The following is a 144179-nucleotide window of genomic DNA, read 5'->3' as shown; positions in this document are numbered from 1 at the left end:
TAGCGAATGGTTTTTATTTACCTTCTGTAGCACGCTTTGGGATTTAATAATCGCGTTTGATTTAATATCCACTAGCTCGGTTTTACTTTTACCGGGAATTATTTTATTTACTATTATATTTGTCTTCGTCGCTTCGTGCTGGACAGACGGCGAAGAAGGCGTACCAGAGGAAGATGACGGTGGAGTTGTTTTTACAACTTCATGTTTGTTCAATGATTGACTTTGAGTAGTACTTTGGCTCGGCAAACTCGTACTCTTTGTTAAAGTACTGTCATTATCCAATGACGATGAATTTGACGGGTGTGAAGAGTCTGACTTGTGTGTCGTCTCTGTATTTTGAGATTCTGTAATAAAAAATATTATTAAACTTGAATATATTAAATTAATTTAAAAATTTTTATTAAATAAAGTTTATTCATTACATTTAATCTTAATTTATTATTTTATTTTTTATTAATAAATACAATAAAATAATTTACCTGTTGAATGAAAGTCTTTTTCTTCAATTAAACTCAATCTTCGTCTCTTTTCCTGATTAATAAGATCCTTCCTGACACCATTGACCTCAGCAACACGCGACGTAACGCCACTCAGAGCATTCCCTTTGTCCGCGGTCTTCGTAGTTATATCACTGTCACTCGTACGTCTCACTTCTCCGACTCTTTTAATTGTTCCCGTATCATTAGGATGCATTTCAGGATTCGCAGCAGCCGCTTTTTTATTAACGGGCTGACCAGCATCGCCTTTGTAACCAAGTTTCCTCCATTTAGTTTGATTGTCCAGTATTCTACCACCAGATAGTAAATTTTGTTCACGATGCGGACCTTCACCGGATTCACTTTTCTTTTTCGAGTCTCTTCTCTTTGTTTTACCTACCACAAAAAAAAAAAAAAAAAAAAAATTAAATTAACACAAAACTTTTGTCGGAAATTTATATTATATTTTTTTGTTAATTATTAATTAATTTGCAAACATATTCTAAACTTGAAAAAAATTTTTATCAAAAGCCAAAAGATGATAGTGAAATTTATAGACATCTGTTGATTTTTTGGATTTTTATAGTTAAAAAATTCCACATTTCAAAATTTTAAAAAAATTATAAATGCAAATTAAAAAAAAATTCATCAAGAGCTTTCATTTGAGTACCCACATCAATTTTTAAAAAATTTATATGTATATATGAAAAATATATCAAAATGCACATAGTGCATAAATACCTTAATAAAATAACAAAATCTCACCTCCACCAATTTTATGTTCATTAGTATGATTCTGGACATCATCACCCTGACTCTTATTCAAGCCCTGTGTATTAGACTGTGTAATGATAGTCTTATGTTTCAAAGGCGAAGGTATTCTACTATTAAGTGGAATATCATCAACATCACTGCTCTTACTCGAGCTAGCTTTGCTACTAGTCCCTGAAACTTGAAGCCTCACCGAGGCATCCTGCGTAGTATCCTGTTGCTTCAAGGCATTGGGTTTAGATAGGACACCCTGGAGCGAGTTGTTAATTTTCCCACTCGCCGTATTAACCACCGCCGAGTTGCTCAACGGCAATTTACTCCCCGAGGTCCCACCCCCAGCGATAATCATATTCAGTGATTTTTTCTGCAACAATTTAGTCCCATCCGTAGTCTCTTTCATCTTCTTTAACTTCCCCCGTCTTTTAACATTCGCAGCTGAATCGTCGTCTTCACGCAGGGATTTCTTCTCTTTCTTCCTTATTTGCACAACAGAGGCATTCCGACCCCTCAAAGATATATGTAGCGGCGGTACTCGAGGCTCATCACCTCCACTGTTACCACCCGAGCCAGCACCTCCTCCACCAGCAGCACCCGTGCCAGCAGAATTAGCCGCAACACCTGAAAAAATTTTGCTAACCGACTTGTCAGCTTTTCTCATCGGCGGCGTGTTGACAAACGACACGTCAACCTTGTACGCAGGTGTAACAGGCTCGGACTTTTCCAGCTTCAACCTCAGTTTTATTTTTTCCCCCGGCATCGGACTGTCTCTTGCAGACTTTAACCTTCCGTGTTTGAGACTTCCTTCACTGCCCGTAGACTTGCCAGTGTTTTCCGAATCCGACTGGTCTGTGTTCGTCGTAGTGTCATTTCGCCGTGAAATATTGCTGTCGGCGTCATCGTCTGAGAATATTGAATTGGAACGGTCATTTGATGGGGATGGAAACGAAAAAAAATCATCCTGATTGTCAACAGCGCTCTCGGGCTCGGAATCGGAACTTTCACTGGGCATCGGCTCCAAATGCCCAGTAAGCGGATTAATTAAAAACTGACGGATTTTACCAGTTGAGGTGTACTCCGGCTCAGGATCTTCCTGTACTTGCATACTTTCAGTGGGTGTCGAATTATTATCACCAGCACTGACTTTATTCGTATCAGTAACAGGTAGCTCTTGCGGAATATTTAAATTTGTATTTGAACTTATTGGATTATTTGCTGTCGCGTGATTTACGCGGGCAATATTTTGTTGTGTAAAGGCACCTGGAGCTGTAACTGTCTGGCTTGTAACTGCTGCTAGACGTTGTTGATTAGTATTAGTATTAGTATTAGTATTTGCATTAGTATTAGTATTTATATTTGTATTTATTATACTACTATTACTACCAATAGTATTTGAATTTGTATTTGTATTTATTTGCACGCCCTGCGGTAAAGACCCGGTAGCAGTCTGTTGATTCCAAGAAGTGGTCCCATTGGCGCCTGGTGAGCTTGCGACGTTGTAATTTCTACTGAGGATATTTTGGCTTTGACCATAACGAAAATCATTCGTCGCACTGGTATTTATATTTACGTTTTTCAGCTGATTGTGATGTAACTGCTGCTGGACATTTAAATTTTGGACTTGCTGCTGTTGAGGCTGCGTCGCGGTAGAAGTAACCGTCGCAGGAGCTTGTCTCGGATAAGGCGGAGGAGTAGGCTGTCTTGGACTGTTGCTCAAGTAGCCTAATCTCTGCTGAGCGACATTCAGCCCAACTGACTGCTGAGGCTGCGAAATAAACTGGGCGTTCGCTGGGACGGATTGCAGGGGTACAGATTGCTGTTGAACTGGCTGCTGTAACACCGGGTTGGTTACATTTTGCGACTGTGCCGCTAGCAACTGCTGTTGCTGTTGAAGAAGTAGTTGTCGCTGCTGTAAAGGCGTTCGAATCTGCTGACCGTTAACCGGATGTCTTACAGTCATTTGATTATGCATAACCTGATTTTGCCGATAAGCCAGTTCTTGTCTCACAGGAAACTTTTGCTGAATTTGTACTTGTGTATGTAACGTCGACGGGACTTGATTCGCAGCATTTATCTGTTGCTGCTGCTGTTGTTGTTGTTGCTGCTGCTGTTGCTGCGGTAATGTCAGCGGCTGATTAACATTTACAGTCGCGAAAGCCGAAGGCCCAGTGGATGCAAGGTTACCTATAGCTCCCGCAGCACCGCCGATTAAATCTTCCGGTCTGAGAGAGTCTAAATTCGGAGGTGATTCACTGGCCATTGGCATGTCTTTCCTGCGACCTGTTGGTTTTTTAGTCGGCTTCATGCGACTCATACCTGCAGCGTCAACCAACGCTGGAGGCTGCATTTTTTGGGAAATATTAATATTATTAGGATGCGACCCACCGTCATTTTGGAGTAAATTGACAAGCAACGGACTGGAGAGCGCAACTTGGTTGCCGTTGGACGTGCTACCCGACGTCGAGGGTAAGTTTGTCTTGAATTGTCCGACAACTTGATTGGGAGGAACAGTCACCGCTGGAGACTGAGTAGTAGTTTGTCCAGTGGTGAGCCCGTGGGAGGTTGTCAGGACATCTGCGGCTGGATAAGGCGGAGGTGGTTGAGTGTGATGTGACTTAAACTGTTGCGTCGTTTTAATTGTACCAGTTTGCTGTTGCTGTTGTTGTTGTTGTTGTTGTTGTTGTTGTTGTTGTTGTTGTTGTTGTTGTTGTTGTTGTTGTTGTTGTTGTTGTTGTTGTTGTTGTTGTTGTTGTTGTTGTTGTTGTTGTTGTTGTTGTTGTTGTTGTTGTTGTTGTTGTTGTTGTTGTTGTTGTTGTTGTTGTTGTTGTTGCGACTCACGGTTATGGATCGCTTGGGCAGCATGTGTCATGCTGGCAAACGGGAATGGTCCATTGTAATTATTTCGCGGTGAAGCATTTGAATTAGTCGCTAACGATTGATTGCTGGTAATATTGTGGGTATTGATGACATTAGAGGATGATTGAACGGTTTTTGCGAGAAATGTTGGTATTGGATCACAGTCTGTCGGCGCAACAACGTTCGGCGAGCGAAATTGTGGCGGCTTGTCAGCAGTACCTTCAGCTCCTATCAGCTGAGCCACGTCCCGGATCATCGTGGAGATGTTACACGCACTACTGGGACCCGGCAGCGACATCAAGGCATCACTGCTGTCGCTCGACGACGACGCACCGTTGCTTGTATCACTTCTTGATTTACTTGTGTCTTGTGTGCCACTGGAGTGTAACACTATCTCTTGCGTTTCCTCCCCAAATCGACTCGCGATTCGCAAGGATATCACTTGGTCGCCTTCCACTTGCACTGATAATATTCCCAATTGAGTTAGCGTCGCTGATCCCTCGCTCGCAAGCTCTCGTAGTCGCAATGCTGCCTCTCGCGGTATTGAAAATGTTACCCGTACAGAATTCCATGGTTCTACTTTGTTTACTCTTAAATCTTCGCCTTTTTCTGGAAAAATAAAAATAAAATTTATTTATAATTATTACTGCATTTAAAAAAAAAAAAAAAATATCACATTTGTTATTTTTATGAATTGAGGGGCATAACTAGTGTGAAATGTTTTTTACTGAAGTTAGCAGTCAACTGTTAATTTAAAAATTTTTTTAAATAAATCAATTAGATTAAAAAAATGCTTCTAAAAATCTTCATTTGTAATTTTTATTAATTTTTACATGTGAAACTTTTTAATTTAATTTTTTTTTATAATAATTGAATTGCTGTAAATATCTAAAAAAATTTTTATCGCCTTTTTTTTAGGCTGTCACACAATTTGTGCCCTTTAATTAAATTAAAATAAACATACCCTTTGATAACAGGTACTTCAAACGATCAACAATAATTTTAAATTTATTTGGAAATTCAGGATCTCCTAAGTCACCTTCACAGGTTACCACTGTCTCAATCAGATCACCATCACTATCAGCCGCCATGACTGTAATTATAAATAAAATTTCAATAATTAATAACAATAATTAGTGTTATTATTACGTTAACTAATATAAATAAAAATTACCAATCATTAATCACATAACTACCCAAAAAGCCTGGATAGGTCTGGGTATTTTTTTTTTATTTGCCTGGCTTTCACAAGCTGATTTAAGATCCACGCCAGGCTTGGTTGTTTAATTTATAAACCTAAAATCAAACAATCACTATTAATCACTCATTAATTTACCACTTTATAAAATAATAAATAAAAATTAAATAAAGTAAACACTGAATTTAAACAATCGATCTAAAAATTGTCACGCCCTCAACAATAACAAAAATAAAAAATGAATTAAAAAATTATTTCCGTACTTTATAATCAGTTAATAGAGTAATAACAATTAATTATCAATTACTGATGTGTAATAAGACATAATATAAACAATAAATAAAACAAAATAAGTCAGAAATTTTTTTGGAGGCTAAATAAATATATCTCCGTTGGAAAGTAAAAATTAAATAAAATAAAATTAAATCAAATAAAAAAAAAAAAAAAAAAACAAATTTTAAATTTAAATTTTATTAGTGAAATTAAAAAGGCGGCTTTATAATTATCATTACAAATAAAATAGGTTATACAATAAATATGATTAAGAAATAATAAATAATAAAAAAAAAAAAAAAGTTGGAGTAATGATATACCTTGATAATAATGTATAGTATTATTGATAGATAATTATTTGGTTAATAAAGGTAAATAACAAATAAATAATTTAAAAAAAGGCGTCAAAAAAGCATTGGTAATATATAATAATCGGGGGGGCCACCATTTTGTCCGTCGGGGGAGGCGAACGTGAAGTGGGCTCAAGCATGCTCACGATAGCCCCGTCAACCGCACGATTTAATTTAATGTACTTTATTTTTTCATCGACAATCCCACCGAAATATTGTTTTTTTATCCACCAGAGTTATCAGACATTTGTTATTTAACATTAACTGAGAGGCATTATTGTGTCTATCGTAATCTTTAATAAATAATAATGATAAATCCAGGGTGATTTGTACCGTATGAATGAAAAAGATAATGTTGAACAACGTTACCCCATTTCTCCTGAAAACTAGCCAATTCTTAAGCACACTTCTGCTTCTGGAGTAACGAATATTACTGCTCCGAGTTGTTCCTGATAATTACAATAACAACTGGCTCTGCACTTATTATTACAATAGTATTGTATTTAAATAACACTGTACAATAATAAATTCATCCACTGGACACAGTGTGTCGTGTTAATCACTTAAAAACTCGTCATAATCGGCAGATATAAAGGGACAAGTCATAAAACGCCATGAACAATAACAAGGAGCCGCCATTTGCAATGCAGCCAACTGACATGCGCAAATCAATCGCGCGAAGCACTATGGGATATCAACATTACTGACATCTACCATTTTGGTATCTGACAACAACTTAACCTTTCTTTGGATTTTATTAGATTTTTTTTACTTGTCTTGGCTTTTATTTATTTATTTACTTTTTTAATGTTCATTCATTATAATAATCATTATTTGCATCATTACATTTTTATAATGTTTTTTACATCACATACTAATTTATTAAATTGTTTTTTATTCAGTTAATTTACATGATACCTAACAACTTTATATGAATTTTTTTAGTTCGAGAGTTTTACTGTGGACATGACTGAAGAAGACCATTTTCCTCCATTATTCTCTCGTGGATTTCAGCATCGTAGTATCTGAAAATTATTTACAATAATTAATTCACTTGTTAATTATTATTACTTCTTTTTTTATGTCGAAGAAATACCATATTAAAAAAATTCCTGTCAATTTTAGCAAAATAAAGTTGGCCGACATTTAAAAATTTTCAATGAGAACTAATTTAGCAGCTATTTATTAATTTTTAGAATTTTTTAACAAATAAATTACGGTAAAAATATATGAGAAATAAAAATTTATATCTAAAAATTTTTTAAAATTATAAATGCAATTTTTAATTAAAAAAATTCACTTGTAAAAAATTTGATAAACTGTGAGTGCAATTTAAAAAAAAAATTAAAAATGTCGGCTAACTTAATTTTTATGTCAATTTTAAAAGAATAAAGTTAGCCGATGTTTTTAATTTTTTTAATTAAATTGTAACATAAAAATATTTTTTAAAAATTGCATGTGTAATTTTTTTAATTCTCTACATTTGAAATTTTTTCTTTTATTTTTTTTTAAATAATTTTTCAATAAAAAAAAAAGTTCCAAAAATTTTTAGATGTCGGCTAACTTAATTTTTATATCATTTTATGAATTACGTCCACAAATTATATATAAAATAAACATCATCTAGGTACATGCAATTTATTCTACTGACACAGCATAATTGATGTTCTCTTTTTTATAAATAATTTCATTTAATTAATTTTTTTAAAACTGGATTAATAAAATGATAAATGACACTGAAGTTAGCAGACGTTCAAAAATTTTTGATATAAAATATTTAAAACAAATAAAATTTATCAAAAAAGTAAGTCTAAAAATAGCCTTAATTAAATACTAAAAAAACATCTTCTATTTTTAGTCCAAAAAAAAAAAAAATAGTAATTACTTCCAGTACGCGTCGTATTCGCGTTTACGACGGTCCATGTACAAGACCTTCCACAAGAGTCCAGCAGTAATACTCGTAAGGGTGGCTCCTAACAAATGGATTTTTATTTTCTTAGCGTACATTCCACGCATTACAGGCTTGGCGATTGACATCTGAAAAAATCACATAATTAGTAAATTGAAAAGGCTGTTACGTAACAATTGACACAAAAATTTGCTGATGTGGATTCTCTGATGTAAGTTTTTGGTTCACAAGCTTACCTTGATGCTTTTTGTTATTACTTATTGGCGAATGGCGATTGTAATAAACCTCTTGGGATTACGAGAGTTTTACGTGATGTGACGACGAGCTGTACAAAGTATAGAATATGATATCCGGAAGAAAAGTATAGAGTTAGTAATATAAATCTCTGGATTACCAGCTAAAAACACAGTACTGAAGTTAGCTGTTAGCTGTCAATTTAAAAAATTTTTGTAACAAATCAATTACAATAAAAAAATGCTTCTAAAAATTTTACCTTGTAATTTTTATTAATATTCACATGTGGAATTTTTATGACATTAAATATAGCTGTCACTTGACAATTTTTTAATTTTCTTCAACAAAAAAATTTCTTCTAAAAAATTATTTTTAAGAAATTGCATTTTTAATTTATTAAAATTTCTACAAGTCCATTTTTTTAATAAATTTTTTTGCAATCATTTATTTATTAAAGAAAATCAAAAAAATTGTAAAGTGACAGCTAAATTTAATGTCATAAAAATTTTCACTTGTAATTTTTCTTAATATTTACATGTGGAATTTTTAAATTAAATTTTTTTAATAATAATTTAATTTCTATAAAATTCTAAAAAAAATTTTCAATATCTGCTAACTTCAGTCTCATCTAAAAACAGTTTCGTTTCTAGAGCTCAACTACTCAATGGACAAAAAGATCACAAATATACCCGACACACATTCGGTTATTCAGTGATTGGCGGTTCGCAACCCAGTGATTGGTCGCGATGAAAATTATCAAAGTGATAAAGGTACAATTAATTACTTTTATATAATTATAACTAACAAAATACTCATTGATTGTCTGTTGCGTTCAGGTACTGTCAAAAATTAGTGTCCGTTAATCATTGCGGAGTATCAATCATCGTCATACTGTTTGTTATGCTATAATGATTATTGTTATTAATTATTGAAGCGTCATGTTGACCAGTTCGTCCTAGTGGTAGAGTACATATTGAGTGCAGGTGTACTGACGCTTATATTTATTTGTGACAAGTGTGGTTTCTTCAGCTTAAGAGTCTGAGTGCTGGTGACCTTATCATCGTAATCGTAATCTTCATACACACGTCGCTAAATATATATGTATAAATAATATACAGACATATAAATTATTTTACAAATACACATTTGTATTCTTGTACTAGAATTGGGACTGTCGTTAAACTTAATTGTGCAACGACGTCAAAACGGTACGTCATCATCATCATCATCTAAATAATTCAAATAATTAGTTCTATGATATCTTAGTATATATGTTTGATACAATGTAATCTAGTTTAACTTTTTTTTTTTACACAAATTTACTAGACTACGCATGCGAACGCATTTTATGTGTTCAGTCACGCTTCTTTATTCATAAGACCTAAGTACATAGTTATTATCGTAATTACTATCGCTGTCATTATCATTAAAAAATTTTAGCCATTTTAATTATCTAAATTTATATCATTTTAAGTTTTTATTTTTTTTTACTTATTAACATAAAAAATTGTCAGCTATTTTTTAAAAAGGCGATTGTTTGTTAGTTAAAGTAGAGTAAATTGTGAATGAAAATTAATTTAGGATGAATATAAATTTAGCAGATATTTTATAATGTTTTTTAATTAAATTAGGTATGGCAAAAAAAACATTAGAAAAAAAAATTGACTTATAGAAATTAAAAAAATTAAAAAATGCAATTTTTTGAAATTAATTTAATTGTTAAAAAAAATTAACATGTAAAAATTTTTAAAAATTGAAAATGCAATTTTTTTTTTAACAAATTTGTTTGTTAAAAATAATATTTAAAATGCTAAAGCGACTGTTAACTTAAACTTCATAAATTGTGAAAGTTGTATTTAATTACTCTAATTGCAATGTCATATATATATTATTTATAATAATAAATGTGAGATTTGTTTGTTTTTAAACAGTGAACTGCTGAGCAGTTCGTGGCGTCACTGAGATACGATGGATCAAATGATCGCATTGAGCACTCAAAATCCACTGTCATTGCTAATGAAATTCGGAATGATGGCTTGGAATAGTACTTGCAATGATAATTGTTCTGGCCATGGAGAGTGTCATAACGGGACTTGTTTATGTGAGGTAAATTATATTAATTATCATTGACCTTCTCTGGTATTTTATATAAATTATTTAACTCTTCTTCTTTATAACTGACAATTTTAACTTTAATTGACCTAAACACGTCGTACGTTGCTCTAACAATGATAATAATTACATGAATTTTTTTTTAGATACAATTTGATGGTAGCGATTGCCATGTCCCGAATTCGAGTTACTACATAGCATTTGCGACAATGTTTTTCATACTTGCGTTTGTTTGTCTAACGCAACTGGTGATGTGCATTGTTGCCGAGTGGCAAAAAATGAAAGCACCCTCATTTTTGCGTGCTTGCAGAGTAACTACCCAAAAAGTACTGTACTTCATTGTCTTTCTAGCAACTGCTGTACGAGGAGCTTACTTTACTTGCCCAGTAAGTTTTATCATTTTTAACGTTATCGACATCATGCGCGCTATCATGTAAATGCTCTAGCTTCTGACTCAAGTCCAAAAGATAAAATGTTTTTATTTAGAAAAAATAATATCTATTAGTAACTTAAATTTTTTTTATTGAGTAATTAAAAAAATTTTCGTAATGAAAGTTACAGCTGAAATTATTGACCCCTGCGATTATTTAAAAGTCTTTTTATTTATAAAAAAAAAAAAAAAAAAATTAATTGACAACAATGTTATTAATTATTCAACAGACTGCATTCGCAGAGGGCTGGTCGAGAACACTATCATCAACCTACTACCCACTGTTACTAAGCGGCTCATCTTTAATAGTTTGTTTCTGGGCAGAAGTATTTCATGTCCCGGATATCCGCACAGAGAAACCACTTTTCTTATCAAAATCTTTCTTAGCATTCGTCGTTTTCAATATCATAAATTACTCTTTACTGCTCGCTGAGTTGATCACGTCCCAGATGAAATCGGAAGTCGACCAGAGCTTCTATACAAATGTTTTCAATGGTTGTTATGCTGTACTGCTATTTATTGTCGTTGTTTTCTATTTGATCTACGGCGTTGAAGTATTTTTCAAGGTATAAATATTTTCAATAATAACATTAATTATTATTAGTTAATAATAATGGACTCTTAACAATGAATATAATACTAATACTACTACTAATAATAATAATAATAATAATAATAATCACTAACCGCCTTGTTGTGCGGAGTGGTCCAGCAGTAACGGATGGAGCTCAGGCTGGGCCCTCGGAGAATCGGATTCCCGGGATAACCCCCCTGAGCATTTAATAACAAAATAATAATAATAATAATAATAATTTGGGTTGGAATTTTATTATCATTATTGTTTTTTTTTTTTTAAATTATTTTTAATGTTATAACAAAGTGAATATTAATAATTAATTTATAATATTTATAAATTTAGATTCGTGGTGGTTTCATTGTTAAATATCAAGAAATATCGATCGCAACGAATGTCCGTACTCCGGGTGAAGATAAAAGTAATGAGGAACCAACAACTGCTAAGTTATTTGAGCCCACGCCATCGACTTCCGCAGAACCTATTAATGTTTCTCATCATGTCAACACATCGCAATTGAATCAGTCACGATTCGGAATCTTGTCACAGGCATTTATGTTATTTATCGTAATAGTCTTTTTATTTAGCGAAACATTGAGTGAATTCTGGAAAACCAAGTAAGTTATTTTAATTAATAAATAACTTTTTTTTTTTTCAAATAAATAATATTAATAATTAATTATTTATTCTTTAGGGTTCCATTAGTGAGTCGTAATTATCACAATGTGGTTTTTCATGTGATTGAAGTTGGTGTAGCTCTTTGGTTTCCTTGCGTGCTTTGGAACTGTATGAGGTAATTTATCTAAATCATTAATTGATATAATTGATATAATTGAAAGATCGTTGATAAAAATAGAATAATTTATTTCAGCCCGGAACGTTTATGGATACTAAACCCAAAAAGAATTTTAAAACACTTGGACTTGGACCAATCAAAGTATCCAACAGACGGAAACCTCCAGGAAAAGCGTTGCTCAGTTGACGCTAAATTGCTCATTGATAATGCATCTGTCAGCAGTAAAGATTGTTGGATTTGCTACGACAGCGAGACACAGGATGCTGGCCCGTTGATTCAGCCGTGTCAGTGTCGGGGTGACGTTAGTATTGTTCATCATGATTGCCTGCGTCGATGGCTAGTTGAGGTACGTTATTTTATTTAACTACTTCCTATTATCTATATTATTGTAAGAAAAAGCACAATTTTGAGCTTATAGCTTAAAAAATGACAATAATTAAGAAATGACATCGTATCTTGTGAACTATTGACATTTTTTAAGATATAAGCTCATCCCAATGTTGCACTCATCGAGACCTTTCATTTGAGTACCCACATCAATTTTTCATATATTTATATATATTATATATATGTATATATGAAAAATATATAAAAATGCATGTGGGTACTCAAATGAAAGCTCTTGATGAGTGTAACATCGGGATGAGCTTATATCTTTAAAAATGTCAATAGTTAAAAAAGCACAGAGCAATTAAACAAAAGTCATTATTTTATAAAGCAAAATTTTATTCATTTATAGTTCAAAAATCACGGCAGTCACATAGTGTGCTAGTGTATTTTATTTGTTAACATATACATCTTTTTTACTCCCAGAGCTCAATGAATGCAGATAGTTTGACGTGCAAAGTCTGCGGTAGCAAGTACAATGTTGAACATGCCACTAAATTGGATTGGCAAAATAGCATGACGCCGCGTCATTGGATTACAACAATTGCTACGGTAACAGCAATGTGTGGATCATTTGCGGCTGCTTGGATACTTATTCAATTTGTCGAAAGTCCAATCATACGGATGCTTGCTGCTGGTGCTGCTCTGCTGGTTATGTATGTCTGTATAAGGTAATTTATTTTTTATTCATATTTTTATTTTTAGAGTACTTAGAAACGATGAACCCGATGCCAGATAAAATTTTACTTTTTTATTGACTATTATCATGATACAACTTTCATTTGTAAGATAATTTACTTGAAAAATATTTATTTAAATTTTGATTTATTCAGCGTATTTAGAGAAATAGGTAACTCTGAACTGTACGAAAAAAAACCTGTTTATTTTAGACGAAGATTATGGAGATGAATAATGATTAGCATAATATACTACGCACAAAATCTTAAAATATTTACTAAATTTTTTAGTTAAGCGATTTTAACAGAAGTTTAAATTTGTTTGAGGGGCTTCTTTGGTTTTTTAAGAATTTTGTTTTTTAACGAACAATGAAAAAATAGAACTTGGAATTTTTTATTATTTTAAAATTATTTTGAACAAATTTCAAATAAAACAAAGATTTTTACTTCAAATTTTTTTTATATAATCTTTAAATAATAATAAATAAATAAAATGCTTAAAAATCAGATCGTCAAATTAAAGAACTCTTAATTAATTAAAATAAATAATTATTGATTTTTTTTTTCTAGATTTCTAAGTCTCAACACAGTGGTGGCTTATCAGCGCGCTAAAATATCAGCATTAAATATCGTAAGTTCTGATAATGGTAACATTAAAGGAGAACCGGTTAACACCGTCAGCAATACAGTAGCACTAAACCTGCCCAAAATAGATCCTACTACAGTGTGAATAATTATAAGGGTGAGAGTCCTTCCCCTGATCGGTACAAACATGTGGAAAACTCCCACGAAAATCTTAAATTAATACCCGACTCATAATTAAATTATTTATTTTCAAAATTATTTATTTTCAAATCAAAACAAATTTTTAAAAAATAAACTGCCGGTATTTTTTTTTAATAATAATTATTAATAAGTTTTCTTTACTTGATAATTATTGATTGATGTCATTAGTTGTTTTTACTTTCATTCCAAGGACTTGTCTTTGTAATTTTTCTTTACATACTTATTAAATGACACGCGATCGACCTAAATTTGTTTTTTATAATAATAATTACGGAAAGTGATGAGGATGTTTGTCTTTAACTTTAAGTTAAAGTTGTAATTAGTATAATATTAAGACTTTAATATTAAGTATAATCACAATTGAATATATTGCAATAGGATTAGATTTAGATTTAGATAAATAATCCCAATTATCTTCCAAATGTTTAATGTACTTTTTATTATTAATTATTTTACTTACTTTGTATACCTGACTGTTGAACTTTTAATTTAATTAATCAAGAGGAGTTTTGAATATTAAAAAAAAAAAAAAAAAAAACGAGGCAATTGATAAAAATTCAGAAAAAAAAATTCATTGAGTATGTGTAATTTACGCAATGATCATTCGTTTGCAGTATTAATAATAGGAAGCCAATTTTATTTTATTTTTTTTTTAAATAAAAGGCATTCATTTTATGGGAATAATTTTAGTCATAAATAGAAGATATAAAGTCATAATAATTTAATTTTAAGTTTTTTGTAAGTAAAAAAATATTCAAATGATTTAATAATTATTTTGATAATTTTATCAATTGGAAAAATTTTTTGATGATTTAAGGGAGATAGCCACTGTAAAATTTTGAAAAAAAAAAAAAAAAAAAAAAAAATTTTTTTTTTTTTTTAAATCAAAATTTATACATTCAAAAATATATATCTAGAATTTCATATGAAAATTCCGAATATTTTTTGAGTGGCTATTTCCTTTAAAATTTTATTTATTTTATTATTATTATTATTATTATTATTATTATTAATAGTGCAAAAAAAAATTAAAATTCGTTTTAAAGTCGTTGCAATATTTTTCTACTAATTTTGATATGCCATTAGATTTAGTTGATCAATAATTTTTTTTATTTGTCAATCATAATCATTAAAAATTAATTAGCAATATAAATGTTAAAAACCTGTCCTATAAAATAGTTTAAAATATTTTAAAGTCTGATATCCATATATAAAGTGATCATTTTATATTAATCTGTGTCAAGTTATTAATTAATATTGTTAAATTAGTAAATCGATTGATAAATTGTTAATGGCAATATATTATAAATGTCTGGTTCCTAAACAGCCAGTTTGTTTTTCTGTTTTTATCGTTAATGTCATTAATAATATAGTAGTAATTATTATCTAGAATGATTAAAGTGTAAACCATTAATAATTATTTTTATTTCTTCACTGTGTACATCACTTACACTTTATTGTACTAATGTAAGAAAAAAACAATAACAATAACAATAATAATAATATTAATAATAATAATGAGAGAGAATAGTAAGCTGTGATATGTTATGTGTAAACGGAGCGGAAAAATAAAATCAAATGTGCTTGTGTTTTGTAATAAGAAAAAAAAACCGATGAATAATTAATAATTATAAATTATAATTATTGGGGTGTTTTGTTGAGTTGTGGTCAACCAGACAGATCGACAACATTTCGAATTATTAAAACTTTTTAGTTTAAAGAAAAATTTTTTTTTGCTTTTCTACACGTTTCATACAAAAATACGTTAATTCCCGAAAAAAAAATTTTTTTATACGTCCTTATGGCTCCCGGGACTCACCTCGGATGCCATAAGGGCGTAAAAAATTTTTTTTTTTGGAAACTTACGTATTTTTATATAAAACGTGCAGAAATGGAAAAAAAAATTTTTTTTCTTCAAACTAAAAATTTTTTTGGACTTAAAAAAAATAATATAATTTTTATTATACGCCCTTAAGACATACGTTATTTATTAATTTATTAATTCGAAATGTTGTCAGTTTGACTAGTTGACTGCAACCCATTTTATTGTTTTGCTTTCAGGATTAATGTATATTCGAATTTTAGTCGGTAATAAAATATGTAGAAAATAAATGTTGATTTAATATTTTATTTGAGTAATAACCAAATGACATGATCCAGTTTTTTTTTTATTTTTATATCATTTATAGAGAATGATACAGTTCTCGGTCATTCACCTAATAGTTAATTTACTCTCTTTAAAACATTACTTAATTAATACCAATATATATAATAATAATGATAATAATAATTATATTAATATTAATAGTATTATGATCTTAATTTAAAAACTCAATAGTTCAATACTTAGTACAATTGCTAAAGATATACAAATACAGTTGAAATTTTATTTTATTCTCATATTCCAGTTTAATTAACTGATAATTCTAGATTATTTATTTTTTTTTTAGTATAATTCTACATTAGGTGCATCTTCACAATATTCAGCTACGTCTTGTGGAAAAGAGACCGATATTGATACGTTATTTATTGTTGCTTTTATTATTTTATTTCTTATGTGAAAAATTTATTTTCTTGTTCTTTATTTATTTCCTTAATGTAAATTTTTTATACGTAGTTTTCTGGCGTATGGATTAGAGATAAATGCGCTTAGGAGACGTGATTAACCTACGCTGCGAAAAAATGATAAAAATGAAATTGTAATTAATATTGTTAATTTTTTTTTTAAATTAATATTTTTATAAATATTGATCACATATTTTATTCTCAGACAAAAATAAAAAATTTGTGATATAAAATATTATTTAAAAAAATTTTGTTTATCCTAAGACTTTTTATCTGGAATTATTTCGTCTGGAGATACAACATGTGACCTAAATATTTAATTAATCAATAAATATAAAGAAGCGATAAAATTACCTGCGATTCCTGCAATAGCTTCAGAGGCGAAATATATAACGTCAGCATCTGAATCTGTATTAAGTTTATCAAGTACTGGTTTGACTTGCGTCTGTACTGCACTTGGTTCTAGATAAGGCCCGATACGTTGTAGTGTTTTTGCTACGTTAAATCTTACATTTGCTACATTGTCGTTAGCCATTGCAACAACTGTTGGAAGCATTACTTTTGTTGTTATGTCTGGACCACATACTTCAGCCAATACCTAAATAAAAAAATAAATAAATGCATTAATTAAAATAATTAATAAATAAAATTAGAAGTTAATAATAATAATATTCTTACATTGATACAGAATAAGCATGTCATACGGTGTAAATAGTTTTGGTCCCGTGACATGTTTAAAACTTTTGGAATAATAGTATTAGAAGCCCACTCGGGACCAAATTTCTCAACCAGCTTCTTTAAATTAAGCGTAGCTGCTTCTCTGATCGCGTAGACGTGATCAACAAGCCAGTTCATTGATAGCGAGTTTAATTTCTCATCGAAGAATTCGACGCCCAATTGTCCAGCCAACAGCGGCATGTACTCGATTATCGCAAGACGTACTCGCCATTTGCTGTCTTCAGCGAGTTCGACTATCGCCGGCAAAAGGGACTGAGACAGTTGTTGGATACCAATCACCTCATTTACACAGTCTAGATTACTGATAATATTAAGACGTACTTCTGGACATTCGTCTTTAAGTTGCATCAGAAAAAGCGGTAGCAAATGTTCAATAGTACTGAAATAATAAAACTGTTTATTAGTCACTGTCAACAAAATTCAAAATTAGTAATTTTACTTACTTATGTTTGCCTAAAATAGGACTAAGTCCCATAATAACACCAGCTAAAGCAGATTTAACATGTTGATTAAGGTCAGCCACAAGTTCTTTTATAAAAGGCAATATATTTGTCATAATTATATTTTCTTGGCTAAATTGATCGAGATTTTGACAGAATTCTTTGACTTTTTCAGCGGCTGCTGCTCTAACTTCAGCTTCTGTGTCTTTCAAAAGAACTTGGAATGCCGGAACTAGATCAGATTTTGTTATTTCTGGGCCTACTGCTTTCTGGAGCTGTAAAAAAATTTTACGATATTAAATATAAAATTATTGGTCAATAAAATTAAATCAAAAAAATAATGAAGAAATAATTACATCAGTAAATTTATCAGCAACCATGTAACGAACTCGCCACGACTGATCACCGGCACATTGACGTAGTGTTGGCATTACCAACTGCTCGACGTCTTCCTGTTGGAGGAGTGAAGCAATGCTAACACATGCGTCAACAGCTAGCAAGCGAACTGAATCCTGAAAAATAAGTAATAAATTTATTATAATAGAAAAAAAAAAAAAAAAAAAAAAAAATTAAAACAGTAAAAATAAAACCAAAGATTAAATGTGAAAAAAATTACCTGCTCATCTTGTGCCAAGACAACAAACATTGGAATCAAGTCCGCCTTTAGATACTCAATCTCGACGACCTTCGCGAACTCTCCGAGCTTGGAAGCCGCTGAACGACGTACCATCGGAGTGTCATCTTGACACAAGTTGCGGAAATGATTCCTCAGCTCTGCTTTCGTCGCTGGACTCACACGTGGGTAACAGACACTTATCAATCCACAAGCTGAAGTTCTAGACGTGAACCAGTCTCCAGAAGCGAGACGCTGGACCAATGGTACGAAATGTTCTTCCAAGTACGTCGGGCTGTGTTGGCTTGCAATGTTTCGGAGTGATTCGACTGCTTTGTCACGCACTACTGTCTCTTCTACCGCTGCTAGTGCTTCTAATGGTGGCTAAAAAATTATTATTTACAATTTATGATTAATAATAATTATTATTATTTATTACACTGAAATCAGCATGCATTAAATTTTTTTAAATTTATTTTATCAAATAAAATAGAACTAAAATATTTTTAAAAAATTGCACTCGTAGTTTTTAAAATTTTTTACATGTCTCGTTTTTAAATCAGTGTAGTAAATAAATTTTTGAAAAAAATTGACATGTAGAAATTTTAGAAAATTAGAATTGAAATTTTTTTTAATAAATTTTTAGAAAAAATTTTTTTGTTAAAAAAAATGAAAACTAATTGTAAATTAATAATCAATAATAAATTAATTATCATGTTTAATTATTTTATAATTTTTTAAATGATTGTAATTAATAAATTTTTGAAAAAAATTGACATGTAAAAATTTTAGAAAATTAGAATTGCATTTTTAAAAAAATAATTTCTCTGAAAAAATTTGTTTAATAAAATTAAAAAATTATCAAATGACAGTTAACTTTAATGTCATTTGTTAATTTTATTTTTATTCATTATTACGAGGATTAATTATTATAATTAATAATAAATAATTACCAAAAGACAATGAACATAATCAGGACCACCAACAAGTGGTGTAAATGATCCAAGTTGCTCAGCAAGTGCTAGTAATACTTCATCTTCATCGTAAATAGTTTCAGTAAGAAATGGCATTAACTCACTGCGAGTTCTTTCAGCTCCAAGTGCCAATGCTATTGTTGAAAGTTTTTTTATTGAATTTAAACGCAACTAAAAGTAAAAAAAATAAATTATTATTATTAATCTAGTGAATTAAAAATTTAGTAATAAATAATAAAAATTAATATTGACAGTGTAAAATTTTTTTTTTTCACACCGACTATCGTAACCTATCGTGTGATTGTTTTTATAAACTAAAAAAATAATTGTCAATTTACGTTAAGCAAGCTTTTTAATTAAATTAAAATTAATTATAGTAGTACAATACTAGTACCTGTACATCCTCATTCTTCAGTTCGTCAATTAAAACGGCTATTGGATAGAGACTGTCGTCGGTTGATGAGTCGGCCGCTGCCATTTTGCTGCTGATAGTCACTATTTAAATAAATTATATTATCCTTTTTATTCCGGCGTATTATCTTTATTTTTTTATACCTAAAGGCACTTTGTGCCAGACACTTTTTTAAGATTTATAATCTTCGCTAAAAAAATACCTTTTTATAAATTGTTGTATTGTTTGTTGTATTCTAATAAAACGCTGCGTATTTAATCACAGCTAGTTCGGTGATTAATATATAGCATAGGTGAAGTGTTTGATGGAAAAGTTCTGCAGTGAGGAAAGAAGTGCCAGGAGTATGAAATTTGTTTGATTGGCGTCAACAGCTGGATTTAATAATTGTTTTTTATTGTTGGCGCTGCGTGTCACTATTGGTTGTTTCCTGGGAAATTTAAAATTTTCTGGCTACTTGCGATAAAACAGAGCATGCTCTAAAAAATAAAAAAATGACAGCTGATGTATTTTTTTTATTTCAATATTTCAAAGTTTCGTTTATTATGAAATTGAAGTTAGCAGACGTCTAAAAATTTTTGATTTTTTTTTATTAATAAAAATTTATTTAGCAGGTATTTAATAATCTTAAGAATTTTTTTAACAAATAAATGATGGCAAAAAAAAAAATAGAAAAAAAAGTTGACATGTAGAAATTTAAAAAAATTAAAAATCCAATTTTTTATTAATAATTTTTTTAGAAAAATTTTTTTGTTAAATAAAATTAAAAAGTAGTCAAGTGACAGCTAAATTGAATGTCATCAATTTTTTTTAAGAATTAAAGTGATAATGATGCTGTAGTCAGCTGACAGCTGTCAATTTTATTAATTTTATTAAAAAATTATTTATTAAAAAATTTTTTTGCGATTATTTTTTCAATAAAAAAAAATTCTAAAAATTTTTAATTGTCGGCTAATTTAATTTTCATTGAAGTGACAGCTAAATTAAATATCAATCATAATTTATTTGTTACAAAAAATTTTAAAATTATCAAACTACTATATATAAACAAATTTTCATAAATATTGTTGGTGCTGAAACTCCGTGTTTCGATTGTCATTTTTTAAAGTAACGGGCGACGTCACAAGTTTAGTCATTCTTTTAGTGATTTCTAGGGATTTAACACCATGTCAGATCGTGTCAATAGCCACTCCGGATTTTGGAGTCTTTTCTCCAAGTCATAATATGTCATATTGTTTATGGTGATAAATATTATTAATATACCTGTGTACTTGTATTAAAAGTGTCATTTATCATAAAATTAACATTGCATCAAGCAATTAGCATACAATAGCCATCACACGTCAATGCCAATGTGAAGAATTCAGCGTTAAACTCACGTAGACAACTCGTGGGATGAATTGACGGACGTTAATTTTATTTAATTACATTTACGTTCCTATTAATTAAGATGATGATGGCAGGTGACAACATTGAAGACACCCGAGGTTTTGACAATCATGAAAAACCGGAAAAATTGGACTGCTGTTTGTACCCAAATGATGACGAGCTGCTGGACCCGGTGGAAATTAACTGTCCTGAGTTTCAGTTTTCTGTAAGTGTCAATTGTAATTTTTTTTTAATTTAAATTATGTTTATAGTACTTATTGGAGTTAATTATTTATTTAGACTTTGGCTTGTTACATCTGCAACGGGTACTATGGACCGAGCTTCGAAGAACCTGTTTGTGCTACTTGTCACGCATTCTTGTTTCCCGATGAAATTGGAATTCGACCAGTTCCAGTATTCAGTGAGGTATTTTTTTATTTTGCAATATTAATTATTAATTTTAAATATTAAAACTACAAGGCTTAACAAATTATGACTATGAAAATTAATTTAGCATCTAATCATTTTTAGAACTTTTACTAACAAATAAATTAAGGCAAAAAAATAAGAAAAAAAAATTGACGTTTAGAAATTTAAAAAAAAATTAAAAATGCAATTTTTTTTAAATAATTTTTTTAGAATTAATTTAATTGTTAAATATAATTAAAAATTTGTCAAGTGACAGCTAATTATGACATTAAATTTAGCTGTCACTTCATAATTTTTTTAATTTTCTTTAACAAATAAATTATAGCAAAAAAAAAAAAATTATTAAAAAAATAGACTTGTAGAAATTTTAATAAATTGAAAGACCATGCTGTTTCAAGCGACCTAAAATAAACAAATTAATAAATAAATTAATTAATTAATTAAAAATTAAAAAAAAATGTCTAGTGTCATAAATTACAAGATATTCTATTTTATTTGAATTTTATAAAAAAAAAAATTAATTACAAAAAATTGCACTTATATTTTGATACAATTTCTACATGTGAAATTTTTTTTTATAATTTTATTATTGCTAAAATTTATTTATTATAAAATTCTAAATAATTATCCAATGTCTAAATTTTCTAATCATAATAATTAAAAAATGTTAATTCTAATAAAATCAAAAAATAATTTCAGAAAACCGACGACGAAGATTCCGGCAACGATGAGCCAACAGATTTATATTACAACCCTGAGCGTCGTGTAAGTCAGCCCCAACGTGCGCGCTCTGAAGCTCACTCAAGTTCTGACAACCAAGAAAAACCTCTTCTGAAGGTTTCAATAGACCCAGAGATCTTCAACCACTTGCACGGTCCCGGACCTTCAAACCGTGTTTTCGAGGCGATAAAATTGTACCGCTCAGAAGACGCTTCGACCTCGAACGATCCGAACTCTCTGGACCTCTCAGCGTTGTCTCTGCACAACATAATCGACGCAATAAAACCTCGAACTCTTGCAGAGCGAGTAGAAGTGCTGAGCAACCACCGACACCATGAACACGAGCCGATAAACGAGCCAGGCCTAGTGGAGCGACTTCCTCCAGAAGTGCTTCTTGCAGTTTTCTCTCACCTGGATGACGTGAGTCTCTGGTCAGCTGCCAATGTCTGCCGTCGATGGAATGGACTGCTGTTGACCCACGTTCCTCCTCAGCAATGGCAACAACATGTAAAACACCGCTGGCCTCTTTACAAGGCCATTGGACATGTTGAAAACTGGTACAAAGTCTACGACCGGTTGGCCTCGTCAATGCCCTGCAGAACTTGTCTGGCTCAGATGTGTCTGCGTTCGAAGCCCGCTACTATGGAGGAAAACTCCTGGAGAAGAAACAGACTCCGCATGGAGTTGAAAAGTTTGAGAATCGACCCACCAGAAGGTATCGAGGCTACTCCTCTAGATGCCATGAGCTGTCATTGGCAGGCTACTATTACTGGGCCTATTGGCAGTCCTTATGAAGGCGGGTTGTTTTATTTGTATCTCCAGGTGCCTTACAGGTAATTTTATTAATTAATTAATTAATTAATTTATTTATTTATTATTTAATTTTTAAATTATTTTTAAAAATTCAAACCGATACATTTTTAGAAGCCTGAAAATTATGATTTAAAAAAATTAATAGACATTTGACAATTTTTATTTAATTATTGTTTATTTATTTTATTTAAATAAACAATACCAACAGCTCGGGCCATTAATACGGTAAATATATTACAATGGTTAGTTCATAAAAATTTTATTATGTATAACAAGATGACTTTTAGCTAGTACAGTCATTCAATAGTTAAATTGTTAAATGAAAAGACTATTAATGTGTTAGCAATTTTAACCCAAGAAAATAATAGCAATTAATGAAAATAAAAAGAAAAAAAAATAATAATTATTATAACAATTAAACAATTGCATATACTCAACGCCATTTAGTTGCTGATTTGCTAATTTGCCAAGTAATACTTTTACATAGCCATTAGGGGTTCAAAGGGTCAAATAAAATCACCAATTAGAAAAAAATTTATTAAAAAATCAACTTATTGAAAAAAAAAAAAAAAATAATGATATTGAAATTAAAAGACATTTGATAATTTATTAAATTTTTTTAACAAATAAATTATAGCAAGAAAAATTTTTTAAAAAATTCCATTTTTAGAAGATCAAAAAAATAATAAATTGAATTTTTTAATAATTTTTGAAACCAAATTGATTTTTCAATAAAAAAAATTGTCATGTGTCTACTAATTTAAGTATCATCAAAAGCTTTTATTTGAGTACCCACATGCATATTGATATATTTTCCATATATACATATATATATAAATATATAAAAAATTGATGTGGGTACTCAAATGAAAGCTCTTGATGAGTGCAACATCGGAATGAGCTTATATCTTGAGAAAATGTGTTTATTCTCTTAATAATACGGATAATTTTAAAACGAAATAAATAATTATGTGTATTTATTTTAGTTATCCAATGTGTCCACCGGTAGTGAGATTCCTCACAAAGATTCTCCACCCGAACGTATCAAGGCACGGGGACGTCGGTATCGACTCAATTCAACACAACTGGTCTTTAGCTCTTACGATATCTAAAGTGTTGATAAGCGTCCAGAGCTTGCTCACAGATCCTTACTGTCAGGTTTGCATGGAGCCGGAGCTCGGTGATATGTATACTAATGACCGTGAGAGATTTGAAGAGGTAGCGAGAGCCTGGACTTGGAAATACGCTATGCATGATGTGGTAACGCCTCATTAATAACTGATTATTTATTATTTGAACCATTTATTACTTACCTTTTAATTTTAATTGCATATTATTATCTTTAAATAGAATTATATATTTTTACGAGAATCATTGACTATTTAAATTACTGTAATCAGATATTATACATTACAAATTAAATACTTATTACACATAATATACGTAGATGAATTAAAAAACAAGTGATATGAAGCTGTATTGATTTTAGGTAATTACTCTAAATTACTATCGATTAAATAAATTTTGAATGAGAGTTTTTAGAGGAAGAGACGTGATGGATACTGCTGCTGTACAGGCTGGGAGGTCTATAGCTATGGCTATGGCTATGCGGTCATTAAGAGTAAACTTTAAAGAGAGTTTCCGGTTTCCCGGTGGCCGCAGATCCTTATTACATCTATTATACCTAAAGTGACAGAATCATTGGTTCTATTCTAGTTCAGCGTACCGGTAATTTTTTTGCCGCCTGTTGTGTACTGCTCTACAAGGTACATACTTGATATCAAAAATTAAAATTGTCAAATAACACCTGATGGAAGCTCAGATACAAACAGATCGTAGATCATCACCAGTTGAGGGCTGCACCTGGTATAAAACTTCCTGTATGACTTATCTGCGGTCTTTGTTGTTGCTCACTATCCAAAGAGCAAACATAATATAAACAACTGACAAAATTACCAGCGACAAAATTACAAATAAAGATAAAATACGGAGCAAGCAACAGGACTGAGTATTCATTGATCATCAAATAAAGATTAACGGAGTAAGAGAGTTTAAACCGTAGCCGGTTGGCTTTACCCGTCGGCAAACAGCCCCGTAATTACGCTTGCCTTACCCGTCATCCTGTGTACTTCGTCCACCAAACCGCTTATTTATGAACTATAAAACGTTTTAACGTGAGCTCTCTGTTGCCGCGTCATTATTACCAATTGTTCAGCTGCAGAAAATAATTTACTTTTTTTATTGCCGTGTATATATTACTGTACTTTTTTTTTAATATGTATCTTCGTGTATTGAACTAGGGTTACTGAAACTTTCTAGGGTATAATTGCCGATAAAATGATTTTTATTATTGTGACTATAAAGATAAAATTATATTGTAATTACAGTTAGTAAAAATTTGAATTTATGCGAATATTTTACTGACATGTTTATTTTAATGACTTAATTATCAAAGTCTTTAGTTTTGTTTTGTTAATAATTTTAATTAAGGAAAATAATTTTTTTTTTTTTTAAGTAAGATAGTTACTGTGGAATTAAAAAAAAAAATTTTTTTTTTTTATTAAATCTAAGTTTATATATTCAAAAATATGTATCTACACGGTAAGATTACACTGGGTATCATCCTAGATTGTACTGAGTGAAAAAAAATTTCAGATAGTAGTTAGTATAATCCAGATTATAATGAGTATAATTCAGATTATAATGAGTATAATCTAAATATCACGCAATATAATCTGGATTATAATGAGTATAATCTGGATTACAATAAGTATAATCCAGATATCACCTAGTATAATCTGGATTATACTAGCTACTATCTAAAAAAAAATTTTTTCACCACAGATATCACTGAGTATAATCTGGGATGATAACCAGTGTCATCTTGTTCTTTCCGTCTAGAGTTTAATATGAAAATTCTGAATATTTTTCGAGTTGGTCATATCATGAAAATTTATAAAAAAAAATTTTTTTTATTTTTATTTATTGAATTGACATTTTTCGAAATTTCTTTTTGTTTATTATTTTAATGAGTTTAAAAAAAATGTAAATATATAAAATTGTTAAAAAAAAAAATTTTTTTTTTATTGTAGACCTTAAAACTAAACAATTTCCATTATTTGTTTAGATTTTGTTTACTACTATAAAATTTTAATAACCATAGAAGCTATTCTCGTTTGTATTTGACCCAGTCTTCTTTACTTCCGTAATTCTCCGAGCCTACCATAACAAAAGGACATTTTAATTAGCTATGGGTATTAAATAAAAGCAGTATTATTATCGTCTTTTTACCTTGACAAATTTATTAATAATGCACAACGTAGTTTAATTATTTATGTAAATTCAACCATTGTAATCCATACATTTAATCGACTCAGTACTGTAGTTTTAACTACCTTAATCTACATAATACATAAATATACTGAAGAAAAAATTTTCATTAGAGCAAAATGACTTTACATTGAAAACAACTGGGTACCTAATTGTTACTTCAATTGTAAAATATTTTTTTTACTATTTAAAATAAATATTTGATTGTTTACTTAATGTTTTTTTTTTAATTTTTTAATAGATTTATTAATTTTTTAGAACCTGAAGACTGAATAATAATATAAAATATTACATTATAGTCTTCTTTGTCCAATTATTTTTTTTAAATCTACGATATTGTAAATATATATTCAAATTTTAGTTTAATAAATAGTAGTCAAATAAATAAAAAAAATTCTTTCAATAAAAATAATTAATTAAAATTTCTTCTTTAAGGGAATATTTTGGTCTAGAAGCTTAAATTTTAGACATTTTTCAAACTACGATAAAAAAAACATTTTTACCATAAATTTTTTTATATGATGTTTATTGACATTTCAAAAATATAAAAAAAAAATTTTCTCGAGCCAAGAATTTTTTTTTCTGTGTAATGATTTATTAAGTGACCCTGTCATTAGTTCACAGAAAAAAAAATTTACTTGAATTAATTAAATAATTTTGAAGAATTTCATGTTCTTGATTTGAGTAAAAAAATTCTGAAACTAATAAATTTTTCTTGGTTCAAGTAAATTTTACTTGATTAAAGAATTTTCCGTCTTGATCCAAGCAATGAAACTCTTCAAAATTATTTTCTTGGTTTAAGAATTTTTCTCTTGATTCAAATTAATTTTTTTTTAGTTTTTAAATCTTAAAAGTAGAAATAAATAAACCAGAATTTTAGGAGGAGTAATTATCGGAAAAATAACGTTAACTAAACCTCCAGAGAGACGATTAGACTGGAGAGAAGAGCCCAGTGTAGGTACAGAGACACTAAGAGGTACAGAGAGCAGAAGGTATATAGCAGGAGAGACGTCGAGTTTTGAATGGTGGACGGCAGAAGTTGGTGAGTAGAGAGAACTTGGCTAAAGGCTGAGCAGAGAGCCTCCGAGGCAAGGTGGGTGGTCCACGGCACGGAGCCTGCGGGTCCTTCCTTTCCTCGTCTCCTTGCCTCTTGCATCTCCGCCCTGCTCAGTCCCGGTGGAGACAGCATCCACCGACCACCATCCACCAGCCAGCATCCTCAGCTCTTTCTTCTCTCTTGGACCACTGGAGTCTCGTCTTCTTCTGCTACGTGTGTGGCCAACACCACTTGCTCTCTCTTCCTCGATCAGAGCACAGCCCTTCTCCCTTCTTCTTCCCGCAGCTCTCTCGCTCTGGCGCTGGTTGCTAGCCACACCTCGCTCCCTCTTCTTCAGAAGACTACCGGAGCAGAGCCAGATATTCTTCTACATCTACTTTTCTCTTGTGTATAACGTACAACGTATATAAGGCCGCCAGATATTGAGTTCTACTCCATATCCACGAGCTGGCATAAGCTTCAGCTTCATCTGCTCCAGCTCCAGCTAATATTATGGATCTCCAAGCTCTTGCTCAACTAAACTAAGCTAAAAACTCTACTAGATCTCTTTTATGCTCCTATCATGTGATGAGTTCTTCCGATGTCACCAGGATTGAGATTTAAATAAGTTGTAAATAGATGGAAAGAAGAAAAGTTGTACAACTGTTCATTTTCTAACTTTCTCTCGGTGGTTGGTCTAGATTGTAGACCGGATAATTTAAGAGCTAATTTAGATTAAAAATATTTTTTGAATTATCAGAAAATATTTTTAAGAATTATTTTATTTCTTCTTTACACTAAAATTAATTTTAATATTTCTTCTTTACACTAAAATTAAATGAATAAAATTTTGTAGCCAGTGTATTTATATGATAAAACGGGTTTTTATGGTTAAATTTGGTATCTTTGGAAAAGTCTTGACCTGTAGTTGTGTCTTTTCATAGTTTCATATCATTTTCACCAATAGCCAATTTACGATGATAAGTATTTACGCTGCATTCAAAAATTCTCTATCTCTTAATACATAATTAAAAAATGACTTTGTATCTCGTGAACTATTGACATTTTTAGAGATATAAGCTCATCCCGATGTTACACTCATCAAGAGCTTTTATTTGAGTACCCACATTAATTTTTCATATATTTATATATATTATATATTTGTACATATGAAAAATATATAAAAATTCATGTGGGTATTCAAATGAAAGCTCTTGGTGAGTGTAACATCGGGATGAGTTTAAATCTTAAAAAATGTCAATACTTAAAAAAATACAGTGCAATTTAACAAAATCCATTATTTAATGAAGCAAAATTGGTAGTTTTAATTAATCATTTTACGTTTTGATATTTAGGAAAAAAATATATTTTTATTTCTTCTTTGTTCACAAAAAAATAAATTTTAATTAATTATTTTACTTTTTGATAATTAAAAAAAAAAATATGTAATTAAATAATATTTTTCTTTCTTCTTTAATCTAAAATAATAAATTCAAAAAAATGAAAGGTTATCTTATAATTAATTTTAATTTATAATTTTGTTTGTTGATACTTGAATAAAAAATAATTAAATAATAATTTTTCATCTTTTCAAAAAAAAAAATAAATTTTAATTAATATAGTACAATCCTGTAATTAATTGTTATTTTTTCATTATTAGATAAGACAGTAATTTAAATTACAATGTAAATATACCTGTATTTATTTCTATATTCCAAATCTTGACCTCTGGATAGTGTTCTTATCCTACAATAACATCCAGATGAAGAATAGATCTTTAATACAATGCAAATATGCCAAAAGATAAAATAAAATAAAAACTACGTTTCCGTTTTTAATGGGATAGGATTTTTTACTGCTAACCGGAACAACCTTGACGGTCTATGGACAAGTTTTCGGCCATTTAATTCGTCATGCTTTGTGAAAACGAAATAATGAACAAGGTCGTCGGTTCCCAGTCTTCGTCCTCCACCCGAATACGAAATTAAACGTCTGATAATTTTGAGAAAGGTCGGTCAAACTTCTTATCCTAAAAAGAGAAAATTCGACACTTAACTCTGGGGGTTGGGAAGAAAAGAAGACAAGAAGAAGGAAAAACAAAATTTAGAAAAATTTTTTAAAGGAAAGAAAATTTGTATTGAAGAAAAACGGCGCTGAAATTTTTAAAAAATATTTAAGAAGATTTTGTTATCCTTAAGTTCAATGTAAAAATTCAATTTTTGAAGAATTGACTTCAAGATACAATAGTGAAGAAATTGATAAATTTGAGAGAGAAGAAATGGATGCTCATATCATATCATCAAAAATTATTGATGTATTAACACAATCTACAGAGATTATGTACACATACTTACTCAGTTATAGTTATATATATAATCGTGAATGTTATGTAGTAATATTACGGATAGCCTACAGACGAGAGTAAGAAAATAAGAGAGAAAGAGACGACGTTTGTGGGCCGACGTGTGTGGTCACAAGAAACCACGTTGTGTGTTGCATCCGTATAGTTGGTCCACAATAACAGCTGATGCTCAATAGAAAAAGTTGTATAGAGCGATGAGCACTCTTCACAACAAACAACGTCCTCATCATTGTCATCCACCTTCTTTACTATTTTTATTTGACGCATCTCCTGTTAAATTAAAGTTAACTCTAATCTAAGCAAATGTAAAATAGGTATAATTGAATCAAATAATAGAAATAGGAGTAGCGATAGCAATCAGAGTCTAAAGTGTAATTTACACAGGAAAAAAATTTGCGTAATTGCGTTAAAAAAAATTTAACACTTTTTTTGTGTAAATTTAACACAAAATTAACAGCAAGAATTGTGCTGCACTGAAAAAAAATATTAACTTGAATCAAGAGAAAATTTCTGAACGAAGAAAATTATTTTAAAGAGTTTCATTGTCTTGAATCAAGGCAAAAAATTCTTGACCTAAGTAAGATTTATTTAAACCAAGAAAAAATTCTTAGTTTAAGAATTTTTCTACTCAAATCAAGAAAATTAAATTCTTCAAAATTATTTACTTGATTCAAATAAATTTTTTTTTCTGTGTACTCGTGAAAGCGCTGCAAGATTAGATTGTCACGTCGTTATCACTAAATAATTAAATTTTTTATTCACTAATATTCTTTTTCATTATCCATTTATTTATTTAGGCGTCTTTTGATCCGAGAATCCTCCTAATTTCATTCTAACAATGAAATTAAAAATTTTAACAATAGATTTTACGACTCTTGAATTATTTTATTTAATTAATTAGACGAATGCTCATTATTATTATTGTTATATTTTTTTTTAATAAGACGGGGCTTATACGTTGTTTCATAATTGTCTTAATCATTGAATTCTTAATATATAGAAAATTCTAAAGCAAAAAAAAAATTTCAAAATTTTCTAAAAACATTCAATGTTCAAAAACAAAAACTCTCTATATCAAGTTAATGATAGTAATAACACCAACAATAATAATATTAATCAAGTTGTAGACTAAATTGGATGAAAATTGTAAATTTTCTAACGCGAAAGCACAAAGTATGTAACCGAGGCATGTAAACGTCAATAAACATAAAAATGATAAATAAAAAAATGAATAATGTCATGGATCTAAAGATCATTACGGTCAGTTAAAGTTACGCGAACCGTAGCTCTTGTCTTCATTATAATCCCAAGAAAATAAAATAATATCGGAAATTAAAATAAACCAAGAAGCAAGAAGCCTTATGTTGTATTATATTAACTTGTGTAGTTATTGAAAATGAGAGTACTCAAATTGCTCGACGTCTTGTTATATTATCATTATATTCCATTGCATTGCATTACATATATGCCGTTTTAGGAGATGAGCCACGGCTTGTCGTCAGTTTATCGAGGAAAGTGTAACAGTATCATGCCACTGTGTACACCATCCATAATCCAGTAATATAACTGCTGAATAAGAACCAAACTCTCTTTACCACACTTGTATTGCATTACTCTTTAATCTTCAGTACTTGCTATTCATAACAAATCTTTAATTACTAATCTGTCGAATTTGAAAAATCAGCTGCTGACAATTTTTATATTTTTTCCAATCATAAAAAAATTCATATAAAAATATCTACTCAGAGCAAATAGAAATTTTTATAGACAGTGAATTTGAATTTTAATTCTTTCAAATGTTTTTCTTATTTTGACTAGGACTTTTTTTTATTTCGTTCAACAGTATAGCAACAATAAGTAACTTTACCGGTGCAGAATCGGGGCATAGTTGAATTACTCCAGCATATGCTTATATTACCACGGACAGGATTGTGTCAGAGAACAGTAAGAGAGAAATGAAAGTGCTCCGGAATTGATCGTTGCTCACGATATCCGCGTGCAAGCGTGGAGATATTCATTGGACGCCGCCAACGCCACTATTACCCAGACTTTATCTTATTTTATAAATATTTATATATAATACTTAATGCATACTTTATCCCTAAAAGCATATACATATATGTTATGTATTATTGTTAATTTTAAATTAAATAAACCTACAAACAGCCAGGTGATTATGCATCGGGTCGGCAAACACACACTCAGATGCGAATTCTCGTCTAATTTTTACGGATTTGTATTTAAAATTTTAATCGTTCCAAAACCCATCGTGAGAAATAGATCAGCCGAGAGTATAAATATATTATTAAATATTAAATTATTAGCAAATTAAATATTAATTTAATATGGAAATATTTTTTAATTAACCATCATCTCACCTCAATTGATGTATACATATATATATGAAAAATTGATGTGGGTACTCAAATGAAAGGTCTTGATGAATGAAATGTCAGGATGAGCTCATATCTTTAAAAATGTCAATAATTCACAAGATACGAGGTCATTTCTTAATTATTGATATTTTTTAAAATATAAGCTCATCCCGATGTTACACTCATCAAGAGCATTCATTTGAGTACCCACATGCATTTTCATATATTTTTCATATATACATATATATAATATATATAAATATATGAAAAATTGATGTGGGTACTCAAATGAAAGCTTTTGATAAGTGTAACTTCGGGATTAGCTTATATATTTAAAAATATCAATATTTCACAAGATACGAGGTCATTTATTAATTATTGACATTTTTTAAGATACCAAATTTAACTATAAATACACTGGTCAGAAAATTTTCTTTAATCTCTTAATAATATAGATAATAATAATAATAAATTATTTACAACAATAATTTCAAAATTAATCATTTATTATTGATAATTTATTATTAATAATAATAAACCCGTTTATTTACACCCCCTTAAACGCGTTACACATTCATATTAATATATTATAAATAAAAACAAATATTAATTGATGGCTATACTATCATACACTTAATTTACAGAATGAACATGCTATTTAAAATCTTTATTTCTTCCCGCAATCTAAAATAGTGTCTTAAATCCAACAATTTTCTCTATAATAACTCTATTATCGGATTATATATGTTTCTTCTTTATAATCCAAGTCAGCTAATCGCAAAATAAAATAATAATTTCAATTTATTTAAAACCTTACTCCTACTTTTATAGATATAAATTTGATCGTCGTCCAAAATAGATTTAGCTTAAAAAAAATCAGTTTTTTTTTTTTTTATTTTCCTTCATTAAAATTTTTTTATATTATTTATTTTCCGGTCTGTTACAGCTTACGGCCCACAATATATCCACGGATTTTTAAAAATATTTAGGATCTTTGGTCATTCACGTACTGAATACTGTTTGTATTTTTTTTCTTCTTTGCTTTCTTATCATTGCAGTGAATCATCAGTCTGTAACAGAAGTAAACTTTGATTTTTTTATTTTAATTAGTATGTTTGTTTTTCTGATAATGATAATTTTATAAAAAATTTTTTTATTAATTAATTTTAGGGTAAAGATCATGCAGACAAAGCGAGTCGGGTTTATTTTTGTCCATAATGGTGTAAAGACATTTTGAGATCAGAAAAACGCTTAAAAAAATAAAGGGACGAAGAAAGAGAGAGAGAGAGAGAGAGAGAGAGGATCTAACGGAGAATTTATTTTTAAACTTATGAAAGCAGTGTCTTAGTTCTTAGCAATGTCTGACAAACTTTGTCTTCAGTGTCACGTGTTTATTTAATTTTTTTTTTTTAATAAATTAAATTTACTTGCAAAAGTAACTCGAAAATTTTTTAATTTTATTCAAAAGAATTTTTTATGTGTGTAAAAGTATAAAATACAAATTTTTATGATATTTACCTTTTAAGAGGATTAAAAGAGCAATTAGAATAATGTAAGTTGCTCTAAAGTAAATCGACTCGCCGGAATTAACGTCTCCTCCGACTTCGTTAGTATACGTGTCTGGATATTGCTCTAGCAGTATTTGTGAGTATTCTTCTTCTGTTTTGTTAAAACACAGTATGTGCATATTACGATGTACGCCACGGCAATCGTAATCCTCACGGCCGTCACACACACACGTTTTTAAACTCGCAGCTTTATCCTGTCTCAGGAGGATATTCAACGAATTTCTACACCTGGAATAATACATTTATTTTAGTTTTTACTACCAAACTTTTATTAGTTCTTCTTTAGTACTTTTTTTTTATAATTAATTTTTATGGAACTGAATTTTTTATTTTATAATTATTTAAACATGTAATTAAATGTTTAATTGATAAGAATTATTAAAATTGTTTTATTAGTGAAGAATATATGAATAATTTATTATCAATTTAAAAAATAGTATGTAAATAAAAAAATAATAAATCGATGAATATTAATAAATTAAAAAAAATTTTTTTTTAATTTAATTTATTTATTAAAAAAAATAAATCAATTAAAATTATCAAAATTTTAACATTTATAAACGATTTTGAATTATTTTTAAATAATTAAAGAAAATTAATGAATATTTAAAAAAAAGATTTTTAAATGTAAAAAAAAATCATTTACACGGAAAGAACAAGATGGCACTGGATATCATCCCAGATTATGCTGAGAGAAAAAAAATTTCAGATAGTAGCTAGTATAATCCAGATTACAATGAGTATAATCCAGATTACAATTAGTATAATCCAGATTATAATGAGTATAATATAGATTACAATAAGTATAATCCAGATATTACCCAATATAATTTAGATTATACTAGCTACTATCTAAAAAATTTTTTCACCACAGATATCACTGAGTATAATCTGGGACCATATCCAGTGTCATCTTGTTCTTTCCGTGTATACGGAAAAAATTACATTATAAATAGAAATGTGTCGCTTAAATTTAAGACTAAAAAAATTACAATTCAAAATGAAATTTTTAAAAATTTTGTTAATTTTCAAAACTTTAAATATAATAATTAAATTTTACAATGTAATTACTAAAAAATCTGTAAAAATTGCAATGTAAATAATTAATATTGTATAATGTAATTTTTTCCGTACATTCTTCGTGAAGATAATGTCGATCGATGTTCTTTAATTTAAAAAAATATAAACAAATATATAAGCCAAAAAATGAACTTACCGATGCGTACATCTTCTTCCATTAAACATATGCTTACAATGTTTGTGGTAATATTGCAGTGCAGTAAAACAAAGTGTATCGGCATTACAAATGCCAGTGGCTATTTTACAACTAAGTCTTGTATTATTCATTAATCTATTAATTGATTCCCTGCAGACCTCAACTCTTTGCTTGGAGTCTATACACATAAAATCATCTTTGGTACATCGACACTGAAAGTCAACAAATATTTGTTAGAAATTTGGTTATTTAAAATGAATTATGAAAAAATAAATAAAATACGTACATTCATGAGGTCTTTACCCTCGTCCGTGCTGGTGAGCGAAATAAGGTCTAGCTGACATTGCTCAGGACAATTCCTGTCTTCTTCGTCTTGATAAATACCAGCGCAGCTCGTTAAATACCGCTGCAAAGCACCGCCACATCCTTTTCTGTATCCACACTTCAATTTAGCTTCATCGCAAGATATTACTCTATGAGTATCGTTTGCTATCGATGCATCTGTTTTTGCAGTGAACCCCAGCACGGCTACTATACACACCCAATGCGTTGCGGAATTCATTCTTCTTTCTGGAAAAATATTTTAAGGATTATTATTTTATTGTGAACTGTAAATAAATAAAATTTTGCTTTATTGTACAATGAGTTTTATTAACTTGCATTGTAATGTTTTAACTATTGATATTTTTTAAAATATAAGCTCACCCCGATGTTACACTCATCAAGAGCTTTCATTTGAGTACCCACATGCATTTTCATATATTTTTCATATATACATATATATAATATATATAAATATATGAAAAATTGATGTGGGTACTCAAATGAAAGCTCTTGATGAGTGTAACATCGGGGTGAGCTTATATATTTAAAAATGTCAATAGTTCACAAGATAAGAGGTCATTTATTAACTAAATCAAAAATTAATTTTTTTATCAGTATATTAATAATTTAATCAAAGGCATATTTAAACATAAAATTGATATCAGTCAAAAAAAACTTAAACAAATAAAATTCTTTGATTATAAAATATCAATCACCACGACCTTGCAATAGGACAACGTTACAACATCATAACATTATTGTAAACATAGTATTTAAATTTCAATGAGTTCGGCGAATCGCGTTGTATATTATGTCAATGGGAGTGTCATTAATCATTAATCAGAATTACAAACAAATAAACAAGCTAAAGTAATACACACAACCCATATGTGTTATAACTTATAACTAATCAGTAACAAAAGCAAAGTGTATCTGTAAACTAATGTAACGAAACATACGGGTTCGCAAAAGTCTTATTAATGAAAGCGACCACGATATAATATATATATTATATATTATATATTAATATTACGATAGCTCCTATCCGTTGATGAATGGATTAAATGTCTTGAGGTATGTTCTTTGATACGTCAGAAGATCAAATATACAGCATATACCAGTCACCGAACAACCATGTGGTCAATCGTGTTGCCGTTCAATCGACCGTACTAAGTTGATCATAAATAAGCACGTGCTAGTAAATTGCGTACAACCGCAGCCACCATCATCATCTTCATCATCATCATCATTATCATTATCTTTATCATCAATTTTATTTCATATAATAATTTTATATAAATTGCTACTTGCCTTATTTTTGATATCTAATTTATTCAAAATTTTTGACTACTGATATTAAATATAAAAAAAATTAAATAACAATAATAATTTTTATTTTTTATTTTAATCAGTTATTTTTTTTAAAAGATCAAAGATATAAAATAATTTATAAGGATTTTTTTTATGGAAAATTTAATTTTCTACAAAAAAAAAAAATTAATTGTCTTGGACCAAGACGAAAAATTCTTGAATCAAGTAAAATTTATTTAAACCAATTAAAATTTCTTCGTTTAAAAAATTTTTTTACTCAAATCAAGAAGATGAAATTCTTCAAAATTATTTACTTGATTCATGTAAATTTTTTTTTCTGTGTGACAAGAAAAAAATAATAAAAAATACTCTGTAAGAAATTACTTAGTTTTTTTTTTTTTAATCAATTACGCAATTTATTTTTTCCTTAAAAAATGAGGCGTGCATTTTTTTATAACTTCAATATTTTGACCAAAATAAATTATGCTTAAAAAAATTTATGAATTTTTAAAATAATAATAATAAAATATTAAAAAAATTTCAAAGGATGGAACTAATCTTAAAATAATTGAGAAGTTAGTGATAAAAAAAAAAAAGCACAGCAACCATCTGTCTTAAAGATGCCATACCACGTAATATAAAGATGAGCTGAGATGAAGAAAATTTAAACTTTTTTGTGCGATCCACGCAATCTGGTCTCGACTACTGTGTAACATGCTCCACTACAAAGTGCTCGAGCCCAAGATTCACCCTATCCCACAAACCAGCAAAGTAAAATGTGAGTATAAAATTCAAAAGATGCTGAGGATGAGGATGAGTACGAGGTACGGACCCCTATCCTGTATATGAAGAAGATCATCAGATTTAAGAAAGAGGTACGGGCAAATAAAACACCAGCAGTCAAGCGGCTCTTAATAATTTTTACCCAGTAGCTCGGTTCTCCAATTACACAGTTATCTTACAGAGCGCTTCGGTTTTTATTTTTAAATAATACAGTGATGGCTAAAACCAGTAGATGATCACATCATCAGCCTCTCGCTTCGAACAATCTGTCATTATCATCTTCATGTTGTAAATTAAAGTTTACTTTAATGAAATTAACTTAATAAATTTATTTCTTCTTGATTTTATTTAAAAAGAAAATGAATTTGAATTAAATAAAAAAAAAAAAAAAAAAAAAAAAAAAAAAAAAACCAAAATAATAGTAACATACTATTTGAAGAAAAATGTATTAAACTCAATTGCAAAATTTTTATTTCTATTGACTCAATAATCATTTCTTCACTGATAAAATGTAATGAATAATGTTTAATTGTATAAATTAAAAAATCATATCAGATTAAATTATTTTTTCAAAGTTTAGATTTACAAACAATATATAATTATTATTTTTTACTTTCAGAAGCAAGAGATAATGATAATGGAGACAGCATCGGATCAGTGTCTAGTTAAATTGATTTTTTAATTTCTTCTTTAATTAAATACATATTCTCTTCATTTTTTTTTTTGGAAATTAAGAATTTCTCATTTTAGATATTCGCGTTTTCGTGCTTCAAATTAAGTGTCAATAAATTTATTTCTAATGATTGTTATATACCAATCAATTCGTTTTTGCATCCTCTATAAGATTATTAAGCCCAACAATTGATTAGTTAATTATTTGTTTATAAATTTAGAATTATTTATTTTGCATATAAGAGTCATTATTTTTACCAGTGTTATAACTTTTTTTTTTCTAAGGCTAATAAATAAATATGATTAGAAAAAAAAATTATGCGCCTTTTTGGCTTTAGAATTTTTTGTCTTAGAGCCAAAAAAAATTTTTTTTATTCACTTTTCTTACAGATTTAAGTGTTATCAACATTTTTAGGTAAGTTGGAGTGAAAATAATTTTTTTTTACACGCCCTTTTGACATTAGTAACGTGATATGTGTAAATATTGTTCTAGAAGTGCGATATAAAATAAGTAGAAACAATTTTAGTTCAAGAAATCGAAATAAGCCGAGCAAGGCTGCTTGGCTTATGAGGCGTGCAATAAAATAGCTATCAGTTTTTATGAATGTATGACAGACCAATATCTGAATCTAAATCAATATCGGGTTGTTTGGAAGATTCTCGAGTTGGTTGTTGGTTTCGGGCTTGGAGCCAGGCAAGCAGACAGGCGCGTGCTGGCACGCCATCAGCAAAGTGGGCATCACGAAACCGGAAAGCCAAACAAGAGGAATCAAATGAGATACTATACGTTAATATTAGTTAGTATAAGTATAAGTGTGTAAGTATAAAGAAGACTATAGTACAAGAGAGAAAGAGAAAAAGAGAAAAAAGGAAGGATAAATATTATCCACATATTGGAGTGTGGATGTAATATGGAGGAGCAAGACGGCATTAAACGATTTGTTTGCCATCCAATCAGCCCATCGGTACCCACTCGTGCCGCGACTACCACTGCTCATAATATAATACCGTATGGTAAATATACACAGCACACATGAGACCAACTCAGAAGAATATACATACATATTTATTCGAGTTTGAGCAGATAATTTCTCCCGGATTTACTTTGGCTTCTTTGCTACACGCAGGACCAATATTTACACAATGTAGCTGAACCCTCCGGCGACTCATCCCGAGATAAACCCGGTAGCAGAATTCTTCTGCTAGAGATAGAAGAAAGATTCTATTCCTTTTTAAATAACTAAACAAATACCGATCAAGATTAACAAGTGTGTCCTCAAGTGAGTGATGACGGTTAAACAAACAACTCATTCATTCATCCTCGTCGAGAAAGTACCTTCTGCTTGTACTATTACTGGAGTGTACTAGAATTTGCTATGATTTTTTTTTACACAAAAAAAAAAAAATTAAGTTGAATTGAGAAAATTTTTTTTAAGAACTTTTGATTTGACAAAACTTCTTAAATTAAGAATTTTTATTTTTAAACAATGGCTTGATAATTAATTCGTTGAAAATATATTTTTTTATAATTAAGTAGGAAATTTTTTTAGTAATTAATTTTTATCATAATGATATTAAAAGTGTGAACTTTATATGTTGTTAATTTTAGAATTTGAAATGTAATAATTTATCAATTTCATCTTTAAATTTTTATTTCGCAATCTATATTATTAAGAGAATAAGAAAAATTTTGTGTCCTGGATAGACATATGATATATAATTTTATTTGTATAAGTTTTCTTTGACTGATATCAATTTTATATTTAAACATGCCTTTGATTAAATTATTAATATACTGATTAAAAATTTAATTTTAATTTTTATCTTATTCCCAGTTTAATATAAATTTTTAAATTCAAAATATTTTAGTAATAAATTTTATAAATTTATTTTTGTAAAAAATTCAAGTCTCAAATTAATTATGATCTGATAATTTTATTTACAATGTATGATTAAAATAAATTAAATAACAAAATTAGTTTTAAAAAGTTACAAATACTAAAAAAAAATTAAAGTAAAAAAAAAGTATTTTTTACAGCGACTGTTTGAATTGTCGTCTGTTTAGATCGACCGCAGTCTCTCCTGCTGAGAATCTACTTAACTCTTCAACATTGGTTGATATGAAGTGGAGGGCATGTATACAGGCATTAAACATATGTGTATGCATATGTATAATGGATAATATATAATGGTACAGCGATAATCTGGATAATTAATCGGTAGCAGCGCTGGGCAATTGACCGTAAGTAAGACATTTACCAGATATAAGCGCAAAGATATTTATATATTTATATTTACATTTATGTTGGCCAGTATCTCGATACGGAGATTTTAAAAACAGAGATACTTTATTGTGTGTATATATGTATATATATTTATAAGTATGAAGAGATGAAGATGTGGAACAAGGAGGCTGCTGTTGCTGGGATAAGTGGCCCTTGCTTTTGAGTTTAAGAAAAATAAGAGCAAGAAGTTAAGAAGAGCAGGTGGCACGCTGTATAATAGTATAAGGTTTGCCTTTTTTTATCCAACAAATCTTTTATCCCTTCTAGTCTTATATTTATGTATATAGATATATATTTAACCCTTTTTTCAGTCGATTCACTTTTATTTTTAATTATTTCAAGGTAGAATTCGGGTTGACTTTACAATCGTCTGTGCATTCACATGGAAAAAGTTTGCTTTTATCTTTTTATTCGATCGTGTATTATATCTAGTGTTTGATTGTGTGGAAGCTGAAAATTTTTTTGACGTTTTGACGGATAATTCGGTAGACAGTTTTACTGTTCACTGTTTTAGATTTTTTACAGGTAAAAAGTGTTTTTTGTCCTTTTTACTAAACAGAAAAAAAAATTTACTTGGATTATTTAAATTTTAAGAAAGATTAAAAAATTTTTTTGGAGTAAAAGTATTTTTTTTTTTTTTAATTAATTTCTTTCACGTCAAAATTAAAGAAAAAATTTTCTTTAAAATTTATTAGAATATTTTTCTATTAAAATTAAAATAAACTCGAAAATTTTTAAACATTTTTAAATTTCCCGCCAATGTTTCAAAAATATTTAATCGAATTTTAAATTTCCCGCCAATGTTTCAAAAATATTTAATCAAATTTTTAAACAAAAATTTTTTCTTTAAAAAAAAAATACTTTAACAAAGTTTCCCTCCAAAATTTGATTTTATAATTCACGAAAACTCCAGTTCTTCCTAAAATTTCAAATAAACTTTTTCTTCTGAATCTTTTGCCTTACAAAAGACAAAATCGGTCAGGACTGAAAAATACCCATATATTATCTCAAAAGAGACTGATGCCTCCCGCAGTAACATTTGGTCTTTTTATGCACAGCAGCTGATATTAAGGCCTGCATATTTCAAAGAAATAATAAAACAAATTCCTCGCAAGGACAGAAATCTGTAGACCAAATGTTACCCTAAAAAATTTTGAAGAATTACAATTTTTTAAACTGATGTTTAGGTATGCAAATTAAAGTTCACTTAATAAGCATTCAGATGAAATTTTCAAAAATTTTATATAGATTTCTAAAAAAAAATGACCAACTTTCTTAAAAAAAAAAAACGACTGGTAAAAATCTGAACTCATAGATCAAAATCAATTACTTCCGGGTCTAAGCGTGCTAACTCAGCGAACGTGATCTGTTAATGCAAGACTGCACTCGCCGGTCACGATAAAAACTTTTACTGCTACATAAACTTAAATTTTTCCCGCGTTGATTATTCAAAGCAGTCTATATACTTATATGTGTGTGTGTGGATTGTACAATGTACATGCAGACACATATGAAGAAATACTATGACATGTATATTTTTATCCGTCGAACTGAAGAGTAAGGGGAAACCCGGAGACAGTAACCTAACCAACAGACAGCCTGATTATTCGAGGTACAACATATATCCCTGGTCACGAGGTCCACCGATGTCCTTTCGGTGCCACGAGTTCATTAGTGAAGAAACACATAAATCCACAGCGTGGTATCGTAGTCTACGCTAACAAGCCCAAGTCCCAGATATAAGTATAAGTATCAGAACGTACATATAGATATCGGTATTATATTATAGTCGCCTCTTTTCTCTCCATCCAAATCATCTTCTCATTCTTCTTACTTCATTTATTCACGTTAATATACATACATCATACATCGAAGATGATATATCGCTCTTATGCATTGCGCCATTTTCGATGAAATGTAAGGCTCATTTTTTAATCTACCACGATATTTATTATTTATTATTTATTGTTTCAGGATAAAAAATCGACTGCAGACAGCTTGATAAATTTTTTAAGTTAATTTATTATTGGTAAAAAAAATTATCTTCTTCTTTATTAATTTTTTTTTAATTTAAAAAATTATTGATAATTTTCTCAATAAAAAAAAAATTTAATAAATTTTTTTTAACAATAATAAAATTTATTTTAATTGAAAAAAATATTTAATATATTTACTAGAATATTTTTATTATTATTATATCATTATTTATTAAGTTGTGATGACTTGTAGACAGCTCGATTAGAAAAAAATTCATAAATCTTCTTTATAGAATTTTATATTTAATTTAAAAAATATATTAGAGATTTTTTTATGAAAAATATTGAAGAATACGTCAATAAGTTTTTACGATGAATTTTTAATAATTAAATTTAATTTAAAAAGTAAAAAAATTTATTTAAATCAAAGTGAATTTTTTGTTTCAATAATTAAAAAATTTTTTGGAGTATTTTTTTATTTTATTGTATTTAAATAATAAAATTACTGAACTAACTAGTAAAAAAATTTTGTTAAATTACAATCATATTAATTTAAAAATTTCGTAATAAAAAAAAAAAATCCTGCGAAGAATTTTTCTACCTTTCTATAAATTAAAAAAAAAATTTCTCCGAATAAAAATCATGGCTATAATTTTGATAAAAACCTTCCCCTTAGCTCCAAAGTAAATCTCATAAATCGGTTCCTGAATATTTCTCCAAAAAAATTGTACATATACTAAAGCTCATAAATGTGCATGTCAATAAATAACAGAGATGAAGGGTTGTTGATCGATGCCAGACAGCTAAATGCTCGGAGCTCGAATACAAGTCAGTAAAGCCTTTAATAAGTGACGTTGACTGATCGGTTACTTTAGAGATACTTAATAACAAACTTTAGCAATAAATAAATAAATAAACAAAAATCTAAGCGAAAAAAAAAATCTTACCGCTTTTTGATCCTCAAGTTTCAAATCACATGATTCACAATCAATTCCTTGTAACTTCACTTCTTCACACGTATTTTCGCGGGAAATTTAAAAATTTAATAAATATTCTTATTCTCGTTGTACAGGAACTTAAGGGAAGAAATAAACAACAAAAATAAGCGGCAAAGATCGGAAAGAAATGAGAAAATTAAGCACAGACACACGCTCGGTTTCGCAGCCTCCGAGGAACTAGATTGAGTTGTGACGGCTCCTTCGGGCGAAGGCCTCTCTGCCCCCACCACCGCGACCGCAGGGGTCCAGGGTAGCCCAACCTGCGGCCCGGCTGATTGAGATACCATCCACCATCCACCAGGCCCCAACAACACTATACTGCGTTTATACTTAACTCGGCCCTATGTACTATATACTATACTACCTGTAGTTTGTATATATATATATATATATATATATATATATATATATATATATATATATATATATATATATATATATATATATATATATATATATACATATACCTGTAAGTTGCAAGTTGTACGGTGTAGGTACACCTACACTGCGCTATTCTTCCCGACGAATAGAATAAGAAGACGAGGTGAGTGAGGCCCAACTTGGGTTACTTGTATTTATACTATATATAAGGCCCCTTTGTATTTGCGCGCCTTTTGCTTATACTTAGCTTCCTTTTCTTTCGGAGAAGAAATAAAATAAAATAAAATAAGGTGAAAAGAGACTCACTGAGTAGAGATGGTGGCTCTTCCTTCTCTTGTTCATTTGGTATCACCGTGGCTCTCAATCCTCAATGAATAAACACCATTGGTTTGTTTACTTTATTTATACGCATAATTATTGCTTTTTTTTTTTAATTCATTTTAATGTGTCGAGAGCTTTGATAAGTTGAGTGTGGGTTGCTATTCAAGGAGATGTTTTGGGCGTGATATAATTAGGGGATTATTTTTCGAGTGGAAAATTTGATGGATTGAAATAAATTTTTTTTTGTTTTAATTAAAAATAGTTTTTTTGGTGTAAGTCCAAAATTTTTTAAAATTTTGAACAATAAATTCTCTTTTAAGAAAATTAAGGGATGATTTTTAAGCATAAAAAAAAATTATTTGTTCGCAATAAAGGCTTTGATTTAAGACTAAAATTTTAGTGAAGGAAAATTTTTTTTTTAAGTCAAATTTATCATTCATTTTAAAGAAGACTATATGACAGCTGTGGCTTGTGAATTATAAATAAATAAAATTTTGCTTTATTAAATAATAAATTTTGTTAAATTGTGCTGTACTTGTTTAACTATTGATGTTTTTGAAGATATAAGCTCATCCCGATGTTACATTCATCGAAAGCTTTCATTTGAGTACCCACATGGCATTTTGATATATTTTCCATATATACATATATGTAATATATATAAATATATGAAAAATTGATGTGGGTACTTAAATGAAAGGTCTTGATGAGTATAACATCGGGATGAGCTTATATCTTTCAAAATGTCAATAGTTCACGAGACACAAGGTCATTTCTTAATTATGTATCTAGAAATAGAGCATTTTCGAATGCAGCTTAAATATTTATCATTGTAAATTGACTATTGGTGAGAATGATATTATACTGAGTGAAAAAATTTTTTAGATAGTAGCTAGTATAATCCAGATTACAATAAGTATAGGAAAAAAAAAATTCTCGACTAAAAAGAATATTTAAGACAATAATTATTTTCTTTCTTCAACAAAAAAATTTGCTTGACCCCAGAATATTTTATTTTTTAAAATTTTTCTAATTAATTTTCTAAAATAAAGTAAACTTTTTTTCAATGAATATTTTTGATACTTTTGTTTTGAAAATTAAAAAAAAAATGTGTAAAGAATAAAAAAGATACTCTTTCCGACTAGACAACCGATTAAGCTTCGCTACGAATTCTAATTACCGGCGTTTATTTGCATTGTTAAACTTACAAGACGTCAAGCTGAGCTAACGAATCGTCACGTATCCCCTTGAATTTTTTTTTATTTTTATTTATCCTCCATCACTGTTACATACATCCTCCGGCAATAAACATTGCTTACATACATAGCTCAGTATAGTACTAGCGTCTCATTCAAAATATTCTTGACACGAACAACGTAAAGTTGATGCGCCAGCACAGCACAGGCACCAAGAATAAACCGTGTGGGAGCATGCCAATCAGTCGACGGCGTCTATCTATTTAGCATTTAGACTCTCCTCTTTAGCACGCGTATCTAAAAACCTCCCACACAATTTTCAGTCCGTGACTCATATCATTCATTTCATTTTTCTCCATATCTGGTTGGTCTTGTATCGTTAGACCGACAAACGTGTCTAAGTGATCGCAAAATTATCTTATATATTACAATAACAGGTATTAGATTACAAGGGATAGAGTTATCCTCCGATTGATCTTTTTATTTCCATGCCTGTATGATTTATATTACTCTGATCCGATGACATCTACGATCAGCCACCCATGAACGATACATCGCGATAACGCTCCTTTTAATACGCCATTCGATAAATTTATTGTCTTCATTTTAGATTTGGAAATAAAAAAATTTATTTTAATGGTTAAAAGATTAGTTTTTTTCAGATAAAATTTTATCATTAAAATTTTTAAATTAAGAAAATTTTAGTCTTAAATTAAAAATATTTATTTTAAAAGTTAAAAAAATTTTTTTTAACAAATTAATAAATAAAGTTGACTTAATATAAAATTTTTTTCTGGGCTCAGAAATAATATTATCTACACGAGAAGAACAAGATGATACTGTATATCATGCCAGATTATACTCAGTGAGTGATTATATCTGTGGTGAAAAAAAAATTTCAGAAGAATTCAGGATTTAAATGTACTTATTTTAAAAAATTATATTGAAGAATCAAAAAAATTTTGAGCAATAAATAAATAACATATAGTGCAAATACTCCAATAGATAAATTTAATAAATTTTTTATTCTAGCAATAAAAATAAAAATTAAAATTAAAAAAAAAAAATAAAAATTTGAGTAAAAGAAATTTTTTTATGCATTTCTTCTCCGTATTTTGTACTTTTATTTATTTCGAAAAAAAAAAAAAAAAAAGGAAAAGGACAAAGATTTGAAGATTTTCCGCCCCTTCAATTTCACTAGCTCTGGAAAATGGAAATGAAAATTCCAGGAAGGGCCACATGTTAAGTTTGGGTTTTTTCGGCTCAAAACTTGTTTTCAACAGATGTCAGTCTTCCTCTCGTACTCAGCCTAACATGAGATCTAGCACAGTAAATAAGTGAGAGCAGATAATATTATAGAAGCCCTCGGAAATTTTTGACTATTTTTAGTAGTACGGCCCTCGCTAATGCGGATGTCTGTAAAAACGTGTGGTGAATTTTTTTAAGCACCACCAGATTTCAATAAATCTTTCGAGATCAGATTCTGAGGGGTTATCAAGGCCTAGATCTATACTGTCACTTTTATATCAAACAAGCCGTTTGTGGAGAATAATAAATTTTAATTATAAAATTATACTTCGGGTAGTTAAGAAACTGCTGGGCTAATTGACGTTGACTTTTATTTTTAATTCAGTTTTGAGAATTGACACTGACTTTCTCCCGCAAATTTATTCAAATCTCAGATTTATTACGGATGCAAGAATAATTTTAAAAAATTAATCTGAATGTTTTTTAAATAAATCTTAATCTTTTTGTCCGAAGAAATATCGCAATTTTGAATCTATTCCTAGAATAATTTTTTTTTAAATAACAAAGTTCAATTTTCTTCTGGATGAATTAAGTGAAAATTTTTCGCTGCAATAAATAACTTCATAGGTGTTCATCTGATGTTAATTAAATTGTCTCGACGATTATTACTTGACAAGTAATTTATTATCCTTGAAAATGTATAATTTGAGTTTAAAGACCGATAAATCAGCAAAAAATCACAGGACTACCTCTTACGAAGTCTTCATTCGAAAGAAAAGAAGCTATTTGGACACAGAGGTTTTAAACTTCCTTGGTTATTTTTTCCTTAGTCATTAAATATTGTAGAAAAATTTTCCTGTAATTTTGATTAATTTTTTATCAATTATAAAAATAGAAAAAAAATTTTTTTGTAAAATATTTGACACTTTTTTTTTTTTTAAATTGTTCGTTTTTTTTGTGAAATTTTCAAAAAAAGATAAAATATAAATTTTATCCAAAATTATGAGAGTAAAAATTTTTTCCAACTTTTGAAGGCCAAAAAGTTATCTAAATGTTAATTTTTTGCCACCACCATAAATCCGCGGTGAAAACAAGCAGACTAAAAAAAAATTTTTTTTTAATGTTAAATTTTTACCTTGATATGGCCAAAAATACGTTTGACCACTTGTAAATAATTACCTAATAAATTTTAAATTATTGCGAAAAAAAAATTTTTGTGTTAAACATTTAAAATAAAAATTTTTTTTTACGCATTTTTTATTGTTTAAAAATTTCAAAATTTACCACACTGATTGTAACATGAATATTTCAATTTTTTTCTACCATAAATACGCTTATAACAACAAGCATAAATATGCAAGATGAAGTATGTCTCTGATGTAAATGGTAACTCCACATGTATAATACACATCCAGTAATCTTGTGAAGAAAGATCCTTACTAACCATTATTTCGTCGGAACATCTTTCTTTTATCTTCTTCGATCCAAGGCTGTGTAAATAAAGGGGATTACACGGATAGGAGTGTGCGTCATATTACAAGAGGACACCGTAAACTTTGACCCCCTAAGGCGAGTCGTATTTGACAGCAGCCACTGCAAACTGCGAATCTTCTTCGGTGAGATTATGAAACTGAGTCTGTACTGAAGTATAAGTTTTATATGTGTACTATACATATCAAAGAAAGATGCTGGATTGGATATAGATAGTATATAATATATATATAGTATATATTGTATAGTAGGATGGTACAGAATAATAAGAATAAGGAGAACCAGCGAGTACAATATCTCGGAACAAGGAGGGAGGGACCCCCGTCGCGTTATAGCATTTGTCAGAAGGTGTTCGCGATACAACCAAACGTCCCTCTCCAGATCTTAAGACCTCCAGTTCCAGAGTAGAAGCTTTTATACTATGTTTTACTTGTATTGGGTTCTCGGTACCTTTTCTCATGGCCGCTCTCTCACGTTTGGTTCAACTTCTCGTTTTGTCTTATTTATTCTTTTATCTTCATAAGGATTGCAAGATACCGAAGAAAGGAGAAAAGAAGAGTATTAGTAGAGTACATGCACAGTCTATACAATGTGGAGCGACTTATTTCGGTTAGGGGCCATTAATCCTCGCGCCACCAAATACTGATAAAATATAAATGTTTGTATACTGACAGAAAAGTTAACTTGAATCAAGAGAAAAATTCTTGAATCTAGGAAATAATTTTCAGGAGGTTGATTGTCTAGAATCAAGGCAAAAAATTCTTAAAAAAAAAAATTTCTTAGTTCAATAATTTTTCTGTTTAAATTAATAATATGTTTAAAATAAATAAGTGGAATTCTACTGATTCCAACCATTAATTGAATCGTGTACAAAATATCTGCGCGAAATTGTCAAATTGTCATTTATTGGTTGGAATCAGTGAAATTCCACCGATTTATTTTAAAAGAGTATGAATTGTGATGGTGGAAAGTGAGTGCGAGCGAGACGGCGGAGCAGCAGAATTTATTTTTTTGTGTCATCATTATTATCATTATTATTACTATTATTATTATCATTATTATTATCATTATTAATATCGGAGCGTATTTAATATACTAAAAATGTTTTTTTTTTGTTCATTTACATTTCTTTTGTATTTTGTTTAAAAATAATTATCATTTAACTATAATGTTTATCCAACATCACGAATTATTTTTGTTTAATGAAAAAGTTTATTTAGTTTTAAATACTTGACTGAGATTTATTTGAAAATGCGCGCGAATGGTTGAGTACGCCACCGCGACAAGAGGTGGCGAAGAATTTTGCCGCTCGTTCGTTTACAGTAAAAACCGACGAGCTAACATAAGCGAAACTGCGTGGCAATAATTTCTTTTAAAGAACAAAAATTTATTTTACCTGAAAGAAAGAATTAATTAAATTCTCGAACAGATTCAAAATATCTGAATAATTATTAATTATTTTCATTGTGAATTAACTTTTTTTTACTAAGTCCCAGAAATGAAATTAGTATGGGAAATTATTCTGGTAAAAGTTATTACTTGACAAATGTTATTTTTTTTTTCTAAGTCCCGAACGACTTTTGTATGAAATTGATTTTTTGCGAAATTTATTATAATCTGTTGAAATTGATGGATGAATTTGATATTTGATCAGATTTAAATAATGGAAAAATCTGAAGTTTGACGACGAGCGATAATTTTCCAAGATCTTTCACTCTTGGAGAAAGGTCTAGGAAATGACAAAAGCGATTTTGATTGACGGGAAAATTAACCAAGTTTCCCAGTGGTTATAACCTTCCCAGTAGAAGACCATTCACTAGGAAGGAACCAAGGAACTCCTACCTTGTCTCCGACCAGGAACCAGGTAAGTGCTGACTTGTCCATTGGGGGAAATTTGGCCACCTAGTAGGGCCGAGAAGGGTTGCTTTCCAAGCACCCAGAGGAAACTAGGGGTAAGTAGGGCCGGGAAGGGTTGCTTTCCAAGCACCCAGACGGGATTAAGGGCAGGTAGGGCCGTGCGCAACCGTCGGTAAAATAGGAATACTACTGCGTAAAGGTAGTAGATAGAGTTTGGCCACCAGGTGGCACTGAAAAACGGGTGTGTGCGGGTTATGTGCGATATAGTAAAGTTTGATATAAAGTTTATAAATTTTATAAGTTAAATTTCGATATTTGTTGTTGTATTTTATTTTAACCTATTGGTGTCTTTTTCTTGTCTAGAACTACCAAATGGCACTTTTTTATTTTTAAAATAATTATTTTTTCTGTCTTCAATGAATAACACGTCTTTATACAAAACATCCTGAGTTCAATAATGTAATGTAAATGTAAATGAAACAAGAAAAGAAAAAAAATATAACTTTTGTCTAAACTTAACGGGAACTTATTGATTGATGGGCATAAAGTTGCCCAATCAGTTCTCGGATATATTATTTGTAATTAATCATTCATTTGTGTGATAGTCATAGCAATGTTAATGCCGGATTTTAGTCTAAGTTAACTTGGAATATATATGATATGATGATTCTTTATCCAAAGTTGATTAACTTGTTTCTGCTAGTGGTTTTATCTCGAAACTCTTACTCTTACTCTTGGGTTATTTTAGTTTTTTAGTTAGTATCTCTGTAGCAGAGGCTACACGTGCAATCCCCTCACATCCATAATTGCGTAATGGCACAAGCCACGCTTTTATGTCTCAATTACACCGATGGATTCTTGGACGGCAAGATTTATGGATCGAAATTACAACGTGCCGATCGAAATTATACCTTCCTACACCTCCGACGCTTCAGCGTTTTTAGTATTATATCAAATAACCAATATACGTATATATGTATACACACACATATATATAGAGAAATATATTGGTATTTTTTCTGATGATTTACATATTTTTTATTACTACTCAGATCTTATTTCTGCCGTTCAATAACTTTATTCGCGGCCGTGAACTGTAGAATTAATTTTTAAGGTTTATGTGCGAAATTTTTACTATTAGACTTGAAGATACAATTAAAGGACCGAAATTTGGCTTTAATACAACATTTTTCAATCAATAATTGAAGAAATTATGTAAAAAATATATTCAATGATTTTTAGGAAAAAATAAATGAAAAGTTGAGTTTAGTAGTTCGCCGAATGCCGCGAGATGGAGAGTGCTTCTCGCAAGTACTGATTTCTGTTTCAGTATATAAAAAGCCGACTTGGAATATTTATTTGCGGTTTTTTTATACACGGTAAAAAATTTTGCGTCAATGCGTCAAAAAATTTTGTGTTAAAAATTTGTATGTTAAATATTTAACACTTTTTTGTGTTAATTTAACAATTTTTTGTGTCAATTTTGACTGTGAAAAAAATTAATTTTAATATTAAATAAAAAAAAGTTACGAAAAAATTCATCAAAAATTCAATTTTTCTTTCTGTATACAGTTTACTTTTTTCCGTGTATGAAAATTGATTTTATTTAGAAAAAAATACATTAAACTATCTAGAAAATTATTTTTAATTATTTGTTTGTTTTTAATCATTCAGAAAATTTTTTTAATGGAATAAAAGTCACTTGAATCAAGAAAAGTTTCTTTTGTCAAAAATATTGACTGTAAAAAAATTAATTTGAATATTAAAAAAATTACGAAAAAATTCATCTAAAAAAAAAGGAAATTAAAGAAACGTTTACCTTATAGGCGATATTTAAAAGGTCGAGAGAAATTAGTACCGACGCTTCTGCTAGATGGCCAGAGTTAGTTCGACATTCACAAGTGACGTGGGCCACCGAGTACATAAGTTCGATTCTCAAAATTGCAAAGTATGGAACAAGCAAGCCAGCATTTTGTTTCATATTTTTTTTTGTAGGACGACTCGCTTTTTTTTTTTTATCTACTGCTTCTGATAGAATTCTGTAAAATGTGGATTGTACTTGTTATACTTCGGAAAATGTATGCATGCGTGTTCATTTTATTTTGTGAGTTGATGTATGCACTTGGGGAGATATTGGATGATTATGGAGTAAATCCTTTTACAAGTTCTCAAAATCCACTCTTATAATTTAGATGAAAAATATGAAAATATATCATGAAAGCAAACTATTCGTAACGTGATTGGTCAAATATATCATAAGCATGAAAATATATGTAAACCCTAAACTCAGGCGCGCGCTTGCGCGCGCCAATTTGAATTCTAGTTCTAATAAAAATGAGCTTTAATATTCAAGAGTCAAGAATATATTTACCTAAACTGACTTGTTTTGGACAAAGTAAAAGAAAATTTACTTTGTCTGAAACGATTTCAGACTAAATATTTTCTTGACTCCGATTATTTTTTTTCTGACAATAATAAGTAAATAATTTCTTGCAATGTGGAGGAGGTTGGCTAAAATTAAAAATAAAAATAATTTTTAATTATTTTTAAAAAAATAAATATTTTAAACTTTGGAAAATAATTCTAATAATTTAATTTATTATTTTATGATCAAAATTTGTAGTGACAAATTTTTCCTTTGTATCAACTTACAATTTTGTAGTAATGTTTATTATTTATTAATTAATTTATTTAAATATTAGTATTAACAACCAAGGTAAAAAATTTCGAAGAAATTAATTTTTTTATAAGAAAACTTTTTCCTATTTGAAAAATTTTAAAATGATTAAAATTATACTTTGTAAAAATAAAAAATAATTCTAGTCTGCAATTACTAATTACTTTATTTTTAAATCATTAAACATTATTTTGTATGTAATATCATTAAAAAAAATTTTTTTTTTCAATAAAAAAAAGCCAAAATAATTTATTTAAAAATTTTTTGCTGTCAATAGAAAAAAATCACAATCAAAAAATAAAAAATTACTAAATATTAATAAAATAATATATAACTTTTATTTTTTCAAATTTTCCGCCCAAAAAAGAATTTCCGTCTCTGTCCTCTCAAGCGCATATAAATAAACAGAACAAAATAAATTAACAATAAAAAAAATCAACTCGCATTTTATTTCTACGCCAGCTTGTGGAAGTTACATGACTTTCGCGTTTAATCGTCTCATTAATTCTGGACTGGATCAGCGTGCGACGTTGTAAACTGGCTCTTTCAACGAACTCATCATCGACCTGATACTCATAGTCGGCTCTACTCTCTATACATCCACTAGCAGGTAAAAACAAAAAAAAAAAAAAAATTCAGTAAAAAAAATTCGATGTATAAATTTGAATAAAAATATTATCTCCCGTTCAGAGAATCGTAACCGCATCCGGTTTAAATTATTGCCGATGACTGGAGATTGTTGTGCTTTCGATGGCTAGTCTGGATAAGTATTGAGTATTATATTATCTTATGTTATATTTTATCGGTCTGTAGTGGCAAGTAAACCTGGATGAAGTATATAGTATGTACAATAATGTAAGAAGAGAAGTATTGAGGATTATAAGTAAAGGAGTTTATGACCACGCCCCATCGACGCCTCTCGGCCGACCCAATCCTGACCAAGATCGCGATTATTCTCAGGATGTATAGTTATAACTTACTTCTGATCTTCGGTTATCTTCGTCTCGCTCAATCGCAATCTCGATAACTTTGTCTGCGACTATCTCCGTCCCTTTATCCGTAAGGTCGATCGCGGGTTGAAGTGCCGGGAAATAAGGGGCATGATTGCTTCATTAGGACCAGCTCTCAGCTGAGTAGTCGACCTCAGGCTTACCTTTACTTTGTGATCCTGCTTGCGATTAAATCCCCATTGTTTTGATCATGGGATAAATAAAACAGAAATTTGGATGATTTAAATTTTAGTTAGAAAATTTTTATAATTATTTACAAAAAAAAAAAATTTTTTTTGACGAGAAGGTAAATTTTCTTGAGAAAAAACAAATTTTAATTTTCCGTAAAATTTTTTTTTCTGTTAAATTGCACTGTACTTTCTTAAATATTGACGTTTTTTAAGATATAAGCTCATCCCGATGTTACACTCATCAAGAGCTTTCATTTGAGTACCCACATGCATTTTCATATATTTTTCATATATACATATATATAATATATATAAATATATGAAAAATTGATGTGGGTACTCAAATGAAAGGTTTCGATTAGTGTAATGTCGGGATGAGCTTATATTTTCAGAAATTTCAATATTTGACAAGATACAAGGTCATTTTTTAATTGATGAAAATTAATTTAGCATAAATTTTATAATTTAAAAAAATTTTAAACTAATAAATAATGGCAAACAAAATTTATTAAAATGAAAAAATGCATTAATATAGATTAATAAGTCATTTATAGAAATATGATCGATTTAAATCAAGAAAATATTTTTAAATAATTTTGTATTTTGAATTTTTTTTTAAGTTAGTAAGTTAATAAATTATTTATGATGATAATGGAAAAGATAGAAAATTTTACTAATAAATTGTAAAATAGTATATAAAAAAATTGAAATGGGAAAATTATAAATAAAATTTTGAAGAATTTGTTGATTGGAAAATATTTTTATTTTTTATTTATTCTGACCGCTACAATACAAGAAATTATATTACTACTATTTATAGAAAAATGATGATGAAAATCAAGAAAATATTCATCTATAGAATATTCAAATTAATAAATAATTCACAATACTACAAAATTGTAACCTGATATGAAGAAAAAATTTTGAATATAAATTTTGATAATAAAATTGTAAGTGACATTATTAGAATTATTTTCCAAAGTTTAAAATATTTATTTTTTTCAAAATAATTAAAAATTATTTTTATTTTTAATTTTAGCCAACCTCCTCCACATTGCAAGAAATTATTTACTTATTATTGTCAGAAAAAAAATAATCGGAGTCAAGAAAATATTTAGTCTGAAATCGTTTCAGACAAAGTAAGTTTTTTTTTACTTTATCCAAAACAAGTTAGTCTAGGTAAATATATATTTGACTCTTGAATATTAAAACTCAGTTTGATTAGAATTAGAAGAATTTAGAAAACTTGAAAAAGGATTTACTTCATATTCCTCCCATATCGCCCCAAGTGTAAATATCACCTCATCTAATAAAAGAAACACGGCTCTATACATACGCTGAAGTGTTCCCATTATAATAGAATTTAGAGAACTTGTAAAAGAATTTACTCTATAATCATCCAATATCTCCCCAAGTGCATACATCAACTCACAAAATAAAATGAACACGGATGCACACATTTCCCGAAGTATAATAAGTACAATCCACATTTTACAGAATTCTATCAGAAGCAGTAGATAAAAAAAAAAGCGAGTCGTCCTACAAAAAAAATATGAAACGAAATGATGGCTTGCTTGTTCCATACTTTGAAATTTTGAGAATCAAACTGATGTACTCGGTAGCGCACGTTACTTGTGAAAGTGTCGAACTAACTCTGGCCATCTAGCGGAAGCGTCGGTACTAATTTCTCTCGACCTTTTAAAAATCGCCTATAAGGTAAACTTTTCTTTTATTTCCTTTTTATTTAGATGAATTTTTTCGTAATTTTTTTAATATTCAAATTAATTTTTTTACAGTCAAAATTTTTGACACAAGAAACTTTTCTTGATTCAAGTGACTTTTATTTCATTAAAAAAATTTTCTGAATGATTAAAAACAAACAAATCATTTAAAATAATTTTCTAGATAGTTTAATCTATTTTTTTTTTTTAATAAAATCAATTTTCATACACGGAAAAAATTAAACTGTACACAGAAAGAAAAATTTCTTGACAATAAATTTTTATATTTGATCAAAATTTTTAGATACTTTTGGGAAGCAGCGCCACTTACTTCAGCTGAGAAAAAAATTTTCTCACCTTGGGAAAATTTTTCTCTTGAATATTTGATACCTATTTTGTATTATTTTAGCGTGCAATTATCCATATTAAATAAAAAAAAAATGATTTAATATTATTTGATCTTCCCATTTGACATTTTGGTCAATAAAAATATTAATGAAAATTTACTATCAAGATATTTAATTTTTTGGAGCAAGAAAGAAATTTTCTCAAGGCAAGAAAATTTACTTCTATCAAGAACAAAATTTGTTGGAGCAAGAGGCTGAATTTTCTCAAAATAAGAAACTTTTCTTGACTCAAATAAATTTTCTTGGATCAAGATACGTATTTCTTAACCCTGATTAAAAATATTGATTGAAAAGTATTGGGAATCAGTCACCCTATGTGAACTGTATATCTATATATACATGAAAAAGAATTGAAATTATTCAAAAGTATTCTAATTTCATCATTTTCAATCCTTTTCAATCAATATTTTTAACCAGGGAAATCAAGAAAATTAATTTTGTTGGAAAAAGTGAAATTTCTTGTCAAAAAAAATTGTTTTTTTCGCTCAAAAAAATAACTAGAAAGAAAAATATTTTCTTGGCTCAAGTGAACTTTTTATTTTGTGTGCAATTATTTCTAGATAGTTTCATATTTTTTTTATAATTAAAATAAATTTTCTTATCAATGTACACGTTCTTACTAAAAAAAACAGCGAATAAATATTCTCGAGCGAATTACATCTGCTGAAAGGACATGATTCATCAAACTGATGCTTGAATTGTCAGATTTTTTTGAGCCCATCATAATAATAAGATCCACAAAATGATTTGTATGTCTTATTTCATAAAATTACATTATATTACATTAGAAAGAGCTTGTCATCAGCATTAACATGGTTGCTCCTCAGCTGGCTCGATCATTCTTCAGATTGTGCAGCCTGGATCGGATGATTCTCATTAAAAAACAAAATGTACGCATGTATAATATATAATATATGAAGGAACGCTCAGTAGAGTGAATGACTCGGCAAATTTATCATCAGATCAGCAATCAAACCTCGAATCCTAGCTCGATTTTCGTCACGCCCACTCCGTAAAAAACATTATTATAATAAATACGTCCATACATTGACTATTAAAATAAAAAATAAAAAATAAATAATAAATTTGTAGTTCGGAGAAATTTTTTACGATGAAGATTAAAGCCGCGTTAATACCTCGAGCGAAGTAAGGCATTATATGTGCATTTAAAATTTTTTTTTCATCTCTTTGCTGGTTACCAATCACCCGTGAGTTTTTTAAGGATGCGGCCAATTAGCCAGGATTTATCGGCACACCTTTTCCAGCAGGAATTGCGCGTTCTTTATTTTATGTAATATGTAATGCGTACCCACTTCGGGCACTGGATTGGTGTGGGGAAAGAGGAGGCAACTCGCTCCCAACTTCACCGCATTGCAAAATAATTTTCCTTTTATTTAAGAATTATTTAACTTTTATTTTTACCTTTATTTCTTCGGCATTAACTTCCGCTTCATTCGAACATCAAATAATTATTGGGTTGACAAGTAAAACGTGTTTCGTATGTGTTAAAAATTACATTGCATATAGATGTTTTGATATTTATTATGTAATTAAAAAAACCAGAAGCTGCTGAAAATAAAAGAAGAAGAAGAAGAAGAAGCTGACAAAAAGAAGCAGAAGTTTTATTCGAGTATTCTAATAACTTAACTTTAAAGAGGCTTCGTTTCAAAATAAATTTTACGATAGTTTCGGTTGGTATTCATGAGATTACGAAATTTTTGTAAGCCTTTTTTTTTTTTTTTTTTTTTTTTTTTTTTAATTGGGAATATTTTATTTAACAAAATAATATAAATTCAGCGAATTATTTTAATTTTCGATACCAAGAACAAAATTATAAAAAATATTTAGAATTACAATTATAATTTAATTTATTATTAGGAAGATTGAAAATTTCTTAAATGAAGTTAAAATTTCTTGAACAAAGTTAAATTTTTTCAAGCCAAGAAAATTTTTTTTTTGCTCCAAAATAACTTCGGTCTTCCTTGTAATTTTTTTGGTTCAAGAAATATTTTTTTTTCTGTGTAGTAAATAAGATTAAGAAGAGTAGATAAAAAGTTTGGAAAATCCAAAAGTGCACGCCTCATAATCTATTTTTCAATAATAAAATTGATTAAAAAAAATACAAAATCAAATTAATTTTTAAACATTATGGAAATTTTTAAAAATCTTGAGCGACTTCTAAAAAATTTTTTTTGCGACTTTAAACACAAAATTCGATTTTTTGGACCACAATGCAAACAAATATGATGTATTAGACATGACAATTAGCCATAAAAAATATTTAAAAATTTATATCCACAAATATTGTATATTTATTCCATGGGGGATCAAGGATTAGAAATAAATATAAAATTCTGAGAATTTAAGAATAATAGGCGTATCTAAATAATAGACCAAGTAATAGGAGATTATTGTAAGCTTAAAAAGAATGACCAGGGGAATAATGTGATAAACAGCAGGAAGCTTTAGTATAGTAGCGTCAATAGTTTTCCAGATTTCTTCCTTTGTTGTGCTTACTTTTATCTACAATCGGGACTATTATTGAGTTTAAAAACGCTGCACTTTTCAGAGAAGCTAATACCGAGTGATATAGCGTCAAAATTTTGCTCTTTTGACCACGCGTCTATATTGCACCAAGGAAGATGTCTAATAAGAATAAATAATAACAATAGATTTTTTTTTTGTGGCTTGAAATTTATAACTTTTAGCTACCAAGAATGTTCAAAAGTTTTATTGGAGAACAGCAATGGGTGTGGGCTGCAGACGACGAAAGAAAATTGAAACCAAAATGCAGAAGGAAAACATAAATTGATACATTTTCAAAGAATCTTAGCTCGGACTGCAAGTGGTACTTACTTCTATGTCAACGTAGGTGGCCCAGATGGTAGTTTTTGGACAAATTGCCGGAACTGTAGAGGATAATATATTTTTAACGATGGGATTTTAATGTTTTACGTTTTATGAAAAATTTTAAATTCAACCACGTGTGGCTTACTAATTTTATAAAGCTTACTGAAGTTAAATAATAAAATGTAAATTTGTAAGTTTGATTTTTGAAAAAATTTTTAATGAATTTATAATTTTGACATACTTTAAATTTTCTATCTAAAAAGATTTTAAAATAGTTAAAAAATTAATTAAAAAATTAAAAGTAAATCAGAACCAACCAGCTGCTCATAAAAAATGAAGCAAACAATCTCGGACTTGAATTCCGCTCTCCAGCTAATATAAGCGAGGCATAATAAACAGCGGAGCTAGAATTCTCTTAAGCATCGGCTCGTGGTATCTTGACATTAACAAACCTGGTGATGACGTTAACAAGTCACTAATGAGGAGCTACATACCAACTAGCTTTTTAAATATCAATCCTGGCAACATATATTAGCATTAGCATTAGCCTCTATCCAGTACTCACCCGGAAGTGAATTACTTATGATTATATATCACATCAGATACTTCGTAGCTAGTATCTGGTACCTAGTGCCTCGTACCTCGTCTAACCGGGTTCTAATTATTGGCGAGTCGCTGCGGGCTCACTCGGCCCACGCTTCTCTACTTCTTGCTGCGCTCATGCCTTACCGATTTCTCCATTCCACTCAACTCGTGCATACACAATCCTCGATCCTTGATCACATATGCTCGCATCTACCATAAACATCGTCCTACTTGCGTAGGCTGTAAACACAACCAACAACCAGATCAGGTATTACTTTGCCATAAAAACAAATCCCCTTAGGATCTCCATGCTTGTACTCACACTTGTGTATTTTATAATTATTCAATATTTATATTACAACGTAAAATTTAATAAATTTTTGCTTTTATTTTTTTTATATTAACGAATTTACAAAAATCATTAATTTTATTTTTAAAATTAATTTACGAAATTCAGAAATTTTTTTTTTTTATTTAAATTTTTCACATTGACGCGTTGAAAAAAAAATATTTTTTAAATAATTTTTAATTGTAAAAATTTTTTGTTATAGTTCATTTTTTTTTCTATCATTAAAAAATGTATAAAAAATTTTCTTGTTTAGAAATTAATAAAAAATTTTATGAATTAATGCAACGAGCATAGTGTGTGCGCCAGAACACGAGCACCTAAAATCTTACTAATCAAATTCAAACATAAATAAATTTTTTATTTATTTATGTTTTAGCTATCATAAATTTTTATATAAAAATTTTTAAATAAAAAAAAAAAAAAAAAAAAACTATTAAAAATTTTAATCCTTGCAAATTTAAAAAACTAAAGCCCAAAACTGACATCGTAATTTTATTCTCAAAAACATTTCAACAATAATAAATTTCACAGAATCTAATTTCTCCCACGAAAAATGCTGAAAAGTGACACATGACATTTCTACCCCCCAGAGTCCGACCCAGCGATTTAACAATCGTTTTCTGAAAGGAACCTTGCACGAAAGACTTTTCATCCCACCTTCCAACTCATAATAGATCCATTATGGGTAAGTCTCCTTTGACTATCCCCTGGAGCATAAATAAAATGAATTTCCAGTGAGTGTGTCCTAAACGTTTCTTTATTCGATGCCTTGACGAGTCGAAGAATCTGCTCGCGAAAAAGCAGTCCCTTTACTAATGTAAAGCAAAAAGAATAACGATGAACAATAATGCGGGCGTTATTCATCGAGATTTAAAAGAGCGCTTTGCCACAGAACACATATATATATATATATATATATATATATATATATATAATAAGATGTATGTGTATGTATATACATAACAAACGGCCTTCGGAGCCGGGTTTTCAACACCCACAGTTAAGTCTAAGTCCCTCGACGGCCATCTTGGATCTCGGGGCTCTCGGTCTTGAGACACCTTTTATTTGTATTTGGATTGTACTTTTATTCTGTTATGTTAGTTTCGAGCTGATGTATACACATGTGGGTATAGAGTATTATATATTATATAGAGGCCCAAGAAAGTTAACACACGGATTTTATTTCGTTTACCCAGTGACAAGTTTCACGCTGGGGACAGTGGCGCAGGTATCCGGGGGAGTGGGACCTGGTCGTTTATTTTTATTTTTAAAATAGAAATATCATCTGTTAATCTTAATCCCACAATTCTGTCGGTCCTTGTTTAAATATGTTGCTCGAGAGAAGTCTGAAGAGACAGAGGAGAGGGGCGGAATAAGTAAAAGCACTAAGATATAAGGTATAAGGTATAAGGTATGTGTCCACGTCCAAGAGTTATTGCTTGCGCGGTGAAACAAACAGGATGTGTCGAATCGATGCGTCGGCGCCGCTGGTTAACACATGCCGCAGGCAACCAAAGGGTTCTCCACGTCTTATTTTTCTTGTTACATCTTTTCTTGTTCTCTGTCTTCGTCTCTGGGTTCGCCAAGTGTTTATCCGAGTAAGGAGGTTAATCTGGATTTTCTCCAGTACAGAGAAAGAGATCCTCCGGAGTCGATACCGGCGCCGCTACTCGTGTACCAAAGTGCTCTATCGGGTTGATCTTGGCGCGAAACACGCCCGTGGCTCTGATCGAGTGCATGTTAACCCTCGCTGTACTTGTTTTTCTTATAGGAGAATCACTGGAGAGAGAGAGAAGGGGGAGAGTTATAAGAATAAGCAATCTGGGGCCCCGTTGATGTAATGTAATGTAATGTATTGTGTGTAATAAGACAATTGGAGCCAGAAGTTATATATTAATTTATAGCGCCTAACTGTTAGTCTAATTGAGAGGAGTTAACTTTTATTAAGATTAATATCTGGGAGGATGTTGGTATTTGCTTTCTTCACTTTGGATCACTGTGGTTCAAACTATTTCATTTAATACACTGGAAAAAAAATTAACTTGAATTTTTTAACCAAGAAAATAATTTTTAAGAGTTTTATTGTTTTGAATCAAGATGAAAAATTCTTAAATTGAGTAAAATTTACTTAAACCAAGAAAAATTTCTTAATTTAAGAAGATGAAGTTGTTCAAAATTATTTACTTGATTCAAGTTAATTTTTTTTTTTTTTTAATGTAATTTTTTGAGGATTTTTGGAAATTTGGTTAATAAGAGAGGAAAATATTTGATATTTTTCAATTTTTATATTACTAGTAAAATTATAAAGTAATTAAAGCAGAAAAAATTTTCAAAAATATCCTCAATTTCTTGGTTTAATTAAGGTCTTTTTTTATTGTGATTTTAAATGATCAAAATTAATTTATTGACTTATTTTTTTTTTAATTAAATTTATTTTTTTATTACTGTAAAAAATCATGTACGAATAAATTTAATTATTTATGAATTTTACATAAAATGCAGATTTTTAAATAATTATACGTATTAAATTATTTTAATTTTTTTGTCAAAATAAAAAAAAAATGAAATTTTCCTTATTGTTTTTTTTTTAATACATTTTTTGAGGAAACTGAATTCACGCTGAATTTATTATGATTATTACAAAGTTACTAAAAAATTAATTTTTTTAATTATAGTGATAAGATAATTTAAAAATTTTTTGAGAATATTCTAAAATATGTTTCCTAAATCTTGGACTCAATTCATGAGGGAAAAAAAATTTTCCGCCTCAAAAAATGATTAAAAACTTCTTGAATAATTAACCAAATAAATAAAACAATTATTTTTAATATAATATAAAGCAAATAATAAATACCTAGAGGTCGGTCTTTCTTTTATCGTACCGAGTCATTAAAGGTAAGGTGATGGAGGTAAAAAAAAACCCCATTAAAAAATACGTACACGAATTGGTGAGTTGGTTTTATTTAGTTGGCCAGCGAAATAAGGAGAATAATAATAAAATAAAAAGTACCCAGCGAAGCAGAGGAGAAGAAGAAGAAAGAGAACAAGTCAGGCAACAATAAAGATGTATCTGTCAGTAGACTACGTGCCAGAGAGACGAGGTCCGCGTGCACCGTGTCCTTATCCTCGATCTAACTTTCGTGCTCCAACTCTCGACTAAACTCTCCTCCGTCCTCCATTTGCTTCAATGTTTATGATTATGCTTATGCTTGTATGAAGTGACGCTTAAGCTGAAGCTGGAAGTGGAGCTTAACCTGAACCTGAACCTCGGCCAGGAGATGCTGGAGATGGAGCGTTGTACTGAGCAAGAGTCGTTCGAGGGTTTTTACTGAGCATAATCGTGACTTTGCTTGGCAACCCGGTTAATGCCTTCTCGATTCCTCGTAACTGCCTCCAAATCCTTTTTTATTTACTTTTATACACGCGCCTCCTTTTATCCTGGCTGCCGCAAGAGGGCGAGCTCAAATTATTCATAAATATTTAGAAAAAAAATTGATAGAAGATCTAAAGTTTGTAATTATACAGTAAAAAATTTTGCGTCAATGCGTCAAAAAATTTTGTGTTAAAAATTTAACACTTTTTTGTGTTAATTTAACACAATAAATGTTAAATTTACATATAAAAGTGTTAAATATTTAACACAAAAATTTTTAACATAAAATTTTTTTATGCAATGACGCAAAATTTTTTTACTATGTTTATACGGCCAAAATTAAATATTCAAAATTTTCATTTACACGGAAAGAACAAGATAACACTGGATATCATCCCAGATTATACTCAGTGACATCTGTGGTGAAAAACAAATTTCAGATAGTAGCTAGAAAAATCCAGATTATGCTGCGTGATATCTGGATTATACTCATTGTAATCTGGATAATACCAGCTACTATCTGATATTTTTTTTTCACTCAGTATAATCTAGGATGATATTCACTGTCATCTTGTTTTTTCCATGTAGTTATTCTAGAGTTTTTTTAATTTATATTTTTTTTGTATCAAAAAGTTGACAGACAAAAATTGAAATTCGGACTTTTTTGTTCTGAAGTCTGTCAAAAATCCAATTTTCAAAAATTTTTTTTGATCGTAGTCCACTCAGTGTGTTTAAGTATACAGATTAAAACCCCGCCGGGTTTTTTTTATTTCAGATAAGCCAATCAGCCATATCAGCTGAGTGGAGGAAGTGAGCGACAATTTTTTTGGAGGCGGGTGTTTTCAGACCTCTATAACTTTAATTCTACTAAAAATTTTTAGCTAAAAATTTCATTGTATACTCTTGTAATATGTATAAATAAATAGTAAAAATTTAAAAGTTCTATCTCTTCATTGATCTTTACAAAAAAATCCTCAAAAAGGTTTTTAGATTAAAAAGTTGATTAGTTTATTATTTTTTTAAAAATTTTTAATTTTCTCAACGGGAAGCTAAAAAAAATTTTGAAACTGTTGCTTTAAATTAGACTTTTGTAAAAAAAACTCACTGTCCATAAATTAATTCTTCATATCTAGTTGATGTCTCTCCATACAGACATAAATGCATACATACATAATTTATCCGTAACGATTGTTTCCTAGCAGGTGGTCTGTGACAAAAATTAGCTCCTTGGATCTCCTTAAAAAATCATCTCGGCCTTAATCACCAGTTATCTCTTGATTGCTCCTGCTCCCATTTTAATACATCAACATACATACATAATAACCAGACAATGAATACTAATCTCATGATCATGATCACGAATAACTAGGCCGGAATTTGAATAATGTATTAATGACATGCTAATAGGCTAAAGTCCTAAATAATTACCCATGAAAAACAAAATAAGAATATAAAAAAACTAGTCTTTTTATAATTATAATTAAACTGTCCTGGCCACAAAATTTCGCTTATTCTCTTAATAATATAGATTAATTATTATTCAAAATTTTTAGAATTGTTTCTGTAATCTTATCTTCAAGTAACTAGTTGATTTTTTTTTACAAATATTTTTAATAAAACATCTCTAAATTTTTTTTTATCAATTTTTAATTTTTGTCTTTTCTTAAAATAGAATATTTAATTAATTTTAAAAATTGAATTTTGACATTAATAAAATTTTAAAACCCTAATTTTTTTTAAATTAACTTTTTTCAAGCTAAAAAAATATTTTCTTCGCAGTAATTAACAATTTTCATTGCAAAATTTCAATAAATCTCTTCAATACAATACAATAAACAAAGCAAAATAAAATACTCAGACGACACCCGTTATGTTTACTTCTCAGTACAGATAAAACACAACAAAATGAAGAACAAAACTGTGGATCTCTAATTTCTTTCCCCTTAGAGTTTATCTCCTTCTATAACTGGCAGCTTTATTTCTCTCACTTCCTGCTGCAATTATCTGACCAGCCGGTAGAATAAAAATGTCACGTCATGTCATAATTACCTTTACTTACCTTGCGTCATCCTCGGGTTAATTAAGGACCAGCGTTTCTAAGAAGATAATTTATCAATGCAATGGACAATGCAAGATTTGCTCCATTAACCACTTACGCGCAATCCCTAACAGAGTTATTAAAATTTTTACCAAACCAAATATTTCTTCTCTGTTTTATTTCCATCCGTTCGCAATGTATATATACAATCATCGTAAGTTTTTTCTCGGTCTGTTGGATCTTTCATGTGTCTCACTCACGTATATAATATAGAGCATTCCCTTCATGTGTGTTGTTGGGAAGTATGGATGTGTAGAACACCAACCAAAGAGAGAAGAAAGTATACCCACATAATACTAGCCGCCATTATCCTCCACAGTACTTTTTATTTTATTATTTTTTTTTTTTTTTCAGCATCCCCGACTCCGCTTCGCCTGAGGCAGCATCTTAACAACTTAATTTCAGGCGATAGAAAGAACGGACTGTAGTGGGGATACAGCTAAATCGCTAAAGGACGTTCAAAAAAATTATGTATTTATTTATTTTAATGTCAAAAAAAATTTTTTACTAGTTTGGAAATTTTTTTTGGCGTCTAAATTTAAGCTCAAAATTTTTATATTTATATTATTTTAAAAAAAAATTAAATGAAAAGTTTTTTTTAAATAATTTTATTTACAAGAGAAGAAATTTAAAATTTTTGTACTTCAACTTTGAGGCTTGATAACTTTTAAAGGAATGAATTTTTCACAAAATGATAAGAAAGCTTTTTTGTAGAGTGTTAAATTTTCTTTAAAAAAAATTATTAGATAATTTTTTTGCATAATTTTTTAATTAAATACACAATTTCAAATTTTAAAAGTTTATTATTTTTTTTTGTAAGCTTTGATCTTAAAATTTTGAAAGAATTTTTATAAAAATTTTAAATAAAAAAAATAAAATTTTTTTGAGCCGCAATATTTCTTGTATTTTATTCAGCTGAGTATGCTACATGACATAGACAGCTGGTAGAAATAAAATGAGAACCTGTTTTAAGTATTTCGAGTAATATAAGAAACTCAAGGGCTGTGTTTTAGTACTATAGTTATAGTACACATATATATAGAGGCAAGAAAAGGGTTAAGATTTAAAGTTTGATGAGTGGAGCGTAGCGGCGCGGGATGCATTCTGTTGGTTTAAAACGGAAATGAGCAATGGAGTGACGGAGATATTGTTTGTGGTGGCAGAGTATGGGTATGGGTAGAGATTAAGAGGAACAAAGAGGGCTCCGGATGAAGAGAAGAGAGAGAGAGAGGTCCAAGACTGGTTCAGCACGTCTTCATTAGTCCAGCATCCCGGTCACGTCAATGTAATGGCGCGACTGGAGACTGAAGAATACGTGTATGTGTATGCACGATATGGAGAGGATTGAATCAAGAGAAAATACTTATATATATATATATATATATATATATATATATATATATATATATATATATATATATATATATATACATACTCGTACACAACATAAACACGTAGGGGGTACTTTTGTTGTGTTGGGTGTGTTGGTTTTCTGGTCGGTTAAGATCACCAAGAGCATACAGCGTCTGTCTGTCCTCGTACGCTTTGTAATTTACATGGGTATACACCGACACTTTTTTATGGGCTAAGCAGCACTGACAATGATGTCTTATTGATGTTGACGGTTTTTCATTTTATTTATCATGATAATCATAAGCTTTTCGTTTTATTTTATTATGTAATCGCATATATTTTTAGTTTATCAGATTTCAGGTAGATATTTCAAGATTTAATTCTTTTTAATAGGTTTCGAAATTATTTAGTATATTTGGTCATATATGACGTCATATGTGATCATTTTTGTTTAGATATGACATCAGAATTCTATGATATTCATTCGTATCCGATCACTGATCATGTTTACTCATATGTGATCATTAATCATGTTTATCCATGTATAACATGATATGTGACCATGTTCACTAGTACTTGATATCAAACGTGATGGTAATTATCATGTTTGCTCATATGTGATCATTTTTATTCGTATATGACATCACATTCTATGATCTTTACTCACATGTGATCATTGATCATGTTTACTCATATTTGATCATACTGATTATGTTTACTCATATGTAATATCATTTGTCATCATGTTTGCTTATTCATGGAATCATATGTGATCATTGATCATGTTTGATCATGTATGACATGTTATGTGACCATGTTTACTTGTTCCTGATATCATACATGATCATTGATTACAATTATCATGCTTGTTCATATTTTACATCATATGTAATCATACTAATCATGTTTACTCAAATGAAATATCATTTGTCATCACATTTGCTTGTGCATGGCATCATATATGATCATTGATCATGTTTGATCATACATGGCATGATATATGATCATCTTCTTTTGTGCCTGATATCATACATGACATGATTTTTCATCATGTTTATTTGTGCCTGATGTCATACATGACTATAATTATCATGTTTGATCATGCATGATATTATTTGTAAATATAATTATTTAAACACGATATCACATATGTGAAATTATATATGGCCACACATAAATAACAGTAAATTTATTATATAAAAAAAGATCCAAAATCGTTTATTTATATTTATACTTTCATCCAACGTAACTTGGTTGCAATTTTTTTCGGTTGCAAGAAACTAATTTCCTTTTGTTCGGAACCAATGAGAAATTATAGAGGAACGGTTGGTTTTATAGTTGTAGAGTTTTAGTGAATAGAAGCGTTACTTTCCACGGTTATTTAGTTAGCTTTTTGTAGCGCTCTTTGGTTCAACGGATACAATTGCCTTGAAGACGCGTCGAATTGGCTTTTTATCAAGCCGCTTTTTCTCCAGGTAACCTTTCAAGGGTTCCGTCTTGTTCTTGTATTGCGCGAGAAGATCCTCATTCACATCCGCGACCGTGGCTGCCAGGTGCCAGGTGAGAACTCAAGTACCTGAAAAATGTATAATAACTCCGATGAATACTCAGTTTGACTTTTATTTAAGATCTTCCATGAAGTCTTAATAACAGGCTCAGGGTGCATTCAAAAAATTTTACGTAAAAAAAAAAAATAATTTATTTTTTGTTTCAACGCAAATTACAAATAATACTCATTATTTATAATCATTCAAAAATAACAATTAATTTTTTAAGTTTAACATCAATTCAAATAATATTTATTTTTAATTAATCGACGTTACGACAAAAGACTCGCAGAAAAAATACTCGCGATGATGTAAAGGAGAGAAAAAAATTTTTTTTTTTCAAAAAATGATCGCAGGTACTTTTAAATTATTTATTTTTGTTTTTAAAACCGACTTTTAATTTTTTATGTGATAATTAGTTGTTGTTGATGAGACATTGATGTTCGGGTATTTTTTCTGCAGGTATCTTGTTACGTTACCAATTAATCATACAAAGGTTATTATGGTTATTAAAAGATCCACAATTTTTTAAAGTACTAAAACTAAAATAAGTGCGTGACAAAATTTGAATTCAAAGTTGTGAACAAAAATTTTCGGTTTGTATTTAGTTGAAAAATCATCCGAGATGTTTTTTGAGATTTTTTAACTAAATGTTCCATTTTTTTTTTTTTTTATAAAATCTCAAACTTTATCGCATTACTGATTTGTAAATTAGTTATTTAGTCTCATGAAATTAATCATTCTACGAGAGATAAAGCAATATTAATTCGTGGAATCATGAGTAATATACATGAGACTATATAACCAATTATGGATCAAATTTTTCACTTTTTTTCAGTGAGAAAAAATTTTTTGGCTTGCGCTCATCTGTCTCAAGAAACTTTGACTTCATTCAAGAAATTTTCCATCTTCCTCAATATTTTCTTCAGTCCAGAAAATTTACACTCCAGTCAAGAATTTTTTTTCATAGCGCCCGATCTAGCAAAAATCCCAACATAAAATTGAGATGAAATATATTTGGAGCCTTTTTATTCATAATTTGATTGGTCAAATATATTATAAACATGAAAATAAATGCAATTCTATACTGACATTCAGTTGCACGCTTGTGCGCGCACGTTAAATCTAGTTTTAGATTAAATTTATGTAGAAGTCATTAGAATTAATCTCGCCGTGTTTTTTTTTTGCTAATCTCTAATAATATATACATATTTACATAATTATGGGACAAATATTCAGAGAAATCGACTGCTTTAATTATATTAACAAATTATTTTCAAATATTTATTGATTTTTTAATTTTTTCCTTTCTTAGATTTAGTTTTTTAAATTGTTTTTCTTAAAGTTAAGTTAAGTTTTCTTAAAAATCGAAGATTTTTTTACAAACTAATACACATATTTTATTTTTTTAAATAGTCTGGTATAGATGAATTTATATTCCTTGTAGTTAATCTGAATGACATATAGACACGTAGTACGCTTAATTTTTTGCTTTCTTCAAATTTAAGTAAAAATTTTTATATACAACAAACAGTTTTATTCGCTATAATATAATAGAAAAATTATTTAAAAGTTCCGTTAGGAGGAAAAATGCAATACTTAGATTTCTATAAAATCTATTTGAAAAAAAAAATTATTTTTATATTACGAAAATATATTTTTAATGTTAATTAGTTGAAAGAATTTTAGTGTTTAAAAATATGAGATTAATTTAAGGCGAAAAATGTAAATTATAGTAATTAAAGTAAATTGAGAAAAAAAAATGCCATTCAGATAAAAAAAGTGTTTTTAAAATTTTTTAAATTATGAAATAAATTTTAATATCATCGAAAGTCGAGAAATAATTGCTTAAATTGAAGAAAATTATGTAAATTTTAAGATAAAATTAACTGTTTTTAGTTTTTTTTTATTACTGAAAAATTCTGTAAAGATAAAAGCTCAAAATAAATTAATTGATAATTTTTTTTTTTAAATTAAATTAAAAAAGTGATCAAAATTAAATTTTAAGAGCTTACATCTTGGAAGGAATTAAAGAAATTTTGAATTTTAATTTATTAAAATTATGATAAAAACGAAAGTAACCGAATGGAATTTAAAGAAAAAAAATAAAAAAAAACTTTTTTTTGTAAATCAATTTATAAATATTTTTTAATTAATTTTTTTACTCACTTCATAATTTTTTTTAGGTGTATTGTATTTTAATCATTTGTTGTTTGCGTTAATAAGACCGAAACAAATTTTTTATCAGTTCAATTTTTAAGTCACACGAATTAGATCATGCAACCTTTCAACTTATGTCTATTGTGTGTTATTATCTCGTTCTTCTTTCAAAAGTATAACGCATTTCGCGTAAACTGCTTCTTTGTCAGCAGAAATTTATTTGAGAACTTTATTATTAATTTTGAGATTAAAACTCTATTTTGTGGGTCAAAAATAAATATTTTTAAGTATGATCACAAACTGAATTTTTACTAGAAAAAAATTAGCCAAATTTATTTATTGTTATTTTTAAACAATTAGAAATTAATTACGTAAAAAAAAAATATTTTTTTTTGGTATAATGACCCAGATAAATAAAAAGTTTAAATTTTATTATCATCTTATAGGAAATAAAAATTTTTTTTGACTCGGAAAATTTATCGAAAAAAAATTTTTTTAATTTAATTTGACAAGTTATTAATGCAATTTTTTAATAACAATTTAATTATTTTGAGACTTTTTAATTTTTATTGTAAAAGTACCGGTTTATTTAAAATTGGCACATAATTTTAATTTATTAATTTTTTTATTTTAAACTGGTGATTTAGGTATTTTAAACGCATGACTTTATATTAGATTTATTTTCTAGAATGGAAGATATCAAGCCATATTTTATTGAAGAATTTAATACTTTTATTATTGTTGTCTGTTTTTATTATCTTATTATTTTTATTATTAAAGCGTCTTCTGAATTTTTCAAATTTATTTTATCAATTATCTTTATTATTATTATTATTATTATTATTATTATTATTATTATTATTATTATTATTATTATTATTATTATTATTATTATTATTATTATTATTATTATTAAATATTACATATTGTTATTTAATGTATTGTTCTTTAGTTTAGCTTTTATTTGCTGGTATTTATCTTGCACTTAAAAAACATCAAAAACGCCAAAAATATCCTGAAGCGAATTTTTAGAAACGAAAATTTTCATAACAATAAAAATAGCTAAATACGTAAACTTTTGTCTTCTGTGCGTTAACGCGCGCGCGAAGCTTGCAATTTTAGCTTATAAAACAAAATTTGCAAGCGTCACGTGACTATCGTGTGCGATAAGTGTGCGTGTAGTTGTCGATCTCCGTTTCTATTAATTTTATTATTTCTTTACTTAACAAACAGTAAAGCACATTAACGTCAATTGCAATTAATCTTGTTGCGCAAAAAATTATGTAGAACACAATTTTTTGAACTGACCATTTACAAAGGTTCCGGAAGTGGTTTAATGCCCTTTCGAAATTTTTAAAAGCTGCTTGGAAGAAAAAATTGGGTTTTTTATTCCAAAAATCAATTAATTACTCATCAAATTTTCTTAAATTTACTCAATAATTACTTAATTTTTTTTTTTTTAATTTTCCACCCAATTAAGCAGCTTTTCCTTCTTTTTTTTTAAGAAAATCAAAATTTTTTTTAATTAAAAAAAAACCACTTCTACTTCAATAATTAAAAAAAATTTTTAACTGAAAAAAAAAATTTTTTTTTTAGTTTTTTTTTTCATTGTTATTTTTTTTTATCGGCTTCACGACCGCGTCAGAATTAACTGACACAGTACGTCCTCAATTTTTTTTTGGACTTTAATTACTTGATATGTTCTGCTATTTTTTTACGACGAATTCTGCATCAAGTTTTAAACTGCAACATCTTTTAATTTAAAAATTTTCTATTTCATAATTTTTTTAATTATCGTTAATTTTAATCTGTACTGTAGTTACTTTAATTATTATTGAAGCACCATTTTAATTTAAAAATAATATTTTAATAAAATTAAACAGACACCTAGCGTGATAAAGTGAGCTACAAGAGTAATGATCACAAAATAGAAGCCAGCTTGTGGTCAAAACTCTTGCGATATTTCTTCTTCGCCAAGCGCCCGCAAAGATTACAATTATATTTATTAATATTATTATTATTATTATAATTATCATTATAGTTATTTTTAGATTAATTTTATAATTATTATACTTTCTTATGTTAATTAAAGATTTTTAATTTTCTCAACTACTTATATCACATAACATGCTCAAATATATATAATAACCCCAGAGTTCATACTTTCACTCATTACAATTAAAAAAAAAAAATTATAATAATAATACTAGTAATTTATATTTTTTTTTTCCATAAGTTATAAGTCATAGTTTTAATCAATAAATATATTAGTTTTAGCACCTGTTTTTCATTATAATTAGACGTATTTTTTAAGTATTATATTTATATATAATAATAATTTAATAATATTTTCCTGAGTTTAGTGAGATGTAAATGCGTAATATCAATCGAAAGACAAATCAAAAATTATGATCCAAAATATTTAATTGTTGTATTCTTTAAATTATATTGTTTTTATTTATATTTTAATTTTTTGTTTTAATTATAATTTTAATTATTCTAGAGGTGTCTCTTGGTGTAATGAATTTTTAACGAGGTCAAATTTCCAAATGCGGTTCGGTCCTATTTCTGTTACGTAAAGTTCTGTAGCGTTTGGTGAAATTGCCATTGCATGAGGTTGTGTGAAAATCTGAAAATATTTTTATTTTATTAATTAATTTTTCAAAAGTATTTTTTTAAGCGTCAAAAATTATAAACATTAAAAAAAAAGTTTTTTATTTGAAAATTTTAATTTTTGTAGAAATTTCATTTAGTAATTTCAAATTATTGGAAAAATGTTATTTTTTAATTGAAATTACGCGTCAAAAAATTTGGTGTTAAACATTTAACACTTGTATGTGTAAAATATTTAACATAAAAATTTTTAACACTAAATGTTTTGACGCAATGACGCAAAATTTTTTACTGTGCGTGTAACTCGAAAAAAATTCAAGTTTTTTTTTTTAATTCCCAAAAATCGCCTTTTTTTAAGCTGTCACACTAGATGTTCTCCTTAAGAAAGAAAAATTACAAAATAAAATTCTTCAAAAAATTTTTTTTCTTGAATCAAATTAAATTAAAAAAAAAAAAATTAAAATATATTAATCTTCCAAATTTCTCAATAAATGAAGGTAAATATTTTTTATAAAATAAAATAAATAATATTCATATTTACCCCTGCTGTAGGGGCCCAATGTCCGAAAACGGTTTCACTGTTAGGATCCATAATAAACCCTCTGACGGGAATCATAGGCGAAGTAGGTCCATTTACTGCATAAAGAGTGTTACCTGATACAGGAAAGAAAAAAAAATGATCAATGATTGATGAGGACATTAATATTGTTTGCTTTAATGGTTTCAGGGTTTAACGCCTGCATTATAGCCAGAAAGACTAAAATGAGCTAGATGGATGCAGGACGTAAGATCAAGAATAATTGTATGCGTACCATGAGAAGCGACAGCAAAAACTCTGCCGAGATCAGGTGCATGAAGCGTTAAGGGTGGTCCGCGCTTATCTTGTTCGTTATCTGGTGGAAAACCTTCGCGGAGTGACATACAAATTACTCTCATGTTCTCACGATCTGCTACGCAGACGTCACCCTGCTCGAGAATTGTTAAGGCATGTGGTACTCGTAGAGCTACAAATTCTGAGATAATTCACAAAAATTATTTACTTATTTATTTTTTTAATTTTAATTTTTATTTGTAATTGGAGTGTAACAATTACCTCCAGGTTGCGGTATGATGTTAATAATATTTCCAAATGGATCAAGAACTATAATTCTATTATTACAGTAGCCATCAGCTATTACAATTTCTCCGGTATTAGCAACAGCGACAGATGTTGGTTGGCAAAGATGATCATTGTCTGAACCGGGGGTCAATGCTTCGCCTAGGATTAATTCGGGGTTTGTTGAGCCGGGTGTGAACTATTAAAAAAATTAAATATAATTATAATTATTTGTTTTGATTTATTGGAAAAAAAAAAAATCCCAGTAAAAAATTTTGTGTTAAAAATTTTTATGTTAAATATTTAACATTTTTTGTGTTAATTTAACACTATAAATGTTAAATCTACATATGAAAGTGTTAAATATTTAACACAAAATTTTTTGACGTAATGACGCAAAATTTTTTACTGTGCAGTGTTTTATTTGTGTTTTCTGGAATTTTTTAGAGTCGAAAAAAATTTTTTTTCTTTCTAAAAAAATTACTAGAAGATAAGAAAACTAAAATTTGGATAAAAAGCCATAAATAAGACCGGAGAAAGGTTTTATTATCTTTAATCTTTTTAACAAGGACTTTTTAGGAATTTGTGTCTTTTTGTGACTCATTTCGTAGATTTTTTGAAAATTGTTTCGTAAAAAAAATTATATATAGATTTAGAAATAAAATTAAAAAAAATAAAAATTCAATTTTATATTTTACATTCATAAAATTTTGATAATAATTTAAACTTTAGTATTAAAATTTAAGCAAAATAAGATTTGAGTTAATTTTACAAAACTTACTTTGAATACTTGATGCAGTGCAACGTCAGTTAACCACACATTACCGCGAGCATCGATGTGGAGTCCATGGGGTAAATAGAACATATTCGAGCCCCATGAACTCTCCACCAAGCCGCTTTGAGGGTTCAAAGTGAGGACAGTGTCTTGATTGATAGGTCCTCGGAATGTTTCGCGGAATTTGAACATATCATCGAAGCTCCTTAACAAATAATTAATAAAAGCTTTCATTAGTAAACATATGGCTTAATTAATCAAGTAAAATATAAAATTAATTTATGACCTTAAAATTAAGAAAAAAAATTTTTTAAACTAATTTTTATTGAATTTTTTAAATTCTTTTTTTTTTGAAAAAAAAAAAAAAAAAAAAAAAAATTATTATTACAATTTATAATAAAAAATTTATTATTAATTATGAATAAACTTCTCATCAAAAATTACCTAAAAAAAAATTAAATTTGATCAAAAAAAAAAAATTAAAAATTAATAAAAAAATAAAAATCTCACCCATAATCCCAAGTTCTGTCTGCACGGTGAAAAATGACAGGATTACCCGCAGGATCAACTCCAACTCCAGTGATTTCTCCCAGATCTTTCGGGGTTCGCCAGATGGAATTTTCGACAGGATACAACTGCTGATTCTGATGACTGATCTTTCTTCCTTTATCCTAAAAAATCATCGCAAATATTTTATCAATATACCGAAAAAAATTAATTTAAACCAAAAAAAAAAAATTATTGAACCAAAGAAATAATTTTAAAGAGTTAAATTTTCTTGAATCAAGATGTAAAATTTTAGAATCGATTAAAATTTCTTCAAAATTATTTTCTTGATCCAAGTTAATTTTTTTCTGTGTATAAATAAAATTAACCGAAAAATAATTAATAATAAAATTAAAAATCTTACAGTTATCAGGTTCAGTAGTTCATCGACGACATTCTCTGGCAGGAGCTTAGAATCGAGATACGGATTGATTACATAACCAGATGCCAGTCCAAGGAGTAGAAAAAGGCACCCGATGGTAGCACTTTTTCTTATCCTTGCGCTTGTTATCAGTAGCATTGTGTCATCAAATGAAAGTTTGTCAGCAACTGGTGATTAGTAACTGAGGTGACAACTCCCAGGGTCTGATCAATGGGAGTCGGATCTTCTATGACGCAAATAGCTGTTATTAAAGGACTAGTCGATCAATAACGCACGCAGGCGCTCAATTACGCAGCTATCTTCTCCTTTTCTTCTTTTGTTGATTTATTTCTTTTTTTTTTTTTTTATTACTTTTATTTATTATTTAATTTTATTGAGATAGTTTTAAAAATGCGACTCAAGGAAGGAATTTTAAAAATTAATTTAATCACAAATTTAATCAATTAATGGACAATTATATTTTTCCCAATTCTATTTTTATTATTATTTTATGAAATGAATTTTTAATTTTTGGAAACAAATAAATTGATAAAAAAATTATTATTTGCCGGGTGGATTAATTAAAGAGAAGATTTTAGTGGCGCAGACATTGCTCTCAAGAAGACTAAGATATCCATGGCAATCTTTTTCTTCTTGAGCGCAATGGTTATCATCAAGAGAGGTAGTTTTTATTTTTATTAATTATTATAATTTTTATTATTAAAAAAATTAATCAACTTACGAATTCACAGAAGAAAAAAAATTATTTTGTTTTTATTAAAATTTTTTTAAATAAATTAAAAGTCTGATTTAAAAAAAAAGTCACTTGATTTTTTTGCAAAAAAAAAAAAATTAAATAAAAAAGGCAAGTTTTGGATAAATAATAATAATTTAGTATTAAATAATAAAAATTTGAATTTAAATGGAAATTTAAACGAAATCAGAATTTAAGAAACTTAGAATGGCAGCTGGAGAACAAACTGCGCCATGGATTGTTCGTGACCAACTGCACTTGGTCCAGAATCAGATGCAATCCACCAAGCCGTTGTTTCCTCCGCAAAATCGTGTCACACTGGTTTAATCGATACTTGCGCGCAGGAGTATTTCGCGTCAATATTTTATCTTATTTCTTCTTCATTTTTTTATTTAAAATTTTTTTATTATTATGATTGTTGATTAATGATTAATGTTGAGTTTAAATAAGGAGGTTTTTAGGCTAAATAGAAAATTTTTTAGCGTGACAACTGGAATTGGGGTGGTAGAAGAGGTAATTATTTAATTAGGGTATGTGGTAAAGGTAGAAGGGTAAAAAGCACTCGGTCACATTATTTGGTGCACTTGGCTCACGTCCAGGTCTTTTCAAGGACACGGAGGCGATCAATAGAGCTCTTAAGATCTAGAAATAATTTTCGTGTCTCTGCAGTTTTTTTAGGGGTGTCTGATTTATTTATTAAGATTAATTTTGATGATTTTTTTTTTTTTAATTAAACTTGAAAATTATTAAGATTTTTATCATAAAATTAATAATGAAGTTTTTTTTTTTTTTTTTTTTAAGTAGAAAAGAGTGTTGTTAATTTTTAATGCTTTAAATAGTAAATTTTTTCATTGTTAGTAATTTTTAAAATGATACTTTTTGTTGTATTATCATTAAATTGTACACTGTAAAAAAATTTTGTGAATGCAATGATATTTTAGAGTGTACAAAAGTTTATGTTAAAATAAATTAAATAAATAAATAAAAATAAAAAATAAATAAAATTAAATATCGATTATACAGAAAAAAAAGTTAACAATTTTATAGTAATTTTACGATATTGCTATGTAAATTCAAAATATATTTATTAAATTTATTTATCCTTGAATGTATATGTTTTAAGATTTGTTATATATTGGAAAACATATTGCTAAAGATTTAAGACGGAAAAACGAATTTTTTAAATATTTTATATAATCCACAAATATGAGAAATATCATATAAATAAAATCTTATGCGACGTTTTCATTGTTGTCGCTTTCCGTTGCTATGGTAACCACTTTGGCAAGGGTTTGATATTAATAAATAAAATTTGTAAAAACATTGATAGATTAAATTGTCGATAATAAACATGTTAGCAAAAGCGCGCTCAATTTTCTAATTATTAAAAAAAAAATTGACTATTAAAAAAAATAAATATTGATAATCGATAAAAAGAATTTTTAATAAAGAAATAAATGAATAATTTTTGATGAATTTTTATTTAACTCTTACATTTGTATAATTAACAATAAATATAACTCGACGAGTAAATAATTAATTTCATTATCATTTATTACATAACAATAGACGATTTAATAAATATTTAACATGCTGAATTTTCGAAGAAATCACAGGCAGTGTACGTTAAAAATCCGTACTTGTAAGCATTTTTAAAACAATATAATAATTAATGATTAAATATTTAAATATTGTTTAAATTTGAAAGACAGGGCAGTTGATAGTAAACGTTGATTAGTAAACGGCGTATAATTTTGGTAATTATGTAGCTTTTGATCTTCAAATGATGCATATAATATATTTTATTATGTTTTATTTTTCAGCCTCCGTGGCAAGAGACATTTCGGGCTGGGTCCAGATATATCCGGTACGTGTTATGCTGCAATGAGCGTCATAATATTTTCCTGGTGCTCGGCAGTAAGACCATCTAGGACAGCGACATCGGAATTTGCTATGAAACTCTTCTTTGCATACTTCGTTCCACCAACATGTTCTCTAGATATAAATATAAATATAAATTATTTTATTTATTAGAATTTGTAATCAATAATCATTATTTGTTTATTTTTTCTTGTCATAACATTTCTTCTATTTTATGGAAAATTAAATTTAGAATAAAATTTTTTATTTAATGCTAATAATTAATAATTAAAAATTTTTTTTTAAATTTGTTAAATTATTGTAAATAACTTTTTTTTTTAATTTTTCCAAAATCTAAAAAAAAATTCATTGATAATTTGCATAATAAAATTTTTTATTAAGAAGAAATATTTTTTTTTTTAATTTTAATAAATGTTCTAAATTAAAAATTAAAAATTTTTTTTTTAATTTTAATAAAATGCGCAATAAATTTTCAATTCACTAAAAAATATTTTGTGAAATTTAAGTAAGAAGGAAAAATTAAATATTAAATCCAGATATTTATTTAATATTTTTTTTTTTTAATTAACGAATTTATTAAATTATTTTAAAAAACCCACAATTTAATTTTTCGGATAATCTAAAAAAAAATTTATCAATAATTTTGATAATAAAATTTTTTATCTCAGAAATTAATAAAAAGTTGTTTGCATAAAAATTTGAATAACTATTCGGTGAAATTTAATTAAAAGCAAGAAATTAATTGACGGAGTTAATTAAAAGTCACAAAAAATAAATAAGATAATTAATAAAAAATAAAAAATAATTACTTCTGCTAAATATCCTTTAACACTTTGATCGCTGTAATTTCTTTTCGTAATAGTATGTCGTGATTTTATCGAATTAACGGCTAGTAATAAAACAAATAAGAGCAGTAATCGTCTGGGAAGTGCATCCTGGAACAAAAAATCGAATCTGTATAGGCATACGAATTGGAGATAATAGATAATAAGTAATAAATAATAAGCAAAAATATATTGATTAATATATATATAATATATATTATATCACTTACTCTATCCGCCATACCTAATCCTTTATAGCGCAAACTCCTTGTCCTTGTGCGATAACATTTGTTATCCAGCTCTCACATTAAACCCACCTGACAAATAATCTCTGGTATTTGTATTTCCAATATATATGCTCAAAAAATGCACTATATACTGCACTCAATGTTTTTCACTCTTGTTTTTAGATTTTTTGCTCTATAAATCTTCTCACAGCTAAACCGCGTCGGATTATTTTTATCGGGAGAAAAGTTTAAAGTCTCGCGAAAAAGTCGAAGGATACGGGCATGCGTATTGATATTCATATTAATATTTATATTCATATCCATATTCATATATTCATACTCGTATTCGACAATTTTTAATTACCTTGTATGATATTTATACCTTGAAATTTTTTATAGAATATGCATCAATAATTATAATATTGAAATCAGTGGACACCTGTTCAATTTTTGTTCTTATTTAAAAAATAAATAATTGGAAAAAAAAATTTTTTTTAATTAAATTTTAAGTTTTTTAAAATTTCTTCATGTCGATTTTTTAATATTTTATTTTTAAATTGAAAAAATTTTTTAATTTCGAGATTTTATTTTAAAATTCAATTTTAAAATAATGTTAATCATTATTATTAATTTGTATAATTATAAAATTATTTAGTTAATTAATAAAAAAATTAATGATTAAAAATTATAAAATAAAATAAAAAAATTTTGAATTGTAAAAATTCAAATCTCCCGCCAATTTAAAAATTTAAATTTTCTTACTTTCGCGCCTTGAAACTCTGGCGCGCAAATCGCTTTATATGCGCCTGCGCACCCTACGACCTTGAGTTTTGACGCAACAGCAGTAACACCAACAATGGCTACTTCTGTTATTGTTCGTTACGGTTTACATATTGAAAGAAAAATGAATTCTATAGCACTTTTCAAAAATTGTATCACCAAATTAGCGGGCTGCGAGTAAGTGCTATGACAAAATCATTTTGATTTATAAATCAATGTCATTTTTTTAATCTAATTTTTTTATTTTATTGTTTTAAAATTATAACCTAACTTACGTAAGTTTTTCAAAATTTATAATTTCTGATAAATTCAACATTGACACTAAAGAACTGTCATAATATGAAAATAATATTTTTTTTTTTTCACAATAAATATTTATAATTTTATGTTTTTTAATTTATTATAATTATAAATTATTAAAAAAAAATTATTAGTGTAAATTTTTATGAAAATTAATTTAGCAGATATTTAATAATTTTTAGAATTTTTTTAATCAATAAACTATGGCAAAAAAAAAATCAGAAAAAAAATTGACATGGAGAAAATTTTTAAAATTGCAATTGCAATTTTAAAAAAAAAAAATTTTCAGAAAAGATTTATTTGTCAAATAAAATTAAAAAATTATCAGACTTGGTTATTGACACTTGCAATTTTATTTTAATTCAAAAATAAAAAAAATCAACTCTGAAAAATTAATAAATATAATTTTTGAATTATCAAATAATAATTTATTACATTTATCAAATAATTAAATTTTTACTAAAAAAATTATATTTTCCAGGTGTACAAGAGCTCTGTCACTCAGTAGCGTAAAATTAGCTGATGAAGTCAAACAACCAGCTCACATACCTCATGATACCCACAACTTAATGACAAGTCCAGAAGCCGAGGAAGTCAGACGGGCTAGCCGTCGTCAGCTGATAACTATCGACGAGCCAGACGAAGTTGCAATTTTGTCGGGACTTCCAGAGGAGCACATAAAAACTCGTACAGTCAGAATCTACATGCCTGCCAAGAATGCGATGCAGTCTGGAACTAACAACGTCAACTACTGGCAGATTGACTTCGACACCCGAGAACGCTGGGAGAACACTTTGATGGGCTGGTCATCAACGTGAGTTTTTACTTTATTTTATTAATTATTTATGATACTAAAATCAGCTGACATCTGACAATTTTTATAGTAAATAAATTTTGATAAAAATTCGTTCTAATTTTTCAAGTGAAATATTTTTTATACAATAATTTAATTATTATAAAAATCTAAAAAATTGTCGGATGTTTGTTCATTTTAGTGTTTATTATTTACACCGTAAAAAATTTCAAAATATTTTTTACCGTGTATTAATAAAAATTAGGAAATGAAAACGCTTGATTATATATGAATAAATAAATTGATTGTTCAGTGGAGATCCAATGTCAAACCTGAAAGTAGATTTCGCCTCGGTAGAGGAAGCCATAGACCACTGTAAGAAAATGAAGTGGGACTACTTTGTTCAAAAGCCAAATATTGATGATCCAAAGCCTCGTTCGTACGGCGCCAACTTTTCGTGGGACAAACGTACACGGGTAACAACTAAGTGAAGGATAGGAGTCAGGTTCTGAGTTTGTTAATGTAATTATATTAAAGTAATAATAAGGAGAATAATAAATCGTAGTGTACTGGTTAATAAATAATGTCTATTAAGTATTTATAATAACCGTAATAGTACTTTGGCTGTGGAGGAAAACTTTTTGTTAATTAATTATTCAGGACTAGGTACTTAGTTAGGAGTCGGATCAACGGAAGCTGCTTTGGAACAGCGATTTATTGTTTAATAGGTTGGTATATTATAGTTTCATCACTGGTAAGTTAAGACTTACAGGTAAGGTTTTTCATTTGGGCTTAGAGTGTCTGTGTCTCTGGTGACTGTTAATAATTTGGTGAGCTATTATGGTATTAATTATTGATAATAGGATCAAATAATGTGGTTGGAATTTTTGTGTGGGTTAAAATTTTTTTTTTTTTGTCGTAGTCCTCATTCCTACTTTTGTTTTAATAAAAAATTATTAGTTTTTGAATACAAATTTTTTTAATATAATTTTTATAGATCTTCATTGATTGTTATTGAAATTTTGTAGATAATTATTTTTAAGGAGGTATTCTGGTCTAGAAGCATAAAATTTCAGGTTTTATTCTCTCAAAGGTTGAACTTTTTCGTGGTTTATTTTTTTGAGCTCAAAAATTGCTTCTATTTATTTTTTTTTACTCTAAAAATTCAAATTTAAATCCAATTTTTGATAAAAAATAAATTTATATTTTTTTGCCTGATTTTTATCTAGTCAAACATTTTTTGAAATAAGTAACGCCATCTAAAGCTTTTATTCTGAATTATTCAGAATTAATTTAGCGCGAAATTCAAATTTTTAATTGATAAAAAAATAAAACTTAATATTCTTAAAAGTTTAAATTTAATGTGAATAAAAATTAAAAAAAAAAAAGTAATTAGTAATAGAAGAAAAAGCAAAATTTCCCATTCTTTTATTTATTTATTCATTATTTTTTTTATAATATATTAAATAATAACTATGAGATAACAATGAACGGATGAAGATGACAATGAATATCCATAACTAATTATTCTTAAAATTTAATGAAGAAAACCATTAAGCAAAGACGACAATATCTTTTCTAGATCAATAAATCTCATCAATCTCATTTATATATTTTTCATTATAATATTAATAATAATCATCATTAATAATTACATAATAATATTTTCGCATTGAAGTTGCACTCTTACACAATTATTAAAGTATAAGTACAGTGATTCATTAATATTAATATTAATATTAACTACTGCGCATAGTATTGCTGATTTATTTATTATTCGTTTCTCAAAACACCAAAATTTTATTTTTAAATAAAAATGTGACAAGAAGCTGAATCACAAACAAACCAAAAAAGCAAAACAATAATAATAATAATAATAATAAATAATAGTCCGCTAACAACAAATTATGTTTTTGTTTCCTTTAAATCCATCAGATTTATTTATCACGCGAATCACAGACAAACTTGTGCATTCACTCGCCATCAACAATAACAAGGACAATAAATATTTTTTTATACATATATATTATGTTCATTTTAGTATTTCATAGTATTGTATCTAATATTTAATAATTAAATATGTTTATCATTTATTTATATCAATAATTAATTAATCAATTCATTAAACTAATTTTTTATTTATTTAATCATTCATTTTCTGGTTTTTGAGGATTTTATTAGAGGAAGGCTTGTAGAATGCACGTTTTTTCTGTCCGTTAACCGATTGAGTATTAAATATATATCACAAGCCAACAAGAATCATTTATTATTTATTTACTATTAATAGTTTATCTACACATGCTTGAGCTAATTCTTTTATTACAAATTGTGCATGCACAATTTTAATCGTATGTACACAAATTTGATGAATGTAAATTATCTAGAAAAAAAAAAAAAAAAAAAAAAACACCGACATGTTAAACATTTGTGATACATTTTACCCAGGCCGGGAATCGAACCCCGGCCGCCCGCGATAGAAATTTACGGCTGTCGCGCGTCGCCATCTTACTTCAGAGGAAGCAAACAAAACGGATTAAAAAAAAATATTAGATTAATTCGCGCACTGATGTACGTTTTGTTAACATATATATTTATTAGTGACAGAAAAAAACAGCGTGTTACAAATATTTAAAACACTCTCACGATGACGACCAAGTGTTAGTTAATAATATTAAACAGTAAAGTATAATAAACTAATCGTCACCTCATTTTTACAATAATATTTAACTCACTCGTTATTTTTATTTTATTAATAATAATTAATAATTAATACCCTTATTTATTTAGTTAACTATTACGTTAAATACTTAATTACCAAATTTGAGTCCCGTTTAATACGGTATATTTAAATAATTTCATTAAAATAATAATATTAATAATAATCGCACTGTCATTCGCTTTTTGACAATGCATTTTTATACGGATCGCTAATTAAATATTTTCAATAATTAGCGGATGAATTTAAAAATATTTTTTAAAAGGCTACTTATTTTTATTTAATCAATTAATTATTAATTATATATTTATATATAAAGGTTAATTAATATTATTGAAGACATTAATTAACGCCACACTTTTACATCCACTAACGTATTACATAGGCCATTGATTGTAGATCGCGATGTACTGGGTGATTACGTTTTATCAAATAATATTTTTTAATAATAGTAATTATTCCTTTATTTAGTTTTATAGACGTTAATCCACCCTATACATTGGTCTTATATATTATTAATTTTAATTTACACTTCGAGCGATTAATATTGTCAATGACGATTTTTTTTTATCAAGGGAACTGTGTTACTCGTGGGAGCAAAAAAGTGTTCAAAAAGAGAAATGATTTTTAAATAATTTTTTTTTTCTTTAGTACAATAATGTGTGTATATATTTATAGTTATGTATATTTATATATACTTAAGGCTGACTAGTTTAGTCATGTTCTACTAGCTCGATAGAAAAGCTCAGAGTTTTATTATTTATTTATTTATTTATTTATTCATTAGTAGAGTTCCCTTGATTACAAGCGAAATATAAATGCGCCGATTGTTTTTTTTATTTTTAATTTTTTTTTTTTTTGTAAAGGCCAACTATTTTAATTAAAAATAATTGGAGGTTTAAATTAAATTTTTAGATAATGATAAAACTTTATAAAAGAATTTTTCATTTCATTAGCAAATTAAGGAAAATTTTTTTCCATTATCTCTCTTGTTATTTATTTAAAGTATTAAAAATTTATAAATTTTATAGAATAAAATTATATGACTTTAATTACTTTTTTTTTTCTTAATTATAAAATTGACTATAGAAAATTTTTTAACAGAAATTTTAGTTTCTTATTTAATTTGACCGGGATTCGAACTTTGGACTCTACACATTTAAAATCAAGTATTCCAAAAAATTAGTAATTTTAAATAGTTTTATTCGTAGAAAAAAAAAAAAATTCTTTAATTTAATTTAAAATTTAAAATAATAAAATGAATAAACACGAAACTCGAAATTTAAAATACGAGCGATTAATTATAATAAAATATTTGTGCAATGAATCAAATAACGCGGTGCTTTCGATAATTTCAACTGTAATAATTATTATCATATCATCATAAATGTATATCATAATATCAATAACAATATTTATAATAATAAATATAAATAATTGTTATTAATAATTTTCACGTCTTCGTTGATATGCTATACAGATACATCTAAAAAATCATTAATTCCCTTAATTTATTATTATTATTATTATTATTATTAATCTATTTTTTAGATTGCCCTGCTTAATTTTAACGTATAGCATATACGCTTAAATAAACTGAACCGTTATCAATTAATCAATGAACAAAACTTATGTACAGAAAAACCAACACACTAAATCCGTATCATAATCATAAGTCAACTTATAACTCATATCAATACTCATTTAATCTTTAATCATTAATCATTAAATATGTATAATATATGTATGTATATATATATATATATATATGTATATATGTATACGTATTTTAAGTAGTAATTCAAAGCTCATTGTGTGTGATAGTAAGATTTCACGAATCGTCTGCCTGAGAATTTGTTGTTAATACACTTCAGAAACGTGTCACGTACAAAATTTAAACTCACATTATTTTTAAATAAACTTTTTATTTCTACTTTTAATAATTAATTAATATTTATATTTGGATATCAGTAAAATAGATATAATAATGAAGATAATATCATAATAAATGTTTTAAATTAGTAAAAGATCAAGCAAGTCGAAAAGATTTTTTTTTTATTTTTTAAAACTTTTTTATAAAGAGAAAGTTTGTATTCGCTTTGGAAAATTATTAATTATCCTCCACGCAACGAATTTATATTTTTATCCATTCTTTCTATTCTAAATAAATAGCGCGATAGATTTTTTTTTTTTTTTTTTAAATGTATTTTATCGAATTTATTTAAGACTACTTACGTTTTATTTATTAATTAATTAATTAATTAATATATAATATTAATTTCAACTAAACGCGCGTATTTTGTTTATTAATTTTTTTTCCCATTAATTAATTAATAAACTACCTGGCGCTTTTAAAGCGCTCGCGACTCGGTAATTATTTTTTTTTCTAATTATAATTATCTATAATCGACTAATACGGGTGATGCAAAAAGTACCCTCGCATGATTGTACAGTTTCTCACTTTTTTTGGTTTAGATTTCAATTTTCTTTTTTTTTTTTTTTTTTTTATCATTGTAATCTGAGAAGTTTATTATTATTCGACCCAGGATTTAGATTAATTGACTTACACGTAGTTAATTAATTTCATAAAATGACGGTCGAACGAAACTAAACAATAACAATAAATAATTTACGTAAATTTCGTTGTTTTAAATTGTCATTTTATGAAACTAATTAATTTTATCGTACTTATTAATTGTGCTAATATAAGATTTAATGGAAAAAAAAAAAATGACTATGCAAGCAGAGTAAAAATTTTCTAAGGAGTTTAGTAATCCCAGTTGAGAATTCCCATTCGGCTATCAATCAATCACCATTTCGGCAAACTTTACCCAAAATATCTTTTAGGATACTGGGGAAACTTTCCCCAAGTATAAACTAAGTCTTTTTGATAGATAATGTTGCGCAACTGTATTTTAATGCGTTGAAAGTTTAACAGAAAATACGAAGGAACAAACAATATAATATTTAAATAGTAACATTTAAATTTTAAAATATATAATGTATTATAAAAAGAAACTATTGTCGGATTATATTAAATTTAGAAAAGTTGCCAGCTGGCAGGACACTTGAATAATAAAAATATTATCTCGAATCAAACTTACTTTTCTCAGTGAAACCTTGGGATCCATTAAAATAATTGTCATTTATTATTTTTGATCAAAAAAATTTAGCAGACGTCTGACATTTTTGTATAACAACAAAAATAAATATTTATTGGATAGAAATTTGAAAAAATTCTGTAAAAAATTATACAAAATTTTCTTGTGCATTTTATTTAGTAATTTTTATTTTTAATTTATCTACAAAAACAATAATTGTAAGATGCCTGCTATATTTTTCTTCTCAAACAGTCTAAAATTTTAAAATATTAAATCAACAATGCTTCTATTTCCTCCGTCTGCATAGTCACTAAACAATTTGACTTTAAAACCACAAAAACTAAGAGTATTTGTCCCTAAAACTTGACCACAATCGTCAGTAACACAAATAACAGCAATAATTCCTCACACCGCCGCTAGATGGCCTTCGGTATAGTCTTCTCGCATACAGCAGGGCAAATAAAACGGAAAATCGTCGAAAGCAAATACCTAACTGCGTCTACTAACATTAAATCCAACGAAAACTTGATATTACAAATATTTTTGTCCGTGTGACGGTTTTTCTGATAAATTATCGCTTTTATTACAATAAACACTTATCTAAATAACTAAGTGGGTCGTATCAGATCGATATGACAATTTCTAAATTTTTTTCGATAGAAAAGGTTTCAAAAATTCATCCAAAGTAATAAATACTGACGAATATTTTTAATTATTTATTAATCTTAATTCTAAAAACAAAGTTGGCGAATTTTCGAAAGTAAATCGATCTGATACGCGTGCTTGTTTCTACTTACGAGGCAGTACATCTTCAGGCTTCTACTGCCGATTAATCGGCGTGATTAACTTTTATTATTCATATTAAATATTAATATTAATTGTAATAATAGTTATAATTATAATTATCGGTAATGAATGAGGTAAGATGAGATCAAGAGATAGATCATGACTACAGATGCATAATAAAAATTAAATCATTGCCTATTGTTTATATTAGTATTGCATTTCACGGAAGACTTGCGTCTGATAAAGGAATAAATTATCATTAATTAATTAATCGTTTACTTAGAGTTAATAAAACGACCAATGGAGGAAAGATATTAATTTTTATTATGAACGTTTGATCAAACTAAGATCAGCTGTTGTCATGACCGTCCTGATACTCTTCACTCTCGCGGTGAACAAGAACATGGACGACCGTTGCTTCGGACTGCTGACGAAGCAATGGCGGCCTTACGGGCGGTATTGTGGTCTCGGGACTTGGTTCTGTCACCAGAATACTGACGTCGCTAGCGTCGGGGATGCGCAGTGGCGCTGGTTCCACGATAGGAACACTTCTTTTGCCCCTCAGGCTTCCGCACCGACGGGTTATTGCTTCTTTTATGTCACGCTGAAGAATATTCAGTGACAATGCGGTCCCACTTGGCCTTATTGAGCTCCGTTTCGAGGTCGGCGGACTCAGGACGTCCTCGTCGGGGTACGATTCCACCGCGTCCTGGCGCCCCAGTGTCGCTCCAGAGGATCTATAATTTTCGGTTTTATTAATCGTCGAAATAAAATCAATAATTTTACACAATTTTAAAATATTCAACTGGTTAATTTTCTAGGCTAGTCTATTGTCATCCCTAGGCAAAAAAAAAATTACTAAGCGCTTAATTAATCATCAGAATTTACCAATTAATTGCCAGTTATTAGTAATATTAACAATTTTTGGACTAAGCTAGATTAAGATACAAAAAGCAGTTTATAGAAGATACAGAATAAGAACTCGGAAAGAAAGGTGACCGGTGGCTTTTAGTTTAAATTTTAGTTTATTTGGCCGACCAGGTGTTTTTGATAATGATAAATACGAGCTGAGAAGTTGTTTTAATGTTTGTTAGCCCGGCGATAAACAAACGAGATTTAATATGCAATTAAATTTGTTAGACTAAATATTTTGCCAACCTCTGGCTCACTTTTCTCCAAAACTTTAATACCAAGTGACTTCCTCTAGGGATGAAAGTTTATGAAGATTTTATTTACTTTGTAAATGGAACCAAACTTTGTTATTTTAGTTTTTAGGGGTTTGTTTACTATTTTCGACTTTTTTAGAGTTACTTATAATTTTATGAGAATAAATTTTCTGTATAAGTTTATCTGATCGCATATAGCCATATTTGACTTAAAAAAAAATATTTTGTTTGACTTTTAGATCATACAGATCGAAACATGTCACGTTAATTTTTATTTTTTGTTTAGATTATTAATATTTTTCTTTTAAAGTAGTATAAATCAAAAAATTCACTTGATATCTTGAAAAAAATGATTTTTATTTGGAAATTTAAATTTAACTCTTCTGCAGTGAGATATTTGAACGCTTATGCGCCACCTGTTGAATTCTTTCAGTAGTAATTTGGACTAAAAAATTATATATGATTTTGGTAAATCATATGAAGTAAAAAATGGCGAATTTTCATATTAGAACTTTAAAAAAATTATATTTGAACCCATAAAAAATTTTATTCACGTATAAAAGAGCTTAAAATAATGAAAAGACTGTATAAAGTTGAATAAAAGTCGATTGCAGCCATAAAATAATTTTTGAAACTACAAAAAAGCCAACAGTCGCTTTAGAGAAAAATAAATTCTAGTCGCGCTAAAAAGTTTCTACGTATAAAAGTTGATGTCACATCTATAATATCGTTATCGAGTGAAGAATAAACGACAGCCGTCAACAGTACTTCGTTTTTTTTAATACTTGTTTACCTATAGCATCAACTGGCTTCGGTTAAAATTGAAAGAAAAAATATCAGTAAATAAATAAAATTTAAATTTAAAATTTATGTAAATTACAAGTTAAAATTAATGTGCGATGCAGTAAATTTTGAAAAGAGGGTGAGGTGAAATAAATATTTAAATAAAAATAATAAGTTTTTGTGATAAGATGGAGAAGATATCGTACCTGACAGTAACGTGAGAGTCGGAGCCGGAGCTGGAGGTAGCCGAGGGCTGTTCCATGGTGGGCGAGGGACGGGACACGGTCAAGGAGGGTGGCTGCAGGTCCTCGTGGGTCCCGGTGGCGCCGGAGAGAAGCAGCAAAGGTAAATTTGGGAATAACCAAGCCGATGCTGTCCCTAGCTCGCTAAGATCGCTGGCGTCGCTGGCCCTGGAGGACTTGCGGCTACTGGCCCTACTTCCCCGGTGTACGTGGAGAAGGGCCGATAACTTACCACCCCACCCACCGCCTCTGCCTTCGCTGCCCATGCCACCCGGACTCGATGTTTGGGTTTGCGAATCTACCTCGTGTGCTATTCTTTCACGTTCTTTTTTCATTCTAGATTTTATTTTAATATATAATCATTATTATTATTCATTATTTATCATTATTATTGTTATTATCATTGGCATGGAATTTTAGGGTGTCTAACGGGACTCCGCGTCAACGCTCATTGGTCGCGATTATTTTTAACGCGACATTTAGCTGAAATTTAAAATTCACTTCAAAAGAGTTTAATTTTTTTTAAATAATTTGAATTTTTTATTTACTTTTTATGGGGTAATTTTATTTTAATTATTTTAACGGACTGTTTTATGAAATTAAAAAAATATTAAACTGTAAAAAATCAGGAGTTTATTTAGACAGAGTAAATTTAGATTTTTTTTCAGTGGAGTGAATTTTTATTTTAATGTAAAAATTTTATTTAAAAATACTTTAAAAATTTATCTCAAGCTTAAGTTGATAAATTTTAAATAAATTTTTACTCCGCGGAATTTTGTTTCTATAAATAGTAGATATAAAATCCTCCTTAGAGTGAATTTAACTCCGAAGAAATAAAATTAATTAATAAACATCCGCTCCGCAAATTTTTTACAGTGCAGGACTCGGAAAAATGACAATTAAAATTTTTGAACTGATCGAATGAATAGTTGACTGAAAAATGTATTGCGTTTATTTGCGCAAACAAAAAGTATTGTTAATAAAAAAATTTGAAGTTATGTTTGATGAAATGGAGTAGTTCAACAGAATGGCGGCATGCTCGAGCACGCTACTCGAAATTGAAACATGGATTAATTTTTTACTGAACGAAATTCATGCGTAGATATATTAGATATTATTAAATAAAAAATCAAACTTTTGACATTATTATTTTAGATAATTAAAAAATAATTTTTAAAAAGTTTGATTTTTAATTCAATAATTGAAAAGTTATAAACGACTTCAATGCGGGTTAAATATTGCAAAATTACAGTAAATCCAATAGTTAGACTACAGAAACATTAGACACCCAAAAAGAGTAAAAAGGAAAAAATAAATTAACATGATAAATAAATATTTACGTGATATAATCGCGGAAAGTGCGTTGAATAAGTCTGGCAGCTTTGTCCTGCCTCTTCCAGATCCTCGTGGACGACACGATCTCCAACTCCTTCCTCGTAGGGAACTGTTTCTTGAACTTAACGTCCATTTGCTCCTGGAGTTTTCTAAAGTCTTCAGACTCCTCGACGTGTCCAAGGACGTGCTTGACAAGTGCGTGTAGGATGTCCAGACAGTGTATTTTGTTTCCTTTGGCGATAGGAAGATTAAAGCTCACCAATGCTACGACATTGGGCTTTGAAATTCCTAACGGAGGGTCTAAGCTCGCTATGAAGTCGCTCAGTTGTGAAAACCGGATGAATTGCGTTGCATGAGGGTCGTATCTGTTGATCGTTCAATTATTAGTTAGTGCAGTAGGTTAAGTATTAGAAGTCAATCAAAAATGATGATCACTCAAATTAATTTTTAAATTTTACCAAAAATTTGATAAAAACGTTAAATTCTGGGTAAAATATTGAATGTACTTTTTTTTTTAAAAAATTAAATTTTCTTTAAAAAGCGTGCTCATAAATTTTTCTCAGTGAACTTTTGAATAATTAATAAAAGGTAAAAATTACTTTGACCATCTGATGTAAAACATCTCAAGATCATCCTCGACAATGCCGATCTCTTCTTCTTGGTGCGCCTGGTTAAAGTTTTCCAGGATAATAGCGATGTACATGTTGATGACTATCATGTAGCTGATGATGATGAAGGACGTGAAGTACGTAATGGCTAGGAGGGGTAACCCGCAGTCTCCGTTCAACTGCCGGGCGGTTGGGGTAGGGTCACACAACGGCGGTTGAACCATCAGAGACTCCAGGACGTCGTTCCATCCTGCCGACGTCATCAGGCGAAACAACAGCTGCATGCTCCGACCAAAGGTCTCGAAGTTCACCTTTTAGTTGTTTTTAGCTTTTTAGTTTTAGTTTGTTCATTTCTATCCAACTTTTTATTAAATATTGCACACCTCCATGCTCTACGCCCGGCTTTCAGTTAATACTCGCTTTAAAGTTCGTACTTGTTCTTTTGGATACTCCCGCTGTTTGCATAACGCTAAGCAATTGTATTAAGGTCATTGTTATAGAGTAATTTTAAATACACTGCTAATGCAATTCTTCCTCTAATACCGTTGATAGTTGAATATGTTTCTAAACTTCATTTAATATTAATTCACGATTTTATTATTTCTGTTCCCGCAGAGATAATTAAATTTCGTCTATAAATTTTATATATAATATTAACTGAATTCTTTTTTTTATCAGTCTTTAAATAGTTTATGAATTGTTTAATTTTGATATAAATGAATTATAATTTTTTTATATTTTTATTAATTAACTTTCAAAAAATAAATGAAAAAGCATAAATATTTTTTTATCAACTCCCTAAAGTGACATCTTGAGTAAGAATTTTTTCGCTTTTCTCCCTCAATTTATCACTGAGCTGTCAATAGTTGAATTTCCGCGAGTAAAATCGGGCTCTCTATCGCATTGAATGTCAACATAATTAATGGCATTACATTATCCTGACATTGAAATAATTTAACGGCGACATAATAAATTTTTAGGGGACTGAGCTTTGAGATGCGCAATTAAAATGATTAAGAAAATAAGTCGATAAATAAATTATACAAACCATGTCATCGAGAGCACCCTGCTTGCGAACGTGTCCAAAGACCGACATGCCGATAATTGCATAAATAAACGTAATAAGTGCGAGCAAAGCACCGATGTTAAACAGCGCCGGTAAACTAACGACCAGCGCAAACAGCAGTTTCCGAATACCCTTGGCAGCCTTGATAAGCCGCAGTATCCTTCCGATTCTGAACACCCTCACGACCCGCAGGAGCGTCGGTGACACGGGAAAGTCTATCATTATGTCCTCCATGAGGATTCCGAGGATCGACGCCAGCACCAGTATAAAGTCGAACAGGTTCCATGGCACCGTGAAGTAGTGGTACCGCAAACCTATTATTTTAACGATAGCTTCCAGCCCAAACACTGTTGTAAAAAATGCGTTCGACACTTCCAAAATAAAGAACACTGGATGTGGCTGGTTGTAATGCTCGATACCCATCGTCAGCATGTTCAAAAATATCAGTACGAATATTGCTATTTCAAACCTGTGTACATAAATTAGTCATTAATTTTTTTTTTTTTGGCCCGTGTCAAAGCGGCTTTATGGCGAGCAATAAAAACATCACTGGGAAAATTAAAAAATTAATCGGCTTATTTTATCGGTAAAAAGTATCAATTTTATTTTTGGAAAAATTTTAACCACGATTTTTGGGTTAAATATTGAACAATTGGAAGATAAATTTTTTACAGGAAATTTTTTTTTTTTTTTTTTTTTTCAAAATTACTTTTAGAAATTTTTTTGACTCTAATTCTTTAGATAGAATTTTAATTCAAAATAAGAGTTTGAAAACGATTAATCAACTAATTGACTTTTTTCTGTTAATTATTTTATTTTTGATGCAAAATCGTGGATCAAAACGTATATTAAAAATATTAAAATCATAATGAATTTTACTAAATAATTTTTGCATGTCGCGAAAGATTTAAAAGTATTTGTATTTTATTTTAATCAATTTTATTATGAAGAATGAGATTATAAGGCGTGCACTTTTGGATTTTCCAAATTTTTTAAAATTAATAATTAAAAAAAAATAGTACAGTAGTTTTTGAATAAAATGAAAAGAATTAAATTTTCAATTTAATCACAATAATTTATTTAAAATTTTTGTACGTTGTGTTTTTCCCAGTGATTCTTCTGTTTTTCGATTAAATTTAACAGCACAGTTATGCTTTCTAAAAAAGTCAGAATAAAACAATAGACGTATAGACCTGCTCTAAACAAATACAAATAAAAGTAATAATTAATCAACTATCTTTTGAATTTTATTACCTCCTGGAGTTGGATAAGTCGTAGAACATGGCGAGGAATTGATTCATCGGACGTTTTATTACTTTTTGAGGCTTTTTACGGCCTAGTTTTTTCATGGCTGTGTAGTAGTGCTTCTGACTTTCGGTCAGAAACATTTCTAGCACGCCACCTTCGTACTATAAACATAAAGATTACAAAACAACGTTATAATAATAAATTTTAACATTTATTAGGTAATTTGGGGGCATGTATGCTACCGTGTAATAAAGTCCTTTTACTGTCAGATAAAAAACAATAAACCTACTTCAAACAAACACTTTTGATTCATTATTCAAGCAACATATCTGCGAGAACTCTTTAAAGACTAGACATATTTTGTTTATATTTTTTTATAAATATATATACAGTAGAGGCGTGATAAATACTCGGCGTGACAACAATCGAATTATTTAACAGCAAGCTGCAAGCCCAAACATCAAGCCCTTGTGAATAATTGACAAAGGATTTAAAACTCCGCAATGTAATGGGTTTATATTAAACTAAAGGGCTTAAAAGTTTAAATAATCATGTACTTGTTGAATCTTTTCAGTGTCACGATTTTAAATTCATCAGGTTTTAGGTTCTATTACTTTAAACTCGTTTTAGTCGATATTAAATTTCGGTTCGTTTCAGAAGAATAAGAAATTCTATTGAATGTAACCGAACAGAGCAAACACAGCGGCCAAGTTAAATCGAATTTATCCGAGAATCGTAAAATAGCTTTGAAAACATGCCAAATAAATTAAGCAAAAAGAACATGCTTCCCTCAAGATATTAATTACGTTAAATTAGTGCTCTGACAAAATTAATGCCCATTCTGCTGATGATTTTGAATTGGAAATTGATTTATTAATACCTCCGATAGGATACTATATTCATGAATATGGATTTGAGAGTTCAAGTCATCATCATCACATTTCAGGGTTTATTTGAGTTTAATATTCTCGGTATTTGTACTACATATTTAGTTTTAATCACTGATTATCATGGGTAATGAATATTTAATGTAATAATTTAATGATGTTGTTGATTATGAATTAATCCGGCTTTTCGGTAAGACCGGAGGTCTTTTTGCTCGTCGAAATATTGTGTAGAGAAAAGTGAAGTTAAAAGGTCATATGCACTTGGAATTTTTTATAAATTAATTTTTATCATGGACAGTTAAAAAGACTATTTTCTAAAAACTACCTTTTCAAAATCAGTTAGCAAGATTTTTCAAGAATAGCTGAGCCGATCCTTCTCAAATTTTTACTATACTTGAAAATGGCATTTTTTTGGTTAGAAGGCCGGATTTTTTGGAAAAAAAAGAACATTTTTAAAATAATTTATACTAAACATACTAAACAAAATTTCTAATTTTGAATTCTCTTTAGAAAAAAATTGAAGGGAAATTAAGGAGATTTTAATTTTTAATTTAATGTTTACAATATTTAAAAAATCGTCTGTATCTTTCAGTAATTGAAAGATTAATAATTCTAGTACACATTTAATATTTTTATAAACAATTTAAGGGTATAATTTTCATCGAAAAAAAAAATTTTTTTTTTATGAAATCTCCATTTTATTAAAAACAAATATTTTGATAATTCTTTCGAATAATCGTTAGATAATGTCTGACATTATAAAATTTTTTCGTATTATTGGAGGTTAATGGTTCAAACAGAGTTATCGTACTGATCGTGACACATTTCTTTAGAGAATCTTCCGAATATATATTACAAGAGCTAGAAAAATCATTATTTGGCAAGAAAAAGTACTTATTAATAAAGTATAAAGCAACAGATGAATGTATCTTAATTTTCAGATTAATCAATCAAAAAATTATTTATAAAAAATTATCTGAAATCTCTTTTTTCTTGAGCCTAAGCGGGTATAACCCAATTAAAAATGAATTAGAACGAAAACCTGTTGAAGGAGTTTTTAATTCGTTCAATTTTAAATAGTTTCCACAAAAATTAAAGTCAAAAGTATGCACCATTTTTTAGGAGATTTTTCACAATGAAAAACATTAAATTTTCAGGACTTATTTTTAATCGTAAATCGTGTGAAATTGATAAAAAAAAATGAATTGCAATTGATTATTTACGTACCTTTTTTTTAAGCATATTAAAATTATCAATGATAACTCCGATGAATAGATTAAGAGTAAAGAATGAGCCGCATACGATGAAAATAACAAAGTATACGTAAGCCCATAGATTAGCTTCCCTTTGAGGTTGAAGGTCGACGCCCCTTGCATCAACCGCGTCTTCCATTACTTCCATCCAGCCCTCGAAGGTCGCGACTTGGAACAACGCCAGATAAGCAACACCAACGTGATCGAATGTTATCTTGCTGTTCTCCCAAGTGTAATTTAGATTCAGGCAATCGTTCTTCGTGTTTACTATCTATATCAACAGAGACACGGAATCACTTTAAGAAAAATCCCTCGAAATTCTAAAATACTCTAGACTATGGACTAAGGAGGTTTATCTGCAACGACTTGTTCAAGAGCTTTAAAAATAACTTACAAGAGAGTTTACATTCTTTTTTTTTTTTTTTTTTTTTTTTTTTTTTTTAACATTTATTTCTTTTTTCGGTACTTTACTCACCGAAATGTCTAGCAGCTCGCCGCTCTTGTCTAGACATTTGAAGAACTTTCCTCCGAAAAATTGAACTCCCATTATAGAAAAAATGAGCCAAAACACGAGACAGACGAGGAGCACGTTGAAAATACTAGGTATGGCGTACATCAACGCGTTCACTACAATCTGTAATTTCAATTCATTAATCGCTTATTCATATATTTAATTTATCAATGCTAAATAATCAATCCATTTAATTTATATAATAAACAAATAAATTGTTTCATATCGAGGACTTTCATTCGATTTAATTTCAATCAAATATCTCCAAATAAATTCACAATAAGCTCAACGCTTTGTGATAAAAATACAATACTGACTTTTTTTTCGCATCAAATATTTTTGAAAAACAAGGAACTTATTAAAAAGTATCAAAATATTTCTTCAAACTTTTTAAATTTAACCAAAATCAACTAAATTACAAACTACTGTAGTATCGGGAATGTCGTGGTATGCATGTGTATAAGTGTTTTTTTTTTCTCTTCTTCTCTCAGCCTTATATTTTTTTTAGTTAAAGTATTTTATTTTATTTTAGACTTAGAGTTTTGAAAATAAGACCCTGCGATGCTAGAGTAATAAAACCCAGGTCATGTTTTTGACGCTCAAGATTTTTGTAAATTGTTTAATCCTTCACCATCTGTCGTTTTATTACTCTTGCAATTAGTGTGTAAGTTAGATAAGGATGGGCGATGGTCCCAGAAGGGACAAGTTTGGGTCTCGACCTTTGAAAAAAGGAAAAATAAGATAGTTCCTAAGTCCTAACTCGCGCGGATAGTTGTATGAAGAAAATCATCTCTTGTAACAATTATTTTTTAAATAAAACTTAATATTACCGAATTACTGTTAACCTTACTATATATACCCGATATTACACTACCATTAAAATTTAATTTTTAATTACTATTTAAAATTTTTTTTTGTTATTTATTCAATTATTTTAGATTAATGATCTAACAAATAATTTGACCATAAATTATTTTCGACAATAGCGCGTAGAAAAATTCAATAAATCACCGGCCATTCATGCCAAGAACAAACTGAGCTATTATAGATAAATAAAAATCGGTGTCGTGAAACTCTCTACACAATAATTGTCAGTACTTATGACTCCCGAATTTACAACCGGTGAAATGTGTTTTGGCCAATAAATCTCTTAGAAAACAAGTTTATTTATTTATACTTAATACATTCGTTTTTCTATAGACAAGCAATTAAGAGAAGATGTTTTTAATAGATCTTACCCTCATGCCTTGCCATCTTGAGATTGCCCTGAGTGGCCTCAATGCCCTGAGAGTTCTCAACGACCTCAGTACTTTGAGGTTTTCATTTTCTTCGATCAAAAGACTAAACATCGAAACCTGTTGAACAAATCACTTTATTTTATTGATTGTTATTTTTTTTAATCTACTAACTATAGTATCGAGCTGCTCGCTCTTTGTTTATATTTATATTTATATTTATATCTACACTATAGGTTGTTATAGTTTTAGATATAGATATATTTATACATAGGTATGGATATGAAATCGCTATACATATTTTTTGAACAGATAGCATGCAAGTACACTGATCTATCCATACAATTGTGTAGCTGTGAAGATAAGAATGTTTTTTTTTAGCACAAATATATTTCTTAATAGATGACAAAAAATTAAAAATTTTATCGTCAAACTTAAAATTTTTAATTTCAAATCATCGTACAATACACGATCAATCTACTGATGATTAGTTTTTTGGAGTTTTTGGATTTTTTTTTTTTTTTTTTTTTTTTTTTAATCGAAACTGCTGACTTTTAAAGATTTGTATTTTTTATTAAAAATTAACATTAGAGATTTAAAAATTCAAGTTAAAAAAAAACTTACTAAATTTTTTTTTTTCATCGATTTTTAAATAAAAAAAAAAAAATACAAATTATCAACGATAAGGATTAAACACATAATATAAATTTCTCTTGTAAAATTAAAAAAAAAATTCTAATCCCACCGGAGCTACTAATTTCATTCGCGAGATGGCGCGATTAAATAATACTTCTCACAAATGGTAACATAAATCAGCGACGAAGTCTATAAAACGAAACTAAACTGTCTGATGGAACTTAACGAGCGTTAAAAATACAGTAATCAATATTATTCGGAGTTTCTATCACCGGTTAATTTATTTAACTTGATTAATTATAGAGAGAATTGTGGCTCGATTTTCAGAGTTTTAAAAGCAAGCAGTTCCTTTAATAATTAATGAGGGTTTAAAAAGGATTAGGATTGATTCTGAGAATATTAACGTACCTGGGTCCATGAAGCGACACATAAAACATATAGATAATACATATAGAAATAAAAAAATTTAAACATTCAAAAGGAATTCTCTTTCGTTTTCAGTGTAATACATTTTTTAAATCTTTTCTTTTTTTTTTTTTTTTTTTAAAGACACTTACATACGCTATATCTTTATCTAACACTTGTTTCTGAATGTAATTAAAAAACGTAAAATGATGTTCTTAAGCCCGTTGAACTAATAATAATTTGTCATCTCATGCGACAATAACACAATAGCTATTAGTTTGTAGCGTGTTATAGAAACATGAAGTACAAAATAAAAAAAATAAAGTTAAGAACAACAGTGTAACGATATTAATACACACATGTATTGTTATTATGATGGTAATAGTAGTAGTACAGGTTATCGTAATATAATAGCTATGAAGGGTGATAACTTACGAAAACAATGATAAAATCCAAGATTGTCCAGAAACTTGTAAAGTATTTACAGAATCCGAGCGCGATCCACTTAAGCACCATTTCGACGGTGAATAGCAGGCAGAATCCTAGGTTTGTCCAATAGAGAATTCCCTTCAGGAATGGATTGTCGTCGAGATATATGTCCTCGAAACAAAGGGTGACAGACGAGGCAAATATAAATGCCAGGATCATCCATTCAAAGCCCGGGGTGTCGACAATCGACAATACACGTATGCGTAAGTTTGTCCATTTGTGCCCCAGATCCGTGGCGATACATTGATTAATACAACTACATCTATTAAATAAACAATTATTAGATATTATTCATCATTTGCTTCACCCAGATTTTCTCGCAACAAAATTAAATCTTTTCAACAGGTTATGGGCTCGAATCTTTTAGCTCAAGTTTTCTAAACGCGTTTTATCTGCTCGCAAAGCAACTAAAAGCAAAATAATTAGAGAACTCGATATTTTTCTTTTGAACATGATTAATTCGTTATATTTTTGCTTATATCATTAATATTGAAAATAATTATTCAAATTTTGGAAAAATTAATGCCGAATTATTTACATAATAAAGTTCTTCCTACAATTTGAATAATCAAATATTAATGAATATTGCTTCAATGTAATTTAACTCTAGATTTTACAAATCAACAATTTATCTTTTAATTAAAAAGTATTACTGTCGATAATGCAAGAAATAATGCAAAATCTCATTAAATTTATATAGTACATTACCAATTCGTTGTTACGTCAGAAAAAAAAAGACAGATTAACTTATGATAGTTTTTTTTTATAATGATAACTATCACATGCTCTTAATCTGTAATTCATACCGACAGTACTTCCTCATAAAACCATCAGACTTAACTTTGCATTGACAGGTGGTATTAAATATAAAGTGCCTATGACACATTCTAAAAAAATAGTGCTGACTACTTTAATCCACTAATTGCAAAATAAACTACATCAAAACTTATTTTTCTTCATAAAGAAATTCGTCATATTCTTTCCTTATTCATGAAGAATACAAAAAAGTAAATTAAATTCTAAAAAAAAAAGCCAATAAAAGCCCTAGCTTATAAAAAATTGACTGCTAGATCTTCCGTGTTGCTTTAAACCTAAAACAATCTTCCATAATTAAACCACCTCCCAAACTCTTAAGTACCTTTTTTCTCCTAAAAAAAACCTCGCGGCGAATACCAATAAAAAAACTTACTTTTGATAGCAATGCTGAGGAAAGCAATCCTGGGGTACCCTGTTGGTCTTATTTCTCCCAAAGCCTGGAAAGGAGCCCATGCCGTCGATGTAACGTCCTTTGCTATCGCGCCTTCCACCGACAGTAAGCTCGTCGACGTAGCTAACGAGCGCGTGCCAAGGTCTTTTCTGCTTGGCCGCGGCTTGCTGCTGCAGTTCGTCTTGCCTCATTGTCGTCATCATCGTAACCGAGGACATCATCATCATCGACTCATTTTTCTCCACTTTCTCCTTTTCCCTTTCCTTCTCTTTCTCCTTTTCCTTCTCTTTGTCTTTTTCCGGATGCGGAAGCATCGCCAATCTTTCTTCATCTTCGGGAGTTCTGCCAGATTCCTTGAGAACCTCCATCTCGATACTTTCCTCAGGATTGGTCTCATTGCTATCGCCCTTGCCCTCGTCCAACTTCCCCGCAGGCCTCACAGTTTCTTGGCTACTGTGGCTGTAAGTGGTGACAGTGGCCTGACGGTGGTAGATCGGCTCGTAGGTAAACACCGGCTGGTTCAAACTTTCTTGATAGGACCGGTTGTAGATGTTGTCCTTGGGCAAGCTCAGAACAGTTTCCTGGATCGCGTATTTTTCTTTATCAGACTTGTCCATCACTTCGCGGACAATTTGTTCCAACCTGGTGTTCTTCTCATTTTCGGTCCGCTCTTTTCTGTACCGTTTTTTCCTGACGATAGATCTGATTCGGTCAAATGACCGCGCTAATTTTGAATCCTCACCAACTTCCTGTTTTTTTTGCTTCAACTCCTCCGAGTTGAAGCTGTTGAGCAACAAGGCCAAGAAGAGGTTCAGAACCATGAAATTGCCCATTACCAGTGCTGGAAGAAATATCGCGAAGCAAGTTTCCGGACCCTCGTCTTTCTCCGCACGCATGCAGTCCCAGAGCGGCTCGATCCACTCTCCGCAGAGGATCCGGAAGATCATCATAAAGGAGTGGAAGAAGTCGTTGAAGTTCCACCGTGGAACTGGGTCCGGGTAGAATTTCTCGGGCGTGTAGTCCTTGCTGAACAACTGCATGCCTATCACGGCGAATATGTAGATCACGATCACTAACACCAGTGTCAGGTTCCCCAAAGCTTCGATACTGGAGATTATAATGCTGAGCAGGACCTTCATCGTGGTCCAGGACTGCGCGAGCTTGAGGACTCGCAGAAGTCGGAGGCCTCGTAATACTGATAGACCGTCCACTAATTCGAATGTCAGGTCGATGAGGGACGCCGATACGATTATCAGGTCAAAGTTGTTCCACCCGTTGTTGAAAAAGTCTTTGCTCAGTGCGAGCAACTTTAGGAAGCACTCGAACGTAAAGATACTTGTGAAGACTTTGTTGCCGATGTTCAGCGCTTGCCGGACGTTCTCGCTCATTCCGTGGTGCTCCATTGCTAGAAAACCCGTGTTTAGAACTATGCACAGGGTTATCGTTAGCTCGAATAATGGGTCGCGGACCACCTGGAGAAGTTTTAATGGGTTTTTTTATTAGTCAGTTCATTAAGTTTGTTGTTTTTTAATAGGAGGATTAAAAAGGAAGGATGTACATATATAAAAAAATGTAAGATGAACAATATCAAAAAAAAAATCAGGTTTAAAATTCTTCAGTTACTGTGTTTAAAATGGGTTAAAAATACCTTATATAAACAATTTTGAAAACGCAACCAGCCCTCGTAATCAACACAACATTGAATACATTTGTCGCAATTTCTGTCAGGAAGATCATCTAAAACAAATAGAACATTTTTGAATATCTTTTTCGATTGATCACTTTATAACTCCCTCTAAAGGCGCTTTTTCTCTTGATCGTCAACATACGCCCTAGTTCTTCAATGCGCGATAAAAAAAAAAAATTTTTCCACGTGAATTCAATAAAAAATGTTATAAAACGAACGCTAAATCTTTCAACTCAAGACTCAGAGCAACCTTTAAAAAGAGTCTCCTGTATTTTATAATTGTAAAATTCTTACCAATGACAACAATATGGGACAAATACTCAGGAGGCAGGGTGTACATTTGTTTCTTAGTTTTGACCCCGTTGCATTTGAGGACCCGAATCTCCCGGCTTTTGCTCCTAACGGAAACAGTGACCGGGGCGATGGGAAGGAGGGTGCGTTCGCCAGTGGTGGTGGTCACCATCTGCATCCTTTCTTGTCGTTCGAGACGGTGCTCACGGTGCTTGTGCTCACGATGGTGATGCTCTCGCCGTTCGTGCTCTTCAGCCGAGGTCACGTCATCGCCATCGTGGTCATCAACGACACCCGAGTCATCCAGTGAGGACTGCTGGTTGCTATTATTGCTGGCTTGGCGCGAGTGCAGCATTCCTCGGTGAGGGGCCAGTCGGTGGATTGGGTCCGGTGGTCGGGATGGCGCCACCTGGAGAGGTAGATTTGATGGCCGGACGTTTGAGTGCCTTGGACTCGGACTCGGGCTCGGTGTCGCTGACCTGGTTTTCAGATAAATTCTTTCAGCATTTAATGAGTCAATTAATCGTTGTTCTTTAAATTTCAGACATCTGAGAATTTTTTTTTTTTGAGAATTTGAATTTATAAAATTATTTTTTAATATAAATTAAAAGTCAATTTATATTGAAGTTTTTTAATTAGTTATTTTTATTTTCAAGAAATAAATTTTTTTTTTTTTTTTTTTTTAGAAAACTTATTAGTTTTATTTATTTAAAGGCATAATTACATAAATTAATTTACTTTGAAAAAAAAAAAAAAAAAAAAAAAAAAATTCAACATCTAATTTTTGGCCAATTTTTATTTTTATTTTTTATTATATTTTAACTATAATTGAATCATGTTTAAAATAAATCTTTAAATAAGTAAATAAAAACATATTTTAAACTAAGAATAATTTTTTTTTTTTTAATTTCCACATTTGAGAATATTTTTTAGAGAAATTTTCGTTGGATTGAGTAAATTTTAAATAATTAAAAGACTAATTTTTAAATATTCATATTTTTTACGTTCAATTATTATTCGAGGTATTTAAAGAAAATTTTACGATTAAAAATGATTTTTTTTAATAATTAATAAACCACCAAATATAGTTGAAAAATCGAGTCACGAGGTCACATTAAAATGCCTTTGATATTTTTAGTGTACGTCAATCACAAATAAAATATTTACGAAGACCAATCGAAAGTTAGATATTGATAATTAATATTTAATTCAAATTTTATAAGTAATCATTGAATAAATTTTCTTTAGAGGAAATTTTTTTTTTGTTATAAAATGCATAATTATTTAACTTAAACAACTTTAAATAATAATTACAGTGCATTAAGCGTTTTTATAATAGAATATAGTACTTTTGATATTATAAGTGCATCATTACATAAACTTTGATGAAAATGAGGATGTTTTTGCTCTTCAATGAGTGACAAAGCCCAGCTTTTTTTTTTACCCCAAAAATTGCACAAAAAATTATTTTGTTCCTATGAAAAAAAAATTCCAGATGTCTGATCTTTTCAGCACGACGATTAATCCCAAAAAACAACAATTAAAAACAAGTGGCGTGGGTTGCAGGGTGGAAAGGACTCGTGAAGGTTAAAAGATTTGAGGATGATCCTACTGATCGCGTTTTTTAATCAAGGACCTGCTTCTCGCGCCCCCATTTTTTTCCTGGCCAGCGGAGCTTCTTCCTCGTTTTCTTCTTCGAGTTTTTTTCCTGGTGTAGCTGCTCAGCAGAACGCCTTTGCGTGCATCTATTTTTTTCTGCTTCTCCTTCGTCAGAGTTTTGATGTTGATCTTCGTTGGGTCGAAACTAAACGTCGAGTCTTCGCGATGGTCAGTCAGGTCTTTTTTTCTTTCCTGTCAATCAACGTTAATATTTAAATGAAAATTATTATTGATGAATCAATCAATCAATCTTAAGATAATTAATTGATGAATCCTTCGGCCGCTTAGTTGACAAATTCATCACTTAAATATCTTCAGACTGAAAGCGGGAAGGAAGAAGGAAGCCAATGAAAGTGTTACCTCGTTAGTAATTTCAGCTTCTTCCTCGTAGCTCAAGGCCACGACGGCAAGCATCAAATTGATGAGGTAGAACGACCCGAAGAACACGACCACCGTGAAAAACGTGACGCTGATAGGCCCGCACGCCGACAACACCTGTTTTGGTTAATAGGCATATCATTTTTCAAACCCAAATGGATATATATACGCTACCTCGATAGCTTCGCCAGTCTCCATTCTCTACTCTGTCTAGAAGTTCTCTCATCCATTATCTAAAATCTTTTTTCCTATCGTAATACATCATCATATTTTATCCGCTACTTTATAAATTACCTTATAAGCTTTTACATATTGTAGAGGTATATAGGGGTGAGAGTTTGAGCTTGAGTTTTCTTTATCAAAATTACTCTGTCTTTGTCCCAAGGAAATTACTTGGAAATTTTTGTTCATTTTTAATTAACCTTTTCCTGGTTAATTAATTCTTATCGAACTTTTAATTCTAAAGAATTAGATAACAGGAAGTTATTTTTAATTACTTTTATACTTAGTAAAAATTTTTTGGTAATTATCTGATGAATTTATTTTTTACATTATTGATTTTGATTCGTTTGTCAAAATTTAATATCTTATTAAATTAGAAAAAAAAATTGCATTTTTCATTTTTTTTAATTTTGTTTGCTATTATTTATTTGTTTAAAATTTTTTTTAATTATTAAATTTATGCTAAATTAATTTTAATCAATTAAGAAATAACCTTGTATCTTGTGAATTATTGACATTTTTGAAGATATAAGCTCATCCCGATGTTGCACTCACCGTGACCTTTCATTTGAGTACCCACATCAATTTTTCATATATTTATATATATTATATATATGTACATATGAAAAATATATAAAAATGCATGTGGGTACTCAAATAAAAGCTCTTGATGAGTGTAACATGAAGATGAGCTTATATCTTTGAAAACGTCAATAGTTAAGAAAGTACAGTGCTATTTAACAAAAGTTATCATTTATTAAATTAAATTGAAATTAATTAATTTAAGTTTTATATTAATCATGTTTTTATTGTTAAAAAATTTTATTTATTAATATATTCAAAAACAGTCAGACTCCAGTGCCAGTAATTACCTAAATTACTAGAGCCCATACTAACAGTAAATACGAAATCTGAGAGTTAATTATACATCATTAAATTCCGCTTCGACGGCCAACGGAAACTAAATACTAAATATCCACTAAACGTATAAATAAATAACCCAACAAACCTTATTGTAAACATCCTCCCAGTAGTCGAGAGTAATTAATTGAAAAGTAGTGAGCATTGACCACAGAAAGCTATCAAAATTCGTGTACCCGTGGTTCGGGTTTGGTCCCACGCACAGACAAGTGTAGTTCTCTTTGCAGTGCCTGCGAATCAGAGCATAAACCATCTCAAATATTATATTACCTTACCACTTTACTTATTAATTTAACCACCCGGCCATAAAAGTCACATAATAAAGTTGTCAACCGCGATAAAATTTAACACTTAATAATTTTTATTTTAAACTCACGCGATTTATTTATTTTTATTACATCCAATTACTAAGTATTTAAATCAATTAAAAATTTTTGGAACTCAAAAAATAGCTTACACACATTGTTATTATTATTATCCAATTTAATGGGCGCATTCAAATCAAAGTAGAGTTTAATAGAAAGAAAAATCGATTTTTCAACCGGCCGCGAGTGAGTGGTTCTCTTAATTGTTTTTGATTCAATTTAAACTTGATTTCTCTAGCAAAATTAATCCCTGAAAAAGAATTCAGTTCACACCCATTATTCACGTCACAGTTTTGTTGTAAAATATTTTTTTACTTTTTATGTATTTGGTTTATTTGACTTTATTTTATTTTATTTGGGTTTTTCTGATAAATATAAAGATCAATCTTGAAAGCGGCAGAGCGATTCTCTGTTAGTTGAGTTTGCGGAAAATAAGTATATATATATATATATATATATATATATATATATATATATAAAATTTTTTTAGCAGCAGCTGCGATCCGATGAACCGTAAGCTTAAAGTTTAGCTCGTTGAAAAATCCCAAGTGTTCGGAAACGGTCGAGAATCAGGATAGAGATTTTCTATACTTTATATCTACAGGTATACAAATGTTAAAAGTTCTTTACAAATAAATATATATATATATATATATATATATATATATATATATATATAATAAACGTAAATCCGGTTTAGATAAGTGTCGATCTGAACCCTAGTAACTATTTCGCGCTTCATCGCCGCCATTTCATTTGCCCCGCGGAATACAAAATGAAGGAATTAAAGAAGAGCGATGTCAAAGCAAATACGACCCTATTATTTTTCTTTCACTTTGTTTTTTGTCTCGGTTCTGCTTCTTTTTTTTCCCTGTAATAGGATTTTTATGAGTCGATTGATCGAGTCGTTAGAAAAATTGTACGTTAATTACTTTTTTATTGACTCGGTTTTCATATCATTTGAAAAAATTTAATTTTTGATGTCATAAAAAAATATTTTAAATGAAATTATTGAAAAAAAATTTTTCTGATAAAAAATTAAGTTGCAAAATGAAATTTATTAGTTTTAACCCCACGTCCGGTTTGAATAGTCTTATTATGGTTTTAAATGAGAAGAAATAATACCTGGCGCCGGTGACATTCCCACAGATGATAGGATTCTCGTCCTCGCCGAATGCCCAATTGGACGAATTCCAAGCCCACCTGTTGGCAGAGAAGAGTATAAATCTTTCTTACAATTTTATAGATCAATATTGTTATGTAAGCACACAGACAGATAGATATATCATATATACATATAAATATGTGCAAACAGTAAGGATGTAAGAGTAGGTACATAAAAGTTGCTATATATATGTGGACAAGTTACTTGAGCTTGAATGGAATAGAAAAGAAAAATCTTCGTTTGTTCTACATGTACTTGAGAAATATTTTTATTAGATTTTCTATTTCTGGCAGACGTATTTTTTCACGCTCTAGTGAGATTACTTTTTTTTTTTTTTTTTTTTGTAAGAATTATTTACTTAGTTATCCGAAAAAGTTATTCTCGTATTTTTTATTATCAATTAGTGAGAAATAAATTACATGTATGATTTTTTTATTTTCATTTATTTTTACATGGAGTAAAATAATAATCCATACACATTAAAATTTTATTAATTTATTACATTTGTTAATGTTAATTAAATTTTAATAATAGCTTATTTTTTAAAAATTTATTATTATTATTATTTCCGTTAAAATTCTTAATAATATAAATAAATGTAATAAATTAATAAAAACTAATAAAATAATTTAATGCGTAAGTCTTGTATAAAAAAAAAAAAAAATATTATTTCTCCACTTCTGCGTGTGGAAAAAGTTTCCAGGTGACCTCTTAATGAACACGGGGAATCCCAATTAAACGGGACATGCAGTATGCAATGAGACTTCTTCTCTTTCGTCTATTTTTCTTTTCCATTGTTCGGTAAATTATAATTATCTCGGCGTTAGTAGGTTACTGCAAACTAAAAAAAAAAAATAAAAAAATAAATAACTCAAACCAGGTTTAAAAAAGTGTGGCAAACTGAAATAAACAAAAAAAGTTGGTACAGTCATACCAACATAGCAAAAATTGTGTCTAGTCTGGCAATGGTGCCGGCGTATAGGGCTGTGAAAGCCTGAAAAACCCAGCAATAGGTCCTCTCGAATGTAAGTTTTAATATTCGAAAAGCGAGCCCACCGAGATAATGGCCACAGCGAAAAAAAAAAAAAAAAGTGCTGGCCAGCATATAGTATCTATCCCGTATAGAAGCGTAAGCGGCAGACGCAAGACTCAGTGACCGTTTGGGTAATAGCAAAAGAGCTGCCTCATGAATATCAACCGCAGTGACCCAAACACTTTGCACGTATACTCTTGTACTAGCTACCAGCTTTTATACTTTACACTCTTTTCTTTACTTCACTTTACTTATATCTGTGTTTGTGTCTATGTGTGTCTTTTTGTATCAAACTAACACCCGGTTAAAGTTTTCGTGAATGTTTAAATTATGTTGCTTAGTTCCCGATACGCTTGAAAAACTTTCCGATGTATGTTAAAACATTCTATAACCGAAAACAAATAAATTAACCAGGCGCAGGCAATCGATAGTCCAACAACTAAACAAACAGTTTGTCACAAAACAACACTAAAAAATAATACCAGAGAAATAAATCGCTAAATCGGTCCACCGGGACACAATAAGCCTCCCGCATTCCATTATTTTCGTAAACTGAATACATTAGAATTGTTTTTTTTTTACCACGCTAAAAATTCGGAATATTTAACCTTTTTTTTTTTTATTAAAACCCGAAAATTGTACAATTTTTAATTCAATTTTTTAGAGACTTTTTCTCTGAAAATTTTATTCTTCAAAGTGAACCATGTTTTAGCATATGTAATGTATAATTTATAATTGACATAAATGTTATAACATCCATATAACTCAAATCGCAAACATACGGAAATTTATTCAACATTTTTCTTTTTCGCGCATATACGTTACATCCATTTCCCGTGTACATAAATTACCATCAAGAAGTACTTATCCATCTAAAACAAGTACAAAGTGAACAAAATTCTAGATATTCGTTTATAAAATTTGTTTTTCACCACCCACATTTGTTACAAAGATCAAAGTTATGATATTCGAAAACAAAACTTTTGATATAACTATGTTAGAATTTATATAAAAATAAAAAAAAAAGTTGTTATTTTTCTCAGTTTGACATTGAAAAAAAAAAAAAAAAAAAACCACAGAGTAAAAACATAACTGAAGAACAACCATTAGTAATAATCCTTCAGATTTAACTTTCCTGTACCGAGACGTTAAGCGACTAAACGCCATCTGTTGGAGATTTTCGACACTATTTTTCATTAAAAACTTACATACAGCAATGAATGAGCCACTTCAAATTTTCTGTATGCAACTTCAGACTTTTATAAAAAAAAATTGTTCTACTTGTCTCTATGGCAAGTAATCGTTCTTTTTTTAAACGCGCTACAATCTTAGACTTGTAAAGTCACTTGAAGTCTATAAAAATTCTTATATGCAAGAAAAAAATTTACTTGAATCAAGTAAATAATTTTGGAGAAATTGATCTTCTCGATTTGAATAGAAAAGTTTTTAAACTAAGATATTTTAGTAAAGTTTACTTGATTCAAGAATTTTTTCAAGAAAAAACTCTTAAAAATTATTTTTTTGGCTCAAGAATTTTTCTCTTGATTGAAGCTAATTTTTTTTTTAGTGTGTCCTTGCACACATGCAGCTTAAAAAAAAAAAGAAACTTACACATGCCAGTCGACAGTAGTGTCATTAGGATCTTGATGCCTGACACACTTGTTACGCAGCTCACCCATGTAAACTTGAAGAGCAAAAAGCGCGAAAACCATCAAACAGAAAATGGTGAGGGTCATGACTTCCGCGAGTTGCTTGAAACTGTGCAAGAGGGCATTGATGATGGTCTTGAGGCCTGAAACAAAGTAGACGTTTAAGACTCATTCGCGATTTATATTTACGAGAGCATTCAAATAGACAAGTAAACTCATCGTGATCTTTGAAGAATGTAGAATGTTGAATAAAGTTGTCGAATGACAATTCTGATTCGAAGTATTTTTCACCGCGTTGTTTGTAGTACATGCCATGTTATAACACACTCAAATGTCCTATTGACCTACTACTTTTATTTCTTCTTTAAAATTTTTTTTATTTCCTCGAGTGTGTGGGTACTTGAGCGAGTCATTAGAAGACTATTCATTCGCTGGGATCTTTTCGAGAGGTACCTCCACCTATACCTATCGTCATCGTGCTGATGCCTAAAGAAAGATCGAATTCTATGACGTATTGTTTCAGCCTGATGACGAGCTGCTCTATAGCTATGTATGGATAAATATCTGTCTATCTATCGGCGGATTTCATCCCTTGTACTTCGAATTTATTTATTTTTAGTTGCTGTTAGTTATGTTTCAGTTGGCAATAAACCTTCTCGCTCTGCTGATCCATCATTTCTTTTTTTCTAATTCGCAATCTCAACTTATGGAGGGAATCTAAATTTTTTCCTTCAAAATATTCTAATGAAGAATTTAAAAATTTTAAAATAGATTTTTATGCCAAACTGGAGTCTAATTTATTTTTGATTATAAAAAATAGAAAAAAATTTGTTTTTAATTGTTTTATTTGATGAAAAATTGACGAAAAAATATTAAAAAATTTCGTTAAAATTTTTGACTTGGATTATTGAAAAATTTATGGGTAAAATTTTATTGAAATGATTTTTTTTAATAATTTCAAAAAAACAATTATCTTTCATTTTTTTTACTTTAAATTGAATGATTCCGTAAAAAAATAATTTTACTATTTAATTTTTAATAAAAAAAAAATTGTAATAATTGCAAAAAAAAAATAGCACATAAAAATATTAAGATAAAATGTAAAAAGAGGTCAATTATTTCGAACAAAACTAAATTCAAACGTATAATTACCAGCAACAATATTTTCTAAGTATGGATTTAATTGACGACAATAATTAAATTATAAATTACCGCGACTATAAATGGCGATCGGTTATTGAGGATTTAATTAAACGTGTGGTAATCAGAATATATCTGTTTGAGTTGCGTACATGCGAAATTGGAAGGTTAATTTTCAATATTATCATACGCTTATATTACAGTGACCAGTATGATAGCAAAGCGGTCTAACGCCTGGTTTTGAACTCCGACATCCGCGTGTGTCTTCTCTATATATATATAAATTAAATCAGTCTCGAGGGTACAAATCGACGTTGACACAACTCGCGTGTAATTACTCTATGCCGATGATATGTCACGTAGTAAACCTCATGCTCATGATCCTCATTGCCAGTTTGCTATTAGTTTCTCTCATCTTCAACACTGACCTCTACACTCCAGCCATAGTAGACCCCAGCTTGCTCATCTTGATACTCATGCATATGCTAATGCAATAAGTCGCCGACTACATTTACATCCGTACTTAAGAGTAAATACTTTTTTTCAGACTTTTCAAACTTTCACGTTCACGGGCAACTTTCATTACCGGAGGCTAATACATATATTTATCTATCTTTTACTTATTTACAAATATATTACGCGTTTTTTCTGTTGGTTCAAAGCTCACGCCTTCTCTTTCACGGAGCGAACACAAAGCTTTTTTTTCCTTACTTAGTTTTCCGCGCACGTGTCGGTAATTAATTGTATCAACTCTTGTACTTGAGGTTTAGAGGTTTTTAAATCTAGCAAAGCTTTTTCTCAATGCTAATGATTGTCTTTGAGGGGGAAATTTATTATTTTAATTTATTTTTAATTTTTTATAAACTTTAAAACGAATCAAAGCTTTAAATTCATTAAAATTTCTAAATTACCGACAGAAGAATCATTTCAATTAATTTAATGGAAAAAATTAGTCTTAATCCGCGAAGTTTTTACACTTTTTTTGTGATACTCTTTTTCACAGTAGAAATGTTAAAAATTAGGTACAATATTTCATGTGTAATAAGGTAATGTCTCAATTTATTCCCTCTTCACACTGTTTTTATTTATTCATGAGCTATTTATCATCATTATCAAGTAACATGAATTTTAAAAGCAAAATGTTGGATTTTAATCTTGATTTTTATAAAATTATTTAAAAAAAAAAAGTTTTTTTAATTGCATTTCTCTTGTATCTGATGTCTATGATTTTATAAAAATGAGATTAAAATGTCATAGCTCGTTTAAAAATTCATACATCAAAAGATTAATGATCGTAATCATCGTAATAAATCAAACTTAGAAAAAAAAATTTTTTTAACGCCAATTAAAAAATATCAATTATAAAACATGAAATTTTTAGGCCATTGACCTTGTAATTGAATCAGAGACAAATTTAACACAACCAACTAAAGTATCATGAAATAAATACCGAATTAAAATAAAAATGAATTAAATAACAAAAGTATCAAATTCATTTATAAAAGGCAAATATTCATCGTTTAAAACGCAACGGGAGAGCTTGTAATTGAATTATAAAAAAATCCAATTATTCTTTAACTCACATTGGAGTGTTTGAATTTTATAAATGAAAGTTGTAATTGAGTTATGGAGTGTAATATATGTATTTTTAGCGAATAATTAGGTTGTAATGTTTGTGACAGGGAGAAAAACCGAGAAAGAGAAAAAGTAAAACAGGAGAGGCAAACATTATATAAATCCATCTTAATTAGACGACGGGGGTGGACAATTGATCGTCCTGTATGCGAGAAAGAGGAGGAGCGGAAGTCCTTCGGGTAAGTGTGGAATAACAGATAGCCCTGCGTTATAGATTACTATTTGTAGCTTAACTCTGTATTCCACCGACAGTTTCTCGTCCTTGTAATTAATCCAATTGCCGAATCAAATTAACTGTAAGCTATATGGCTACTTACCAAGAGAAATGGGATAGTAATGATTTAATCAATTACTCGTTTGCTGACTGTACACTATATAATATACACGCGATATTATTATCATTATCGAAATTATTATCAAAATTTATCGCTGTGAATAATACAATGTCCATTGATCTGTCGCTAATATCCGAAATATTATTTTCTGCGCCTGAGGATAATTTAATTTTTTTTGTCAGCCCATTAAATTTTTTTTATCAAATCGTAAATTTGCTTCAATTAGTTTTGATTGGTAATTCTTTCTGTGTGAGCACGCAAAAAGCGCGATCTAGGATTATCGGAATAGTTTCTGATAAGATTTAGGAATGTTTAATTTTGGGGGATTGGATAAAAAATAGCTGGCTCGAAGTAAACTTACCAGGCATAATAGAGACGGTCTTTAGCGCCCTGAGCACCCGGAATGTTCTTAAACCCGCTAAATTACCGACTTCCATTCCAATAGTCGCGTAACCACTTGTTATCACGACAAAGTCCAGCCAATTCCACGGATTCCTTAGATAGGTATATTTATTGAGTATAAAACCCTTTGCTATTGACTTTATCACCATTTCCAGGGTGTAGATTGCTAGGAAGATATATCTGTTGACAAAAATTATTTTTTTTTTACCATTTATATATTTAATTATACGCTGAAAAAAAATGTTTCATTTCAGAAAAAAATTCTTGGAACAAAAAAATAATTTTTTTCTGGAATGGAAAAATTTTTTTTTTACGCATAAACCGCCAAAAAAAATTTTAACTATGTAAATCTTCAGACCGAGAATTTTTTTCTCTGATAAAAAATTTTTTAACAAAATAATAATTTTGAAGAATTCGATTATTTTAAATGGAGCAGAAAAATTTTTTTAATTAAGTGAAGTTGACTTAAAACAATTTTTTAGTTCAAAAATAATTTTATTTAATTAAAAAAAATTATCAAACTTTCAAAATTTTTTTTTCTCGTTTTAAGTTAAATTTTTGACTAATTTTATCAAAAAAAATTTTCTTGAGGTGAAAAAATTCCAAGATAATTTTTTTTTTTAATTATACTTATTAATAAAAAACAAGAACAAAATCTTTAATCAAGAATTTGTTTTTGTTTATATTATTTTCAATTTTTTTTACACAAAAAATTTCAATTTTACAATAAACAATATTTAAACACAAACATAAAAAAAGTCATAAACGAATAGTTCACTATAAATATATATTTATGTATCCTATATACTTCTAAACATATATATAATATTATAGGATGATGTAGGTTTAGTATTTTCACATGACCCCGGGGAAATTCGAGAGTAATACTTTCATCCGGATCTTGTTCGTTAAGTCGTCTACGTCGTCATCTACCCAGAAAATGAAGACATACAAATTTCACCGGGAATTTTCTCTGGCTAGACGAGAGAAGAATAAAATTCCTAGGTAAATCTCTCTCATATACTACACACACACACACTCCCACTTCCACCTCGCGTATCGTTTCTCATCAACTAATTTTAATCGCGTTTAAGCCTTAGCTTAATCATTTATTACGATATCAAGGATCCTTTTAACGGGGCTTACTTCAACAGTTTCGGGTCATACATAATACAGTACAGAGTACTTTTATCAATATCATCGGAACAGTCAAAGTTCTCCTGATAATTAAAAATTAGATTTTATGGAAATTTATGTCTGTGGGGATAAAGTAGGCACTCGGCGCCAGAACCAGAAGTGCATATTTTAAACGGAAAATGGAAAAATATATGCGACGCATTTCCCGATTTTTGGAGAAAGTAAATTTAGTTTTCTGCCTAGTTTACGGGGAAGAAAATTGATGGTTATCGGTTGAAGCGAGCTTAAGGAGCGGTAATAAATTATTTGAATGCTCTGGTTAATTGATCTTATGGCCGGGTTGGTTTTAAGTGCTAAAGTATTCACTAAAGTAGGATTTGGCAATCCTAATGGTAATTACTGATTTTTTTTTTAGAAATGTTTGGACTTAAGTCTCGGAAAATTTTTTTTTACTTTTAATTTTATTAATTATTTTTAATCCTTCTAATCTGTTCAAAAATTTTTTTTATACAAATTTATTCAAACATTTAAATTGCTAAATCCACAATGTAAAAAGTCGGAAATAGTTTAAATTTTCATAAATATTATTTTGATGAAAAATTTTATCTGAAAAATTAAAAAATAATAAATTTTATCATTACTAAGATTAATAAATTAAAATTAATTGTCGAATTGCAATTTTTTATTTTTTAACAAATAAATTATTATAAAAAAATTGTATGAAAATATTCTATTTGTAAAAATAAAAAAAAATATGCATACAATTTTTTTAATACAAAAATTTATTTGTTTAATGAAATTAAATAAAATAATTTATTACAGTGCACAAAAAAAAATTTTAAGTTCTATAAAATCAAGTAATTAATTAAATTACCGATAAAAGATCTAAGTATACCTAAAATAAAGATCTAATTTTATTTTCCCCATCGAATTTCAGACTCCATTCACCCCAATTACTTTCTCATAAATAAAAGAAAAAAAAAAGGTTTGATCAGTTTCTAATAAATTTACGAGGGAATAACTTTTATTCGTGCCTTTAAAATCTTGTATCGAATATAATCCGACTCTCGAAATAAACGCGGTGAAGCTCGAACCTCGAATATGAGAACAGCGAAAAAATGATAGAATAAAAAGTCGATACTACTGCAGAGGAGGTTTAAACCGGAAAAATCCCGGCGAAGATGCTTGAGACGGGTATAAAAAATTCAGTAATACAAGACTGCCAAACTTATGTTACATCTATCCTATCCCATCCTATTGCTACAGTATTTGGTATATATACTGGATAATGTTCTAACTCGGTATCCGGTCAAGTCAACCGTTAAAGATACATATCTGTATCTAAGCTACTGTTTCGTTCTTCGGTTAAGAATTTACGAGTATTGATTTTATTTAAAAACCAGAAATGCTCAGAATAACAATAAAGATCAATAATAAAAAAAGGGTAATATGCAATAAACAATACGGGTAAAAAATTTATACGCTTTTTATTGAATTGAAGATATATTTATCGTTCTTTACCTTCGAACAAAAAAATTATATAATTGATATAAAGCCTTTTTTTTTTTTTTTTATAAAAATTTTATTTTATTGAAATAAATCTTTCAAAGAAAATTTATCGAATTTACATAATTAAAATTAATATTTCTTTGCTATTAGCTTCTCAATTTTTATTAAAGACACATTAACACCTTCTCTCCTTCAAACAAAAAAAAATTTATAAAATGAAAATTTTGTTTCTTTCTCTTGAAAAAAAATTTTCTTTCTAGTTTCTAATGAAACTTTTTTAATTAAAACTTGTAAAGAATCAAAATTAAAATTAAAACTTCTAAGCTATGAACTGGTTTATGTCTCTGATATTTTTTTTTTTTTAATCTGTCCACTTTTTTATTGACTTGAAAATATGCTTACAGTTCATTACCTTCAAACAAAAAAAAAAATGATATCATTGGAATTCCGCTTTTTTCTTTTTAAAAAAATTTCTTTATAACTTTGGAGCTTTTAATTCTTTTTTCTATTAAAATAAAAATTGAGAATAAAAGTAAAACTTCTAAACCGTAAATTTTTTTATAAATTTGTGCGCTTTACAATATGTTTACAGTTCATTACTTTTAAACAAAAAAATTTATATTCTTAAAATTGCGTTAATATCTTTTTAAACTGTAAAAAAATAATAATGATCTTTCACTAAAATGAAATTTTAAATTAAAAATAAAAATAAAAGTTTCTGCTCTATTTTTCCGTGACATGAATAAACATGAAAAACAAACAGATTTCAAAAAGTGTCTAAATTTCCGTTTGTCCCGTATTTTTCCCGCTTAATGGGTTAAGAAATTTATTGTTCTTGTTATCGTGATAACGCTTGATAGATATGTTTATCGCACGAATCCGGGGATGGAGATAATTATAATCATAATCATAACTAAAAATAATTTAACCATTATCACTATCATTATCATTATAAAATAAGAACAAGAGTTATAAAGAAATCGTGATCGTAACATATTATTGGACTGCACGCTTTCAGTAGTGATATGAATTAAGTGTGTATAAATATCTATATATACAAGCTCTATGTTCTGTGTGGTATGTGAGGGTAATCCTGGTCACCATGATCATATCACGCTAGTTGAATGTTCACTTGGGGATTAGCTAGCCTGACACGCAAGTAACAACTGTTCTTTTCTTTCTTATGCCCGTGACATACAAAGGTCGGCTTATATTTCGTCTTTTCACTGATTATTTGTTATTAAATATGTTTTGTTTTATTCTTTGCTAATTGTAATGTCAATAGATTAAATTGTCACGCAGTTGATTCAAACTTTTAATGTTTAGGAATTACTTGAATAATTTTATTATTATTATTATTATTATTATTATTATTATTATTATTATTATTATTATTATTAGAATTCTTACTCAGCTTCTTCGATCGGCTCGGTCATGCCGAGGAAGACACAATTAAGTACAATGGTCAGCATAACCATGTAATCAAAAAACTGGTTGGTACTTAGGAAGATGCAGCAACGTCGAATTGAATTCCAAGGCGAAAATAAAAACCAACTGTTCGTTGCTGTAAATCGGTGGATGTAGTTCTTGCGAAATCTTTTGGACACTACGCAGAACGTCTGTAATCAAAAATATTTAAAATTATTATCATTTTTTGAATTTTAATTACTTAAACATTTCTTGGTTATTATTTATATTAATTTTAATTCAAGAAAATTCATTAATTATCTTGGCCTATTTTTCCAAGAGTAATTATAAAAATTTTTCTATATAGGCCAGGAAAAGTAGAACGTATGCGTGACCCAAATACATTCGTGCGAATTTTATTCCCTAAAAAAATTATGTGAATATCTCAGTTAAAATCTTTAGTGTTCGTGTCAATTAAGAGAATTGATATTTTTTTGGATAAATTTATTTCTCTGGCTTTTAAATTGAGGGAAAAGGAATCGCGTTAGGGTGAATTTTTTTATATTCGACTTTTATATGTATCCATAAAAAAATAAAAATATAAAAAACATCAATATAATTTAAGTAAAAAATTTTTTTTCAATTTTTTAAAAAATTAAAATCATTTATTTATTTAAAAAAAAATTAATTTTTATTCTTGAATCAAGTTAATTAAAGAAAAAAATTTTTTTCATAAAAATTCTTATAACAAATGAATTTTACCTTAAAAAAAAAATTTCCGCATCAGTATTCCGAGGAAATAATTAAATCACAACAAGAAAATAAAATCCAGCATTATTGTGTACAGTACATTTAAAATTCCCGGTTAGTAAAAAGTAAAGATAATGTGAAAATTAAATAGGAATTGAATGAAAGCTCGAGGGTATATCAAGCACGTTTACCGTCCTGACAAGATTGTTCGAACGATAGAAAGTCTAGATGGTGGAAAGACCGGGAAGGAGCTGTAAGAGGCAATATAAGAAAGAGAAGAACAGAAAAGAGTGTGAGAGGAATATTTTATTTCTTTTAACACTCGGTTTCTCGTCAACTTGTCACCCTCACCCCGTTATAACTTTAACATCAGCAAACCGATGCATTACAGTGAAAATGATTCTTTAAAGAGAGTTCGGGGGAAGGAAATACAGAGAGGACACCAAAGGGAAGTATATCTCTTCTCCAGTTATCTGGGTCACAGAGTCTGTAGGAGCTCGTTGTCCTCTCGTTTTTCCCTCGCTCGCTCACTCCCTCACTTTCAGAAGCTCCCGCCCTACAGACACACTCAAAAAAACATTTTAGAAAAAACAAAGCGCGACTGTCTTATTGCGTTGTCAGTTTTTGGGCACTTTCCTCTCAGCAAAGTCAAAGTCCTGATCTGGTTTCTTTTACCAAACAAAAAGGAACAAAAAATTTCTTTAATTTTTTTTTTTTTCTTCGCTTTTAATCCACCCAATACATATGCAATGCCTAGTGCATAGTGTATAATAATGCCAGGATAATATAAAGGCTTTCGAAACAAAGAAAATTTGTACAAGCTTGAAATCAACATGCAAATGAGGAAACTTTCACATCAGTTATTTTGAATTACTGAAATGCTGTCGGACTTTAAGATATACATATACATAAATAACTATAAAAAAAAAAAACAATGTTAATGTTTACGTTTACTCATCGCCGGACAACCGTGCTTTTAATCACGCTCTCGATACTTTTCTATCGACTTTTAAATTAAAAAACTTTCTAATTGGGAGTTAAAACTTAAAGGTTCGTTTCGCGGGCCATTGGTATTATTGTCTCAGGAAATTTTTAGATTCAAGAGTTTCATTCATTAGTTTTCTTAATGTCAGACTTTTAAAAAAATATTTTTATTTCATTTTCTTTCTGTGAAAAAATTTTCTCAAGAGAAAATTTCATAAATTAGCCATATATTGTTCGACACGGTCATATAAACCCATTTATAATTTTTTGACTAAACTTAGTGTCAAAAATTTCCGATAGGAGGCGCATGATCGGTAAATAGTTCCTAATAAGAGAGTTAATTTTCAGATTCTAAGTTTTAAAATAAAAATTGGTTTTTTTGCTCGTTTATGGAGCTTATTTAACATTTATTTTTTTATTGAACATTACTAAAAAAAAATAATAAATTAAAAAGTTTGTCAAAAAAATTTTTATACGAATTTTTCTAATTTTATATTTTATGAAAATAATTAAAAATTTTCTCAACTTTTGATCTTTCTCCAAAAAACGAGAAATACAGGAAAATTATTGGACCTTTTACATAAAAAATTTAATTTTCTATACAATTATAAAAAAAAAGCTTTATTGAAACAAAAAATCTTGATTTAACAAAAAATTTTTAGTTTAAAGATTTTTTGAAAAATTTTTTAGTTTATTAATTTTTTTCTACATAATTTCAAAAGTTTTACACGCTTTATTTTATAAAATTCTCAATTGTTATGATAAAAAAAATCTAGAGATCCATTTCAATAAAGTAATTGAGCTTCCATGTTTGAATTTTTTTTTTTTATTAATTATAATTTATACAGAAAAAAAAAGAAAGAAAGAAGAAAACCCGTACTTAATAAATAGAAGTTATCTATTGACTTATGAATAACGTTTCCCAATAAAAGAATTATTATTTTCTAACCATACTAGTTATCAGAGATATTAAATCCAGACAAAGCTTTTTAGAGCACTCTCGCACACGTGAAAAGATTAAAGGAGTCGTTAGTCGTCAGTTGTCAGTATTCATTAATCAATTCGGTAGAAATATTTCCATAAGAATCGTAACATCCATTCCAAAAAGAAGAACGGAAAAGAAAGGGAATATAAAAAAATCGAATCGAATAGAAAAGAATAAGCGTAACTCAATAATCGAGCTCGCGATTGTTGAATATTCATATCACGTTTGCTAAAGCTAAGCCGGTTTTCTTTTATTCTTATTTTTATTTTATTTACAAAAAGGATTTACCGGCAAAAGGTACGCTAAATTACAAGCTCCAACTAGGCAGTACGTCGCTAAGGAGATAAACAGATTACATTTATTTATCTCCGCCTGTTAACTCAACTGTTTTACAAAACTTTCACAGGCTTACGTTAAATGAACGTTTTTCTCGGGTATATAATGCTTATCTTCATCCATAAATTTATTGCAAAATACCAAAATAAATCTCGTGAAAATTCTGGAAGTATTTGAAGGTTTGCAGAAAATTTATCGTTTTGTTGAATAAATTTCAAGCATTAATTATCGTCAATTGGCTTGAAGTTTAATCAGATTTTATACAATCATTATATGAACCATAAAACCACAAAATTCAATATTTTACTCCACAATATCTTTTTAATCCGTATTTCAATAATCTAATTGGTTTTTTTTACTGGAAAAAAAAAAGTGACAAAAATTTAATCTACCTCAAATTTAATTATGAGATACCTAAAATAATTGCTTATATAAATTTAAATTTATCCTCATCAGAAGATCACAATTTTTGTCCCAAATATTTCAAAGCACATTCAATAAATATTAATTAAAAAAATAAATTTTTCAGTGAAAAAAATAACAATGAATTTTTTATCAAGATTTATCAATAATTAAAATTTCACACAATATAAAAAAAAATTAAAACATTTATAGAAATATAAGTAAATTTCCGTAGTTTTTTCTACTTTCAATCTTGTAATGCTTTAAAAAATTTATTACTGAAACTTGCATCATCGCGATAACACATTTGATGGATACTAAACCTTAATATCTTCCATAGAACAAAAAGTAATGCTCGAGTCGAATGAGTTCATCTTCTAGGACGCGAAAATAAATCTCTCCTCGAATCAACATATTAAACTCTTTCTTCCTTGTACTCGGCCTTCATCGGGTATCCGCTTGTGCCCATCGTCTTTCACCTCTCGACTATTTTTCTCTTCACACAGTTCTTCACTTTACTTGTTCTTTCAGAAGCATCTCGTTGTCCGGATTCATACAAGAGTGGAAAGCGATTCCCTGAGATTGAGGACACGCGATTTGTTCCCCGTCTGTGAGTTGTTAAATCGACCCATTTTCGCGAGTATTGAGGATGAGTATTCGAGTGTCCTTTTCTCTCTCCTTCTCTATTCCTTTTTTCCACCCTTATTTTCCGTCGTAGGTATCTTATTGACGAGTAACCTACTTAGGATGCAAAAATCTGACAGACTGTCGAACTGTCGGAAACTAAAGCCAATTGTAGACATAAAGCTATTTGGTTAGAAATCGACAGACGAACAGGCTTCAAATTTGGATTACAAAAAAAATTTTTTTGACGCAATGACAAAAAATTTTGAACTTGTAAAAATTTGGAAATTGTTTCAGATCAAATTTTTTTTTTTCATATTTTTAAATTGCTTAATTTTTTCAACACGTCGTTCGATTTTGATTTTATTAGCAAAATTTGACAGTGTTTTCAAAAAATCAATTTTTTTTGTTCATATTTTAAAAGGTTATACACTTAAGTCTATAAAGCTCTTAAATTGATTGATCCAAAAATTTTTAAATTTTCTCAAAAAAATTTTTTTGGTTCTTATTTTTCATATTTAATTTTTTGTTTAGATATTGTAAAAAAAATTTTTATTCACACGCACTTATAATCGGACTCAAAATTGGACCAAAGCTTTTAAAAATAATTAATTTTCAAAGCGGAAAGTTTTACAATATTTAATAATAATTTAATTCAAGGACACTCTAGTAATGTAAACTAATATTTAATTACTCTTTTCACAAACAATTCATCCCCGGAAGTGTTTAAAAAACATAAATTATTAATTTCCTCTGCACATTAATTCTAGAATTTAAAAATTCTATCTCACTATTTATAAAATTTATAAAATAGCGAAATAAAATAGTTTCACTAGCATTTTTTAATTTAAAAAACATTTATTACAATAGCCTCGAGAAATGAACGTTACCTGAAAAAATAATTCGCTGTGTGTGGATTTAAATACACTGAATAACTTTTTTTATTAAGAGTCTTAATGAAAAAAAAAACAAATTATTTTTTCTCATCAAAGTAATCTCGGATATCCCGGGAATTAAATCAAAAAGTAAAATACACTTAAAATTTCAATTAATAATCATGAATTTTACTTTAAAAAAAAATGAAGCTTTTAATAGATTAAAAAATACTTGAAAAATTTGTTTATTCAATGATACATCAAAAATATTAATAATGATGAAAATTTAAACGCAAAAGGTCAAGACTGCATGCTTAACATGTTAATTTACAAGTATGTATTACAGCTAGAATATAACTTATGTCTTGGGTAGTTGATAGTTGTCGTTTATGACTGAAAGAACCTTTTTATTAGCACGTGCCCTACTTTCACTTGAGGAAATAGAGTTACTAAGTAACAATCCACCAGTTGGGTTTGTATGCTGGTATAGCGATCAATACATACATACAGACATACATACACATGTATCTAATATAAAAGAGACGTTTTAGTTAATCTAAAAGGATGAAGTGAGAAGGCAGCTGTCACACAACGATAAAAGATTTATTATACCAAGTTATAATGAAGATCGAATACACAGCAATTTACAGTTTTAAAGTTATTTCCTCTTTTGTCTTTTCTCGAAATATACACCAAAGAAAAGAGTATGAAAAACTTTACTCACACCAAAAATATAAGTTTCGAATTAATAAAAAAATTGATCTTTAAAATTTTTTTTCAACAATTATCAAGATACTTGTATCACAAAAATTATTATGAACAAGATTTAACTTGAAAAAAATTGCAAGGATTAATTTTTTTCTAAAGAACATTGAAAATCGTAAAAAAAATTGTGAGATGGATGATATGCTTAAATATGATTTTTTAACCAAACTTAGTATTGAAAATTTCCTACAGGTGGCGCATGGTCGCTAAATTTTTTCCTTAGAAGAGAGTTCATAATATTAAGTTACAAAGTAAAAATCATTTTTTTTTACTTAAAAAGCTTATTGATTTTTTGTTGAAATAATTTCTAATTCAGTTTTTGATTAATGAAACGTATCAATTAATAGACACATTGATAAAAAAAAGATAAGAAATTTAAAAATCATAAATGGCCATATGAAAAAATTTTTTACGACAAATGGTTAAATGTTTGATCATTTGAACATCATATTCAAAAATTCTATTAGTTTTATGTTCGACCTTCAATTCTAATGTCCATCACTCAATCCCACAATTTTGGTATCAAGAGTTAACAAAACTCTGAGCGAACGCATCAAACTTCAAATCCATTTAAAAATTACCATCAAAAGTAATTAAATTCTTCTTTACAAACCAAAAAAAGACACTTACACCCGGCAGCACAATATCCTCCCAATTGAACATTTTGAAGCTATCCAATTTCCTCTCGGGGTTAGAAGAGGAACCAGTAGCAGGAGTTAGAAGCTCATCATTGTCAATCCGCTCGATGTAAACCCACCAAAGATCACGTTTGTCGTCAACCCAACTATCTCGAACCTGAGTCAGCCCGTAGAACATCTTGGCCCTGCAGTAGGCCTTCCGACACCTTTCACGGAACACATGTACATTTCTACCCGCGATAGATGACATATCGATTTTAAAACATCAATATCAATGACAATGATTTGGACCATTAAAGGACTGATATCATGTTGTAGTCATCATCATCATCGACATCTGGGTTTTGTCACTTCCGGATGTTCCATTGTTGCTTTTAAAAAGTTTCCTTTTCTTTTTGCTCAGTCGTTTTTAATATTTTTTTCAGCTCAAAGTCGAAAATGAGGCACGTGTTGTAGCAACGAGTGCTTTACAGTGTTCCGTTATACTATGTAACGAATGAAGCCCTGGTTATTGTTGGTACCAGAGGACAAAATGCCGCGAGATATCAGCCACCAGAAACTGTGCTGTACTGTTCTGTAATAGTGACTGTATGACTATAACCACAACTAGACGATTTATTCTTTACGCCCGTCCATTGTCGAACGAAATGAAGTGAAGTGAATAATAATACCATATTGTGATTACGCTGCATCAGTATCACATCATCGCCGTCGCCTTCATGAACTAAATTGTAAATTGACGTTTATGAATTTACACTTACATTCGTGTACACACATAAAACATAATATATAAATAAATGTATGGATATCTATATATGTAAGTGTACATATCTTTATATATATATATATATATATATATATATATATATATATATATATATATATATATATATATATATATATATATATATATATATATATATATATATATATATATATATATATATATATATATATATATATATATATATATATATATATATATATATATATATATATATGTATAAAGGACTATCCATTTAGATGAAGGCCAATGATAATGTCAAGAAGGTTGTTTGTGGTTTAACCATGAATGAATCGTAATTCTCGAGTGGAACCTGTTGCAAAAAGTCAAGAAGAGCAACAAGTCCAAATGTTACCGGGTATTACTGGCGGGGGGTTTTAACTATACGTGTATTATGTATTTGTATATGTAAAAAAAATACATATATATCCATACAAACAATAATATTTTAACGGACGGTAATACTTGCTGATTGTTCCACATGAATGACGTGTTAATTTTGATTTGTCAAGCTCCCGTTTTAGATTTATGGATTATATTTTGTGTATGACTGTATCATTCCGTTATACTTCATATTTCATACTTCATACTTCATACTATGGGTGGTATAATATATCAATGAAAATTTTAATAATTCGCGACATCTTTTTAGCTCAATTAGGTTACGGACCTCGGAATATTAATGATGACAGTTTACTAAATAATTGTGTTTGATGTTAAATTGGGTAGCGTTCAAATAGATTAATCGATAGTTGGTTATAGTTTGTTATTGATGAACTTATGTTTACTTAGATTAAAAGATGGACATATAATTTATTATTGTCGTAATAATAACAATAAAAATAATAATTATTGTTATTTCTGTATATTGTAAACATATTAATAATTTGCGAGATAAATAATAATTATAAGAATTATTCATGAGATGATAATTTATCGTTTAAATTATCGTTATCAATCAAATCAAATCACTTGATTACAAAAAAATTTTTAATAAATTTTTTGCCATTTCTATGAGAACTAGTTTTGGTAAAAAATACCATCAGAGACTCATAAGAGAAAATTTTTCATTTTATTCGTTCACGCTTTGATGTATTTTTTCATCATATACTGAACACAAAAAAATCCTATTTTTTTTATTCAGGATTTTTATACGGCAAAATAGTTACCAGCAGTCAACCCGAAAACCGTAAAAACAAACAAAATTTTTTTTTTCATTTACTTTTTATGAAAAATTGTATTTTACAATCAAAGGGCCTTTCATATCAAGAACTGAAGAAATGTATTGAGGGTTTTTAAAAAAAAAATTAAATTATTTGTTAAAAAATATTTTTAAACGAGTCAAATATTTTTTTATTTTATAGTAAAAATATTCGTCTGTTTTATCCCTTAAAAAATTTTTATCGACGCGAATTTAAATCGGCACCATAAAAACGTTTAATATTAAAGATTCAGTAGTACAAACGTTAATAAGACACTACTTTTAACAAAAATTTATGTCTCCAAATAAAAGTAATTTAAGTTTAAAATAAAAAACAAATAATAAATTTTGTATTCTGTTCGGGCATTTACTAATTACAGCTTGACATTAATTCCTTGAAAGCTCGGGTAGTAAAAACGCTGACGCAGCAATGCGGCAGTGGGTTAATAATAAAAATCTGTAGCATCAGTAAATCAGATAAATAAATAAATAAAAATAAAAGCAGTATAAACTTCGGATAAGAGAAGTCCATTGAGATCGGTATCTAAGAGAGCAGGAAGCTGACGAGTGTTACGAGTGCAGTAGTCGCTGTAAAAGTTGTAGTAAACCGACGGGAGTAGTAGTTGATATACACGAGTGCAAACATGTACCGGATGTTCACAAGATAAAACCGGGAGCATATGTAGATTCACAAAATGTTATCGACGCTGGCAAGTCGCCAGTCTACTCGACTCCGGTGCCTCTGTAGTCTGCAATCACGGCAAAAATTTTCAGTTCGCCTTTTCTGCGGTCTCTTTACACAGAGACCTACCAAACACAGATACATATATATTTGTCACAAAACAGAGCTTCAGCCTTCAACACAATGTTCAGCTTGCATCTGTACAACTTTGAGCACAACCAGCATCAGCTTCCTCTGTTTGTATCGCCGTATTATTTCATCTGACCGCCCGCTTTCACTGAAAGCTAAAAGTAGTCCTGGTTTACCTTCGGTCAGACTTGGGAACAAAACTTTGTACTTTTTTGCCTCTCTAATTCATTGATTTCTACCTTTGAGAGTTTTTGCTTCAGTTCAAGTCAAAATTATATTATTTATAGGATTAAATTAACGTTAATTAACTTTTTGCGTAGTACACGGATAGACATAGGAGGATTTAAACATTTTTTTTTAGTTAATATTTTTTAGTGAATATTTCTTAATAGTTAATAATTACTCTCATATTTTTAAAAATTATATTTGTAAAAGCAAATTGAACTTTTTAAATTAAACTCTTTTACATGTAAAAGTGAACCCCGTTTTGCCCGCCCTTTCTATATTAATTAAATCATATTGTTGATATCTTCAAAAATTAAAGAATTAAGAATGCAAATGATAGTAGACTAGTATCACCTTAAATTGATTGGGGTATTCATGATATCGCGGACAGCTACCGACGGCACGTAATACATCTCGCATTCAATTGGATAATCGGTTTGTAGAACTATTTGCAATTTCATTTGCATGCTTATATATTATCTATGAATATATCTACCTTCTCAAATAAAAGCGACAAAAATTTATTGAGAATGTTACACAAATATTTTCTTTCTCTAGTTTTAAAATTTTTGAAAATTGAATCACTAGAAATGTTAACAATGTTTCGTAATTTGGTTTTTGTCGAAGATTAAATTTAGTTAATTTAATACCGTAAGATGGACGAAATGTTATTCCAGAGGTTGCAAACTCATGCATGTTGATGTAAATGTTTATAACCTTTGATGATTAAGTGAGTGCCTTCCGGCGTTTGTCTGGGAATTTATGGAGTTTCTAAGCTCAGTGTTTTGGCAAACCCCAAAAAATAATTTAAATAAACTTTTATTTGTCGAGCAATAAAATTTAATAATATTAATGAAAACAACAGAACAAACTTTTAACAGAATGTAGAATAAGATAAAGCCAAAAAGTGACGTCTAATTAAATATTTATCCGCAAAACATCTCGAGAAATAACCCGAGTTCACGTCTGTGACTTAGACATAGATGAATTCCACCCGCGAGTTTCTTCGAAAGAGCCTTCAGATTAATTCATCCTCTTTAACTTGCGCTTTCAGAGCGCCCGTACAATAGTTTGCTGAGTTTCACCTGTCAGACTAAAAAATTACACTCTTTCTCTACTCGATAACAAACTATTTAGAACTAATGGCCCTCTGGAAATTGAATTTATTGTAACCCAACTTCTAAGAAACTTTAATATTATACTGGAGTATTTTTTCATGTCGAAAAAATCTATCGCTGTTGATTTTTATCCTAACTTTGAGAAAGCTAAATTAAATATCTTGAAGCAAGAGTTGAATTTTAAAAATAATTATTTTTAAAAGCGGACTGTAGTTTTTCAAGTACACCAAATGATAACTATTGCTGTAATAAGATTTGAGTCAAGATAATTTCAAGAATAATAAATACACTGAAAAAAAAATTAACTTGAATCAAGAGAAAAATTCTTAAATCAAGAAAAATTTCTTAGTTTAAAAATTTTTCTATTCAAATCAAGAAGATGAAATTCTTCAAAATTATTTACTTAATTCAAGTAAATTTTTTTTTCTGTGCATAAAAAAATGATAATTAATTCTTCTACTATTAATATAAATAAAAAAGCTACGAAGTGACTATTGAATATTTATAACTGCAAAATGTAGGTTATTAATCGTGACACCAGCAGAAAAGTGAGCAATTAAATAAAAATTAATATTTTAATTACATATATGAAATTAAATTAAAAAAAAATTTTAAAAACGACTGTTGAATTTTTATTGCGGCTAAAATTTTTTAATTTAATTTAATGAAACTTATTATTTTTACAATTTTCAATTTACGAGCTGTAATTATTTTTATGAAAATTAATAATTCTCTTTTTTATTAAAAAAAAATTAATTACTTTTTGATGAATATTAATTAAAATTTTCTTTTTTTTTTTTTTGCGTTAAAATTTGTTCATTTGTTCATTGATAAATTTGTCTACACAAATTCCTAAATCATTCATTATCATAAAAAAAGGATATTTGATGATAACAAAACATAAAAAATTTAAATTTTCGGTAAAATTACACTCATGATTTACACCACGAATAAATTTTCACCATAAAAAAATATTACCCCAACAAATTCCGTATGAAAAAAATTTTTATAGCTTTCTATAGCAATATAATTTTATTTTCCCGCTGTAAGAAATAATTAATATTTATCGTCTGAATTATTATCAAGCTCGGAGATCGTATTTTTATAATGCTGACAACCCTTTAGTCGCACAAACGTGCTTTAAAAGCCCACTTAATAATCAATGACAATTCTGATAAACGAATTTATCACGATTGCAATTAGCAATGAGCATTAAGGCACTGGTTGAAGTACTAGCTAGCAGCGATTTGTCGAATCGTGAATCGACACGTGCTGGCTGACTTATCAGAAGCAAGCGAGAAACGGAGATGGAATTAGTTAGCATTTACCTTGGTGTGTTGGTGTTAACAGTTGACAAGATGGAGATGAAGGGAACTCCGTCTCAGGGAGAGGGAGTTCCCTTCTGAGTTCTTGATTAACTTTAAGCTCTATCTGGTTAGGTAGAATTCTCGTAAGCTAATGGGGGACGATTTGCATAATCGTCGGGGTGAGGCTGAGGTGTTATTCATCTTAAGTGTGCACGGGTGGTATTTTATTAGCGCAGCTTGTCGATTTGTGTGACAAGTTTGCAAACACGGCTTATTACAATAGTCAGAGCTAACTATAACTGTTTACTACCCTCTACCGTAATAGCATTAGTGTCACTATTTATAATTTATAATCTACAACATAAATATAAATAATTGTCGGGGTAAGTTGGTATTGAAAGTTTAAATAGTTTATGCCTTATGCATTAATGTACTGAGGAAAAAAAAAAAAAAAAAAAAAAAAAAAAAAAAAACAACTAAAGAAATCAAAAAGGTGCAAGGACACCGGCGTATAATAATGCGCTGTGCTTAATGCTCAGTGTGCTGAATTCTGGTGTACAGTGTGTAGTGTGTAGTCGTTGTATGTGCAATGTTGTATGTACTGTATAATCGAGTTGAGCTGAGCGAATGGCTACGAAAGTAAAGTGTATATGCCGCTTGATGCGGCACGATATCATGACGTCATGTCCGCACGCGTACTCGTGTTTGCCTCTATAAAACATCGATATTTTTCCCTTGCGCGAGCTTGCGACGTGACCTCAGAAACCCAAGTGTTGCTGCTGCATAAACTCTCGTCATTATTTTTTTTTTTTTTTATTATTTATTTATTGCTATTTTTTTTTATTTTTATTCTGATTTTAATAAAAATAAAAATAATAGGAGTAATAAATTTTTATTTTATTAGCCCATGGTTATTTACATTCAACGATAATATAATTGTAATATATATGAATATATTTAATTTATAATCGTAAACAATGACTTGGTAATTATCAACTATAAAAAATTTTTTTTTATGGGAAGGTTAATAATTTTTTTATCTTTATCATAATGATGATAATAATTTATTTATTATCTGACAATATTACGAAAAAAATAAAAAATTAAAGAAAAATAAATTGTTGTATTAAACTGGATAGCCAATTAGCTGAAAAATCTAGAATAATAATAATAATAATTATTATTATTATTATTAAAATTATTAAAATTCAAAATAAATTTTCAATAATAAAACTCAAGAAAAAAAAATATCTTATAATCAAAACGCGTTGACACTAATGATTAATCTTCATTCGAATCCTGGAAACAATTGACCCAAAATAGTAAAAACTGGTAACCAAGACTAGAAAATCAAGAGATTGTAATCCTACAGTAGGTTAGCAGCGTAGTCCAGAGTTGTAAATAATCTATGAAAAGTACATGATATCCAGTGGATTTACCCGAGTTTCAGTCTCTACCGGGCTTACCACCTCGTGCAGCAACAGCAATTTGAAAAGCAGCGTATCTCCCACCCCCTCCTAAAATAGCTCCTGGAAGACGCAGGTCTAGTCCCGAGCTCAAGATTGCTGCGCACCTTCTTCACCTTAAATTATTAAAAAACCCCAGCGCCCATCTTTTTCACTCTTTCTCTATATGCACTACATAGAGTCCACAACACAACGCTCTAGCCCTCTACCCCAATTTGTTTTTATTTTTCGCCCATCAATAATTCACACAAATATATATATTGTTATCGCAGCCCACTAAATATACCATACTTGTGTGCCCACGGTACACTACATTCATTCCGTCTACATCCACATCTCACTGTCACGAGTCACGGGAAAATAACTTCCTTACTTTCTATCCCAGGATAGGTATTTTATACACTAGATTAGACTTATCGGTATTCGATCAACTAATTCCGAATTCTAATTCGGCAAATTAAATTAAAATTACTTTGCAAGTAAAAAAATTACCTGAATTTAATTGTTAAGAATTGGAAATTTTTTTTTTTTTTATTTTTAATTCAAAATCTTAAAAATTCTTTCATTGGTCCAAACGACGACGGCCTAAATTAAACAAATTACCTGTATCATAATTAAATAATTTATACATTAATATTTTTTTTACATTTTTTTTACAACTAAATTTTATAATTTAAATTTTAATATTTAAAAATTTTTTAACGTTTTAATACATAATCTAAATTAGAATGTAATTAAGTCAAAACTTATATATCTTCTGTGAAAAAATTTTTTGACGTTCTGATAAGAAAATTGGCCATATTAGGACATATATAATTTTTTTTATAAAGTCCCCCAGATAAAATATTAAATAATTTATTTTTATTCTGAAAATTTTTGACTGAAAAATTATTACATTAAAAAAAAAAATATGAAACTACTTTTTTTATTTTTCGTTTATTATAAAACATTTTTTTTTTATACAATTATATACTTAATAATAATTTTGAGTGAATTTTTATTTCAGTATCAAAAATGAATTAATAAATAATTGTCGATAAAAATTTTTCTGAGCTCAGATAAAGTGTTAGTTTTCCCGGAATTAAAAGGTTGATGCATCATAGATGACAAGTCATAAACGAAAGGTAAAAAAAATTAATCCAAAAAGCATATTGGGGTGACCTGGTCCCCGACAGGAGGTCAACACTTAATATCCCGTACTCGGAGATAAATCAACTGGTATATTAATCTTCGACTTGTTTCGTGAGTAAATAGACAGTAATATAGCGAGTTCAATTGGCACCAGGAAATTGGGTAAATCTTTTAACAGATCAATTAATCGATACGGGCTTTAAAAGTCCATTTGTATCAAGTTAGTGTGCACGACATGAGCAAGTACACATACATGCATAGTGTAGTAATAGTACACCGACATTAATTTCAAATCTAATGTACATATTTAAAGTCATGCTAGTAGTATTAGTATTAGTATTAGTATTAATATTAATATTAATATTAATATTAATATTAATACTACTATCAGCATTAATATAAACATTGTGCATTACACATACACCAGGCAGTATAACGTCCCACATATAAAACTTTTCCGAGCTATCCATCACCTGGTGCTCGCACGAACGCTCCGGAAAGTGTGTCGAGCATTATTGGGTCATCATCGAGCTTTGTGAGCTCCGCGTTCTCTGTCCCCTTTTACATTCTCTAACTTGTTTTCAAGTAACAGATCAATTCCAATCAGCGGCAGCTGAAACAGAGCCTATACTTGCTATTGCTATTGCTATTGCTCTTACACTTCCCAGCACACAGTTACACATCCAGCTATAAGATGTGAAGATGTGTGCTAGGGGCAGACCCAGAGAAAATGTCTCAATCGGCAGCAAGCAAAGTTGTATTACGCCCGCGCAACCTGACCCACTTGGGGATTCACTATTCCCGTCTCAAAGGCAACAAGGACAATCTGATTCAATGGACAGTCAACAAGTACTTATTACTTTATTCGATATAATATATAATATTAAATATAAAATTTATATTTCTCGATTATTTATTTTATTATTATATTAAGGTTATTATTTTAGATTTTACTTTTCATTTCTTTTGTATCAAGTTATTTTATTTATTCAACCGAGGTAGTTTTAAATTGTGCGAACTTTGATAGTGATGAAAAAAGCAGGCCACGGACTCGGTTAAATATTCAGAGGAGCTTTTATCTACGATGTTTGCCGAGTGTCGTCTCGAGCTTAATGTAAACGTGTGAAATAAGTTTCCGCGGAATCAAGAAATGAAAGGGTGAGAGAAGTTTTTTTTTTTTTTTTTTTTTTTTTAGAGATAGGTTGGGGGAGAAAGAGAGAGAATACGGGAATAGTGAACTACTGGTGACCTTTGCCGGGTTACGTGTTTTCGATGTGTATTATAATCCCGCGAGTAAACTAATGTGTCACTGCTACTGTAAATGCGGAGGTAGACGCACTGCGGTAACACGCACGATTTTACTTCCTGATGGTACACATATTTGCTATTCAACATCACCATCAATTTTGGTTATTATGTACATCATATGATAATAATAATAATAATAATAATAATAATAATAATAATAATAATAATAATAATAATAATAATAATAATAATAATAATAATAATAATAATAATAATAATAATAATAATAATAATAATAATAATAATAATAATAACATGCTCGCTGTCCCAGTCTTACTATACTCTTTCGGTGTCCTGAAATGGACCCGAAAGGATTTACGAGATCTCGACATCAAAACCCGTAAGATCATTAATATGAATCGGAGCATACACCCCAATTCATCAGTCGCCAGATTATACCTCTCCCGGTCCATCGGTGGGAGAGGTTTGCAGAGTTTGGAGCGGCTTCACGACCGTTTGGTCCTGGGTTTAACTCACGAAGTTGTCAATTTCACTGCAGACGAGGATGACTTTCTTATGCAAATTGTACATAAACATGAAAATGAACATAAGGGGTTATTCTTGTATAAGGCAGCAATATATGCGGCAAGAACCCTTGGTCTTGGAGAAATAAACGCTCTTATAGAACTCCGAAAGGAGGAATTTAAGAGCGTCATCAGGAACACCGAGGAAAAACTACTCCTTGGCGAACTGATGGACAAGTCCATGCACAGCGTGTTCTTTAAACACGTGCGTGATCATGGCTTGTCCATCCAGCTGACGTTTTCCTTCTTAAAGTCAGCGGGCCTGATGTCCGAGACTGAAGGGTTCATATTTGCCTGCCAAGATGGTGTCATTAACACTCTTGAGTACCGTAGCAAGGTGCTCCAGGTGCAGCTTCCGGACACGTCCTGTAGGAGGTGTAGACAACATCCGGAGACGCTTATGCACCTTTTGTCGGCATGTCCAGTGCTGGCGAGAGGTGCATATATCCAGCGTCACAATGCTGCCCTGAGAGTACTGTACTACTATCTTCGTCATTGCTACGGTATTGACGTGACACCAGTGCTGCCTTATTTGCCAGGAGATATTCCCCAGGTTGTTGAGAATGACAGTTGCAAAATTTATTGGAACATGCCATTTGCAACAACCCGGCGGATAGATCACAACAAACCTGATATTGTGCTCTTCGACAAGGCCACTCGTGACATTTATGTCATTGAGTTCTCGGCCCCGGCTGAATACAACATCTCAGCCAAAGAAGAGCACAAAAGACAAATATATCAGGATCTCCTGTTTGAAATTGGCAAACTTTACCCAGGTTACCGTGTCAAGCTTGTCGTCCTGATTGTTGGCGTCCTAGGAGGGATGAAACAGTCTTTTGTATCCTCACTTGCCAAAGTTCCAGCTTGCTCATCAAAAGCTGAGTTCTTGGCAGTTAGGATGCAGAAGGCTGTTTTACTTGGTTCTCTCCGTCTCTTAAGGGAAATGACTTTGGCCTGCTGTGATCACTAACCGCCTTGTTGTGCGGAGTGGTCCAGCAGTAACGGATGGAGCTCAGGCTGGGCCCTCGGAGAATCGGACTCCGGGGATAACCCCCCTGAGCATTTAATAACAAAATAATAATAATAATAATAATAATAATAATAATAAATTGGGTAGGACATTTATTATGACTGCACCTGGAGCACCTTGCTACGGTACTCAAGAGTGTTAATGACACCATCTTGGCAAGCAAATATGAACCCTTCAGTCTCGGACATCAGGCCAGCTGACTTTAAGAAGGAAAACGTCAGCTGGATGGACAAGCCATGATCACGCACGTGTTTAAAGAACACGCTGTGCATGGACTTGTCCATCAGTTCGCCAAGGAGTAGTTTTTCCTCGGTGTTCCTGATGACGCTCTTAAATTCCTCCTTTCGGAGTTCTATAAGAGCGTTTATTTCTCCAAGACCAAGGGTTCTTGCCGCATATATTGCTGCCTTATACAAGAATAACCCCTTATGTTCATTTTCATGTTTATGTACAATTTGCATAAGAAAATCATCCTCGTCTGCAGTGAAATTGACAACTTCGTGTGTTAAACCCAGGACCAAACGGTCGTGAAGCCGCTCCAAACTCTGCAAACCTCTCCCACCGATGGATCGGGGGAGATATAATCTGGCGACTGATGAATTGGGGTGCATGCTCCGATTCATATTGATTATTATTATTATTATTATTATTATTATTATTATTATTATTTGATAAAAAAAAATTTAACACGGGCTAACATTGGTTGAGCCCATGTTGTAAATAATTACCGTTATTATTATTATTATTATAATTATAAATTAATTAAAAGAAATTTTTCAAGCTTCAAAAACATTAAACTAAAATTTTAAAACAAGTTGACATGCTTTCATAAAATTTCAAAACCACAAAACATTTCGGAAATTCTAAAAGTGTCAGAAACATTTTGTACATAATTAATAGCCATATTAATATTATTTCAATCATCCGTTATTTACATCGTGAGGTCAGATTCAGACATAAATTTTGTTAAACTATTTGAAAATAAATAACATAGAGTTAACAGTTGCTGTAAATTTTGTTAGAGAAATTCTTCATCTTGAAGTTTTATTCTAGTTTCAATTTTTTGCCGACTCACTAGAAAATATAATTTATCGTTTAATTTGCCGTGAGTTCTTCCATCGATTTCCTGAGAAACTCACTTTTTTCGGGCGGATGAATCGACAAAAAATAACTTGTAAATCGACAAAGTTTTTGTTCCACTCAATGTCGGGTCACAAAATTTCTGTACTATGTTAGTTATGTAATTATTAAAGATTATTAATTATTATATATTATTAATATTTCAAAGATAATAGTTGAGTGTTTTCGACAGTAATAATAAAAGTTACTAATTTTTCTGAAGAAATTTGAAATACTTTTTCAAATAAAAAGTAGACGGACAGATAAAAATTGAGGTGAATAAAAGTAAAAATAAAAAAGCGATAAGTAATAACAATATATCGCAAATGTTTTATGGGTGGTAGCCAATCTATAAGCAGACTTGTAGAATTTAAAATTTCATAACGGTAAAACATACTGAACAAACGATATAGATACCGGTAAAGTGGATGAGTGTTGGCAAGGAAAAGTTAAGTCACGGTATTTGTTTCTCCAGCATTATATCTTATAGTTATTTATACAGACTGTAAGTTCCAACATACGCTATTTTGTAGTATGTAGTGTGTGATGTTCACTACAGAGCATACACACTTACATTAGTAATTTTATTTGGCTGGTATCTTCACATGCGGGAAAATTGATGATAGTAAAAAATTTACCCCAGTATAAAACGGTACTTGAGATAATCAATACTCTTTATGAAAGTACACTCTATTGCCCATTTATGTACATATGAATTTTGTGGTAGTCAATAGCCATTAATTGATCAACCAAACATTATTATTATTGTTTTTTTTATGAAAATATTGAATTAATTATAAGTCTAATTTTTAAGCCAACAATTGATATCGATCACAACCATTCGAGATGGACCGTTTTATCATTGGGTGAGATTAATAAAAATTACAATATTAATTCACCGAAAATCAAGATAGAATCTCTAGACAGATAATTAAGAAATGACCTTGTATCTCGTGAACTATTGACATTTTTAAAGATATAAGCTCATCCCGACTTTACACTCATCAAGACCTTTCATTTGAGTACCCACATCAATTTTTCATATATTTATATATTTTAGATATACATATATCTATGTATTAGGGTGGGTCAAAAAAATCGAATAATTTATTTTTGATTTTATACTCTGAAAAATAGGTTCGTAGACACCTAAAAAGAATTCTCTCCAAGTATAAGCTCTTAATTATAACGGGAAGGTCCTCCGCTTTGCGGGTTTCTATTTTTTTCGAATAATCAGATAAAAAAATTTATATCTCGCTTCCAACTGCTTGGAAAAATATTCCGTGGCATAGATTTTGTGAGAAATTGAATGCTTTACAAAAAGGTCTCTTATGACTTTTTCAAAAACTCAACCGATTAAAAGATATTCATAGTTGAAGTTTGGCTATTTTAAGGAAAATATTCGTTTTTATTATGAATTTTATAAGTCGATGAAAAAAATTATTTCGGATTGCGGAACTCATGATTTTGTAGGAAATTTACTGCTCTACAAAAATGGTCTCTTATGATTTTTTGATTAAGTGAAGCCGTTACGAGATATTCATCGTCAAACATTAACGAATATCAATATTTCCAGTTTTTGATCAATAATTCGATAAATTTTAATTTAAACTATGAGTTTCAGGAAAATTTACATAAATTTGAGTTTCGATCGATAAAGAAATGTTATAATAACTTAGATAAAGAATTATTGGAATTATCATTGATTTTCCTTGGAGAAATGCCTCAAGAAAAGATTTCTTTCAAACGTCCTGGTGCTGTTCATCATGCTAGATGGATGGCTAAGGCCATTTATAGTTTGAAAATGTATCTATTCAGAGATGAATTCAAACTCTCTCAGAAAGAATTGCATGGTCTTCGTCATTTCTGTATTTTTATAGTCACATTGTATTTAAAAGCTTGGTTTTCATCAACTTCTGCAACAACTGCTGCTTATCATGACTTGCAGTTTATGAAAAATTTATTGGAGTACAAACATATCAATCCTTTGATTTCTTCAGCTACGTGTGAAAAAATGATTTCGCACTTATGGTATTTGAGCGATGAACTTGCCATTTTATCACTGTTTGACGATGGCGTTCCATTAGAAGTAAAAAAAGTATTGTTGAAGCTGTTAATACTCGTGAAGGTACAGATTCTAAAGCTAAAAGATTTGTAATTGCTAAAAAGATTTGAATTCATTGGCGCAGAGAACTCTGAGTGACTTTGTGTCTAAAAAGTCATTAAATCTTTTCAAAATCTTCGATCTACCGTATGACTTTCTTGATGTCGATGTTGAATTATGGCCTACTAATGAGAGTTATCTCGAAAATAAAGAATACTTTCAACAACTAAAAGTTGTCAATGATTCAGCAGAGCGAGCTGTTGCATTAGTCAGTGAATATAATCAATGCTTGACAAAAATGAAGAACAATTCCAGTACTTATTGCAAGTTGTCAAAGAACATCAAAAAACATTCCCAAATTGTAATAAAAGAAATTATTTATAGTAATAGCGTACTGTTATGTTAAAAATATAGACAATTATATTGCAATTGATAATTCAATAAAAAATTTATCTATAAAAAAGTTAAATACTGGTTGTTTCTCACTTGATTCAATACTTTTCATATTAAATTTGACAAAGAAATATGTCATTCACTTCAAATTAAACTAATCATTGGCTATATGTCGAAAAAAATGCTCTAATTTCTTGTTTTAATGCAATCAAACAAGCTCAAGACTGAAAACAATATTAAAAAAATTGTTTATAACATTTCTTTATCGATCGAAACTCAAATTTATGTAAATTTTCCTGAAACTCATAGTTTAAATTAAAATTTATCGAATTATTGATCAAAAACTGGAAATATTGATATTCGTTAATGTTTGACGATGAATATCTCGTAACGGCTTCACTTAATCAAAAATCATAAGAGACCATTTTTGTAGAGCAGTAAATTTCCTACAAAATCAGGAGTTCCGCAATCCGAAATAATTTTTTTCATCGACTTATAAAATTCATAATAAAAACGAATATTTTCCTTAAAATAGCCAAACTTCAACTATGAATATCTTTTAATCGGTTGAGTTTTTGAAAAAGTCATAAGAGACCTTTTTGTAAAGCATTCAATTTCTCACAAAATCTATGCCACGGAATATTTTTCCAAGCAGTTGGAAGCGAGATATAAATTTTTTTATCTGATTATTCGAAAAAAATAGAAACCCGCAAAGCGGAGGACCTTCCCGTTATAATTAAGAGCTTATACTTGGAGAGAATTCTTTTTAGGTGTCTACGAACCTATTTTTCAGAGTATAAAGTCAAAAATAAATTATTCGATTTTTTTGACCCACCCTACTATGTATGTATATATGAAAAATATATCAAAATGCATGTGGGTACTCAAATGAAAGCTCTTGATGAATGTAATATCGGGATGAGCTTATATCTTTAAAAACATCAATAGTTAAAAAAGTACAGTGCAATTTTACAATTCACAGCAGTCACATAGTGACTGCAAGGTTGCTAGTTATTATTATTATTATTTGTTATTAATTGCTCAGGGGGGTTTTCCCCGGAGTCCGACTCTCCGAGGGCCCAGCCTGAGCTCCATCCGTTACTGCTGGACCACTCCGCACAACAAGGCGGTTAGTGATCACAGCAGGCCAAAGTCATTTCCCTTAAGAGACGGAGAGAACCAAGTAAAACAGCCTTCTGCATCCTAACTGCCAAGAACTCAGCTTTTGATGAGCAAGCTGGAACTTTGGCAAGTGAGGATACAAAAGACTGTTTCATCCCTCCTAGGACGCCAACAATCAGGACGACAAGCTTGACACGGTAACCTGGGTAAAGTTTGCCAATTTCAAACAGGAGATCCTGATATATTTGTCTTTTGTGCTCTTCTTTGGCTGAGATGTTGTATTCAGCCGGGGCCGAGAACTCAATGACATAAATGTCACGAGTGGCCTTGTCGAAGAGCACAATATCAGGTTTGTTGTGATCTATCCGCCGGGTTGTTGCAAATGGCATGTTCCAATAAATTTTGCAACTGTCATTCTCAACAACCTGGGGAATATCTCCTGAATATTATTATTATTATTATTATTATTATTATTATTATTATTATTATTATTATTATTTTCTACGTAATTTCACACCAAATTATGTTAAGTTCCGGTAGGTTAAATAGTAGAGCTCCTAACGCTTAATCAGGGGGATCCGGGTTCAATTCCCGGGTAGCGTCCAAAGCCCTGTTTTTATTTGAAGTCATTCTTTGTTTTTAATAAATTTTCAATACTACGATAATTCATTTTTTAAGTATTGATGGGCTTTCATAAATCTAATAAAAAAAAAACTTCATTACGACTAATAGTAAAAATTGATAATTAAATATTAATTTTTTAATATTAAAACCTTTTTCAACCTTTATTTTTCATTAAACTTTTAATAACAATGTTTAAGCAACAGTTTTACCATTTTAATGATTTTTATCAAATAAACGATGGAAGTTACAATGTAAATTTACTAAAAAATCTAAGAACAACTTAAAAAAATTTTTTCAATAAATCTACATTACAATTTGAATTAATAATTCAACAAAAATCACCAAACTGGAAAAAATTGTTGCTAAAACGTTGTAATTATAATTTTCAATAAAAATAACGTCAAGTAAAAATATTGAAAAAGCTTTAATAATAAATAATTATAATGTCAAAAATGATTATTATTATCTAAAAAAAAAAAAAAAAATAAAAAATAAATAAGTAATTGCCAAACAGTCAATTTGCTATTTAAAAAAAATATATACAATTTACCAAATGGGAAGTGACATATTTCCGCTAACATTTTCTCGCCATTTCGACTGCACACCCACACACCTACACACATTCACCCTAAATACCAATATAAAACATCTATGACACTCTCATTCGAGTAGAAACATCGCGGATTTATTGCGGAATGAAATATCAGATTTATTTCACATATTATATTGTCAGCAATTTGATAAAACCGCACACCTTTGACGCATACATTTATTATCCACAAAAAAATCTATTGATACCCTTTTATTAAAGAAGCCGCAGTAGCCAATCTGTAAAAACCAAATCGAGAAATAATTTATAAAATATAATCTAATCTAATCGCCTTAGTGGTAGATACCGGGAGATCATTTAACCGGGAACTAGTATCGTAATTTTCGCAAAATGGACGATCATTCGTGACTCGCGTTAATAAAATGGTGCCCGTGGCCAGAGTCAAGGTGCTAGGATTTTATTTATACATTTATGCATCTATATCTGACACATATGTACACAGAAGTAAACCATTGGATGTATTATTGGCCTGGCGATACATGAATGCAGAATTCAAATATGTTCGCTTCACTTATTCATCTCAATGCATATATATATATATAGCTAAAAGTATGAAAATCCACAGCTACTGAGTCTTTTCACACGCGTTTCCGACGCGATTTCTTCAATAGGCTATATAACGCCTGTACTGTAAAATATATGTGTATAGTTTTTTTTTTTCTCGATCCAGCCGCTAAAAGTCGACTTTTCTGTTCGCGTATAAATGCTGCAATGGATCTTAACTGCAGCGCTTGGAATGGGCTCACTGCAGAAAATTTAAAGCGCAAAATATGATACTCTTAATTCGCACGTATATATAAATATATATGTATATATCTATGAATTTATTCAGAGAGAAAAGCGAGTTAAACGCAATATTAAATCTAGATAAATGAAGAGATCAAATGAAAATAACACTGGTAGCTTAATGCATCATTACTGTTTGCATGAAATGAATATCGTGAATCTCGGATCGTAGATCGTCGAAATTGGGACAATGATATTGGAGTGAAGAATCTGGATACTCGTTAAATGATACCGCTATTTCCACTCTATTCTCTTCGGTAGCAAAAGGGTTTCATTATTATTTTTTTATCTCTTTTCTTTTGTTGGTAGCAGTTGCTAATGGTGAAAAATATGAAAAACCCGCGACGGACAATGGAGTCGTGGATGAAAAATTGAGCAATCTTCGCGTGGTGTTATAGAGAAATGAGCAGCTTTAGTTTTATTTTTAAAGAAAACGAATTAAGCGCCTGTTTCTGGAGAACTTCTAAGTTACTTGATTAGACGCTTCATCGCTTACACATTTTATGAGACACTTGTTATCTTTTTATTTATATATACAATTTTAAGTTCCTAAGGAGCTTAACCACTTTTCAGTACACATTTTTCACTCGCGATAAAGCTTACGGGCTTTTTTACAAGGGCTTTCATTTATTTCATTAATTTTTGTTCCACGATTCTGAGCACACTGCAGTTAGAAGGCTTTGTCGTTATTTATTGTAGTGAATATAATTTTTATTTAGTCTAGATGAAATGATATATTTTGAAACTTTTCTCTTGATTTATTTTAAAATTTTAAAACTCTTTTCATAAAGTTTTTTTTTTTTATTTTTTTATTTGAACAGACTAATATAACAAATTACTGTTTACTTACACGCTGAAACATTTTTTAAAAATAATTTCAAGTTAAAATAAAGTTACTTTATTAAAATTTAACATTTCTACCGTAGAAAAGAACTTAAATAATTTTTTTCATGCCAACTTTCTGCTTTATGAAATTATTCAAATAAATTTACACACTCAAAATTACTCATTAAAATAATAACTAACTCTACTAATAAATTTTACTAGAAAAACACCGCTTTTTTTAAATACTCGCCTCTAATTGCATTGCTGAAAAAATATGAGCCTGAAAATTGCAGCCATCCGACAATTTTCCTCACATTATAACAACAATTTACATTAAAAAATTAAAAAAAAAAAACTAAGTCGCGTTCCACATACTATAAGGGTGTATATAAATTTATGCGCCCTTTTGACTTTATGAATTAAAAAGACCTTTTCTCCCTTGCTAATCGAGTAGTAGATATATATTCCAAGTTTAAGAAAAGAAAAATAAATTTCTGAAGCTACAAAAGGGCATATTTTCCAAATTATACGCACTTTTGACTTTAGAAATGAAAAAAATTTGTTATTTAAAGCTAAAAGGGTGTACTAATTTATTTTTTAACTTGATCCATGAATATGAAAAAAAAATTTTTCTGAAAATAATTATTTAAGAATTCACTCTTCTGCTTTACAAAAGATATTTCAAAGGAAAAGAAAATTTCCTTAAATTTAAGACTTTTGATTTAGCCTGTACTCATTTATTCCTTCCTTCAATATTACTCCATTTTAATTCACTTTTATTTATGTATTATTTAACCAACATGTTTCTTCAAAACTTAAATTTTTTCACACAATCCTCTTTTAGTAATTCAAATAAATTTTTTCCAAGCCTAAAAAAATTTCCCAAGTTTTTTTAAAAAAATCCCCGAACAATTATAGAACACCCTTTCGACAATATGAACATGTGTATTTGACTATCCAAATTCACCATCCCCGCAAAATTCAAACCACAACCGCACCTTCCAACTTGCAAACCGTAGACCCCGAAAAATCAATCCACCCTTCTCCCCTTGCACCTCACAAACACAATAAGTATCACCCGACCTAAATAAAAGCATCACCATAAAAAAAAAATATCTCACCTCATCGTAGATAAAATTATCAATCTCCTCAAGCGGCCTGCCGTAAAGCCCGGACGGAAAAGGCTCGAACTTATGAGGAAGCACGGCGCCGTCCTCTACCGAAGTTTTCCTCTTCGGCTGGAACCCGTACTCCCTGACCAGCTGAACAGTCCTGCTCTCGAGTCTGTCGAGGCTTTCTTTGGTGAAGGGTTTAACAGTTTGCTTCCCAAACCTGGGGCCACTGTACCCGAACCCACTGGCACCAGCACCACTTGCACTACCACAAAAACCACCAGCACCAGCACCACCACTGATTCCACCCTGGCCCTGCTCCTCACCAGGCGTATTGTCATACTCGCGCTTCAAATTATCGTACTCGTCCTCATTATCCTCTTCCTCATTGTCCCCGACGTCCCCGGGGGTCTGCGTTAAGCTCCCCAGAGCCTCGACCTGGATCTCCGCGCTGGCCGAGTCCCCGGTCCCGGAGTCCGCGGAGGTGCCCGCGGTCCCGACCAAAGGCGGTCTCAGTCTCATGCTGTCTTGGGACCGGAACCTGGAGGTGACCCTGACCTCCTTGTCCTCCTCCCGAGTCTCCTCGGTGGTCTGAGTCTGGCTCCTGGCGAAGCACCTGGGGAACATCTCCTCGAACTGGGCGATCTCCTGGCCCTCCCTGGAGCCTCTCCCCCGCTCCCTGTCGTCAACCTCCAGGACTACTTCCGGCTCGGAGTCATCGGCGTATTGACGAATG

General features: G+C 29.4%; 9 protein-coding genes across 19 annotated transcripts in view; 3 read left to right on the top strand and 6 right to left on the bottom strand.

The window, feature by feature from the left end:
- Window positions 1-8224, bottom strand: part of LOC141536187 (uncharacterized) — a 13531-nt gene extending 5307 nt beyond the window's left edge. For 3 of the 5 annotated variants that reach the window (XM_074256549.1, XM_074256527.1, XM_074256558.1), the window contains exons 1-8: window positions 8067-8224; window positions 7807-7958; window positions 6291-6946; window positions 5275-5396; window positions 5065-5193; window positions 1242-4709; window positions 480-872; window positions 1-344 (exon numbers count right to left, since the gene is read on the bottom strand). The exon at window positions 1-344 is cut by the window's left edge and continues 2629 nt beyond it. In XM_074256549.1, coding sequence (XP_074112650.1) covers window positions 1-344; window positions 480-872; window positions 1242-4709; window positions 5065-5193; window positions 5275-5281 — 4341 coding nt within the window. In that variant the 5' untranslated portion in view covers window positions 5282-5396; window positions 6291-6946; window positions 7807-7958; window positions 8067-8224. Of the gene's footprint in view, window positions 345-479; window positions 873-1241; window positions 4710-5064; window positions 5194-5274; window positions 5397-5891; window positions 6947-7806; window positions 7959-8066 lie in introns of all 5 variants that reach the window. The other 2 variants (XM_074256534.1, XM_074256543.1) reach the window with 2 other exon arrangements.
- Window positions 8225-8742: 518 nt separating this feature from the next.
- LOC141536227 (uncharacterized) lies at window positions 8743-14074 on the top strand. Of its 3 annotated transcripts, XM_074256610.1 has the most exons (10): window positions 8743-8834; window positions 8901-9272; window positions 9996-10170; window positions 10323-10562; window positions 10837-11172; window positions 11526-11797; window positions 11875-11973; window positions 12052-12322; window positions 12790-13034; window positions 13611-14074. In XM_074256610.1, exons 3-10 carry the CDS (start codon window positions 10033-10035, stop codon window positions 13768-13770), a joined length of 1761 nt encoding a protein of 586 aa, XP_074112711.1. In that variant the 5' UTR covers window positions 8743-8834; window positions 8901-9272; window positions 9996-10032; the 3' UTR covers window positions 13771-14074. The 3 variants fall into 3 exon arrangements, with proteins under 3 accessions (XP_074112711.1, XP_074112719.1, XP_074112702.1); XM_074256618.1 differs by lacking the exon at window positions 8901-9272 and having other exon boundaries at window positions 8758-8834; XM_074256601.1 differs by having other exon boundaries at window positions 8774-9272.
- A 1860-nt stretch (window positions 14075-15934) lies between these two features.
- Window positions 15935-19898, bottom strand: Pp2a-29b (Protein phosphatase PP2A regulatory subunit A). Of its 3 annotated transcripts, XM_074256590.1 has the most exons (9): window positions 19771-19898; window positions 19551-19651; window positions 19136-19327; window positions 18186-18566; window positions 17926-18081; window positions 17573-17844; window positions 17070-17508; window positions 16746-16989; window positions 15935-16493 (listed from the first exon to the last, which is right to left on the bottom strand). In XM_074256590.1, exons 2-9 carry the CDS (start codon window positions 19632-19634, stop codon window positions 16489-16491), a joined length of 1773 nt encoding a protein of 590 aa, XP_074112691.1. In that variant the 5' UTR covers window positions 19635-19651; window positions 19771-19898; the 3' UTR covers window positions 15935-16488. The 3 variants fall into 3 exon arrangements, with proteins under 3 accessions (XP_074112691.1, XP_074112681.1, XP_074112672.1); XM_074256580.1 differs by having other exon boundaries at window positions 15935-16498; window positions 19551-19850; XM_074256571.1 differs by having other exon boundaries at window positions 19551-19850.
- An 861-nt stretch (window positions 19899-20759) lies between these two features.
- On the top strand, window positions 20760-24362 carry Morgue (modifier of rpr and grim, ubiquitously expressed). Its single transcript, XM_074255391.1, has 4 exons — window positions 20760-21159; window positions 21234-21359; window positions 22062-22915; window positions 23882-24362. The coding sequence occupies exons 1-4, from the start codon at window positions 21016-21018 to the stop codon at window positions 24168-24170; spliced, it is 1413 nt and encodes a 470-aa protein (XP_074111492.1). The 5' UTR covers window positions 20760-21015; the 3' UTR covers window positions 24171-24362.
- An 8184-nt stretch (window positions 24363-32546) lies between these two features.
- On the bottom strand, window positions 32547-43313 carry LOC141534772 (growth arrest-specific protein 1). Of its 2 annotated transcripts, none has more exons than XM_074254345.1 (5): window positions 43081-43313; window positions 35069-35352; window positions 34783-34994; window positions 33517-33794; window positions 32547-33084 (listed from the first exon to the last, which is right to left on the bottom strand). In XM_074254345.1, exons 2-5 carry the CDS (start codon window positions 35342-35344, stop codon window positions 32984-32986), a joined length of 867 nt encoding a protein of 288 aa, XP_074110446.1. In that variant the 5' UTR covers window positions 35345-35352; window positions 43081-43313; the 3' UTR covers window positions 32547-32983. The 2 variants fall into 2 exon arrangements, with proteins under 2 accessions (XP_074110446.1, XP_074110454.1); XM_074254353.1 differs by having other exon boundaries at window positions 32547-33068.
- Window positions 43314-67967: 24654 nt separating this feature from the next.
- On the bottom strand, window positions 67968-76311 carry LOC141535041 (peptidyl-alpha-hydroxyglycine alpha-amidating lyase 2-like). Its single transcript, XM_074254799.1, has 8 exons — window positions 76059-76311; window positions 75320-75578; window positions 74920-75080; window positions 74416-74614; window positions 73632-73833; window positions 73351-73551; window positions 73080-73192; window positions 67968-72554 (listed from the first exon to the last, which is right to left on the bottom strand). The coding sequence occupies exons 2-8, from the start codon at window positions 75473-75475 to the stop codon at window positions 72420-72422; spliced, it is 1167 nt and encodes a 388-aa protein (XP_074110900.1). The 5' UTR covers window positions 75476-75578; window positions 76059-76311; the 3' UTR covers window positions 67968-72419.
- Window positions 76312-77538: 1227 nt separating this feature from the next.
- LOC141534856 (uncharacterized) lies at window positions 77539-79257 on the bottom strand. The gene is made up of 3 exons (XM_074254458.1): window positions 79006-79257; window positions 78761-78886; window positions 77539-78065 (listed from the first exon to the last, which is right to left on the bottom strand). Exons 1-3 carry the CDS (start codon window positions 79015-79017, stop codon window positions 77883-77885), a joined length of 321 nt encoding a protein of 106 aa, XP_074110559.1. The 5' UTR covers window positions 79018-79257; the 3' UTR covers window positions 77539-77882.
- A 583-nt stretch (window positions 79258-79840) lies between these two features.
- On the top strand, window positions 79841-81459 carry Nd-18 (NADH:ubiquinone oxidoreductase subunit 18). The gene is made up of 3 exons (XM_074253212.1): window positions 79841-79959; window positions 80564-80896; window positions 81189-81459. Exons 1-3 carry the CDS (start codon window positions 79859-79861, stop codon window positions 81364-81366), a joined length of 612 nt encoding a protein of 203 aa, XP_074109313.1. The 5' UTR covers window positions 79841-79858; the 3' UTR covers window positions 81367-81459.
- A 2817-nt stretch (window positions 81460-84276) lies between these two features.
- LOC141534488 (sodium channel protein 60E) lies at window positions 84277-143722 on the bottom strand. Of its 2 annotated transcripts, XM_074253866.1 has the most exons (22): window positions 143453-143708; window positions 117488-117696; window positions 113391-113611; window positions 109882-110062; window positions 107198-107275; window positions 105796-105937; window positions 104547-104681; window positions 104164-104378; window positions 102531-103006; window positions 102198-102286; window positions 100795-102021; window positions 100532-100698; window positions 99289-99604; window positions 97816-97932; window positions 96542-96700; window positions 96041-96337; window positions 93933-94087; window positions 92661-93147; window positions 91604-91923; window positions 91010-91369; window positions 89634-90005; window positions 84277-88215 (listed from the first exon to the last, which is right to left on the bottom strand). In XM_074253866.1, exons 2-22 carry the CDS (start codon window positions 117553-117555, stop codon window positions 87828-87830), a joined length of 5970 nt encoding a protein of 1989 aa, XP_074109967.1. In that variant the 5' UTR covers window positions 117556-117696; window positions 143453-143708; the 3' UTR covers window positions 84277-87827. The 2 variants fall into 2 exon arrangements, with proteins under 2 accessions (XP_074109967.1, XP_074109974.1); XM_074253873.1 differs by having other exon boundaries at window positions 100532-102021; window positions 143453-143722.
- Between the last annotated feature and the right edge of the window lie 457 nt (window positions 143723-144179).

The sequence above is a fragment of the Cotesia typhae genome, unplaced genomic scaffold, assembly GCF_013202065.1.
Source record: "Cotesia typhae breed Kobodo isofemale line unplaced genomic scaffold, CoteBio_Ctyphae contig_123, whole genome shotgun sequence".
NCBI classification, from domain to species: Eukaryota; Metazoa; Arthropoda; class Insecta; order Hymenoptera; family Braconidae; genus Cotesia; species Cotesia typhae.
Note: the sequence above shows the minus strand (reverse complement) of the source record. Positions and strands in the feature narration are given on the sequence as shown.

Bases quoted from the DNA above. Each gene is read 5' to 3' on its own strand.
- Morgue (XM_074255391.1), top strand. From the start codon at position 21,016: ATGATGATGGCAGGTGACAACATTGAAGACACCCGAGGTTTTGACAAT. The intron at 21,160-21,233 runs GTAAGTGTCAAT...TTATTTATTTAG, and splicing joins GTCCTGAGTTTCAGTTTTCT to ACTTTGGCTTGTTACATCTG. The intron at 22,916-23,881 runs GTAATTTTATTA...TATTTATTTTAG, and splicing joins TATCTCCAGGTGCCTTACAG to TTATCCAATGTGTCCACCGG.
- LOC141536227 (XM_074256610.1), top strand. From the start codon at position 10,033: ATGGATCAAATGATCGCATTGAGCACTCAAAATCCACTGTCATTGCTA. The intron at 10,563-10,836 runs GTAAGTTTTATC...ATTATTCAACAG, and splicing joins GAGCTTACTTTACTTGCCCA to ACTGCATTCGCAGAGGGCTG. The intron at 11,974-12,051 runs GTAATTTATCTA...AATTTATTTCAG, and splicing joins GTGCTTTGGAACTGTATGAG to CCCGGAACGTTTATGGATAC.
- Pp2a-29b (XM_074256590.1), bottom strand. From the start codon at position 19,634: ATGGCAGCGGCCGACTCATCAACCGACGACAGTCTCTATCCAATAGCC. The intron at 17,509-17,572 runs GTAAGTAAAATT...TTATTATTTCAG, and splicing joins CCTATTTTAGGCAAACATAA to TACTATTGAACATTTGCTAC. The intron at 16,990-17,069 runs GTAAGAATATTA...TTTTTTATTTAG, and splicing joins CATGCTTATTCTGTATCAAT to GTATTGGCTGAAGTATGTGG.
- LOC141534772 (XM_074254345.1), bottom strand. From the start codon at position 35,344: ATGAATTCCGCAACGCATTGGGTGTGTATAGTAGCCGTGCTGGGGTTC. The intron at 34,995-35,068 runs GTACGTATTTTA...GTTGACTTTCAG, and splicing joins AGGGTAAAGACCTCATGAAT to TGTCGATGTACCAAAGATGA. The intron at 33,085-33,516 runs GTAAATATCATA...AAAAAATCAAAG, and splicing joins TCTTTTAATCCTCTTAAAAG to TTTACTTCTGTTACAGACTG.
- LOC141534856 (XM_074254458.1), bottom strand. The intron at 78,066-78,760 runs GTAATTATTTTT...ATTTATATCTAG, and splicing joins TTAAAGGATATTTAGCAGAA to AGAACATGTTGGTGGAACGA.
- LOC141534488 (XM_074253873.1), bottom strand. From the start codon at position 117,555: ATGGTTATGCTGACCATTGTACTTAATTGTGTCTTCCTCGGCATGACC. The intron at 96,338-96,541 runs GTGAGTAAAGTA...CTGTTGATATAG, and splicing joins GCGAGCTGCTAGACATTTCG to ATAGTAAACACGAAGAACGA. The intron at 90,006-91,009 runs GTAAATATTTAT...AATAAAATCTAG, and splicing joins ACTTTCCGCGATTATATCAC to AATGAAAAAAGAACGTGAAA.
- LOC141535041 (XM_074254799.1), bottom strand. From the start codon at position 75,475: ATGCTACTGATAACAAGCGCAAGGATAAGAAAAAGTGCTACCATCGGG. The intron at 73,552-73,631 runs GTAATTGTTACA...GAATTATCTCAG, and splicing joins CATCATACCGCAACCTGGAG to AATTTGTAGCTCTACGAGTA. The intron at 73,193-73,350 runs GTACGCATACAA...TTCCTGTATCAG, and splicing joins TTTTGCTGTCGCTTCTCATG to GTAACACTCTTTATGCAGTA.
- Nd-18 (XM_074253212.1), top strand. From the start codon at position 79,859: ATGGCTACTTCTGTTATTGTTCGTTACGGTTTACATATTGAAAGAAAA. The intron at 79,960-80,563 runs GTAAGTGCTATG...TATATTTTCCAG, and splicing joins ACCAAATTAGCGGGCTGCGA to GTGTACAAGAGCTCTGTCAC. The intron at 80,897-81,188 runs GTGAGTTTTTAC...TTGATTGTTCAG, and splicing joins TTGATGGGCTGGTCATCAAC to TGGAGATCCAATGTCAAACC.